Source organism: Leptosomus discolor, chromosome 2 (genome assembly GCF_034619465.1).
Source record: "Leptosomus discolor isolate bLepDis1 chromosome 2, bLepDis1.hap2, whole genome shotgun sequence".
NCBI classification, from domain to species: domain Eukaryota; kingdom Metazoa; phylum Chordata; class Aves; order Leptosomiformes; family Leptosomidae; genus Leptosomus; species Leptosomus discolor.
In genome coordinates, this window is record NC_141392.1 from 57,766,115 (window position 1) to 57,888,010 (window position 121,896).

The 121,896-nt window shown below is 41.4% G+C and overlaps 2 protein-coding genes across 4 annotated transcripts; one reads left to right on the forward strand and one right to left on the reverse strand.

Moving 5' to 3' along the window:
• The first annotated feature begins 8,975 nt into the window (after positions 1–8,975).
• OPRM1 (opioid receptor mu 1) lies at positions 8,976–31,881 on the forward strand. Its single transcript, XM_086461112.1, has 4 exons — positions 8,976–9,313; positions 23,922–24,274; positions 25,203–25,723; positions 31,843–31,881. Exons 1-4 carry the CDS (start codon positions 8,976–8,978, stop codon positions 31,879–31,881), a joined length of 1,251 nt encoding a protein of 416 aa, XP_086317238.1.
• A 22,493-nt stretch (positions 31,882–54,374) lies between these two features.
• On the reverse strand, positions 54,375–99,725 carry IPCEF1 (interaction protein for cytohesin exchange factors 1). Of its 3 annotated transcripts, none has more exons than XM_086461118.1 (11): positions 99,702–99,725; positions 93,780–93,816; positions 92,943–93,112; positions 83,195–83,268; positions 81,483–81,554; positions 78,454–78,515; positions 73,597–73,685; positions 69,889–69,891; positions 67,899–68,265; positions 58,063–58,253; positions 54,375–54,575 (listed from the first exon to the last, which is right to left on the reverse strand). In XM_086461118.1, exons 1-11 carry the CDS (start codon positions 99,723–99,725, stop codon positions 54,375–54,377), a joined length of 1,290 nt encoding a protein of 429 aa, XP_086317244.1. The 3 variants fall into 3 exon arrangements, with proteins under 3 accessions (XP_086317244.1, XP_086317243.1, XP_086317245.1); XM_086461117.1 differs by lacking the exon at positions 69,889–69,891 and adding an exon at positions 70,937–70,939; XM_086461119.1 differs by lacking the exon at positions 69,889–69,891.
• Between the last annotated feature and the right edge of the window lie 22,171 nt (positions 99,726–121,896).

Below are 121,896 nucleotides of genomic sequence, written 5' to 3' on the forward strand. Positions count from 1 at the left end.
GGTGATCAAGGGAGATTCTGGAGGACTGGAAGAAAGCAAACATCTGTCCTGTCTTCAGGAAGGGCAAGAAGGAGGATCTGGGTAATGACAGGATGACCACTGCCAGACACCTCAAGGACAAGAAGGTGATCGGGGTAATCAGCATAGATTGTTACAAAGGGAAAGTCATGAAGTCACCAACCTGCTGGCCTTCCACAGTGAACTGACTAGCCTGGTGGATGAGAGGATAGTACTGGATTTTGTTTATCTTCTCTCTAGCAAGGTTTTCAACACTGTCTCCCATAACAGCCTCACAAACTAATGAAGTATGGACTAGATAAGCAGGCAATGAGGTGGCTAGAAAACCATCTGAATGGCTGGTCCCAAGGCGTTGTGACCAACCACACAAAGTCCAGCTGGAGATCAGTCATTCATTAGTAGTGTACCCCAGGGGTCAGTACTGGGGCCAGTGCTGGTTAACATCTTCATTAATGGCCTGGATAGTGGGGCAGAGTGCTCTCTCAAGAAGTTTGCAGATGATACAAAACTGGGAGGAGTGGCTGATACACCAGAGGGTTGTGCTGCCATTTGGAGGGAGGAGCTGGAGAAATGAGCCAACTGGAATCTCACGAAGTTCAGCAAAGGGAAATGCCAAGTCCTGTCCCTGGGGAGGAATAACCCCTTGCACCACTATGGGCTGAGGGCTGAGTAGCTGGAAAGCACCTTGGCAGAGCAGGCCTTGGGGGTCCTGGCAAACAGCAAGTTGACCGTGAGCCTTCAGTGTGTCCTCTCAGCAAAGGACAACAGCCTCCTGGACTGCATTAGACAAAGCATTGCCAGCAGGTTGAGGCAGGTGATCCTTCCCCTCTGCTCAGCATGGGGGAGGCACATCTGGGTCCAGTTCTGTGCTCTTCCCCAGTACAAGACAGACATGGACATACTGGAGATGATAGTCAAGCAAAGGGTCACAAAGATGGAAGGGACTGGAGCATCTGACATATGAGGAACAGCTGAGTGCTGAGACTGTTCAGCACGGAGAAGAGAAGGGTCAGAAGGATCTTATCAATGTTACAAGTACCTGACCGGGCAGTGTAAAGAGGATTGAGCCAGCAATGGGCACAAACTGAAGTACAGGAGCTTCCATTTAAACATAAGAAAAAATTTCATTACTCTGTGTGTGGCTGAACAGTGGAAGAGGTTGCCCTGAGAGGTTGTGAGGTCTCCATCCTTGGAATTTTTCAAAACCTGATAGCACAGCCCTGAGGAACCTGCAGTAGATGACCCTGCTCTGAGTGGGCTGTTGATGATTTCCAGAGGGCTCTCCTCACCTCAGCCATTCTGTGGTATCTGTGATCTAGGACACTGGCACCATCCTGAGCATTTGCACAAGTATGAGAGATAGGTTAGCTTTTTTCTTTGTAATAGACCCCCATCTCCCTTGTAAGGCAGCTGAAGAACAGAATTGATGAAGACACAGAGAACCAGGTGAACACGCACACTATGACTGATGACACATTCAGGCCTGAACCAGTGGTGCAACGAGGTTTGTGATATGTGACAATGACCCTATAAACACACAACGTGGAGATTAAACTGTGCTTGGACAGCTGCTGTTGACCAAGGTATACATTACCTTTGACATTTTTAATTTTTATATGTAAGAATAACTAGGAATAAAACTATCAATGTATTTCAAATTAAGAGTATTCATATGAGAACATGAATGATGGCAATTTTATTAGTAGAGTTATACTGGACAGATTTCCTCATGATAGATCAAATGTACCTCTTTCTTATCACTTCTTATAAGTGCTGCAGAGGAAATGAGAAACAAGAAAGGATTTGAAAGGGAACAGGACACGAGTTTGAAGGATGGAATAAAAAATGCAGTCCTAAAAAAGACCCATAAAGGATGTCCAGGAAGAGGTTTCAGAGATGTAAGCAGGTAGAGGCAATGAAATGTTAAATTTGATAAACATGTCAGGCAGCAAGATCCCTGAGTTGGGTTTATGGAAATAATTGTAAGCTCACACTTCACACAGGAGCAAATTGAGACTATTTCCTCATTTGAAAATAGGTAGAGCTTGTCAGATTTCAAATTCTGTAGCTTTTAACTATTTCTAAAATGAACCAAAAAACACAATGGAAAATTCTCAAAAACATAATCAACATTTTCCCTCTCCTTTTAACTCTGAAATTAATTTATTTCTCAAGATAAAATCGCATGGAGAAATCAGAAAGCTAAGTAGGCATGACCATTCTCACTGTGTAGTGATTTCACTAGTGTTCTTCCACTCCAAGAATAAAATTCATCTCTTTATTCTGCAACATTGTATTATTTAATTTCATTAAACAAATAATGGATGGCAATTGCTTAGTGTCACATAATGCTCTGTTTTCAGTGCTACCAAAACAGCATTAAACTGCGGTGTAGAACTGATATTCGTTACAGGGCAATTTAGGATGGCTCCTCAGAGTCTTCTGTTTATTTCAAAATGCCTTTTGGAACCTGTGAGGCCCATAACAAGTACTTTACTAGCACATTCTGAGGACTTCCTAAACTTATATATTTTTTTTTAAATTGCCTATTTGAATCTCCTCCCTTCAGCAAAAGCTACTGTAAAGCCACAGAAACATTTTTCCCTACAGTACCAACTGCAACAGGGCAGAGGAGTCAGTCTCTCTGTGGACAGTATTTCTCCAACAGGTTCACCCTTTGCATATGTCTAATGCTGTCTTTCTGGCACACCGGATAAATCAGTATTTCGTACGGAGATTGCCAAAGATGACTCTTAAGGTATGTGATCTGTGTCTGCACACATGCAAGGAGCACAGGGAGCCAGCAGCAGGTTGCAGGACGTAAATAAAGCTCTGCCCTGGCTACTACAGGGGCCACCACAGGAGCCACCAGCCCATAAAAGACCCATCTCCCCACACAGGACAGAGCACTGGGGCACAGGGACAGGTGAGGGAGCACCAATAATGCCATCAGAGAAACGAGATCCCTCCCTAGACTGTCCCCGAGCTGTCACACCGGGGCCTCAGCCCCTTGGGCCAGGCATGACACCCAGCCCTGTGGATCTAGGGAAGGAGTTTCCTGGAGCACCTCACAGACTGAGGGGTGTCACCGCCTAGGGATATGGGACACAATATGGGACACAGGGGAGGAGCATTTGAGCCTTAGTGTGTGTCCCTCCATGCATGCGTTAGAGTCTGTAAGTGGGTACATATCAGCAGTCGGAGTGGCGCGGCGGCCTCAGGGCTCGTATGTCCGGGTGCCAAGAGCTGGGATGCAAGGAGCATCTATGGTGCAGACTGCGCATCTGACCCCAGCTGGTCACTGAAGAGAGCCACATGGTATATGTGCATATAAATTCCGACTAGCAGACCTTCATCCTGAATAGCCAGAGAGGGGAACAGGAGGCTGTTGGTGCCGTTTGTGCTTGTGTGAGTGCTGAGTATGTATCTGTGCTGGTCTGTGTGGCCAGCCGTGTGTACATGTTTATGTGTGGGCTCTATACAGGTGCTTGCGTGCATGACTATTGGGAATACAAGCCCAGCCTTGCTTCTGGTTGGACCTGAGGGTACAGAGCTGCAGCAGCCTCCCCCTCTGTTATGCTACTGGATTTGGAAAGCCTAACCAATGACCATGAATTAAACTCGCAGAGTCAAAATATTCAGGAGTTAGAAAATGTAAGATTGTATGAACTTAAGTGTTCCCCTTACTATAGTGTTTAATTATATCACATACTAACTTCCTCTAGACCCTTATGTCATTCAGTACAATGGTAGTTTTTCAGAACACCTTTCTTCTCATTCAGTACGTAGCAATATCAGCAAATGCAAAATTATTAGTTTCTTAAAGGCTAGTTCTGTCAATTCTGTCCTTAACAAACACTAATGAATCTGCCTAGTAGCCTTGCCAGATTAAGAAGTCTGAGTCTGTATCCCCAAACCATGATGCCTTTCAGACGTGTTATACAAACACAAAAGCTATCACTCATAGCTACATTTATTAAACTTTGAAGATACATTTCATTTTTCACAAGTGCAGAAGAACTCAGCGATCCTGGAACCTAAAGTACTTATTTTCAACTAATGGATTTAGTATTTGCCACCCCACAGATTACTGTTATCTGCAGAGCCACTGTCACAGTTTAGCAAGGAGACACAGGTGACCTGGGTCACTAATACAGAAGTAATGCAAATAACTGAGACTGCTTCTTCAATGTGGAGAACGAAAAAGCTGAATACAGAATCTTCTACTTTCCACAAGGATAATTCACTGGAGACCAGCCTCGTACATGAGTTATTAATACATTATTATTATCCATATGCTAGAAAATGAGGCAAAAAAGTTAGTTTCAAATTTGTTAAAGCATTCAATTAAATTTAGGGACCCAAACTGCGGCAAGCACATCACATATTCCTAGCACCCCAGAATTCACAGCAGCCCTCCAGGCCATTTGGGTTGTTGGCACTGGTGTCCTTCACTTCCAAAAATCAGTCCTCATGTGGCTACTATAAAGCACAAACTAGTCAACTCTAAACATACCACTTTAAATGATTTTATACCAGAAGTAGGGACAACTCTTATTTCCCCAAGTCAGCACCTGGTTCCCTCACACCCTAACACCTGTAAGAGCAAAGGAAAAGCCCTGCTACATCAGAACAGTGATCTACCTCGCATCTAGCCATCTGACATTGGCTTGTACTAGACACCTAAACTGAGTTGATTTTGTCTTTGACTCCATTCACACCTGTCCATCTCCCCTACTAAGGCACACCGTAGTCCTACTCAAGCCTCTCACATCCTGGGTCTTTCCTCCACTATTACCTTCTTCCTACCAACTGCTCTGTACCCTGACCTCTGCATTTCTTCTCGTTAGCTACCACCATTTACCCTAACCTTTTCTTCAGCTGCCTAGCTCTTGGGCTCCTGCTGCAAAAATCCACACAATTATTTTCATTGTCTATGAAGGTTAGGAGCAGAATTTTCAAAAGAACATAGGCCAATGCTAGATGTTTTTACATATCCTGAAGTTATGTGAAACAAGTGTTGAAATCTACGATTCTAGATGATGTGTATTTGTCATCATCTGAATTCTGTAGCTGAAGTCTAAGTTCCAGTGTCATTACATAAAAATCATACTTAAAATCCCTATACATTGAACAAGGGCAGTTTTATTTACATCAGGGAAGAAAGACAAATTTTGGATAAAACATTGCACTGAAGCTAAGGAGACAGATACATGCTGATCTCAAGTAGTGTGATTTTGGGTAGAAACAAGACATAGAGAAATTATCTGAGCTACATTAGATAAAATACCAGCCAATGTGACCACAGTCAGCCCTCCTGGCCACTAAAATATTAATATTAATTAACAGGTTTGCCTGTAAATTCTTAAATAGCATTTTCCACGCCACACATTCCTTACATTGCATGGTGAGTTGGGCTCTGCCCAAACCCCATCCGAACCTGACACCAGGTCATAGAGCCTGCTAGTATCATATATGTGATTTAAGATAGCCTTCACAATGCTGCTACCAAAACACTATCACTGTATCACCTTAAGGATGTACTTGAGGGGAGAAAGGAGGATGTGTCTTTGGAGGACTTCAGAACCAGTTGAAGGCTATAATGCACATGCCTCTGGGATTACTGAGATAGTGCCCTCCTTCCCCTCTCTTGAGTAACTTCTCCTGCTCCTCACTCTGCTCGGGATACACGGGTACCACACAGGCTTTTAGGTGGCACCCTTCGAGGGGAGGGAATACTTCCACCAGCAAGACTGAAGGAGAGCACAGCCTGCTTCCAGACCCCTTCTTGCCCTGCTCCTAGAAGAAACAGGTCACACCACCATGCCACTAGATTACAAGCCATCTTTATGAAGTGCCAAGCCACAACAACCCCATCTCTCAGCTCTGTTTCTTAACTAGACTGTAAGCAAGGCACATGGTTTCCATTTACTTTAGGACTCATGGACAAACTGTGGAAATGAATGCACTGCATGAGATTCTGGGTTTGGGGGGGGGGGGGGGGGAGGAGGGAGATGTGTAACTGCATCAGAGTGACCTCACCAACCAGTACTCCTAGGGCAGTCTTTGATGAACTATTTTCATCCTAAAATTCTCTGCAAGTCTTGGATCTTTCTCAGGTCTTCAGTCCATCCATTTCTAGTTACAGCCCTGGAAACTTTGCTATTGCTAGTGCTTTGACAGAAAAGAGACAAGCAAAAATTTGATTTGAGATGGAGTTGTGATTCTGACCCCAACCTGATGTTGGGGCATCCATTTAAAATGCACATGTCTCAAAGCTATGTGTTTCCCTTTTCCACGTGCACTACGCTCTACCCACAAGAAGGAATTACTAGTCTCCAGCTTCACAAATACCTTTTCAGCAGAATCCTGACTACACAGTCCTTTATTATTTGAAATTATTTGAAGAAAGGGCCTCATGCATTATTATACTTAAAATGTCCTTCACCATCTGAAAGCATTATTGTAAAGGTTTATTTCATATTGCCTATGCCCTTGAGAAATAACATTTTAATAACTGCAATGAGGTGCATTTAGCTATCATTCCCCTACCTTGAAATTTTGCTTAATGAGGCCTATCTTAAACAGGCTGAACTCCCAGGGCTTTTTGCCAGTCCTCTCTGCAGCCTGTTTTCATCTGCACCTGCCAAAAGGTTGATTTAATTTGGCATCATAATTCTTCTGTCTTTAATGATAAAGACTTGTACGTAACCCTAGATTTACCTGGGCATCTCTTTTTAAGACTTTTTTAAGAAGACACTAATTTTTAATACACCAACAGCCCTTCTGACAGCAAGGATAATACAAATCTGCCTATGACACAAGATAGAGAGTGTATCTCCTAGCAGCCTTGATTTTTGTTTCCCATCTCCCCCATCCCTTCTACAGCAGGGCATGAGTGTATTCAAAGGGCTAAATACTAATTGCACCCAGGCTTACATTAAACTCCTCTGATGGCTTTGGTGGAACAAAGGGCAAGCACAGAGAGAGGTTCCTGCACGCTATGCACATACCCAGAGATTAAAGTCTTTGAGAATGGTCCAGTTTTAAAGGCTTGTTCCTCCCGCTCTGTGTATGACTAAACATGCTATACTTCAAAAAAGGGATAAAGAGGCAGTGACTCTGACCATGTGAAATCTCTGAGTTCTTGCTTTCATTTCCCCTTGTCCACAATTTTTTCCAGCAACAATATAACTCCTATTCTAAAGCTTTTTTTTCTGAATATGAGCCATTTAGGCTCTCTCCTATCAATAAAGGATGCTGAAAATACTCTCTGGCCATGAAGTAAGACATGCTCTCTACCAAAAGTGCCCATTAACAGCTTACTTGATCTTCTTCCTCCAACCCACTATAAGCCTGCTAAGACTTGACAGTACATAACTCGAAAAAAGGAATACCAGTTACCCGGATCTATGTCCCTCTCAAAGACCAGTGACATCCCTTTTTCCCTCTTCTTCCTCACAACTGCTCATGATCAGAGATACTTTGGAAGAGTGTGTGGTCTGACTCTGCTACTGTTACCTGCCCTGATCAGCACTGGCTCCCATTGCTCGTGGCATGGAAACACGTGAACTCAGACTAAAATGCAGACTGAACCAAATGGGGGGTTGCAGCTTTCCATCAGGGTGCAACTTGCTTCTTCTCCCCATCTGCCATTACCACTCTTGAATTAGCAGGAGGTGCTCTGCACAGGGTGAGCAGATACACTAAGTGTGCGTCCATGATATGGCAGCAGGAGCAATCGCTGCCGCCCTATCTCCTTCCTGCTCACTAGGAGGAATTCCTTCTGCCTTACCAAGGATCCCTTCTGATTTCATTGATGAGACAGTTAAAAGAGCTAGGTCCTAGTAATTAATGATCAGCTGTCCAGCCGGCAGTCCTGGAGATGCATCTCCGTGCTCATCTGGAACAAACTGATCACGGAAACGTGCTGATGCACATGAGCTAAGTGCAAGTCAAGCACCCGGTACAATGTATGTACAGTTCAGAGAAAGGTTTTGATGTCTTACTTATCTGTGTTATCGCATCTGATAACAATCACACCAATGTCCAGAGGAGAGCATCCTTGGAGCTCTGGAACTGTACAATGCACATGCAGTTCAGAGAATGGTTTTGATGTCTTCCTTGTCTGTGTTATCACATCTGATAACAATCATGCCAGCATCCAGGGAAGAGCATCCTTGGAGCTCTGGAACAGAAAGTCCTCCGAAAATCCTGAGGATCCGTTGAGATCTGAGCCCTTTCCAAAGCACAATTCTGTTCACAGTCACCCCTCCCAGCGTGGTGCCGTGCAGTTCACCACATTTTATGACAACGCTCAGGCATCTCTATCATCACAGAGGACGCCGTTTTGTCAAGACCCCTGACTCATTACGTTAATCAGTCGCGCACTGCTCTCCTCCCTGCCCGGGTCCTTAGCCCGCGCAGTCGGTCTGTCCCGGCACTTTCTCCCTGGTGTTCGCCACCCCTGCCTGCGGCGCTCGGGAAGGGAAGGTTGGAAGCGCTCGGCTATCGAGTGCGCCCTGCAGGGAAGGGGAAACCGGCCGGCGCGCCCCCCGCTCCCCCCGGCCTTCCAGCGGCGCGGCGGGGCGGGCAGGCCCCGCTCCGCACCGGCGGCGCCCCGGCGGGGGCTCCGCTCACCGCGGGAGGCGGCCGCGCCGCGGGGCTGCCCGCGCCCCGCCGGCCCGGGAAGGAGCGGAGGGGGCAGCCCCGCCTCCCCGCCGCCCTCCGCCGCTCCCGCCGCCGCAGGCCCCTCCTCCCCTGCCCGCCCCGCCCGCCGCACACATGTGCCCGCACCCAGCGGCTGGGCGCGCCGTCGGGGCGGGCGGGCGCCGCCGCCTCCCCGGCATCGCGCACCGCGCCAGCCGCGCACCGCAGCAGCACCGCTCCGTGCCCCGCCGGGCCGGGCGTCCCTCCGGTGCACAGAGCCCGTGGCCGCGCTGACGCCGCTGTGCGCCATGGCCGTCGCCTACCTGCTGGGCAACGGCTCCGCGCCGCTCCTCGCCGGCGCCCTGGAGGTCCCCTTCGCCGCCAACGCCTCCGCCGCCGCCTGCCGCCCCGCCGCGCCGCCCTGCGGGGCCGCGCCGCCGGGCGCCTGGGGCAACGCCTCGGCGGCGGGCTGGAACCGCACCGAGCCCTGCGGCGGGGCCAACGGCAGCGCGGGCGGCGGCGGGCCCTGCGCGCCCGCGGGCGGCGGCCCCTCCGTGGTCACGGCCATCGCCATCATGGCCCTCTACTCCGTGGTGTGCGTCGTGGGGCTCTTCGGCAACTTCTTGGTCATGTATGTCATCGTCAGGTGAGTGCCGCCCCGCCCTGCCCCGCCCTGCCCTGCCCCGCAGCCCGCGGCCGCTGCCGTCGGGGCGGACGCCCCACCGGAGAGAGCCGGCTTGCGGGCCCGCGGCCCGACGGGGCTGCTGCCGGCCCCCTCCGTCAGGCAGCGCGCAGAGGGCCGCACCGGGGAGTGCGGAGGGGCTGCTGCCCGCGCGGGGAAGGGAAGGAGGCTTTTGAGAAAGCGTCGGAGCGGGTCATGGGGGAGAAGAGAAACTTGCGGTGGGGCCGGGAGGACCGGCCGGGCCGGGCCGTCCCTCAGAAACCGCTGCGGGTCCGGGGATGCTCTACGGACCCTCCGTGCTGCAGCACCTCTGCGAGCTACCCTGGCCAAGGAGGCCCTAATCCCGCAGCTGTCTGCTGAGGAGGGAGCGTTTAAAGGGACTGTCGCCGCCGCCTGTGACCGTGTGCGGTACAGCGTGGCACACGGACACCCGGCACGAACCCACGCGTCTTTTCCCCACCACCTCTCCTAAACGCACAAGCAACGTGTAAATGGCATCGTGGCTAAACGCTTCTCTCTGTCCGGCTTTATAGACCCTCTGCCTCAAGTCTTGGTATATATGTTTATATTCATATAGGTGTATGTATACATACGTGAGTATACACGTGTACAAATACGCCAGGATCGCTGCCGCTACCCGTAATCCCGCCTTCCCGGCTGTGCTGCAGCACTTGGCAAGTTTCTCGCCCGTCAGCCCACCGGGGCTTTCACAGGCCGATCGCGAGTGGTGTCTTTCACGCACGAGAAATCCCGTGCCCGGAAACCGGCGGGAAACGGGCGAGAGGCAGATGACGGCGGCTCCTCGGCCCGCCCGGGAGCGGGGCGGCGGGTTCCGCGGGAGAACACCGCCACCTCCCGGGCGCGGCGGGGCGGCGGGACGGGGCTGGCCGAGCTCCTCACCCTCCCGGGGCTGCGCGTCGCTTCCAAGTGGCGCATCCGCTGAGCCCCGCGGGCGCTGCTGCGGGGGGGAGCCCTGGGGCGCCCGCCCTCCCTGCCGGGGCAGCGCCAGCGCTTCCAGTCTGCCCAAGTCTGGAGAGAGTCCCTTTTCCCTTTGAACGCGATGTTGGCCGAGGTCGGGCGCAGCGGCAGGGCGGAGGGCTATTCCTTCGGCATGTGCTGGGGCTGTCGCTGCAAAGCCTTGTGCAGCCGATGGACCTGATGGGTACCCGAGTAACGTGCAGCAGTGGGTTCGGAGTATAGTAGTTCAGAAACCGCGTGGGTTTAACTATACTTCAGAGGCTTCGTTTTAAATGCACAGAGCTGGGGAGAGTCTCTTCTGGCCTTGGTGGTCTTGGTCAGTCCGAGCCTCAAGCGATCCGTGTGAAGATACAGAGCTGCAGAAAGGCATCTGACCAGGGGCAGACGGCAATCGGCTGTGCAGGGTTGAATGCGTTCCTCTGGGAGAAAAAGCAGATGCACAACATAACAGAGCCAGGATAGCTGTCAGCAGAGAAATATGCCACAGGTTGTCGCTGGAATTATATATTTATACAGGGCATAACCCATAGTAGGTTCATATTTCTTACGTTAATTAATTGAATTACACTTGCACCACAAAGCCAAATTGGATGAGGCAGTTGCATTTAGATGTCTATCTAAAGAGAGCGTCTTTCCCTTAAAGCTTAAAAACAAAAGGGAGAAGCAAGAGGAGAAAGCACAAATGTGTGTTCATTTTACAGAGGAAAACACAAATAAATTAAATGGCTTCTCCAAAACCGTCCGAGAATTCTATGGGAGACGCAGGACCGAAACCAGGTCTCCTGTGCCAGAACAGCTTTTGGTATGACAGAGTTCCTTCCCAATTAATATCATGCAGCTTTTTGTGTCCCAGTTTGGGGTGAAACAGAGTTTACATGTTAATGGTTGAATAGGGTCTGTGACTTAAGCAACATAAAAATGCATTTTCTTTTTGTGCTTCTCTATAGGTTGAGTATATCTGAACAGCAATAGGGAACTTTTTGATTTATTTCCTGTTGCAAGCTATACTAACGTGACAGTATTCCAAATCGTATAATATGCATGTATGAAATGGTGAGCATATGTGCTTACATTCATGTATCCTTGGATCCAGCTGCAGATAGGAGGCAAACCTTTCACAGGATTGAATTTGGCATCATAAAAAGCTCCCCTTCTTTATCTACCTTTCACACCATGCCTGCTCAGGAAAAACAAAACATTGCAGTTAGTATTAATTTTGAGAATAATTGAGACTACTAGAAGTAAGATTTTAAAGTGATTCTGGTACCTAGTTTGCCTTGAAAATACTAGGAGTTGGGAGGTAGGCACTTAGGTATTTGAAACTCTGTCCGTACTCACCTTTCAGAGTCCAGCCCCAGTGAAAGCAACAGTGACTTCATACTCAGTGTGCTGCATGCTAATCTCGTGCTTGGCTTCTTTAGAAGTATTTTTTAATAATTATTATATTTTTCTTACAACTTCTCTGCATGAAGCAGATCCGTGGGATTGAAGGCAGAGCCATGCAAGTGCTTGCCTGAGGTGGAACTGTCGCTATCAGTCCACAATGCTACCCTGTTATCCCAGCTGGGGCAAAGAGGGGTCAGAAGGTGGATGTGTCCAACAAGGAGTTAGAAATGTATTGTCATTGTCAATATGAAAATCAGGCTCTTCATGCAAAGCAGGTCCATGGATTTCCACTTTATATACATGCTGCTTTATAATTAACGCATTCTTGTACATCCTGATGGGGCTGTTTCCTTTGTCAAATACAAAAAATGCTTTCTGAGTGACACCAGTAATAGTCAGGTTTTACTGCCAGCCATGAATTTCCTGTAATCTGAAAAATCTGTAGATAATTTTTATTATATGTTTTCCTCTTGTGCTTTGTATAAGTGTAAATTACTAATATGAACACAACATTGTTATGTCTATGTCAACAGCAAATGCTGCTTCTAGCTGCTGCAGAGTACAACAAGACAGTGTACAATTAGTACCATGTGGTATTGAATTAATTTACACAGTAATCTATAGGCCTTTCCAGCTTTCTTATCAAGTCAGTGGGAAATTAGTCACACACTAGAGTGGGAAGAAGAATATGCCTTGTGGTTAAGGCAGTATGCTGGAAAGCTGTAGTATCAGATCATAGATGAAAATTATTAGCATCGCTGATCTGGAAGAGAGAAAGAACTCTTGGAGGCCCCAGTCCTCCATGATGCCAAGTGCCCTGAGAGAACTGTAATTCCACCGACAGCCGCTAAAGTGACTCAAGTCAAGATTCCTTAATTGCTTTACTATTAATGTTGTCACATATCATAAACAAAGGGGCCTCGGGTTCTTCGTGATCCTTCGCAGGAGGAAGGAAATGTCTTTAGTTTCCTTAGAGGAAATGATTACTCTGCTTAAAAAAAAAAAATATTAAAAGAGGGAAAGAAGTCCACTGTGAAACGAAGAGAATTCTTTCTACGGTTTTCAAAGCAGCCTCTTCATAGCGTTTTGAAAAAAAAAAGAGCTATGACTGAAACATCATCTAATCTGGAAAGACTATGCAATACTGAAAGTTCTGGTTACTTCAGCTCGACTCACTCACACTTCAGGAAAACTAGTTACTTCAGGAAAACTAGTTACTAAATAGAATGAGATTTGGGGTGAAATTTCAGTTTCTCACCAGAGGAATAAATATTCTCGCACATGTGCACAGAAAGGGAAAAGCAAGGGCTTTAGAAAGAGTTCATAAGGTATGAAGCAGAGAGAGTCTGTTTAAAGAAATAAACTGAAAATTATCACAAGCTTGAAAGTGGCTGGAGTTTTTCTAAAAAACAGGGCTGCTTCTTTGTAAGGTGATGTGGAGTTACAGATGCAGTGTGAAAGAAGGCCTACAGCATCTCTTGTAGGAGCATAGATCAGGGAACTTAGAAACTAAAAAAAGCATAAAATTCATTCTTTTCTCTCTTGTCCACAGCCGTGTGAACTTCTCTGCATTTGGATGGGTTTGCATGAGCAAATGTGTGCCCTGCCTGTCTTCCACTGTCTGCAAAGAAAAGGTTCCACCCCGTTGCTAAGAGCTGTTAACTAAAGCCACAGCAGCCTTAACCAGTCATGCCAATCATGAATTGACACCGCTCACCAGCACAAGTCAGAGACGATCTGGGGACAGACCTGAGGGAGTCAGGTTGGGCAGGAACAGCACAGACGCTGATTTGAATGAGCGGCATAGTGAGGGGGTGACCCTCAGCATCCTGCATTACAGGAAGGCAGGTGTCCCTGTTTGTACACTGTGATAGAAGTTTACCAACCTCTGCTAGTGGGTAAATGTTTAACTTAGAAGTGGCTCCCCTCCCTCCCCAACAGTGAAGGGAAGCAGACAGATAAAACAGCATGTATACCTTTGTATTCTCTGGTTTTTTATTATATTGATATGGACATGGTCAAAATTTGGCTGAAAATATATTAGCAAGCAACCTGGGGATAACTCCCCTCTCCTGGAGGACTGGAGGTAACTGCGGGATGAGTGAGAGCTCTGCAGCCCCACACTTGTCTCCAGACCCTGTGCCACCCTGTGCTTGGCCCCAGTCAGCTCAGTGAGCTCTTTCCCTTGGGACAGCATGCCTGCCCCAGGAGGGCAGACCCCCCCTGCTCTGCTCACGGCTGCCACTAGGCATTTCTGGGCAGAAAAGATGCCCTCTCACTCAATTTTTTTTGAAAAAGCTGTTTCCGTCACACTGTATTTTTCTTGGAGTATCATTTTGGTAATGGCTCCCATGAAAAATAATGTTAAACACTTCCTGATTATTTTTTTTTAATTTCCTTGTAAAAATAAGTCAAATTGTACCAACTTGTCATGACTTCAGTAAAATTAAAAAATATTGTAAGCACATATTGTTTATATTATCTAGTTACTACCAAGTTAATGACTAATGAGCTGATTAGCTAACATAATCCTGAAGTACTGCTTTTTTTCAACTTACAGTATTTTTTCAAATCGTCAGGCATAGCTTTTACTGAACACTGTTGATAAGCTTTTGTACTTTTTCTAGATCAAAAGGTGACATATTTACAAATATCTCAAATATATCGTGATTTAAGCCCAAATGTCTCAGAATCATAGTCTAGCATACTAACCTCTTTTTTTCAGCCATAGCCAGCAGCTGGTGTTTAGTCAGAGTGGAAGAAATAGGGGCATCACTGTGTGAGAATCCTTCTAACAGTCTGTTAGACTGCAGAGAGACTTTCTGAGCTGCAGTTCACGTCAGCATTTATTCAGTAGCTTTTTGTGGACATTTCTAACATGCAGCAGTTTGAAAAAAATCAGAATCAAAAATAAGGTGTGAAAAAAAAGGTCACAAATATTACCGCTTTTAAACAAAGCTGCTTTAAAACAAATATTTTCTAAAGTAAAATTTCAGAATTCTGAAACACTTTTATTGAGTTGGTTATTTTTGAGCTTAGGTGTTCTAAGTTAGGTGTTGCAGAGATCCTGAGTAACGGATATTTAAAAAAAGTGATTTATTTTCATTACGATTCCAAGTGAAAGCAAATTTTCAATTCTTGATGATTCTCTTCAAAATACAAATCCCCTCATTACAACTGTATTTTTAAAAAAAAAAAAAACTGAAAGCAGCTATTTCTGAATTGCTGTGGTTAGGCTGATCTCAAAGTTCTTTTTATAATAATCTGTGCCTTCTTTAGTTTATATCATGAAGCTTGGGGTTATGGTATTGTAAGTGGGGATGCTACTACTATCTTTTAAAGCCCCTGCTCTCTTTTGGAAGTTGGCTTTTAATGGTGTTCACTAGCAAGGAGTTCCACAGCTTAGCCCAGCTGTGTTAAGAAGCAGTCTTATTCATCTGTTTAATGTTAAACACTTCTAAATCTTATTTATAGTCCCCTTTGAATTTACATGATGAAAAAAGGTAGGGATGGCAGACCATAGCTAATCAAATAACTGTGAAAGACATGAAATAGCATGTTTTTTCCACCTTCTTACTGAGAAGTGTTCAATTATCAGCTATAAGAGCTTGTATCTCAGATCAGGAATAAAACTTCAAAACCAAAATGTTTGTGTAGAACGGAGCATCTGCTCCTCATTGTGTTGTACGGAGCAATCCCAGATGAGAGAAGTCTCTTAAGGGGGAACGGGGAGCAGCAAATAGGGTGTCTTTTCCTGTTTTCGCCTTGCACAGTGCTAAGCTCCAGCCCTGGGGTGTGCTGCCCCTATAGAAAAATTATCCAAGAAACCAGTTACCCAAATCCTTCTCCTAGGGTGGATGGTCTCAGTACCTCCCTCAGAGCCACAGTTTCAGATGCAGTCTCATCCTTGTCACATGGAGACTAAATCCATGATTCCCAGTACTTTTGATCTGGTGTTCTCAAAAGACATAATTATGCTCCTTCTTTCTGTCACGCCTGCCTCCACCATCGCCTGCTTTCCCTTTTCCCCCATCACAGGCAGGCCTTCCTCCACGTTTATTCTCTCTCCAGTCCCTTTGTTTCACCTCTGTCACTTCTTTCCAGATCACACTCAACACCTTTAACTAGAAGACCCCAATCTCTTGTGTGCGAGAGACCGTACCTTGTATGCTTGGCATTACTTTGGTCTGTACAGTCTGTGGCCATGCTACCTCCCTGATACTCTCTAACCAGGAGGGATTGCCACCACTGTTCCCCATCCCACCTTTGAGGATCTCACATCTGCTAGTGGTAAAACTGCTTTCAAAGTCTTCCCTGCCAGCTTCCCTGCTGAGCAGGGGATGTTTAGTGTGCAGTCCTCACCTGAAGTGATCAGTCTACAAATGAGGAAGAGGGAACCAGCACCTGCAAAATAGCTGTTAATTGGCCCCTCTAGAAAAATATCACCACGGTTGTCATAGACGTAGTCAGTTTTACTCTCCATCATGCTTCCCTGAAGGCAGAGGGGAGAAAGTTAAGTTGAAGACAGTGAGAGTTTTCGTTTCCATGTCTTCCTAGCAAAGCAAAAACTTCAGCAACAGGCACCCACTGCTGGATGATAGCAATATGTTGGAGTTAGCCTTTTTGGCACCATTGATTTATTTCAGAGAGTTGTGTTACGCAGTAACTGCTAAAGCAGCAACCTTTACTGGAGACGCGTGTACGCCTCAGGCAAACAGAGACTCAGCTAAAGGTGGTTTAACAAACAGGCCAGATTGACTTCTGGAGTAATTGGCAGATAGTTTTCCCCCCATTTACCTAGGCTGGAAGGGAAGGAAGAGTACCAGCAGATGACTGTTTGGGCATTGGAGCATACATGTTACTGCCATTTGGTTTTTTATCATTAAGTAGATTTTTATGGTGTCTGGGAAAATAAAAATAAATTAGGGCAATAGGCATTATAAGACATTGCAACATCCTAAATGTTTGTGAGGCAAGTTGATATGAATATATCTATAAAAAACCTGTTCTTGACTGGTTCCCTTCCCCTTTTTGGAAAAAAAGAAAGAATGCATCACATCAGCTTTATTTTGTATGTCTTTCTGCCAGGATATTTTGCATATACATGTAATTTAAAAAGGCATGAAAGTAGTAAGGGAAATAATAAAATAGTTACCTGTTACGACTACTGTGGAGTTTGTGTGTTCTGGCCAAAGTAATCTCCTTGCTTGTTAATCTTCTCAGTCAGACATTGAGGAAAAGGACCAGTCTTCCTCCCCAAAATAGCTATTTTTCTGAAAGAAAGAAGCTTGTTTTGTTTTCTCTGGCGAGGAGCTAAACTCACTGATTGAAACTAAATAGCAGAAAGCGGATGTCTATACGATGCCTTTCAGTAGCAAAAAGGCAGGAAGAGCCGTAAAGAAAGCAGCAAGTGAATTTTAGCCCAAAGCCCAACACAGTATTGCAATTAATTGAAAACAGGATGAGTGAGATGCCCTCCCAACTCCCTTGGTGCCACATTATTCCCAAAAAGACAAGCACCAGAGTCCGAAGAAAGTTGACTCTTCCTAAAAGGCTTTTGTTTAGCTCTCCTTCTACCAAAGCTGAGGTCTGAGAGAAGTCGCTAATTGGCTCTGAGTACAGGGAGGAATGGCCCTGAGCTGGTGCTTCTCCACAAGGAGTGGTGTGCTCTGCGTGCTTCTCCTGCCTGGGCCCTGTAAGCAAATACTGGTGGATCTGCACGTGCCTTGGCACTGCCCCAATGCCAGGAACAGACTAGCTGTGAAGTCAAAGATGCTAGCAAGATAACCCAAGGGAAGTAAACTTTAGCAAAATTCTGGCTTAATTTCATTTGTGCTGTGGAGGAGAATAAAGTGAAAAAGGAACTTGGGAGTGGGAAGACAAAGTATTAGGGGGCAAAGAGGTAGCAACTGAAGCAACTGCAGTCCAGCGGTTATCTGCCCTATGTTCAGATCCACATTCAGTGCATACATTCAAACTCCTTCAGAAAATGGACATCCCTTTGCGATATGCGAGGAAGGGAGGGGAAGGCTGCTCCAACATAATGTTATCTGAAGGCCTCACTGCCCTCCTGACCAAGTATGGCACATAACTAGGCCTTGAGATTTCTGATCTAGTACACTCCCTTACTATGTCATGCCTTTGCACCTGAAGTGATGCCTGATATTCACATGTTTTTTCATCTCTCTAGTTAAACCACCATCACCAGTCACACCAGTGACCAGGTAGTGCCGTGTTAGGAGTTGGGATGCAAGGCTTTAACAAGAGAAAACAACCACTATCTCTGTCTTTCTTACAGGCAGGGAAATCTCCCTCCCTTCCCCAGTTCAGCTTTTACCTGCAAACTCAGGATTAGTGCAGGGAGTAAGTGAATGTGCTGCAAATTGCACAATTTCACTGTAGCTAAGTGTGAACATTTTCTGCTATAACGTTGTACCTGCTGAAGGTTTGGAGGTGTTTTTTTTTGATTTGTTGTTTGTTTATTTTCCCCGAGGGCTTATTATTTTTAAATTACATCCTTGTATATGATCTCTTCAGAAGAACATAAATCAAAGGGATGAGTAGATTGTTAACCACAGTATGGCATCTCCAGTCTGGGTGACCCGGCTGCCTAATAATGTGTAAGAGTTGTAGACAAATTTATAGTGCTTGTACCCAGAGCTTGAATTTAATGCTTAAGGCATAAGCATTGTGACGTACTCATGAACAGAAAAATCAAAGACTAAATCTTCAAAATGATTAAATTGTATGCTCCCAGACAGGTAGGTTAGTTTCATCCAGAATATATATGACTTCAAAAATTTAGTAGGTAACAGTCTGCCACAGCACATGTCACAACTGTGGCTGAGATGATACAATATGGGGTCTTTCTGTCTATAGAGACCCACTACAATGCAAAGAAAGGCAAAGGACAATAAGATAGGATGGCCGTCAGTTAAGTCCATCATTTGAGACCCTTTAGCTCAAAGGTACTTTCCAGAGTGTGGTCTAGCTGAGAGACTTCATTTCAGCGTCAAACGTACTAATTGGATTGGCAGACAGAAGAAATTTTTGAGGGTTTTCCCAGACTGTCTTGAATATGGCATAACCTTTGTCAAAGTTTTAAGGGCTCAAAGAAAATTGAAAGTACCTGATATCTCAGGAGAGCACACAAAGAATCCCTCTTTCCTACTGTTTTTATGTTGCATATGCTAGATGCACCAGAAGAGCCATGGAAATAGATGTTCATTTAAAGTGGTCCAGCTAGGCATACTTCACATGTTTTAATCTTCCCACCCAAGGAGACCTCAGCTAATCTAACATATGCACATAATGAGTCTTCGTTTGTTCAACAAGACATTTATGCAAGAAGAACGTGAATTTGAAATGCTAACCTAGTCTCCTCCAGCATCAACAAGAGTTATGTCAGGTTGTCTATGCAAGACCTAATTGCTGGCTGTTGTTTCTTTCAGCAGCCAAACGATTTTCATGAATGACTGCTTTCTGCAATGAATCTCCTGTAATTAAGCCAGTTTTTCATATATTTTGCATTGAACTTAAACACAGATCAGTTGAAGCAGTCTTTGTCTCCAAATTAGCATGCTGTAGACAAAAGCTTGCGTGCCTTTGCGTTGCTGAAAGTAGTTATTACCAACCTATCATCGGCCAGCCCATTTCCTAAGTGCAAAAGGCTGTTTCTGCTTTTCTCCTCACTGTCATTATTCAGATAGGAGCGGTTTTCAAATTGACTTGTAATGGTATGTATTACTGTATTAATTGTGCTAGATGTGGACCGCCTCTCTGGCTTCTTTGCACCAGCTTAGTGGTACAAGGATGTTATAAAAGTGATCTGGTACAGAAGGGCTTCAGGGTCTGGAGGAGGTTATATTTCAGCGGTCCACATGGATGTAAACAGCTTGTCCAAGAAGCGGTAGGGACAAGACTCACATGGCAGTATACCAGCTGTGTCTAGTAGGCTTGGCTAAAGTGTGATGCAAACTAAAAATTTCATTAATTTTTAAGAAAATATAAGGTCTTCATGTTACTTGTTCTTTACTTTTGAGCCATGGAGGCTTTAAAGAAAAGACTCTTCAAAAATTTTTGAAGGTGCTAAGGTGGAGAGTAAACCATTGGAGTAGGCAGGCCAGAAACAGCTGCGCGTGTCTTGCGGAAAGAGAGAGAGGCCCATGCGTGCTCACATCTCTCTTGTTGCATGACTGTGGTTCCTGCTCTAGATGCTGTTACACTTTGTGCAATGGAGCTAGGGGTCTCTCTAGGTTAGTTTGGTGAACCTTTTATTTGGTTTGTAAACTACAAGCAGCCCATGGGCTGCCAGTTGAAGAGGTCATTTCAAGACTTCTTGTTTATGCTTGAGTGCTAGGAACTTAGTGACTGAGTAGGATTCTCATACTTTATTGCTTTTATCTTATTCCATGCAAATCCCAGATGAGTGGACCTCTACAGCTCAGATCTTCAAACTTCAAGCATATTTTAAAACTTTCCTGGATTGAAGATAAAGGCAAGGCCAAGTTTTCCCTTCAGAGTTAGACAGACATAAAGTGTATTCTTACTGTTGTAAAACTGGCCTATCATCTACAACTAACAGCAAAAAAACCCACTTCATAAACAGGTATTTTATGATACAAAACCTGCACTGAGGAGGAAGAAAGAGGATACTGATGGGTGTCAGTATTATAATGAGCATCATTAATTTGAATATGCGTCAAGAGCAGTATTCACCAAAAAACTGAGTCATCATGTTGCTCTATTAGTCTTTCATTGCAGAGTTGTAAAAATAAAAGTAGTGTTGCCCAAAGCCAGCTTCTGTCTTCACTTGCAACCGTGCTTATTGCCATGCAAAATTTAATATACTTAGTGGTTTAGATGCTGAAATTTCAATGTGATCTAAATACCAGCGTTCAGGTTTTCATGGGTTTGCATTTAAGACTCTTTCTTTACACATCTGTTCATTTCTAGATTCTCTAGTGGCCTTGAATGAAACTGTGAAAACAGTGTCTCTTTTGGCATTTGTAATTTGTATTTAAATTTATATTATAAACACAATTTTTTTTGTATTAATAAGTCATACAGATATTCTATGACTTTAATTATATATAAAATCCAGTCCCTCTGAAGTATACAAATCTCATCATATACACATCTCTATCTGAATGGCTGAAATGTTTGTGCTGCTTGTTCAAACAGGTAGACTGATACCATAGCAAAAGATTTAAAAACAACAAAGATCAAGGCTTTGAAGAGCTCCGTTTTGAGGGACTGTTATTTTTCATGCTGTTAAAATTACATTTAATCCATTGCTTCAGTATTTATTTGTTCGTACCAAAAAAATAATCCTGGGGACACTGATAATCTGCTTATTGGAAAAATACATGTTTAACAAAATGTACCTTTCAGAAATAAGCCCTTTGTAAAATCTTGAAATATTCAGTACAGAGAAACACCCAAATCCTGTGGAATTCACTGAAGAGAATATCGTTAATTTCAATAGGCTTTTGTCGATTAGGCAATTGTGGAGGTAAATACTTTCTATCACCACAAAAGCTCTGCTTCCTTTCTTTGTAAGAACAGTGTGATTAGCAATATAAAGATTACAGAGTAAGTCAAGTAAAATCCTTCATTAATAGCCTATAGAGCCAGCCCATTAAATGAAATAAGTCCAAGAATTCTAAGCTTAAACTGACAATGAAAGCAAGATAGCAAAACTGAAAAATGTGTAGCATTTCAGTGGGATAAGGCCCATGCCGGTCCCAGTGACAAAACACTATTCCATTCATTTAGAGCTTTCCTCTGGCCATCCTCTGGCATGCTAACCTGAGAGTCACTTACATACTGGTTGATGTATTTTTTTTTTCACTGTAATTACTGATACAAACCAAAATTGTCATCTGATGATGTGCTTTCCAGACAGAACTGTGCCAGAATTGTGTGCGATGGCAGCAGCATTGAGCAGCGTCCCTAAGCGTGTTTTTTTGTCCAGCCATAAAGATAGGGCAATCACCTCAGGGCTGAGCAGGGATCAGCAGCCTGGGTGAAACAGAGAGCCACTGCCCCTCCACGGCTGTTGCTGCCTGGGCAGATCAGTCTGTTCGCAACACAGTCAAACGTCCAGGTTAGCTCTCTGGACACAGCCTTAGCTAGTGCTGGATCTGTGGTCAGACCTATAGAGAAGACATTCATTTTTGATAAACAACAGGGGACATGGCAAAAAGAGGGCTTAGTACTATGTTTTCATTCTGGGTAATAATAAGGTCAATATAAAAACGTTGCCATTTTCATTCTTCTCTGCAAGATTCTCCAGCAAATTGGCAAGAAAATATTTTCTCCTTCCTCCAAACTGTTTTTAGAGAGCTGCAGCTTATTGCGTACCTCTCCCACGCTGCAGTCCTGTACATTTTTTCTAAATAATTCCCAGCAGAGGGAGGCATGGATGCTTGCAGCATTTACTTAAGTTAGTGTTGCAATACTTCTTAAGTTAGTGTTGCAATCTTGTTGGATAAATGGAGTGTGCCTATAAGAAAAGTTTTTACGGTACTTTCAGAACATGGGTTTTATTTAAAACTTGGAAGTATCGCACTCAGATCATACTTTCTCAAGACAGCAGTCAAGAAAGGGCTTGGATCTACTTGAAAATCTTTTTTTTAAAAAAAAAAACCCTAAATTGAAATAGGGTTGTTAGTGACTCCTTATGCACAGTGCTAGAAAATGAGAGAACAAAACCAGTACAAGCTTCTTCAGATGTTCATCATAAAAGCTATCTAGATGCATCCAGCAAGAAGTCTGCATTTCTCCAGATCATACTAAAAATGTTCCAAATGTGTGTTCCCTACACAGCCCTGGCATCGGGGTTTCTTCGCAGCTGACTCATGCTCTGAAGAGGTCAAGGTCAGAGAGAAAAAACTCCATGAAATTCTGTATTTTACACTTTGTCTTCCCCAGCAGGTTGCCCAAAAGATCTTTTCAGATGGGCTGTTCCTCCTGGAGATCACTCTATAAATTGTAAAATGTTTGATCAAACACTGCTTGTTACTTTGCGGAAACAGAAGGAAGCTTTATCAAAAAAGAAAGCCATCTGACACCCCGAAGGCCAGGCAGCTACAGTGCCCAGCAACCTTGGCAGCAATCAGGACAGGAGGGCAGCATGGCCAGGAACATTACTTAGAGTGAAACGTTCATTCTGCCACTGCAAAAGTGTAGCATCCTCATAAAAAGTGGATCTCAAGTGCTGCTCAGCTGACACAACTGACTTGAAAGAGTGAAGGGCTCTTCAAAAATTTAGTGAAACTGAGGAGGAATTTGTGCTCTACTTTTAGCAATGCAAATGCAAATTAAAACATAAAAAGCTGCCCCTGCTCATCTGTGACTGAAGTGTGACATTCAAAATGCAGGAAGTAGTTTTTGGATTGTTAGCAGCATAGACTTAGGAAGAAGTGGGTGCAACAGAGCTTGAAGACTCCCCTGATGAAATAGGCACTGTGGTGGAGCACAGCGAGCGTTTCTACCTCAAGCGACAAAGCTGCAGCTTCTACCCCAGGGTGTGGGGGGGGTGGTTCTATTTGTACATTCGGTGCATATGGTTAATAGCATCTGTCTTCTTATTCAATTGAAAGAACATCTGTCCACCTTACATTGGACATTGAGATTAGTAAAGCAATGTAGTAACCATCATTACAAATTTTTTTAGAATTCTATAATTACAAACAAATGAGAAAATCTAAAAGCCTGAATTTTTAGACACAGTGGATTTGATAATCACACTAATCTTTTAGGAACTTATTCCCTAAGGAATTATGTCATTACTACTCCACAACCTACAAACAAGTTCCATATTTCTACAGACCACGGTTCTGATACTTGACATGACATCAGCAGATACAGAAAAATCTATCCATTTCATACAATGTCTGATATGTACAATTTTTTTTCACCTTCTCAATTCTTTAGCATCTATAATATTTCTTCTGTGTGTATCATTTCTCTCTGCACAAGTTAAATTAATCTTGTCTTTCTTACACCCTTTAGCTAATGCCTCACTGAACTGCAAACTTTATTGTAGATAAACCGTAACAAGATCATTTGGTTAAAAGCAGAAAAGGTGATCTTTGACAGCACATTATTTCACAGAAGTTTCTTATAGATGGTGCACTGGACTCGGTTTTGTTTGACATTGGCAGTTGTGGTCATTCACATGCTCTGCTGATTTTTTTTCTAGGTACACGAAAATGAAGACTGCCACCAATATCTATATTTTCAACCTTGCATTGGCAGATGCTCTAGCAACAAGTACTCTGCCATTCCAGAGCGTGAATTACTTGATGGGAACATGGCCATTTGGTACCATCCTTTGTAAGATTGTTATATCCATAGACTACTACAATATGTTCACCAGTATCTTTACACTGTGCACCATGAGTGTGGATCGCTACGTAGCTGTTTGCCACCCAGTTAAGGCCCTTGATTTCCGTACCCCCAGAAATGCCAAAATTGTCAATGTCTGCAACTGGATTCTTTCTTCTGCCATTGGCCTGCCAGTTATGTTCATGGCCACCACTAAATACAGGCATGGTAAGTCTTGTTTTCATTCCTAAGTTGAATATTTCAGTGTTTAAACTCGTTTCTGCGTTGTTTCACTTTATTGTAGAGGCGTTGAATTAACTTCTGACTGCCAACCTGTATAAAGCAGGTGTCAGTGCAAATGGACCCCTTCAGCAATTTTGCATCTGGCTGTAGTTGGCTGAACACAGCACAGCACACGATCTGGCTTTTACAACAGGCAGTTCCAGCTCCTTTCTGTGGGCCTGTGCAAGTCTCAATGCCCCACACAGTTACTGTAGTGTTTGGAAAAGCCTCTGACTGTCTTCTGCTGAGGGGCAGTTATATGTTGCCATACAGCACAGAAGCCTGTGCTTTACCGAGGATGTTCCCACTGAAGTTGGCAGTGATAGATATGTTGCACCTTGTCTAGCAGGACATGATAAAGAGCAGAAGGCACGTTCTGGATCACTGTTCAGAGACCTTCCATGAAGTGACAGCATCTCAACATAAATCGTAACCCTCCTATTGCGCGCAGTTACCAAGTGTCATGTCATTCTCTTCCCCATTGCTCTGAAATGCCCAAATTCGCAGCAAGTATGGTGGTTGAACCATCTTTCTTTTCACCAGGTTTTATGCTGAAGGTGAAAATGAGTCAAAGTTTAAGCATTTGTGACAATTCAGCTCTTGTCCAATATACATGCAATTCCAAGCAATAAAACACAAAAGAGAACACATTACTTTGGTTTTGTTTTTCTAACTCAAACTTCATACATGTTTTGCAGCATTGTGTCCTATCAATGTTTGTGCTGATGACACGTTGCAGATATTACTTCATTTTACCGGTCTACTTAGTAAATCTTCGTCTATTTGACTATGATATTTAGCAAAAAAGGCTTAAAGAGAAGCAAATAAAAAACTGACCTGCTTGCTCTTCTCTCCTCTTTTCCTTTTTCTCCAGGCTCTATTGACTGCACACTTACATTCTCCCACCCTGCATGGTACTGGGAGAACCTCCTGAAAATCTGTGTGTTCATCTTTGCCTTCATCATGCCAGTCCTGATCATTACCGTATGCTATGGGCTGATGATTTTACGCCTGAAGAGCGTTCGCATGTTGTCTGGCTCCAAAGAGAAGGACAGGAACCTGCGAAGAATCACAAGGATGGTTCTTGTAGTGGTGGCAGTGTTTATTGTCTGCTGGACTCCCATCCACATTTATGTCATCATTAAAGCCCTGGTCAACATCCCAGAAACTACTTTCCAGACTGTCTCCTGGCACTTCTGTATTGCTCTAGGGTATACAAATAGCTGCCTTAATCCGGTCCTTTATGCATTTCTAGATGAGAATTTCAAAAGGTGTTTCAGAGAATTCTGCATCCCCACTTCCTCAGCCATTGAGCAGCAAAACTCCACCCGAGTCCGACAAAACACTCGTGACCATGCTTCCACTGCCAACACTGTGGACAGGACTAACCATCAGGTATGACTAGCAGTGGAGATGTCATCTCTGGATCCGGGCCTCCCGCTTGGAGATGACACGTATTCTGAAGTTACAGTCTATACTGATTTGTAGCTATTTGAAGGTCTAAACACCTTCAGGGTTATATTTGAAACTGGTGTATGCTTACACAGAGAGCCCAGTCCTGCATGGTGCTAACTGTTCTCTCATCTAGTTAATGCTCAGAAGCTAAGGGCTTTCAAAGGTACCTTGCATGACTGGGTCCAGCGTGCATGCATACACAAAGCACACAAAACAGTGTTTCATTTGCAGGATGTTTACAACAGGTGACTGCTTTAGAACTAGTTGGAGATTGATCACAGGTTTCTCTATTCATACTCCTTGTCTGCTGATGGAGACAGGAGTGGGGTATAATATAGATCTCTCTTCTTCCATTGCAACAGTGAATAAAAAAGAGAAGAAACTGTGGTTGCACACTTTTGATTGATGTACAAAGAAGGCCTACCTGGCCTTGTTTGTCCTGGAAGACATGCGAGAGGTAGACAAAGGCTTGTCTACATGTGGTTCTTTTATCAGACAGTTATCTGTGATGGCTAAGGTTGGCTTTGAGAGAGAGGGTGAGAGAAATACATACACATGTTAAGAAGTATTGTGTCGCTTTGCCAGTTAAGGTATACTGAGAATATACTTTTTCCATGTAGAAATACCTTTTGAGAAGTAGGGACTTTATGGCACAGCAGATACCAAGAGAAATAGATTTTTTTAATTATTATTATTATTCAGGCTATTTTTGCTTAGCTTTTGCAAAGAAGCTCTTTTGTTACATGTTCCTGTGATTAGTCCCAATAATTTCCAATCCCCATTCCTCAGTGAACATCAAGTAAAACATGAAAGCAAATTTTGACATTCATGAAAGCAACTCAAGCGCATCACAAGCACTAGAAGTTTGAGTCATCTCTGTAATTCTTATAAAAAGAAGAACAAAAGGCGGAAGCCTAGTTCATTTCTTGTCCTGTCACCTTTCAGCGGTATACTTAGGTTGCTGCTGCCACTTGAGCCTCGAGCTAGCTGCCTCCTTAATGTGCAGAAGTCAATGGCTTCTTGTGAAAACAGTTACATACCTGCCACTCAGCTGCTGCCAGAAGGCCCAAATCAGAACATTACTGTCTCCAGACAGTCAAAGTAGTAATTGCACCAGTAAAGAGGAGGGAGCAGGCTGGAGGGAGAAGGGCTAAGGGGCGAGGTTTTATTAAGCATCTGCAGCTGGTGTTCTTGTTCACCAGCATCTGATTAATACATTCCAGAAGGTGGCCTGTGAAATCAGTTAGCCCCTGCTCAGTCTTACGCACACTTTGGTGATGGAGCAGAACTGCCAGGCTTGGCAGAGGCGCATACATGTATGTATGTATATATGTGTAGTATTTACTAGGTGTAGCAAAAATTTATTAGACATATTCAGCTGTTAATAATGCCTTTGTAACCCTCAGTGGAGTCACTTCTGTGCATGTGTCTGACAACAGGACTGTATATAGAGTACAATTCCAACTTTTTACAGTGCAGTGCATATGCACAGATTTCCACATTTGGTTATGTATCTTTATATTACTTTTAGGAGAGCTGTAGCCTTCTAAAATTCTACCCTCAGCCCAAAGGCTGAGTGAAATAAAGTCCATTTCGCTGGGCACTGAGCAAACACAGAATAGAAGATCATCCTTCCCACAAAGATCTTTCAACCCACACCAACAAGAGAGAAAGCCAACTGACAGGGATGGACCAAGCAAGTGAAGTGAGCTTTATAGTGGCAATAAGGAGGAAGCTAGTCTTATAGTTGGGTTCTTTGTTGGCTGGTTTGTTTTTTTTTCCATTCAGGGAGTAGTGATGAAATTAGTTAAGAAGAGATAAAGCACATGTGAAGAGAAGTGAAGGGGAAGATGCTGAAGGGAAAGGGAGGTGAGAGGAAGAGGAGAAAGGGGAACATCAGAAATGAGGTCTGAGTGAGTCAATAAGGAAGGAAACTGAAGCAAAGAGCCAATATGCATGGAACAAAAAGTGTATGCAGTGCTGTAAGAAATTGTTTGACTGCCTGGCTTTGACTGCTTTGGTAGCTCTTCCTAGCAACTGGTCATCAGTTTTCCCCGGGGCCAAGGAGAAGAAGACAACGCTTGGAAGCTCATGTCCTCGTAGATGGGTGGATAGGTCTCTTTACATCGTCTGGTATTTGAAAGAATTTTAAATGGCCATAAATGGGCCCAACTTCACTTCCCTCACCACCATCCCTGCAGTCCTTGCTTTGTCAGCTGCTGCTGCTGCCACTGGTTTATTTCTGCCAGATGTGCTCGCTGGATGCTGACCTGAGCCTTCTCGCTGCTGGACTCCCTGGAGTACAGCACACCAGCTATCAGGTGCAGTCTTTCTCACTCTCTACAACATCTAAAGAATACATTCACACCAAGCCAAGTTCAAACACTTTTTTTTTTTTTCCCCAGCAGACATTTTTGTGAGAGACAATATTTTTGTTGTCTGCTACTACCAGAATCACAGACGAGGTCATAGGACTAATCTGCACTAAAAAGGTTCTCTGGGACAGTACTTACAAGTGTACCATCCAATATTTTTTATTATTATTATTGGTTTTTAAACAGAGAAAGCCCTAGGGTGAATGCAGCTTTTGCTCTCAGAAAAGAAAAAAGAAAGGAACAAATAAAGAAAAAACTCCAAACAAACCACTGTTTGCTCAAACAGTGAGCTTTTGTAAATTCTATTGACAGGGCATTCTTTTCACAGGTAACTGCTTTCTGTACATGAAAGTCTAGCTAGTATATCTGTATAGATCTAAGTATACTGAGAAGCTTTTTGTTGTATAGACAAGGCCTTGGAGAGCATTTGGTATGAAATCTAATTGCAAGGCTGTATAGTACTCTGCACACTTCACATCATTTTCAAAGAAACAGGTGTTCTACATGTTGCTTTTTTTGCCAAGTGAGAATTCTTTACTTCTGCTAAAGTTAGTGAGAACTGCAAGCACTCAATGGCTCAACAGCTTAAGGCCTCACACCCTTAAAGCGCTTAAAAATAAGCATTCACTGGTGGAAGGAACACCTGTGTTTTCTATCAGTGCAAAAACGGTAACAGGAAACATCATAAATTTCATATTATTCTGAGTTAAAATACTGGCCTTCGTCCTACTCTATGGCTCTTTGGCATTACCAAGAAGATCTAGATTAAGAGTTTGATTATTTTATTGGCGTTTATAGGAAGTGGGAGAGCAGAACACGCTCATAACTCCTCCAGAAATGCAGCTTCTTTCAAACGCACAGAGAAGCATCCGATTCGTAACGCCGATGGTGTGAGCATTTATAGAAATGGTATGTGTTCAGTTAGCAATGTAGTTCTGAGGGAGAAAAGACAGTGGCTAATCAGGCGTGCGAAAACTGGAAGAGTTGTAAGACTGAGGTGTTTTCACGTTTGTGGGGGATGTATCCTGTGTTACACTCAGCTAACTCCTGCGGTAAAATGTTACATTTGTCCCAAAGTGAGCTTAAAGGCTTGGCTTGCTTTAATTTTCAGGGATGCATGTGCAATCTTGTAAGTGTATTTGTAGGAAGTTAAAACAAGAGTAGGAGTGATGGAATCCTGGAAAAATTGCTTGCAAAGCAAAACTGCTTACTTTAAACTTTTCTCTGTATGACCCAATATTGTTAGGGAATGGTAATAAAGGACCAAATACTAGCTTTGCAGATGGATGAGGGTTTTTTGATGTCATTGACGTTAACTTGATTCACAGCAAAGACCTTGACAAGTATTTTGAAATAGCTTTTACTTCAGATGCACAGAGACTCTCTGCATTAATTTATCTCTGAGATTTTTAAAAAGTTTGATTTTTTTTAAATTAAAAATTCATTGATAATTCTTTTTTCCTGAAAGCTGTGTTTTCCAAATACCTTTTATTTTTGTTAATATCTGTGTGTTAATAACAAAAAAAATCCTAAACACTTAGGAAAAATGATTATTAATAATTATAGAAATCTGAGAAATTTAATTTGTTTCAGTGAGTTAATTTCTTTGTGACCCATTTAAGTTTTTACAGCAGCCTCACCTGAATGTATCCAAGCCACTAAGTGAGTTGTGTATAGGCACATTTTCAGGACTATTTAGTCATCTGATGTAACTATTTTTTGTATTTTTAGCTTCTGATGCTTTCTGCTTAATCAGTGAAGTGTCTAAATGCCATAATGGAAGCTGCAAATCCTCCTCATATGCTGAAAATGAGGCCTCAGATATCTGCAGTAACCAGAAGCACTGGTATTTGTGCTCAGCCCTGAAAGATTTGCCCTTGCTGCTCGGATTGGCAGCCACATGTAGAAATAAAAAGGATATTGGATTAAAGAAAAATTATTTTTTAAGTTGAAACAAGGAAAAAGTGAAAGCTAGTTTCACTTTAATTAAGTAAATGGAGAAAGTACTTTCTTACATTTTGATTTTCTCAGTACTATATGATAGATGCAAGAAAATATGGGGAATGCTTTTGAGTCCTATGCAGAAACATGACAAAAGCTGGGCAGATTCTGTAACTCCAAACCTTGGCAGATTTACGTCTACCTGTGTTAACAGAGAATGGCCTTTCTTTGTGTTTTTAGAAAATTGATATATTTCTTTTCTAGATAATACTATATTTCAATAATAATTGTAAAGTACTGATATCTTACAACGCTCATTTCTGGCAAGATAATGACATCTATGAAAAGGTTGTCTAAATTCAACAGATCCTTAAAACTGGGCTTTCTTTTGTAGCTGATTTGCACTGACATAGGCCCTTTGTGAATCTTTTAGGTAGCAGAGAAATCAGAATGTGTTTGTCAGACTATTTCGTGAAAAGAAACAAGAATAAACGATGCTATGAGGACCAGAACTAATTAGATGGTTTCTAAGATTGCCTGTGTTTGTGAATTAGAATAAAAGGAGAAATATTTCAGGTTTTTCCTTAATAAATTTTAAAAAAAAGTTCATTAGTAAAAAAATACAAAATAAATGCTTCTATTTTATCTAATCCATACAGATAAGTGAATATGGACTTCAAAATTCATTTCTGGATCTAGACTTCTCCAAAAGATAGGGACATTCACATTTAGGATCAGTCAGTTTCTGGCCAAAAGGAATTGAGGGGAAATATTCCCAATACAGAATAAAGAAAATCCCTAAATATATTACGTTAAATTGAATAAGCACTTGAGTTCTGTTGTGGCCTTGGAGAAATTTATCTCCAAATAGGAAGTCTTAACAGCCTCCACTCTGATGAATGTGCTTGGAAAGTGATCCAGTTAGAAGATGCACTTTCCTTTTCCCGGCCCCAAAATCTTTACCCGTGTCCCATTACTTCTACAGGGACACGTTCCCTCTCTTGTCTCAATTAGGCTTCATCTGTAACTCTACATTCCGAGTCGTAAACCCTTTCTTTTTCAGCAGGCTCTAGTGCTGCAGGACAACATTTGCTGGGCAGTAAAAAGGGTTGCACACTTCCAGGACATGCTGTGGAGTGAGCAGATTTTCTTGATGAAAGCATCTGTAGTGCTGTTGTGCCTGTGCAAATAGGACTTAACATGGATACTGTGGGCACTCAGGGCAGAGAGGTTGTGGGGTTTGTCCGCTGCTATAAGTCTATCTCACACAAAGTTTAAACTAGACTTTAACTGCAAATCCAAAAGTTAGGCAATGTACTGATGTGGACACAGGGTGTATCATCTAAAATACTAACTCCCCTGCAATTGCTACAGAAAGAATGCAGTTAGGGAGTGAAATCCTTCCATGCTCCTGAAATTCATAGAGTTCCCCTCTAGAAAGAGAACTGGCTTGGTAGGAAATATTTCTAATTCAAATACCGGGTCTACTAATGTTTCTTTATCTTTGAAGGTCAGACATGAGTCTTTTCTATGGTCACTTTCTCTGCCTTTGTTGCTTCATGGCAAAGGCATGCTCTTGCCTTACTCTCTGGGCTACCTGTTTAGCTTTATACAGCAGGACAGTAGCTGCAAATGAAAGTAAATTCCTCTTTAAAACACCACACGTGCAAACACACACACAAACTTGTGGGTGGGAAGAAATCAAGTGATTGTTCATTGTATTTGCAATTTCTTTCCTTTCAGTTGGAACTTCAAGAAGCTGAAACTGCTCCACTGCCGTGACAGGGTCTCCTGCCGCATAGCTCTCAAATCAATTGCACACCAGTGCCACAGTGTGTCTGGGCAGTATGCTATGGGAATGTGTAGGATACACTTTCCCCTCAAAAAATACCACAGAGGAAAGTGCCTGCTTTTCCAGTCTGTCAAAAATTGCTTCTGCAGCACTTCTACATTGCACATAACAGAAGCGTGAAACTGAACAGCAAGCAGAGCCAAGAGATATGGGGGCTTGCCAGGCTTCAGAGTTCAAAACAGTCATGTTTACCAGGAATACATGCATTAGTCTAAAACAAGGCTTCTGTACCTATAGCGCAAGTTACAGTGGTGTTAAACAGATTGGAAACAAAAATTCAAAGGCGAGTCAACTGTAGTTTGAAAAATGAAGTTGAGCTTTTAATGATGGAAAATAATGAAGCCGTAATATTGTTGGTACGCAATTTACTCTTAAAATTTATTTGTAGAGATGTTTTCTGTGCAGATTATTTGTGTGCCCAAGTCTCAAAAGATCGTCTAGAACAACACATAGGAAGTTCAAGAGGTCTTCTTTTATAAAGATTGCATGTTCCACCATTTCAAAGGGAAAATATTTCTTTCAGTGCTCACTTATCAAGACAAAAATCCAAGCTTCACCTTCTGCTTCTGTTTCTCACATAAAAAATAGAGTTTAAAATCAAAACAATGAGCTATCACTTTTTCTGAAAGACATAAGTAAATGAAAGTATTCCATGTTGTTACTGATTGTCAAATGATCCTCAAAACAGCATGGACTCTATTAATATAAATTCCTATGTGAATAGAAATCTAGCTCTAAGCCTGTCAGAGCTAGCACAGGCTGATCGTGACTTCTCTTTCAAGTAGTTTGTCAAATTTTAGCTGCCCCATCAGCACCATTTTTAATTTGTAAGTCATCGACAGTCCCTATGTGAAGTGCTTGGAGCAGTTAATGCATTAGACTTTTTTTTTTTTTTTTTAAATGGTTACATTTTGCTAGACATTTTTTTTTTCTGAACCAAACCCATATGTTTGCTTTTCTAACTAATGTAATACAGTCTACATCTCCATTTTGTGTTAGCTGCTAAAACACATTAAGATTTATGAAAGAAATATTGTACTGAAGTAAATGCCACCTTAGCTGTTTTCTAGTATGAAAAATAGAAATATTAATGTAATTTGTGGTGCAATGGTATTTTCTAGCCATTGTTTGTTACTTGCTTTGTAAATAAATCATCAGTAGTTAACCAGGGGAAAATGTACTTTGATGAATTTAGGTGTATTCTAAAATACAACTCTATGGAACAGGGTTCTTTTGTCTTTTATTTCTGCAGCCAAAATGTATTTCTTATTTTCATTGTTAAAATCTGTGTAACAACACACGTCTAATGTGAATTGTTTGTTTCTGCCATGGACTGCATAATAAAGATTGAAGGCCAAATCCTTGCAAGTTGTAAATTAAAGTAATGTTTGAGTTTCATCACTGTGTTGCAGCTAAATATGTAGCCGTATATATCAAGCAGAATATGAAACTAGATATAGCAGAAGTGCCTTATTTTTTTTTTCCCTTTTCTATTGAAAATTCCACTGTGCTGTCATAGGGATTTAGTGTTTCATTTTGTATTAGTTTAGCAGGGTGTCCTCACAGTCATCACTAAAGTTTAAACCAGAGTCATCATCATTCTAAGAGGCTTTGCATCTAATTTTTAAACAGCATAAGGTAGGCACTTGGAAGAATTTGACATACTGTTTTGCACTACACAGTAGTAGTATTTAGATAACAAGAAGAACATAGAATACACTAGAAATGCAAATGGATTAATATCATACAATGTCATTACTATCTGATGGGTTCTGAGTAGTCTGCCATGCTTACATACAACAACCTGAACTGATAGATCAGAAATATGTTTAATTACACTTAAAATCATAGTTTCATGACTAGTCAAAAGTTCATCAGCTTTCTCAGAAGTTACATAATGAATTTAAACCAGTATTTCTTCTGTACTTAGAATGGAATGAAGTTCACAGGCAAAATACTACGACTTCCGAACAGACAGCCTAATATTTTTAAAGATATTTTCTGCTCCTAGTCCAATAATTAATTGAGCAACCTGACTGTAAATATTTTTAGCAGTAGTAACGTTGTTGTAGCCTTGATGGTCTAAGGATAGGAGGAAGCAAATTTTATTAGCAGAGCATTAGCAAAAATAAATAAAATATCTTTTTTTTTTTTTTTTTCCAGAAGGCCTGAATGTTTATTGGTAGTGCTTTGCAGTAAGTCGCATTTTATTACACAACCTCTGTATCTGCATTGTAAACCTTTAATAAAAGTGCTTGTGTTTCTTGTATATTTGCAACATGCTGTATTCAAATACACGTTGATTAACATATGTCATATATTAATAGCTTAGCTTTAAAAAGTGCCATGTGATCAGCCGATACCAACACAACTGCCTTCAAGGTTCTCAGATTGACTACCTGACTGCTTTACAGAATGTGTTGTATTTTTTATTTTAAAAAGGAGAAATCCCAATGGTTCATTATTTGAAAAGGATATGGGCAGAACTCAGTTTTGAACCCAAAGTGCACACGTCCCTCCTGTGCTGAGGACTCGCGGTAGGGCTCCAGGAGCCAGCCAGCACAGGGAGCCTGTCTCCAGCAACAGAAAGACAGCATAAGCAGAGGGAAACTTTCCCTTTCTAGCTTCTGGCAGACAGAGGCTTCCCAGGCTCTTTCCTATTAAATTAAACAGCCTGGGCATGTGCCCAGACACTCTAACAAGCTTGCCTGTGCCACTAAACCCACAGGCAGGGTAAAGCCTTGTGCTGCCACCTGGCTCCCTGCTGACCTGCACACTCCTATACAATTTTGGAGGCTAAAAGAATTTGCTAGCTCAAATGCAAGCTGTTTTGTCCCAGTGGGTCTCGGTGTCCTGACAATGTTATCAGGCACATTTTCTCTATTGTTCTCATAATTTTTAAAAGACTTTAGTGATTTTTTTTTTTTTATGGTGGGACTGGACACATCCCTTAATCTATAAACTCATAGAGGTTGTTACTTAAAACGTCCTCTAGCAAGGCATCCCATGGTTGAGTTGTGCTGAAATATGCTTGGTTTGTTCATTTAAAAGTTCTGCCAAGTATATTATTTGAGCATAACTATTTCTTATATCTGGAGGGAAAAAAATAGTGAATAATGGCCGCTCAGTATGACATTTGAGCAAGAAAATATCAATATGACTATTCAGTAAGGAATAATCATGACTATTTTTTTTCCTCTCTTCATGCTGGTCATGATTTTACAGATTTTATTGTGTAACTCCTCGGTTGTTTCTTCCCTAACATGCTCATTGCCATTTTGAACACTCTTGAGCACTGCATGGATGTTTTCAGCAGACTAGCCACAATGATTAGCCTGCAAAGATCTTTTGCCTGATCAGTAACAACTAATTTACTACCCACTGTTGTACATATGTGGTTGGAAATTATTTTCTCTGTATGCACACATTATTTTGTGTATATCAACGTTGCATGCCATCCATCATCTGATCCCCCAGTCACCCAGTACCTTGAGCTCTTTGTCACATTTGGCCTAGCTTTGACTATTTTACATAATTGTTTTTATAAACATTACTTCACTGCATGTCCCTCTTACATGAAATGTGTGACAAAATGGGACGGCAACTTTCTGGGACATCACTGGAAACCTCCCTTCTGCTTACTGTTTATTCCTACTGTTTGTTTCTTGGCTTAATTCATTAAAGATTTTTTTTTTCCTTTATGTCATTATACTTTGGTTTCTTTAAAAGCCTTTGGTGAGGTACAGCATCCAACAGGTTTTTTGGAACAGATGCACACTGTCTCAGCTGGATCACTTTTTTCCCCATGCTCATCAGCTCTTCCAACGACCTCTGAAATGCTGGGTCAGTTCTTCCTCATTCTGTCATACTTGCCACCTGTCTATCCATTCTGCTCTTCCACCTCCCTGGCTTACTGAAAAATCAGAATTACCTGTCGGTAGTTCACCTCTCCTCAGGCCCTTCTTTTTTTAAAAAACGTGAGGTTCCCAACTGTCATGTATTATTTTATTTCTAAAGTCAGTTTTAAAGTGCATAATACAACACAGTTAGCTGCTCAGCAATTTCATACCTGAGTTCTTTTAGAACCTTGAGTGAGTAACATCTGGCCCTCACTATTTGATCCTATTGGAAAAAATGATTTATTTTTACAGAATCGCAGACTGTTAGGGGTTGGAAGGGACCTTGAAAGATCGCCCAGTCCAACATCCCTGCCAGAGCAGGACCACCTAGAGTAGATCACACAGGAACACATCCAGGCGGGTTTTGAATGTCTCCAGAGAAGGAGACTCCACAACCTCTCTGGGCAGCCTGTCCCAGTGCTCTGTCACCCTTACAGTGAAAAAGTTTTTCCTTATATTAATGTGGAACCTCCTGTGCTCCAGCTTGCACCCGTTGCCCCTTATCCTGTCATTGGCCGTCACCAAGAAAAGCCCGGCTCCATCCTCCTGACACTCGCCATTTTTGTATTTATAAGCATTAATGAGGTCACCTCTCAGTCTCCTCAGCTGACATTTCATTCTGAGACACCTCTTCAGGCTTCCCCTCTATGGAGGACGCGACACAGAAACTCTCCTAAGTTCCTCTGTAATGAATTCTCATGTGAAGGATTGATATATCTTTTCATCTTCCACCATGTTCTTTATTTCCTAGTTATTTACTTCACCCTTGGCAGCCTTCCAGTTCATCATGCTATGTTTACTCTAGGTTTGAATATTTTTTCATATTGCCAGCGTACAAGAGGAGTAGTCAAAGAAGCTAAGTCCGTAGCAAAAAAGCTAACTGATCTATAATGACTCTCAGGGTCAAACACTGCATCATTTGGAGAGATAGCATGTACACCAGAGAAGTAACTTACTATATATCCAGAGATCCCTTCAAAACACCATTTCTATGATTCTGCAATTGCAATGGTACAGCACACAGGGCCTCAGTGAAGTTTTGGATATAGAAGACAGCAAATAAATCCTCTATATTAATGCCCTTGTTTTGCGTCCATCCTGCATCCACATTTCTGTGTGAATAGAAGTGAGATGAAGCAAGCCAGCAGCTGCTGAACATACTGCTCTCAGCTGTTCCCAACTTGCATAAGCCCCTGGAGAAGAACTGTTGTCCTCAAGAAGCACATCAGCTGACATCAGGAACCAGCCTAATGACACAAGGCAAGAGGATCCTGTAAAGAGCAAAAAAAGATGATGCAAAACGGCATCAATCCCCAAGTTCCATTTGTTTCATAGGCACCACCTGACCAGAAAGTAAGGGAGCATTCAAACACAGTAAACCATGTGTTGGTGCCAAGAAAGGATGAGGGGGTAACATGAGAGGAAACCACAGTAGGTTCAGTTCCCAAAGACTCATTTGTATGTAGCATGCAGCTGCAATAAGTCAGCCCCCTGGGCCTGAACTGTGGAGCATGGCCTGATCCATGATGCCACTTTGGGCAGCACTGACAGTTCGGTTTCTCTAGCCTTCAATCTCTCAATGATTTTGTTGATTTGGAAGAGATGAAACCCCAGTATGTGAGTTTACATCTTCCCTGATGTACTATCTAATGCCTGGAGAGGAAGCAGTGATCAATTCTGTTTATGATCCAAGGGAAGCTGCACAGACAGTGCGCAGCTCCCCAGCAAGACATAGCTGACCTCTGGGATGTTGAGCCATCTGCAGCCTCCCAAAGTCCCACAGTAAAATGACTCATCAGGTTAAGGGCAGGACACAGTGTTTTCTTTGGATGAAGATCTTTGCAACCATTTCATACTCCTACTGTCTCTTAAAATTTACAGTAAGGATCAGCACAATAACTATACAAACCTGTATTCAATTTTTAATGTAGCATCAAATTAGTTCCACTGCATCAAATTCACCTTTGGCATTAACTGAAGAAACAGAAGATATTTTTTGTTTGTTGGACAATTCAGTGAAAGTTTTGGAATGATTTGTAGTATCAGGCTAAATTCGCAAGTGCTACTTTAGTGAGGAATATAAAAGTAGTATGGTTAAAGATGAGACACACATTTATTGTGTATTACTCCAATTAATCACTTCTAATCCAAGACCCTTTTCTGGAGTACACATGAATTTGCACATACCCACAGAAATGTGCTGATACTGATTGCAACAAAACAAAACACCTGGAATTGAAGAAAGATGTATTAAAGCCTGTAAAATTATTGAGCGCTCACAGTATTTTTTGCTTCATAATATTTTCTAGATAACATTTTATTTCACTATTCTTTTCATCATAAACTTAGAGGGGGAAAAAAGGGATACTTCTCTTTAGACTCTCATTCACATGTCTGCAAAAAGCCCAGGAACAGGCATCAAATATGTTAATAGGAACTATGCATTTAAAAGGAACAATCATTTCTATGAAGGACTAGGACTGGAAAGAAAAGCATTACACAATGAGCAGATGATTGCTTCTGTGTTGGGGAAGAAGCAGCAGTAGGTCCACTGAGCTTACACCAGACAGGAGGTAATATAGCAACCATAAAGCAGAGGCAGTAATGTTAAAGGGAAAGGGATGGGGGAGTGAGAAGGGGAAACCTTAGTAAAACAGCCTGTGGAGATAACCACCTACGTGACATTTAAAACTTGCCCTGCATTTGACTCCAGTGTAGGTATTCCTGATTTCACTTAATTTTCATGCATAATAATTTTACTTATACTGTACTGGTTTATTTTCTTTTTTTCGCTCACTTCTAAATTGTGTTTTAGTGTGGATGTATATTTGTTCAGGGTCTGTAAGAGATTTGCTGAAGTTTTGCCATGGTTACCTAAAATCCACTGCCACTAGTGTCCTGTGGTATTACTTTTAAACCAAAACTCTCTGAGGATTTCTTCAGATGGTATTTTGCTCATCCCTTACAGGCAAATTCACCAATCCAGAGATTTGAAGGCCAAAACCAAATGCTATAACCTTCTGTTCAGACTTTCTACAAAACCGTTCTGCTAGTCTTTTAACAAGACCAAATGATCCCACAGCTTGATGTAACATGTTTTTGGTTTCAAGAGAAGTGGGAAGGGAGGGTATTCTTAATCCAATGAGTTTAAAGGACAGCAATCCCATTATATCGTTATGATAATTCTGTCCAAAACATGTATCTGCTACATATATTTTTCACAGGGCAGCTACCTGAAAGGGCCATTGCTTCAATTCCTCCCTATTGCAATGCCTTTTCTGAGATTTTAAGGACGCCCGGCTATTAGAAGCCACTATCATGGATATTGGATTTGTATGAGATGCTTCTTAAAGCGATAACTTTGATCTAATGAGTTTATTCTCCCACCTTTCCTTCAAGTAAATTCAAGACAGAGAGGCAGGCTCCTCCAGGGCTGTTCAGAGCATTTATCACTGGGAGCCTCACCTGAACCAGGATGAGGTTCAGCCTCATTAGGAAAAAACAGACCGTTGCAAAATCTTTCTTCTCCTCCAAATACATTAAATGAAACACTTTGCATTTCTTAATTTTCTTCCTGTAAGTCATGGTTTCCAAATTTCCATTCATTGTGTATCACTTACAGCCAACGAGCCTGTTAAAAGCAGTGTCTGTGTTGGTATGGAAATGAGAACAGTACACAGCATTTCAGACACATACATGACATTTCAGAAACGTATTCATATACTAGCTACTGTCCTTCCTGAAAAATACATATTTAGGGGGCAACATGGTCATCCAGGCATTATAATCTCCAAGGATTTTATGAAACTGAAGCAAATTCTTCAAACTCCTAAAAACTAACTTGAGAAAATAAAATAGTGATGAAATAAATAAATATTTTTAGAAAAGCACAATTATCCACATTCAAATTTAAAAATTCTAGCCTGTGAAGGGTCTAGAGAACAAGTCTTCTGAGGAGTGGCTGAGAGAACTGGGGTTGTTTAGCCTGGAGAAGAGGAGGCTGAGAGAGACCTTATCACTCTCTACAACTACCTGAAAGGACGTTGTAGTGAGGTGGGTGTTAGTTTCTTCTCCCAAGTAACAAGTAGGACAAGAGGAAATGGCCTCAAGTTGCACCAGGGGAGGTTTAGATTGGACATTGGGTAAAATTTCTTCACTGAATGGCTTGTCAAGCATTGGAACAGGCTGCCTAGGACGGTGATGGAGTCGCCATCCCTGGAGGTATTTAAAAGACATGTATGTGTGGTGCTCAGGGACACGGTTTAGCGGTGGATTTAGCAGTGTTAGGTTTGCAGTTGGACTCGATGATCTTAAAGGTCTTTTCCAACCTAAACGGTTCTAATTCAGCACAGACATAGACAGAAAGACAGGTGGTACGAAAGAGGAGAGAGATCTGTTTTTATACAATTAACATGGAGTTTCTCTGCCACCTCTAATGCATGGCTTTCTTAGGAGAGAAGGAAAGCTTTCTCACAATTATCTCATATTCTAATTCCAAATGACAGAGATAATGATGGCAATATAAAAAGGCAACATAAATGCTCTATCAAATACTTTAGAAAAAAAAATAGTCTTGTGTTGCTCTGTAATGAACTGCATTAAGCCAAAGACCATCAGCACAGAGGGAGGTTACAGTTATTAGCAACACCAATGGGAGGCCTCCTGTGCAGAGTTTGTCTAGTGATGATACTCATCTTCTCCATTACCACTAATTAATGTCAATGCATGAAATTCTGATCCATCATAAGCTGGTGCTTAGATTTGGTCTGATCCTCTCAAAAAAAAAAATCTCTTAAACATTGTATAATAACTGTTGTGTTAGTGTTATGATGCCACCATTCTCTGCTTTTATGTAATTGCATTGTGATACACAGAAGCAATCTTGATTTGTAAATCTTTCAGAGCAAGAGGGTTTGACTGCCTTCATCATCAGACCCCTAACACATTTGGATCCACCAGGTTGTATTTAGCCCTCTGACTTAACATGCAGGGAGCTGGGAAGGGTGCTTTCTTGTAATGTTGCACGAAGCATCAGAAGAGAAAAATAAAATAGATATTTACAGAAAGAGGCTGTGACAGTAAACAGATGTGCAGAAACACTCATGTAATGCATCATTTACACAGGAATGGTGAGTGGCGTGTGCCCTGAGCCCTCCTGTTCCCTGTTCTTTTGTCTTCTGATTCTCTGGAACATCAGATGCAAGGAAAAATTCCAATGAAGGACTAGAAAAAAGTAGTTAAGTTTGAACAGCCTCTATCATATCTGCATTATTGATTAAACTAAGCAAACATTCAGTAAAAGAATCACAGAATCATGAGGTTGGAGTAGACCTCTGAAATCATCAAGTCCAACCGTTGACCCAAGACCACCACACCCACTAAACCATGTCTGAAGTGCCGTATCTACACGTTTTTTGAACAGCTCCAGGGACGGTGACTCCACCACTTCCCTGGGCAGCCTGTTCCAATGGATCAAGGTTGAATATGTACATCCACAGACTAGCTAAGCAGTGAGAGAGAATTTGGATTATCTGAACTAAATTGTACCTTATTCACAAACATGTTGCTTCTTCCAAAAATTCAAAAGAAAACACTAGTTGTTAGAAATCTCAGAGGGGGAAAAAAGAGAAGAATATCATCTTGTGCCTGGTAAAAATTCAGCCAAAACATAGGAAAGTACAAGTAATTTTGCCTTCATACTATTTTCTAAAATGTAATAAATGGAAGCACTAATCAGGAGAAAATTTTTTAAAGTTCAAGAGAAACAGCAGATGGCCGAATTAGAAACTGGGTACCAGTGGAAGTTAAAGTGTTGATCTTACTGCCTGGTTTGGAGATTTCAGTACTGACAATCCCCATATGATGTATTTTCCAATCAGTTATCTGTCCTGCCACAAAAGCAATCAATTTGTTGCTATATAATGCAGATAAAAGTTTGATACAAAGCAAAAATCAGAAGAAGGCCTTTCAGTTTGTTTGTAGGAAAAGGCTTTCAAGAGAACTCAGCATAAACTTAAAAAACATAACTGAGAAAATCAAATAACTCAGAAGTAAGTCACTGCAAAAATTACTGAATGGTCTTTGGAGAATCAGAGATAATCTGTTTTCATGCTAATTTACCAAAACTCTGACCCTATATTGAAACATTTTTTTGGTCAAAAAAACCCCCAGTGAATAATAGGTAGCAAGAAGGACATGGACAACCCCAAAAGACTGTGCCTGCAGGCAACCCACGCTGGGGCAGGGACCCACCTGAGGCCACTGAAGCAGTATTTTGACCATTGCAGTTGGCACATTTTATTTATTTCCAGAGGTTTTCCTCAGTACCTGAATCCTAATGAAAAGTTTGTATTAATTGGCAAGAATTAGTCAAGACTGTTTTGCCCTTGACACAATCTGCCATCAGCACCCTATTTTTTCTGTTAATTTGGAGATGTGGAAGGGCCTGTTGTAGATTTCTAAAGTAACCTCCCATTTTTCCAAATGAGAGTCAGATGCCTGTAGCGCAGGCAAGCTTCTTCATGCTGCCTTGACTTTAATAATGAAAAAGACAAAAAGACAGGGAATTCAGCTGTTGAATCACACTCCACAGGGTGCCAGCTGAGCCCACCCCTCCCTTTGTAGCTGAGTGAGCTAGCACAAGCCAGGTCAGCTGCGTATTTCTTCTGCAAAGGCATCTGCAATTGCGCAGAGCCATATTCTGGCTTCAGGAGAGATGAAGACACACAAGGAGAACTGGGCTTACAGGGTCTAACTCTGCAGTGGACAATGTCAACTCCAGGATGCAGCACCTCTTGTCAGAGGGGACATTTAAGCTAAGGAAACCTCTTCAACTTTCCCCTTCCCTTACACAGAGCCTCCTGAAAGTATATAGGGAATTGGCTGATATAGCTGCCAAGCCACTCTTCATGATATTTGGAAATTCATGGCAGTCAGATGGAGTCCCTGGTGACTGGAAAAAGGGAAACATCGCACCCATCTTTAAAAAGGGTAGAAAGGAGGACCCTGGGAACCACCAACCTGTCAGCCTCACCTCTGTGCCTCGGAAGATCATGGAACAGGCCCTCCTAGAAGCTGTGCTAAGGCACGTAGAGGACAGGGCGGTGATTCGAGACAGCCAGCATGGCTTCACCGGGGGCAAGTCCTGCCTGACCAACCTAGTGGCCTTCTATGATGGAGTGACTACATCAGTGGACAAGTGAAGAGCTACAGATGTCATCTATCTGGACTTGTGCAAGGCCTTTGACATAGTCCCCCACAACATCCTTCTCTATAATTGGAGAGAGATGGATTTCGTGGGTGGACTGTTCAGTGGATGAGCAATTGGTTGGATGGTCACATCCAGATAGTGGTCAACAGCTCGATGTCCAGATAGAGACCAGTGAAAAGTGGTATTACTCAGGGGTCTGTTTTGGGACCAGTGCTCTTTTATATCTCCATCAATGACACAGACGGCAGGATCGAGTGCACCCTCAGCAAGTTTGCAGATGACACCAAGTTGAGTGGTGTGGTTGACATGCCTGAGAGACGGGATGCCATCCAGAGGGACCTGGGCAAGCTTGAGAAGTGGGCCTGTGTCAGCCTGATGAAGTTCAACAAGGCCAGGTGCAAGGTCCTGCATGTGGGTCAGGGAAATCCCCAGTATCAATACAGGCTGGGAGATGAAGCAATTGAGAGCAGCCCTGCCGAGACGGGCCTGGGAGTACCGGTGGATGAAAAGCTGGACATCCGCCAGCAATATGTGCTCACAGCCCAGAAAGCAAATTGCCTCCTGGGATGCCTCAAAAGAAGCATGGCCAGCAGGTCAAGGGAAGTGATTCTGCCCCCACCTGGAGTACTGTGTCCAGCTCTGGAGCCGTCAGCCCAGAAAAGACATGAACCTGTTAGAACAGGTCCAGAGAAGGGCCACCAAGATGATCAGGGGGCTGGAGCACCTCTCCTCCGAAGAAAGGCTGAGAGAGTTGGGGTTGTTCAGACTGGAGAAGAGAAGGCTTCAAGGAGACCTTATAGAGGCCTTCCAGTACTTAAAGGGGGCCTATAAGAAAGAGGGGGGCAATCTTTTTAGCAGGGCGTGCTGCAGTAGGACAAATGGTTTTAAACTAAAAGAAGGTAGATTTAGAATAGATATAAGGAAGACATTTTTTATAATGATGGTGTGATGCACTGGAACAGGCCACCCAGAGAGGTTGTAGAAGCCTCATCCCTGAAAATATTTAAGGTCAGGTTGGACTGGGCTCTGAGCAACCTGATCTAATGGAAGGCATCCCTGCTCACTGCAGGAAGTTTGGACTCAATGACCTTTAAAGGTACCTTCCAACCCAAACTATTCTATGATTCTATATTGCCATCAGGAACTCATGCATGAATTGTCAGTTCTTGGGTTCTGAAAGATTCACTGCTACTGTTAATCGTCACAGCTTGTATTTGCAGCTCTGTGTCATCTGCTGTTAATGAGTGGAGTAGCATTGCTGGGTAGCAGGAAGCAGCTGAGACCACCTGAAGACACCATTCTCCAAGGCTGTGCAAGTTTGCTTTCACTTGAGCCAGTATCTGTGTTCTTTTTGTCAGTCCCCATGTACATTAAAAAGAACAATTATGCAACTCTGTCTTACACAGTCAAACTGACTTCCTCTGTCGGAGCTGATTCAGCACTTCTGCACTCTGCCTCCATCTTTGCCGAGGCACAAAAATGCCCTCTAGAGTTGAGATAAAAATTTGTGGGAATATAGATGGTCTTTGAAGCAGTATTCAGTCTCTGTCTACTTAGGGATAACAGTCATGTAATCAAGGACTGATGAGCCTGCAGTAGTGCTGGGTCCAGAAAGAGACACCAAGTTACATTGTTTATTAAAGACAAAAGTGACAATTAGGGCACAGATAGAACAGATCTAGGGTGGGCAGAGACTAAGAAGCAAACATCAGCTCATGGCCTAACCCTAGCCCAAACATTAGTTGTCACCCCAATCTGAGAATGCCACCCAACCCCAAATCAAAATTAGAAGAAAGGCAACTGCCTTGCTAACCCTAAAATATCCTTTGAGCTTTTTCTGCTGCCTGGAAAATAATCTGTAACTTCAGCTCTCACTATGCCAAACTGAATGCAACACTAGAGATAAGTTTCTGTCTACCTCTGGATCTCCTATCTTGAATTGATGGCATTTGTCCATGAAGGACCTAGTAATAGAGATCATAAATCATTTCTGTCCTGAACCCTGACACAGTCTAAGCCTAAATTCAATCATGAGCATCCCCTTGGCATACACCAGGACCGCAGCTAGGAACAAAGCAAACATAGGTGCATGATGCGGTGCTCACCTACCTCTGTGTCCCTTCTACACCCAATACTAACTCACACTTGCTCTGACACAAAATCTAATCTTAACTTTAGACTAATCTTTACCAGCAAAAGCAGCTGGACCAACACTGAAATATGAACAAGAAACCCTGGCCAGCCTTAGACACAACTGAGCACTTCAGCCACTGCTGTTCTGCACCCTACTGCAGATGTTCTCAGGCAAAAATAAAAATGCAGAACTAGACCAGGTGATCTATGCTGGGCTTGGATCCACAAATCAGCATTGTGTCAGAGAACAGCTACCATGGATGCTAGCATCCAGAGGAAGGGCCTGGCCACATCGTCTCTAATTCCTCTGGCCCAGCACCCAGGACTGCCTGGGGTATGGCCTGACCAGGTTGCCCTGCGATCACTCAGAGCAGCCATGCTCCCAAATCAGCCAACACCTTCCTGCATCTGGACTTTATTCCCAGAGGTTGCTTCACACTCAGATTTTTTTTATGAACAGTGTTGCCACACAAATTCTGCCTTCGTCATTCCTCTAATTCCTCATGGGACTTGTTTCCTTCCTTTGTTTAATGAGTGAGGTTCCTACATCCCCTATTCAAGACATATATATATATCATTTATATCACTGTCTCCAAAGTGCTAAGCTTTGTTTGCTACCTCATTCCTGAGACTCTCACTGGCTTCTTCCATCCAGTAACAGCACCATAATTCATCCTTTTTTGGGTATTAGAAAACACAGTTCAGAAACAGCACATAAGATGCAGCCAACCAAATTGCCTCAAGTTGTCATCAGCAAGATGAGCAGAATTAAATTACTTCACAGCAAGCAAATGATGCTCATGATGAAATATCACATCAAGCTGGAAAGGTGATGTGTGTGTTTTATGGCAGTATAAAATCTTATTTGGGGCACCTCCTGGCATTTGTAGAGCAAAATTTTCAAATTACACAGGAAAGGACACCACCACCAGGGTCATCTTCATTGCCACTGTAATTTATGAACTTAAGTTCTAGCCAAGGTGAACTGGATTTACTGTTTGTAATAAAAATAAGATTTAAGAAAATGCAGCTTAGACACGTACCTTCTACTTCAGCAACAGGACCGCAAGAGCACAGATGGGCTTGTAGATTACCACAACACAGCTGTCATTGCAAGGGCTGAGGACATTGGAGATGCCTCTGAATTTTCAGTTGTCTTCCTCTGTTGCACCATGACAGTGTATTTTGGGACTTGCTGGACTTGTGCAGATGTTTCATGAGGGACAGAAACATGCCACTGTCCTTAGTACCAGCATGAGAGCATTTTCCACAAAACAACCTTCAACCTCTCAACCCTCATTGTTTTAGGGCAGACGGCAAAGCAGCTTGAATAAGTTATTGGCTGGGATTCATTGATGTTAAATAACCAGTTGTTAAAAATTATCCTTTCTGAGACATCAGCTGTATGGCAGGTTGTGGGTTTCCACTGATCTCATGCCACTCATTTTCCTGCAGGCAATAATTAGCCCTTTTTCCTCCCAGATTTACCACTTCTCTTTTCCTAGTGCCTGCCTTGGCCCCTCAGGCATTAACTTGTTTTTCCTCTCAGAGCATCTTTATCCTCAGACTGTACTGGGTTTCAGTTTACTGCTTCTGTTTCAGGTCTGGAGAGGGTGAGTGTACCAGACAACACCTCCGTTTTTCCACCTGCAGCAAATGCTCTCACCTCAGTGTAAAACTCTCTCAGGTGTAGTCCGAGACCACCACGCCTACGGCAGTAACACTATTACCTCCCCTCTTACATATAAACCTCTGATTTTCTCCTTTGCTTGCTGTCTCGCTAGCAGCCAGCAGGCTGTGCTAAGGGAACAGTTTTCTCCATCAGAAAAACTTGCTGAGACCCGTTTGCAAGAAGCTGTGTTTTCCCACTGGCAATACAAGAAGAATTGTGAGTGTCTGTCTGAGACCAACACCACTTTGCCCAGAAGTGGAAAGAGGAAAAATACACTTTCCCCACCAAAACAACAGAGCTGTTTGTCACCATGCACAGTGTCCCACGTACTACCAAGGTTTCTGTCAAACGATTTTAAACATCCCCTGGTGACAGCTAGGCCTTTTCTTGAGCACAGAAAGATAATATAGGAACTTTCCCCCTGACAGTACGTACTTTCTTCCAGCAACAAGAAACAGCCCATGATAACATCAGAAGAATAATGACTGAGTCTTTCCAAAATGTGATGAAATAGGGTCAGATGCCAGGAATGGCGCCTTTGCCCTTTGCGTTGCCAGTGAACATACTGTCCCCAAGCTCACAGGGACTGTCTGGAAGCCCAGTGAAGCCCAGCGCTTTTTTTAAACAGACAAAAGTCAAATCATGATTAGCGACTCATTTCTATTCTTATAAAACTTTGGAACAAGTTATATTTTGTACTATCACAGGAGGGTGTAAATCAAAAGCCAGAGGAAAACAGGAGGCGGTCCAAGCCAGCTAGATGCAGTTTCATAGCTAGCATATTCCGGTGCATGTATGGTGCTCCAGACCCAACCACTGCCTCTCTCATGTCTGCACCAGCATTCCTGCAGCAAGCATTCCAGGAAGGACCCTAAGGAAACATAGCAATTTTTTTTTTTTTTGGTAGGGTTTGGATTTTGGGCCCAGAAACAAAACATTTGGCCATGCATGAGGCACAGCAATCAAGAGCACAGGCTGAGATCATGGTAAATCCCTACAGGAAAACGGTTCCCTCAGGTTGTCTTCACAACCATGTGTTTCAGGGAGAGAAAAGGGAAATCATCACTTGATGAAAGTGAAGCTTCAGCTTTGAGGGAAGATGAGTCAAACTGATGGTCTGCTCGTAAAAGGAAGAGGTCTCCCTCTTCCCTCCCATTTACGCAGCTCCTCTTCCTTCTGCTTCTATCTGCGTGACCCAGCTGCCTCCCTTGTGAGGGCTCTGGCAGACACTGAACCTCTCTCCATGAGCCACTTTTATTCACCATCACAGTAGCTGACTATCCAGCTTGCTGTGTCTGTTCCTTGCTGCCTGACTCAGTTGAGCTCACAGGGGTGCCAAATGATGAGCAGATTAGCCCAAAGCAAGCAGTGGGAGCATGTAGGAGATTGGGGGAACAGAGTGGGCCAGGGACATTCTTCCTTCCGGGCAGCCGAGTCCCTAGACAAACTAATTTCTTAGGAAACACACCTTCTCTGTGCTGCTATCTGGCTGGCCTCTCCAGCTAAACTGAAACTCTTTTGACAAAGATCCCAATCCTCTTTTAATTGAAACAGGCTGCTCTGTGAGCTAAAAAAAAAAAATAACTAACAACATTCCACAGCTGTCAGAAGAGACCATCCTTCCTAAAGGGTGGCTACAGCAACCAATTAAAGACAATTAACTAATTTAATAGCAGTTTCAAAAATTACATTGCCAACTAGTGGAGGGCATTCCTCAGTCAAACCATTCATTAACTCTTCCTGGTTCCATATTATGCAACTTCATAGTAATATTAGTCCCAAGGGGAAATTGCTTGTTTAAAGAACCAGCAAATCCTTATTTTATTATATAGCAGTAAACTGAAAAATCCACAGTGAAAAGTAAAAAAAAGGCTGAGCAAAACATTCTCTCATTTCAGTGTTTAATTGACAAGTGCAAACATAAGGCTCTCATTCTGCAAGATGTGTGTCTCATTCCATTAAAATCAAGTCACATGTGTGGGCAACAAGCAGTAAAAAGGCAGCGCTGAGTGCAAACATTGTGCTTTGAGTTTGAAACCAGTGGAAAAAAAAATAGACTTAGCAGATAAAATACCAAATTGAGATTCCATGTACCTTCACGGTGCTGCAGGCCCTGCCCCTTCCTAACAGATGTCTTTGCAAATATGCCCCTATGCATGGCTTTCCCTGTCTACAAAGGGGGTAACAAAATAGACACTCACAATTTTGGCCAGTCCTCAGCATCGAAAGCTTTGTGTAAGAGCACTGCTATTAGTATGCACATATGGCATTTCACCAGGTGAGTTATTTTGCTAAATGTTCATAAAAAACGTGACTTATCTGAATCTTTGCTAGACCAGTGCTAATTTCTCTTCATATGAGAGTGGGAGATGTTTTCATATCCTCTTTTCTATATTTTTATGCGGGAGAAGGTAAAACTGCCATAAGCAACTTCAAGAGTCAGAATAATTTGGGTAGGTCTTAAGGCATCTAGGACCATAGAAGGAGTGTTAGACTTCATACGGTTCCTAAGCTATGGTATGATAAAGCAAGCTGTTTGCCCTATAGAAATGCCATACACTTACATCCTCAAAAATGGACATCATGTGGGCCAGATGGGGTACACAAACCTCAGACACTGTGGTAGCTACAGTGGTTTCCCAAAGAATTGGATTTTCTGCATTAAAGGCTGAGTCATCTAAAGTCAAGGTAATACATCAAGGTTGATGAACTATCAATGAATTACATGCATATTTCATTTTTAACTTTTTACTAGCAAATAAACCACTCCCTTTGGATTTTTACCAGGAGGAAATAAATTAGAAAAATATTCATTTTTTCAGAGCAGACAGGTCTTGGAACTTCTCCCACAGCAAATTTCAAGGAATGTAGTACTCTCTTCAACACCTTACAATCTTTTTTCAGTGTTGAAATGCCTAGATTTTGGCAAGCTTAGCTCCCGTTACCCTTGTGCACAGACACAAGAATTTCACCTTGATCTTAGCTCAGAGCTTTTCTGATCTGTTTTTCCTTTTTTCACCTGAATTTTTGTTTTAGTTAATAATGAAGCCAGGTCTTAAAAATGCAAGAATGTGGCAGCTTGAAGCAAACCAAAATAAGATAAATCTTTAAGCCATAAAGGAAATGCCAAGTGACATATTAAAATGTCTGCTGCTTCAAAATGCCCCACATAAAACAGGAAATACCAGTTTGGCTCTACTACTACAAGAAAACCACTTTGGCTTCCTGTTAACAGAAAGACATGTCTCATAAAAATGAAGTAAGCTCAGGCTCTCATTGAAATTGGTCACTTTTGTAACACCAAACAAGCAAAACAACACAAAAAAAGCCCAAATCCCAAACTTCAACCACAGTATATGGAGTTCTTCACACAGCAGTATGCTTACTCAGACTCCCTTGCTACTGTAACAGTTAAAAAATACAGGTTTTTATATTAAATCTGTAATAGACATGTAAACTCACAGGCTCACATAATAGATGCAGCATGCCCATGATTTTTACTCCTTAGAAATAATTTTAAATTTTGAAATTCTACATAGTTTTAAATCAAATACCACCTCTTTTCTCCCCCTCCCTGCTTGGCTGTCTCAAAACATCCTTTTCTCTCAACGTGAAGTTTTCCACCAGAGAGAAAACTATTTCCAAAATAAAAGGTTGTAGCACATCATTTATTCCTGTTTATTCCCATTTCAGGTGAAACTCAGCATTGAGTAAATCATCAGAACTAGATGCAGAAATGATTCACAGTCCCCACATGAAACCTCTCCCATCTTAGGGAAGCAAATGTGGTCCCATCTCATTCTGGTAGCTCATGAGGTCTACACAACCAAAACAGAGAGATTCAATTTCCAGAAAAAGCACCAGAGCCAGGGTGAAGAAACAGCTTAAGTAAGATATTGTCATTAATTACTTCAAAATCTGCATAGCTGGACTTACTGCACCAATAACAAAAGGCTTTACTGACAAAGGAATAATTGTGCATGTGCACAAGTCCATGCACACACACTTTCTCCTGAAGAAGTACATAAAACAGGTCCCATGAGGCAGACGGTTAAAGATATTTGGACATTCACTAGGGATGCACATTTTCCCTATGCTATGAGTCAATAGCACAGGCCTTCCAAATTCATACCAACAGATACCATTTACCCCAAGTATCACTGAGCGGAGCACAGAGTTGTCCAAGTTTCTCCTGCCAAGGTGGCTCCCTGCTGAATCCACTAATTGTAGCTGTCGGTTTGTGCACATTTCTTTCTTCAATTGTGGCTTTCACGTTGCTGCACAGCCCCTTGTCATGAACCCAGCACCAGGTGAAAACTGTCACATTAACTAGAAATGCTGGAAAATGAATCCTGTTTTACTGAATTTTCACTTCACATTTCCCACACTTTCCACCTGTTTCGGGTCTAAAGAGTAGCTGAAGAGAATGGAGATAGACACCCAGCAGTACACTTGCATAAAACCCATACATTTGTTTTCTTGAACACAGAGAAATTTGTTAAAATAATAACTGCATTACAGTAACCCAAATTCAAGAATTTTCTGTTCTTTTCTAAGAGGTTGATACAGCCCATCCTCAGCAGGTTTCCAAAAACTCAGCAGTTTAACAATAAGTATCTACTGACCATCTGAAAGAAAGTAATTTAAAAGATTTGTTAGGCTACATAATCTGTCAAAAACAATAGTAGAGTCTGAGCAGTCTGAGGACATTTTTTTTCTCTATATTTGGGAAACCTGTTTTGTATATTCTTGCACAAGCACAGTGTGAAAAGAATCAACTCAGTATGTGCAAGCCACATAGTGCTTTCCCTTGTATAGTGCAAGTCTACTTCAGCAAACTGTGTTGACTAGGACTTTGCTTAGAACTGCAAGGCACTGACTTGTCTGGCCCAGTTTGACAAGTCACTTAGGCGTATGCTTGTTTTTAAGATCTAAGCGAAATGCTTTTGAAGAAAAATGGTGTTTACACAAATTAAACGCTTTGTTTCATGAGAAACTCACACTTGCAAGACAAAATGTACATGCAATTTTACCTCCATTATTTATCAATTGTTTAGCACCAGGTAGTTAAAATTGAGATGCACCAAGCAGATTAATTCCTACACTCCTAATTTGCAGTGTCCTCTTGGCAGTTAATCGACATCATGTCAAATTCAGGGGCCTACGCCTCTCCCACCTGTGCATCTGCTTTGAAGAATTTCAGCTAGGAATAGGACACTCACAGATGTCCACTGTGCAGAGGGTCTTCTGGGAATGGCAAAAGATAAAAAAAAAAGAAAATCCACCAAACTTAAAATGGGCTCAAATTTAAGACACGATTATTCTAAACTGAATTGCATCAGGCATTGAACTTGCTTAATTTCTATGAACTTGTAGTTAGAATTAGTGAAGTGATGAAGTCACCACTCATATGATGATTTCCTGAAAACAATAGCTTTTTAACCAAGCTGGGGGGTTGTGTTTGCTTCCCCATTTAGTCATTGTCACTCACTTCCAGGTGTCAGGTAACATTTGTTCCCCACCAGCAGACTAGCCCCAGTTATTAAGTCCTGATCTGTCCTTAGCCTCATACTCCTAAACCTGTTTATACCTGAGGCAGTGATGCTATCCCAAGCACGGCTTTGCTTCTGCATTCAACTAGCCCCCATTTCCCCTGACCCTCTCCCATTAAAGCCTGTATCAAAGGAGCCTACATTCTTCCTTCTGTTTCCCCTTTCTTATAGCTTACTGTATACTCCCCAGTTCTCACACTCAACACAGCCTCAACTGCCATTTTTGGATGCATTGGGACATAATTTCAAGTCTCTATTTTAAAAGGAAAGATGATGAGTGTTAAAAACGCTATATCAACTGTCAGACTTAGCACTACACAGGTGGGAAAGATTTCACATGTTCCCACTAACACTATTAACTTTTGTTTTCTCAGTCGAGCTATGATAAAACATGTCATGTATAAAGACAAGTGAATATGGCTGCATCTGTATAGTGTATTTTGCTTTAAAAGATAAACTGTGTTGAAAACTAACAACAAAGAACATCTTTATGAAATAGCCAACAGAAGTGCAGATGACCACAGGTTCTGTAGTGGCATTAATTTGAGAACAGTGAGCTAATTCTTGCTTTTCAAAATTCAGCACTCTACAAAGTTCCTCATACTTGTACACATTCAGAAGACAGGAAGGCAAAAACCCCAAACCTTGTACTGGGGACAATGAAGCCAAAACGTTACGATCCTGCAGCAAAACCTCTTAACACTCTTATTTTTTTTTGCCCAAAGGGAAATCCTGAAAATTTCCAGAAAACTTATTTTCCTGCCCTAAGTTGTACAGATTTTCTTCATCTAAAATTCAAAGCTAGAAAGACAGCAGAAAAAGTTACAGCAGATGTCGCAGGGTAGTCTCAGTTGTAGAGCCATTACTGTGATTCATAATGGAACGAAAAACAAAAAGGCATTTCAAGTCAACCTGTAATCACTCTCATCTGGGTGGGTCTGGTCCATGCGTGCCTATCTACATTAGGAAGTTCAGCATATATAAATATATAAATAAAACATATATACAGTAGATAATCATATTCGTATAAGCCATAAAACGACACCTATTTACAAAAATATTTGCAGCTATGTTTTACACTTTCAGGTCCACATCAGGAATTTAATTGTTTAGCTTCTGCCTTGTGAACTAGATCACCTTCCTAAGTAGGAATCTTGGATGAAGTGGTACCTTATGCATTCACAATTGTCAAAAATAAGAAAGAAGAAAATAATCATCCAAGGATTTCTGTGAAGTCTGTAAGAAAAGTTGAAACCCGTTGAAGCATTAGCTGTGTCACTGAAGAGTAAATCACATGTTAGGAAACATTAAGAGACCTTCTCTTCTTCATGTAGAAAGACAGTACCTTGGTCTGGTCCATAAATAAACTTGAAAATCATAAAACATCAGGCAGGACACAAACTGGGTGCCTGACAGCTGTCTGTAGTATAAACTCATGCATAATTACTATTCTATTTGTCTCAGTTTAAACTGGTAGAGTGCTGAAAGTGAATGAATGTAGAGATGAAAATGCATACATCAGGTTACCTTACAGGGTAAAAAGGTAGAGAGTAGACTACATCCGGCTGGCATTGTTTTAGCTTCCTTTGACGGTATGTTACATGGTTAAAAGAACCCCAAGGATCTCCCATTTATACAGTACATATTATACACTTCCGTGACTTCCAGAAGTTGGACATATTTAATTTACTTCTCCAAAGATGGAAAAACATTTCTTCACTGCTTCATAAAATAGTCTTCTTGGGTATGCAGCCCAGGTTCACATATGTTTTTTGGGGGGGATTCGCCCTTTTGACGTGAAATGAGTTTTGCAAGAGCAATTAAAGCTTTGGAGAAGGGGTTGTTTTCCTTTTGAAGAACACTTGGAAAAAACAAACCTCAAAATGCAGCAGTTTAAAGTGCCTGTATGTGAAGACCCGTGGGGAAAAATCTTGCCATGAACCATTGAACCATGGTCTCAGATAGCACTTTCAGTGATAGGCTGTGGAGTCACCTCTTGCTCCTCGCTGTTCTCTGTAGATATGTCCTGGACCTCCTGCTGCTGATAAATATCTTGGACCAGCATGATGTTTGTGTTCCTCCACTCTCTGTACTTCATTGCTGTCAACTTTGGGTCCTCTAGCAACTGGTTAATTGTGGCCAGGTCATGTTCCTTACACTAGGAAGAGAACAAGTGGTTATTTCCCACAGAAACTGTCAAGTTCGTTGTCCATAACAAAACCACTCTGGGAACATTAAAGAACCATCTCACAAGGAGATGGACAATTATTCATCCTCCTGGCAACTTGTTCCCATTTTTAGAACGTAGATCATCAAAGTTAAGTCCACGGCAGAAATTCGTCCCACTTGAAGGCAAGATTATGTTTTCATATAGATTTTTTATTTTGTAGGATTCTTAGCAAAACTTCATGAGAGAGGATACATGTGAAAATCAGACATTGTTATGCTGTCTCACAACAAGTTAGTACTTCCATGAAACTAGACAAAACAACATTTATTTCTGTAATTCACACCAGTTCCTGCTTTCTCAAAAAAATACTTATTCCCTGGCAACATTATAAAAGTCTCTTCTCTGGGAGCTAGACAGAAAATAATTTTGGATATAGTCCATGCAGTGGCAGTGGAGACGCTAGCACATGTGGCTGCTAAAACATCTACCACCAGCTACTACTAATAAAGCTGGTCTCTACTTTTAGACAAGAGGATCTCAGACTGTATATTGCAGGCACCCTGGTTCAATTGAAAGACACCAACAGTCACTGATGTAGGGACACTGAGACCCTTTATGACACAGAATCACAGAATGGTTGAGGTTGGAAGGGACCTCCAGAAGTAACCTGGTCCAATCCCCTTCCTCAAGCAGAGCTACCTAAAGCAGGCTGCCTAGGACCATGTCCAGATGGCTTTTGAATACCTCCAAGGATGGAGACTCCACAGCCTCTCTGGGCAACCTGTGCCAGTGCTTGGTCACCCTCACAGTAAAAATATTTCCTGATGTTCAGAGGGAACCTCCTGTGTTTCAGTCTGTGCCCATCGCCTCTGGTCCTGTCACTGGGCACCACTGAGAAGAGCCTGGCTCTATCTTCTTTACACCCTTCTTTCAGATATTTATATTCACTAAAGTCCTCACATTTTCTGACACAATAAACCACTTTGTTTTTCCAGGCCTTATTGACTGTCCATGCAGTGAGTCACAGGATAAAGAAGCCCTAGTTAGCAGCTACAATTTCTTAATGGAGGCACCACGCTGCACTAATAAACCTTTACTGCTTTTGCCTGGCTCCATCCCTGCCAGTCTGTGTATGAAAGCAATTGAATGGTTCTAACCATCTTCTCATGATGTTACTGGTTTCATCATGCCTGAGGACACTTTGTGCTAGTGGCTGCCTTGAAAACACCTTGAAAATACTCTTGCACATTCATGACACTTCCTGATAGTAGCAATTGACAGCTTACACATCCATATCCCACTACTACTTTAATGAACTATCAACTTCTCTAATCCCTGTGATACCCAAGACACATTTTAAACATGGAAGCTTGTTCAACTGTTGGTTTACACAGGTCCTACCCTCAAGACCTAGTGCCAGCCCTTGTAAGAAGGCTTCTGGCATTGCCGAAGAGGTATGCACAGTTAGCCTAAGAGAAGAGGGGATAGAGAGGTAGAAGGGAGAGGAGAGTATTTCTAGTGGAAAAACTTGGTGGCAAAAAGCCATGCCATGGAGTTTTTCCTGTACAACTAAATCTATTTCCCACTTTAATGAAGCCTGTGATGCATTTGCACACAGCTTCCCTCTTTTCCAAACTATCCAAAGCATGGTTTTTTTAATGATATGTTGTGACAGCAACATTAATCTGATGTTAAAGATGTGGAGTCAAAAGTCCAAAATTAAAATTGCACTGAATCTTGCATAAATCACTTCTCAAACTAATAGGGTTTTCATTAAAGCAGAGTAAATATGGATCAGACGCAAAACTTTCCTGATTTTTAAATCACTGATAAATCATTTCCAATTATCTCATGTCTCATGTAATACATTAAGAAAATTGACTTTAAAAGCACATTATTCCACTGATGTAAAGAATACGGCACTTTCCCACTGCAGGCATTTGCCTTTCAGACAGGCTAACTTTGCTGTGTATAGAATTCTGTTTCTGTCTGTGAGAAAATGTCTGTGCTATATTTGTCTTGTCCATACTCCAATTTCTTAGTTTGAAGAAAGCAAAAAAAGATCAACACATTTTATACATTATGAACACTTCAAAAATTATTTTCCATATTAAATACAAGTGCTAGACAAGCCTAAGGTTATAAACGCTGCTAATCACAACTTATACAATACCCCCCTGCTAAATCAATGCAAAACTGTCCTCATTACTCATGTCCGGCAGTAAGGCTTCCATTCAGCCTCATACTAATGAAATTGATTGTCCCACAAGATACAACCCCATTTTCATTCTTAGATTTATTAGGGAGGCTCCTATCAGGGAAAACTTTGCAGTATGTTTCTATATTTAGCTTCGTGTCCCACAAAACAGGCATACTTTTTAAACTAACTTTCTGTTAGATGATGGGTTCACTTTATTGCTGATGCAGATGAACAGTGTTATAGTCAGTACCATGTCACTGAAGACTCTGTGATACTGCAGAGAGACTTCACAAGGTCTCATACGGAGCCAGGGAGAATGTCCATATTCCCACTTGTCTTTTCAACCGTATCTTCAGGACCCTTAACACAGGCCGGGGCGCCAAAGCCAAGCCTCCCATCACAACTAATAATCAAATCAATGATTGTGCTGATAGGAGGAGTTTTTACATGCATTTCGCCAGCTTACAATGCCTGAAGCCAAACACATGCACTTGAAACAAGATACTCGATTCCTACTTCTAATGCATACAAAAAGAAGCAAATGAAGCTCCGGGTTTGCATTTACTCTTTCTTCTCCTTGCAATTTAAATGCTATGGTTAAGCTCTCTCTTTCCCTCAGTACCATTCAGAAGCAGGCTTTGAAATCCCGTGACACTTGATGCTGGCAAGTAAACAGCCTCATAAATCCCCATATTCCAGACAGATTTACTGGCACTTTCATGGAACGTCCCCTGAACCGCTCCACCCCTTCAGTTCATGACACATTTCCAACATAAAAGCAGGATGCTTTTGTTATTAAAAATATTTTAGTTACAGGAGGTCTTTACAATAGCTTTGGCACATCCTGTACATTCTCCAATAATCACATAAAGAAAACTTTTTTTGGCTCAGGGTCATTTTCATGTCCTTTAACATCAACGTACTTTGTCTGTTCTTCCTTTTTTAAGGCTCCCCTGTTTAGTGCATTCAGCTGAACTTGCAAGTTTTCCAGATAACTAAGGGAAGATTTCTTTATTAAATTTTCCAAATGGCCTGGAACTTCTGCAAGAAGTGTCCCTTCTGAGCTATTGCCTCTGCTTCCAGTTCAAATTGAACAACAAAACACAGAACAGGAATCAGAATGAAGTAGAAAACAATTTCAAAAACTTAACCAAATTCTCTGGGGCTTTAGGTAAATATGTAATTAGAGTTTGGCTGAAGTCTAGGCTTGCTTCTTTTTTCAGCCAAACTGTTTCTTTCTCTCAGGCTTTTCTTTGGCTAGCTCTGCAACCTCACCTTTAATGTGCTGTTCAGCATTCGAATTTTGTGGAGTTTCTCGTTAATGGAGGGGTTTTTGCTGCGTTTGATAAATGACTTCCTAAGCTCCTTTTTTGTTGACAGCCGACGATCGCCAATGGGAGACAGGCTTGCTTGTTCTAATGACTTGTAAAGTCGCTCCATCTCATCATCATCACATTTTTCCTGATCTGCAAAGAAAAGAATAAGTTTGGTATAAGAACGTGAATGTGGCAGCAGAGAGCAGGAGTGTTAAGTTCAGCCATCAGGAAGGCTCTCATCCAAGTCAAAAAGTAGTGGTATTAAAGTTAAAACCAAGGGCAATTTTTAGGGTAATTTATAGTGTAATAACGCATACAAGAAAGACATACTACCAAACCCAAATGTTTTTAAGAATCAGATCGTGTTCCAAACAGAGACAAGCATGCATTTCCACTGACAGAGTGCTGCTTTAATGCTCCAAATGTATCACAGACTTTAAGCAACTGTCAGTAATGCTACATTGGAATGAACACAACTTTGATAGCAGCTACACCCATTCACCCTTGCGTACATGCTGCACACAGTGAATTACATTTCTACCTGGCAACTCACATGTCAAATTCTATTTGGTGTATCTATTCTTTGCCAGGTTTTGGTAATTATTGAAACCAGAGTTTAAAAAAAATGAGCAATTAAATGAAACATAGGAACATCTCAGGGGCCCCAAGAGAAGGTCCCTAGAAAACAGATCAAAGCAGGAACCCTTAGGGCACCTGATGCCTAGCCCCTGAGTTTCACAGATTGCAGCAAAGAATTTGCTCGTGGTGCCTCACAACAAAAGCTTGATTATCTCCACCTCAGTTACTCTGATGCCTCCCAAGCTGCAGCACCACCTTCCATGACAGAGGGGATATGAAAGGAAAAGCTAGTAAACAGCTGAGAATGAAAGAGCATAAAATAAGGTAAAATTGAAGCAAAGACATTTTTCAGAATAAAACAACTTAAAAATGAACAGTCAGAAACTAAAAATGTACCAGGGATATATAGGGGCATTTTGGCAGAAAGTCATTTTCAACAACAGACTGTGCAACTCACTTCTTGTGCCTCAGTCCACACTGGAAGCTTTTCTACTTCAGTGTTGCTAAAGGAAAAAAATTAAGTTATTTGTTTTTTCAGAGTGCTAATGAATCCCTCAACATCCACTGGGATAACATTTGATTTTATTTCACTGGGATAGTGGTGGTGGTTCTTCTCAACTGTAGTCATCCATGTACCAGTCGAACTGGCTGAGCACTTTTTTTCTTTTAATAAGAAGTTAAACATGGGCTTTTCTAAATCATCTTCAGTCAGCAAACATTCTCTGAACAAAAGGAAGAAGTCCTTTTGCTCACTCATGCTGCAACAAAAAGACTTCTCCAACATGTCAGCACACTTAGGAGACTGTTCCTTATCTTTTCCATGTTTTAAAAAGTACAGCATCCTCCTACACCCCTGTTCTTTCTAAATATTTAGGTTACAAGAAAGGTTTATGATATGCTACAAATATTTGTCTTCACTGTGTTGCTGGCCTCTTTTTCACTACTTTGTGATTATAAAAAGTCTGCTGTAACTTGAGGAAAACTAAATATAGCTTCTAACATTGGTAGGGTGCTGGGGGAGGAAAAGGAGAACTGTTGTATATTTAACAGGCTTTGAGAAACAGAAAAAAATGCAAGTGTAAGGCATAATACAGGGCAGTAGTATTTCCTGAAAAATTTTGGCTCATGCCATGAGGCTCATAATTATTCCTAGCTTCCTGCCTACTTGCTTGGGATGAAGCAGCTGGTTGTTTCATTAACCAGCCCCTGCACAGGACTGGCTCAGCATGACTGTAGACATCACCCACCATGACTGTACACAGTACCAGTCTGAGAGATAAATTGACCTTTATCAGATACCCAAGAAAGAGTATATAAGCAGAAAAAAAAAAATCATTGATCCCGTCCAGCAACTTTAAAAAATAATCAAGCCATGGGGGACGTAAGGCACCTGCTTCAGATATTTTTGAGGCTAACTCATGAAGCTCTTCAGTGTTCTAAAAGGGTACAGAGCAACAAGCATGAGAAAACACCCTCAGTGAACACTCTTCTTCCACGCTAAGTACCCTGATGTCTTCTGCGCACTTGTGGGTGAAGGTAAGGAGGGCAGTAATACTCAGCACAGAAAGAAACGAAGCCAAAGTCAGAAAAGCCCAGCAAAAGGCTCTCAGACCGTGCACTTGACCAGCAATGTGCACTCAGCTCCTACATTCTTTCAAGACTGCAGCCTTAAACTCCTCTATTATTTCTTATTACTCCACCAGTCCCACCCAAAAAGGATTGATCAGGGTCAGGCAATTCCAGAGGGAAAGGAATGTGCCAGGTTCTTCAGAACAGGTTGATAAAGGGAGTGACAGTGAAGCAGCTAACAGGATTTCAGGAAAGAGTTGGAAACAAAAAGTGAGTGAAACCTATAGGCTGTGTAGAGCCAGGTATGAGCTATACAGTCCTTTTGTCTCCATCTTTGTTTACACTGAGGAGCAGTGAACTTCTCCCACAACAGTTAAAAAATAACAAAACAGTATCTTAATATTGTGCTTTTGTACAGAAGCAGATACTGTTGCTATTGACAAAGAGTATGTCTGCGAATAAACCTTTATAAATTGAGGCCAGACTGTCTGATGCCTATCTGGAATTTTCCTTCAATGTCCTGAGTTCCCCTGAGTCAAGCTCAGAAAGCAAATGTCCATGGATCGCAAGCTTGAAGCTGCCACTGAATACACTAGATTGATGCTGTAAATCTGAAACGGGGAAAAGTAATGGAGTAAGGGGAGAGGCATTATGTCTAGCAATCAATTAACAAGCCAAATAAAATGATCTCTGATAAGAAATTTCTCCTCACTCATACAATGGTGCACTATGGTATTTCACAAACCTCTTAATGCCACAAAAGTAAATGAAGGAAGCACTACCTGTAGTTTGCTTGTTTTCCCCACAAAACACCTCAGAGAAAATTAAGGTTGGATAACAGAGGTAAAGCAATGTGACTTGAGGCTTAAGCACAGACTGGATTTTTTCTCCAGATTCAAACATTCACAGCACCTTTTCCCAGAATTTGGTATTGCTTTATTGCCTTGAACCTGGAGTCAGAGCACTGACCTGCAGAGGAGCAACTCTCTAACAGAAGCACAGGCATTCACAAGTTCTGTATTTTTTGGCTTCAGTGATTTGGATTCCTCCTATGAAACCTGGGGTGCCTAGACCATACAACTGAATTGTTAGAAAATATTTGCTTTCCATCACAAAGTAAAAATTTATGCAAAATGTGAAAATGAACAGATTGCCTGTGTCATCCTCCCAAAGACAAATGTACCACTCCTACTCTGAGCTTTGTTAACCTCTGAAGGTTTATAATGATGGATATATTCTGCTGGCAAAAATTCATATTAACATGGACAGGGCCCCACTAGCACTGCTCTGGAGTGAGTCTTTCCATCTGGGTCACACAGCCAACATCAGGCACATTCAAAAATCACTTCAAAGTATAATAGTGCAAGTTATCTCTTCCACCAGTACTCTTCAAGCTAAGCACTTTCTGTCTCAGGCATGCAAGTTAGGAAACTGAAATGCTACTACAGCACTTCTTTATCTCATCCTATTTTAAAGACAAACTACATTCATTTTTCTCTCAGGACTTACTGAAGGATTAGGGGTAAGGAACAAATGGCAACAGTGGAAGGATATTACGTACTGTGAGCATTTATGAGCGTTTACACGCACGCAGGGGAACACATGCACTGTGCACTTTTCCCTTTCATTGGCAGTATTAACTGTAAGTAATTCTGTTGAGTCATGCCACTGGCAGGATCTGTTTTCCTAGGATCCTGCACCAGGCCCTTGCCTCACAAGCCTCACAGCCTACTAAACCTTCATAGCACTTCTGGAAAAATTCTGTGGTATTGTATACCTCAATTTTTTCAGACTCTAGTGCGGAAAGCGGAAAGGAACCGGTCCTGATCTGAAGAAAATGGAAGTTCTGCCCTGAGATATTTTAACATTCAAGAGAAGGAGACCTTCTAGGTTGGGGTGAGGAAAATAATACATCAGACAAGTCAGAACTTCTGACAAGTTCTGTTTCAGGAGAAGTAAAACACAATTTTGTGGCTTCATGCTACTTATCTGGAATTTCCCTCTAACTAACAGGAGATATCACAGACAAGAGCAAGCTGCCAGAGGTTCAACACGCCAGCCCTTCACCTCCTCAATTTTCAGCTTCCACCTTCCTGTCGGCCAACTTGCCACAGGTGGGACACATTAAGGTATGGAGGCTCCCCACCTTGCGGCAGCAATACAGCAAGGAGCCTGCCTGAAATCTAGACTTTAATAATCTTTAAGCCTACAAAAGTGAAATTCTCCAGAACTTTTCAAAAAGCAGCTGTGAAAAATCAAGTTGATTGTTTCCCAGTGGTAAAGATACAGAAATGGGCAGTGTTTGGCAGAAAGAGCACTTTGCATTGAAAACCACCTCCAACAGAACATATCTTACTAAATCTAAGCTGTAATGTAAATATTTGTTCTCCCGTTCTCTAACTGAGATTTCACAGCTCTCCAACTGTGTATTAATCCCAGCAAAAAGTATCTGCTTCTTTCTCCTGTCTCTGCTATGCTTAGGAGCTTCTTGTAGCTGTGGCAGCACCTGTTTCTGATTCTGCCAAAACTTGTGATGCCAATAGGACAACATATACATCCAGGCTGGGGAGAGCAGAGGAAAAAAATCACAAACTGCTTTTGCCCTCACCTACCTACCCCCCCACCCCACCCTCACCCCTCACTTATCCATAGCAGTAGTAGACTTTTCAATGGGAGTATGATGACACCTCAGGGAAATCACATTTTCCACATAACTACAGAACAGAAAAGACAGGAAATATTTCATTAGGTGGGCATAGCTTAAGCAAACTCCTCACTGGCAAATGCAGAACTAAAGGCAGGAGAGAGTGGGAGAAAATAACAGGAAAAATATTTTACCACCAAGAGTTAGTTATACCAAGTGTTAGATGCTCTTGACTATAACAGTACAGTGGTCTCAGCAGTGAGGGATGGCATTCTAACAAACTGCGACTGAACTGGGAACAACACAAATAAGTATCTCTTATCAGAGAGTATCTCTTTTTCAAGAGTTTTCCCTGTCCAAGGCAGGGGGGTTGGAACTAGATGATCTTTCAGGTCCCTTCCAACTTAAACCATTCTATGATTCAGAAAACCGTAACACCATAGTTTTCACTGTAGTTTCTAAAGCCTCTTTGATGACAAACAAAATAAAAATTCAAACACAGTTTTTTCTCTACACAGTTGTTCTCACCATAGGCATACTTCTTGGCTAGTCTCAGCCGTGATCTAGCCATTTTCTGTAACTTTTTCAGAAGGAACAAAGGGACCAGAACACAGCAGAAGATCTGTTCTGGCTATTACTGGCACAGGCAGACTCCGGAGGGGAAGAGGATGTCAGTTCTCAGAAAAGAAGGAATTGAATGCATCCAGCTCCTATTTAACCAACTCCTTCCCACAAAACCAATGCAGATAACATTCAAGTGGTATTTAAAAAGCTTTCCAGGTTTTTCAATATATCAGCACACACTAGATCTTCTACCAGCTACTGTGAGCTAAGGTAAAATAAATAAACCAGAAATGGCACCGTAAGAATTCCTTGCCAAGGTGCATTAGCTTCACATGATCATAAAACCCTCAGAAAATGCAAGGAAGAAGGATGTTATTGCTGTAATAGAAGATCCCTAGATAAATACAAGCACACATTCCTGTTCTGTTATAGTAAACTTTCAGTTTCTGTGGCTTCCTTTTGTTATCATAGTTTTTGATGATGGTGGTGGTGGGTCATAGTCAGATACTTTTTGTTGCAGTGGTTGCCAGAAGAAATAAAAAGGATGGAGTCTGGCTGCAGAGTGTGTCTACCCATCCCGGGTAGGGCAAGGCTAGCTTCTAGATACAGAGCACGTAGTCAGATAGTTGCATTCTCAACAGTTTCTTGTTTACCTTTCTTTGTGTCACAGGCAGGTTTGAATCCTTTGTCACTGTGCATATAGCAAGCTGCAACATGGAAGTATTAAATATTCCCCCAAAGTAAATGGAAACATAATGCTGGTTTCCTTTCAAAACAGAAAACTGTTAAACTCTCCTTTTTTCTACCTTTGTATTACTCTCTGGTATGCAACCTCTCCCCAGTAATCACCGCTGAGAGTTAAGGCTGAGAATGGTCATAACACCACTAAGAGTTGATGGAAAGGTTGTTAAAGATACCATATGGCACAGCTCCTTGCACCAGACACTTATAGTTGCTTAGCAGATTTCATTAAATAATTTTCATTGAAAAATAATCTATGATCATTTCGTTGAATCTGTAGTTCCTCTTACAGAGATTCATCCATTTATCTCTGAGAAACTTTTCCTTCATTGTTTAACTCATCGCTGAGGCTTCTTCACTATTTTTGTATTTGTATTCTCATGATAAGCTCTTCCCACAGAGCCACAGCTACTCTTTCTTCCTTCTAGGTACCAACTTTTCTCACATTGGCCTCTGTTTCAGACTTTTACCAACAGAAGTACTCTTCAGTTTTTGAAAACTTTCACCTCAGCTCTAGGTGCTATCAGCTACAACCAAAAACTCTTCATGGGGTTTTACTAAGCAGAATGTGGCCACAATGCAGAGCATGTGACAGGATTTTTCTGTCCTCACAAGGAGAAAGCATCAGATAACAGCGGACCCAGCTTTATACACAGGGAACACGTGCTTTCAGGACAATGCCAATGCAGGTGGAAACTGTCTGCTCCTGGATGCAGTCTCGTTACCCTGAAACATGACAAGCTGACAGACATGCACGATTGAGGAGCACTATAAAGCAAATAATATGGTCTGCACTGAGGTATGCATTCTTGTTTTGTATCAGATAACAAGGGTGTTCTTATTAGTTACTGTAAATCATGAGGTTTTGCAGCTAGCTTTTACACCACAATTTGAATTCATCTCACAATATTTGTGCACATCCTTATCATCTAGCTGGAGGGGAAAATTTTTTGGGGATAAGCCACGGAACCAGAATTGCATTGTTTTTGATAACTTTCATTTCGAACTGAATTGCTATTTTACATTAATCCTTTTTTTCTACCTCATTCTCAAATTGAAGTAGCTTAATTAATCTCTCTGCAAATTATTTAATTTATTTTTTCAATGGCCATTGCAGAGGAGGGCCCCACATGCCAACACTCTCCATCCCCTCCCTATACTATGCAGAATGATAAAGGAAAGAAAAATATGTGTGGTGTACGTCTTTCTTGCTCAACAACGGGTTATGATGCAGAAAGTAACTAGTGAGGTTATACAGTTTCCATAGTGACTGTCTCATTTAAATGGTCTATTTCTGGATTTCCATCAGAGATTACCGGTGTGGTTATGATGGAAGTGCTCTGCGATTAGGGTTGGGCATCAGCTAAGCAGTGAGTAACAAAAGAATTCATTTCCTGAGGAATATTTTGGGGGAAATTAAACCACCTTGCAAATGGCAGAAATAAATGTGTCTTGATTTAGATTTTAATCCCATTTTTTTGTTAGTATTATTGACCTTATCAAACTAAATTATTAATAATGTGCCACCTTAATTCTATGACCATCCACAAAAGTACTTGTCTCCCTTACAGTTATGATGGAAAAAAATAACCCATTATTGCAGGATTACTGACAATACCAGAGTAATATATTCTAAGCAAAAGTTTAGATTTCAGAAGAACAACCACTGAATCTTGCTGAACGGGATCTATAAGGGACAGGGAACTACTGGAGAGACTCCAGCAGAGGGCTACTAAGATGATGAAGGAACTGAAGCATCTCTCCCACAAGGAAAGGCTGAGAGACTTGGGTCTGTTTAGCCCGGAGAAGAGAAGACTGAGAGGAGATCTTATCAACACTTATGAATATCTAAAGGGTGTTAAGAGGATGGGGCCAGGCTCTTTTTGGACAGGACAAAGGACAATGGGAACAAACTGAAGCATAGGAAATTCCACCTCAACATGAGGAAAAACTTCTTCACTCTGAGGGCACAGAGCGCTGGAACAGGCTACCCAGGGAGGTTGTGGAGTCTCTGTCTCTGGAGGTATTCAAAACCTGCCTGGATGCAGTCCTGTGCGACCTGCTGTGAATGAACCTGCTTTAGGAGGGGGGACTGGACTAGATGATCTCCAGAGGTTACTTCCAACTCCTACCATTCTGTAATTCTGTGATAAGTCACCATGCCATAGATGACCTAAACTCCAACAACCCACATGAATGTACCTAATAATGTTTCCCATAAGGTGTTATTTAGTCAAATTTACCCCAGAAGGTGAAATTACAGAAGACAATGAATTTACTACATCTTTATAACCTTTTAATTAGGGACTTCATTTCTGCCAACCCCAGCCTTTTCACTACTTGCAAAGCCAGAGTTTATGGAAACTAGATTCCACAGTAACTCTCAAAACATCCACTCATTTCTGCCACATAGAAATAGTACATATGCTTGCTCTCAGTTTTAATTCTTACTGATCTTCGTTCCTACAGAAGCCTCTAGCAGAGCAGCCTAGAAGATGGATAACAAAGCTGAGTGCAAAATGCTCTGAATTAACTTTCACTTTTGCTAGAATCTGTAATTCGCTCAATTTCCTTTTTTTTTTTCATTTGTAAAATCAGAAAAACATATGACAAACTAAAGGGGTGCTAAATGTTGGTATTTGTAATACAGTTGGAAGACTGACAATGTAACTAATGTGCCTTATACTATCATTTTTCAGTCAGTACTGAGTTCACCTACAGAGAAATACCCTAAGTTCACACCGAGGCCAGTGCTGTTTCTTTCCATCTTTGCATTACCTTCAACCTAAGCTTTTGTATGCACTGTTGTTTTCCATTGTACTCAGACAATACTGCTCTTTCAGCAACAAAGCACTCCCTTCAAATCTTTACAAGGATTTGGAATCATGGGTACAGCTGATGCACTAGAACATTGCTGCTTTCTTATCTATAACCTCTCTAGGCGGCATGCTGAGTATCTTCTCATTCCAGCACATTGTATGCCAGAAACACCTCTTACGCTTCAACTGCTTTTAGTGCAGGAAGAAAAAGCTTTGCTCAAAAGGCAATACACATTGCCTTACTATGGCAGGAGAGTTATTAACAGTAACAATGACCAAATTCTGGAGCTATGCCACCTTTTTAATTTAGCAGTACATTTCAGTAGGAGGATACCTATTCAGATACTCATTTAAACAAAATCCCGTCTTAATGGACTTTCTGATTCAGGATTGCAGTTCTTCCCTTTGATTACAACAAAGCTCAATAAAGCAAATAAGGAATATAAACTGGAAGTAAACGTAACTGCTTTTATTTTTAAAATCAGAATGACCTAACCTCACGTTCACCGCTTCCTACACACACCACTTTGCTTAGGATGTCAGTTTTGTGACACACTTCCTTAAAATTTGATTCAATCCTAACGAATAAAAGACAGCTGTATTGAAAAAGAAAGCTAATAAAAATATGTCTACATTACGGTTTTATACAGAAGCTATGATCTTAACATACAGGTAAAATTTGAGAAAAGCTATAAAGGTACTTACCAGTTAGATACTAGGTTATATATTTAATGCACAATAAAACAAATGTTTGTTATAAATGATGTGCCACTGGAAAACTCTTCAGTGAAGAACATAAAGGAAAGGAAGTTGAGGAAAAACTCTGAATTCCACATTGTATGGCTCTGCAGAGAAAAATCCTCTCTCTCATTAGCTCACCTTTGGCTAGTGATCTCTGTCCTGTTGCGTCTGGCACAGCTAGACAATGTGTATCTGGACCTAAAAAAAAGTTTTGGGATCCACCACTGGATTTGGAAAGGTGGACCTCCTGGCTTTCTGCCGCTTCTCCACAGTCTACTTCTGGTGGCTCATCAGAGTGAATCTGTACGCAGAAAGTTAAAGGCTGATCACCCTCTTCTGTGGCAGAGCTGTTAACTAGGTCAAGCCAGGACTGCCTCTCGGGATAAACCACTTTGGACATCAAGGAAGATGACGACTCTTGGGAGTTGAAAGTGCTTTCAGGAGAGGAGAGAGAACAAGATGCTTCACTTGACAGAGTTGAGGTGAAAGAAGACTTCTGTTGATCCTGTTTTCCAAACAAGGGGAGGGTGGGGGGGGAGAAAAAAAAAAGAAAAATTATTTTCAAGTTATTCCTGTTCCTAGGTTCTACATGTCATAGATATGCAGCTGAAATGCTAACTGACCAAAAACTGATGTAATCTGATAAGTTATCCACCTAAACAAGCCTGAAGTATAGCAGGCAATCTCCTACAGAACAGTAACTTCAGAAACTAAGCCACAAGGAAGCCAGAGGTAAAACAGATACAAACTTGATGATACCTAGAAACAAAAGACCAAGGAAAAAAATTCTGTTGAGGGTAGCCTTCCGTGCTGGGTCTCACACTCACATTTTTTCTTTACTTTGTCTTCATTTTATTGATCTAATCAAGACTGCAGAAGAGAAACTCTAAATTAGCCATTGAACATGAAGTTGTCTTGAAGCATTCAATAAATCCACCAATGCCATAACCATAAATAGACAGAAATGGGTGCAAGCACTGAAGCACCTTGACTTTCTCAGCACACAAAACCATTTTACTTGGTCCATTCAAGGGACTAAATATTTGCCAAGGCAATAAGTCTGACAAGTAATATGGTGGCAAGTTAATGGTGGAAATTAAAAACAATCCTGGGGAAGAGGGCAGGAAAAGGAGAATGGTACAGGATTTGTGCTGCTCGTTCACATGCTAAGACTCATTCTTCAGCACATTAATCTGGAAAGCAACCCAAGCTTCACTAGAAATCACTAAGACATGCTAAGGCCCTCCATACTGTACTTCTCACTCTGCCTCAACAAGAGCACATACAACCAGAGAGGTCTCAGAGACATCTAACAGGCATCATTAGGAGCTAGGAGTTGAATGAGAGAGGGTATGATAGATTGCACAATTCCAAGTAAAGAAAAGTTGAGAGAAAGAACAAAGTTTTGAAAAGTATTTGGCTTCCCAGACAAGCAAATAGACGCCCAGGTCTTTGTATACAGTAGACATTTACATTGAATAAGTTGTACTATTATCTGGTCACCAAAAGCAAGTCCCACAAGAAGAACTAGCACTAATCTGCTGCTTCTTAGCCACCAAACACCACTGAAAAGATGAGCCAAGAGAGTAAAATGTACAAGTAATATGTACACACAAATAAACATACAAATAACCAGAAGAGGATTAATTGACAGTAATAAATAAATAAATGGAAGACAAGCGGAGACAAAGCCTTATAATGAAGCTCTTAACAGAAACTATCAGAAATGATGATGAGATCATCAAAGCCAGATTTCTTGTGTCTGCTGCTGCAGAAGTTTACTACGCCTGCAAATCATCTGCTACTAGCCAATGCCAGAATCAGTATACTAGGCTTAATGGACCAAAATTCCGGCAAGACTATGTTATCAATACATACATAGAACAGATCTGTGTAAGGATTAAAACAGGTGATAACTAGAGTGGAAGTATTGAAAATTACTGAGAAGGTGTTGCTAGGGAAACCTGGACAAGCTGTAAACATAATAAAAGAACTAGCCTGGAATACTTATTTATAACCTGGTAAACTAGAAATAAAATCTATTCACATAAACCAAACCAAGAGTAACAATTTTTTGGATTATGAAATATAAAGTTCTGCAATTCAATGTTGCTGTAACGTATACTACTTCCTTTTTACATTAAAAAAAGCAAAATAGATTTGCCTTCCTGTGCTTCTAATCTAGCTGTATCATGTAGCTACTAATCAATTCAGAAGATGAGGAAGACCAATATCAGATTGTGGTCACCATTTGTAGATTATCATCACTTCTGTAAATTTTCAAAGCCATTCCTCCAAGACTGTCCCAAACACTGTGGGACAAGACTTAACTTATATTGTGAGAAGTAAAACCTTGTGTTTCAGGTGCATTTTTGTTTTTTAAAAGGAAACCTTTACAAATGCATCCTAAAGCAAAGGTCAAGGAGATGCTATCATAGATCACATGCGTGAATGCTAAAAACATCCTTGGGAACACAGGTGACCGGAATCATTTCATATAAGAACTCCTACTGCAAAGACAAATTGTTGAAGCATTTGTACAGCCAAGCAGAACAACTGATCAGTAAAAGCTCCTGCTTACATGGTTTGGATGGTCTAATTTCAATTGTTCAAAGACAGGAAAGGAAGATGTTAGATCTCACCTCTATTTTTCTGGCATTTGTCCATGCAAAAAGAAAGTGCCATTGAAATGAAAACTGTGCTTCACTGAGTGGAACATGTTTTTGTTGTTATTTTCCTTGTGTGTTAAATAAAAAAAACGTGGGTGAGAATAAAGATGCCTGCCAGAATATGTTTCTTTTTCTCTACATGTATTGTGGATTTTTTTTTTTTCCTTTGGCATGACAGATTTTTACCTAACTTACTCAAGTGGTTCCTTTGGAAGTTTTGCAGTCATGCATATAATGATGAATCTCCATTTGGGGACATTTTAAAAAGCAGATGCTTGAGCCAGCAGATCATAAGGTTCCACCAGAGATCAATGAGTCTCTAGGCATTTTTTAGAGGAAAATTATCACCGTGAAACACCTCAACTGCTCTTTTGGGACTGCTGCAATGTATTGTCTCAACATAGCTGCTGTTTTTTGAACTGTAAATCCATTCACATGTGGAGAAATTAATGCAGACGGTCAGTTTAACTTTCGTCCTACAGATGTTAAAATTTACTTGTTCCTCACTTGCTTTTTTTCTTTCACAGTAACCAAAAGCATGCATAAACATAGAAAGCTTATGATCACTACTTTTTTCTTTTTTAAGTTCAAAATGGTTTGGGTCAGCAGAAAACAGGACGGTAAATAAAAACTTTGTGCTAGAAGTACAGCAAAATGTTTGTTATTCTAACACGTAACAGAGCCTGCACCTGGGTGACTACTAGTTTCCAGACTAATAGTTTTCAGGTTGGAGTTTATCTCAAGAAGTTTGGAGGCCTTTCTGTGTGAGACAGCATTGGTTTGATTTTCCAAAATGTCCATAGCTCCTAATTCTTATTTTGTGAAATCCCTTTGGCACTCGAGAGGAAGAAGTACAACTTTTAAAAAAGATAAAAAGAATAAAAAGAAATGAACCCTAGTCAATGCCTGTGGTGTTCTTGATGCTGGGCTGGATTTCAGGGATTCAAGCAGGCCTTCCAAAAATATTGTACGCACAGAGAATTAACCCAAATCCATCACATGTTTGGGATCTCACAGCTTGGTTTAAAAACTCCGCAGAGAATAAACAGGTAGCAAGCAATGTTTAACCAGCCTTCCCTGAGACAACCAAGAGCTCCAATCACAGAATTGACCTTCCAGTAGAAGCTGTCCTTCCCCAGTCCTTTCAGTGGTTTTCTTGGTCCAGTACTTGTCCATAAGGGAAATGGGCATTAAATCAGGTATTTAAAAGATGACTTTGACCCACAGTCAAACACAGCTGCATTGGTACCTAACTGTTGCTACCCACCACATAAGCAAGCTGAGCATAGGGCAGACCCATGGCAGCTGAAGCTTATTCCAGTGGCCACTTCTTGGGTGAAAAGATGACAACTTGGCTCAGTAGACACTAACGTTTGTGCATGGGGGAAGGGATATTAAGCTGGGGATGGGGAGAAGGGAAATCAGCTGAGAGAGGTAAAGGCTGGAGGGAAGATAACCTTTAAGGGAAAGGCTGAGGAAGTAGGACCCCTCAGCACCTGCACCATTGCCTTCCTCCCACACATCCCCTGCTAAAACGTGGAGGCCAGCACTCAAGAAGAGCATATGGGAAGAAGACAACCGGAGATTGCCTCTGCAGCAACTGATCGACAAGCAGCAGGAAGCCAGAAAAACCGAAAACTAAAAAACAGCACCTGTTTAAAACTCATCATCTGGAAAAATGCAAGCATTCATTCAGAGGTGAGCAGATGGAAAAAACATCTACAGCCTTAAAGACAAGCCACTGAGGTATAAAATTCAAGATGCTTCATTATCGGCCCTCAGCCCAGAATAACTTTTGGAGACATATTGCCAAGGTTCCCATTTTCTCCAATATTTATAGCTACTCGGCCACATTTAACTTCCAGTTAATACAGGCAATAAAGAATCACATTTTACACAGCAGTGAACACAATGCACCTCCCCAAGTGCTAGGTGGATTGTTTTACAGTGATTAACGTTACACAACTGTTTCAGGAGAGGAAGTGAAGACTGACTTATCTGACTGAAACAGAAGGGGCAAGTGGGTGACTGTGTGACATATGCTCCAGCTTTATGCAAGCTAATTAAAGATTGCCAGACAGGCAGCCCTGTGCATGACATCTCCTTTTATTGTTGCCTGTGACCACGCAAGTTTCTCATCTGTATATTTTAAATATATTTTGTGCCTACCCCAGCTACTGGATTTCATTTCAGCACTGCCATACAGGAACCTGTACAACACCAATGAGGCAGCAGACACTTCTCTTCCATGAGGTGCAATGAGATTATTTGGTACTAAGTGTATTACTGCATACCTCTTGACCTTAACTTTCATCTGAACTCAAGATTCCTTATTTCAGCTGCATTACCATCCCAAACAATCTTACTCACTTTGAAACACAGAATTAAGTAAACCTCATATGTTAAAGCACGTGTAAGGGGAGATGAAATCACTGGGAAAAACAATAATATAGAAACAAGAATAATAGGGCAATAAGTGGCTAATAATTAGCTGAGTCAATTTGATTAGACACATGAGAGTGCATAGTGCTTATTCAAATTTATGAAATGAAGCAAAGCAGGAAGGAATATTCTGGGCAAATACACTACAGCAAGAGAGAAATATAGCATAGATTTTTGGAGGATGCCTATTTTCTTTTTTTTTTTTATAGTCTGTTTTTCAGGGGTAGAGGAAAATAACTGATTTTTATCACTGTAAGAAGAGGCTTCTTTCCCTTTACTTCTCTCACTGTCACAAAAGCAGCTTCAAATTCAGCAGTCTTAAGAGCAACACAAATAAATGAATACAAATCTGTTGGATGATGCTATTGGGGTGACGAAAAGAAAGAAGATTTGGGACTGATGGAAAAAAAAAGAATAGTATGAAAAACTACATTATGGCAGTGTATTAAAAATCTTGTAAAGGAAAGAACACAGGATGTATATGAGGTAGAGTACCTCTATCTGAAGGAGCTGTTCTTTTACAGAATAAGGCTCCTGGAGATGCAGCTGCAGTAACTGTGTGCTCTGCTACAGGGTAGTGGCAGTCAGTGCATCCTCATTTCACAGGCACAGAGTGAACATTTCCAGCCACAGTTTTAGGGTATTCCTCAAAGGGCCACCACCTCAAGAAAGTTTTGTTCCAACTGGCTAGCAACAAGAAACAAGCTAATTACTGTAACACTTACCAAAGGAGGAGGTGGTGGTTGGACTGTGTAGGGGGGAGGTGGTGTGTCTGTTATTTCTGGATCATCATGTTCGCTTTCGCTGTAGCATTCTGAGGCAGACATGGAAAATGAGCAAAAAACAAGTATTAGACCAGCACTCGTTTACTCCTTGCAGTGCTGTGGTAACCAAAGATCACCACGTAAGATATTTTGAGCTGAGGAACATGCTGCAACAAGTCAGTGTCTCCTTTGGTGAAAATTAACCTGCTTGTGGTAATGCTACACTACTTCGTGGCAACATTTATTCTCTTTTTTTTTTTTTTTTTTTTTTAGTAAAAAAACCTTACTAATCTGCTATAGCAGGAAACGCTAGGTGGCACTGCTCTAGATAGCTTCACAAATAGGTTTGGAGTGGGAGTTTTTTTGCAACCTTTGAAAGAAAGGCTGTATCATTTGTAGTGTAAGTTAGGGAGACCTGTTGCAAGTAGCAGATGCTGTTCTTTGATCTCTGTAGCCAGTAAGTTTCCTGGAGCTAGCAACAGGCATTGGTGTTTTGGCTGCAATTTTTGAAAAAACAGATTGGTCACACAGTGCTTTGGAGACCACAGAGCAGCCTCATGAGAGTCTTCTGTCACCACACAGTAACTCACACAGGCACGCCATGTGGCATGGCAGTACATGTGCAGAGCTAGTACTAAAAGTAAACACAGTATTCTAGGACTATACACTCCATCCATCTTTTTTTTTTTTTTTTTTTTAAATGAAAAGCAAGCTGATAGAGCCTCAGTATCTCTTGACATGTGTCAGAGAAGCAGACACGGTTTTATTTCTTTCAACTCCCTGCGTAGCAGGTGAAAGCATTTTCTCAGATGCTTTTTGAAAGTGAATTGAACGAAGTGATAATCCTTGATAAATGAGTCACAGAAAAGAGGAGGCAGTAAGTTGCTGGTTCCTATTCCCAGGGCCTGGCTGTAACCACCGAGCAAGATCACTTCCCTCTGCTAAATGTCCCAGCATACATCAGCCTTTCAAGTTTATAGGAGCAAGTGCTTGCACCCTGCCCTGCACCTCGTGTGAAGAGTGACAGTGTTCACCCCCACCTGACAGAGCAGGGGACACGAAAGGCTGTAAAGACTTAGTTAGCGCTCAGTAAGGACAACAAGAGTGAGTGCAGAGCGTCACAAGAGCACAGGCTGTCCCTGTGGTCTGCATGGGAGCTGGCACTTGGCACTGCCTCCTCCTCCGACGGCTGCATGCAGCAGCTTGTGTTGTCCAAGGGCAGCTGGGTCTCTGGTGGAAGCAACCCTCCAGCTCTGTCCCCAAGTGGGTGAGGGTTGTTTATGTTGTAGGACTACTTTGTAAGAGATGGACTTCATGGGTTCATATCACATAGAAAGCGGTGTGTTAGCAGGGTCTCTGGGAAATCACCTGTGATTATCTCCTCTTTTAACTAAATTAGTAGTCATACACTGGTTTTGTGCATGTCATTTGAGGGATTTTAGTAACCACAGGGTGACAGGAACTAAGTTTTAAGAGAAAAGAATTTTATACACTAGAGAGAGGTTTCTAAGATATTAACAAAGTGAAACTTGAAGAGATCCATTACTTTTTCTCCCTGCACTCTTTGCAGAATTATAGGGGCTTTAATAGCATACCTGCTATTTTGTTTACTAGAAATAATGTGCTGGCACATCTTAGCATAAAGGACTGAGACTGGCTGCAATAAGGCCTATATCAAATTCTAATGCTCTATTAATGCCTTCTTGAATAACTCTTAGTAAAGAGCTTATTGTTTCTACAGCTTCCCTTTTAGGCATGCAGAACAGCTGAAAAGAGTCAGCAGCTGTTTCTGATACTCTAAATAGGCAAATGGGTTTGGGGGGGGGGGGGGGGTGTGTTAAGATGCACAGAAAGTACATGAATACACAAGAACTGCTATAACAAGAGCCAAGACCCTCCTGAAGACTTATGGTGTGTGATACAGAGGGGAGACTGAGGTCAGCAGGAACAGAAGTGACTGTGGGTAATGACAGATTTTTCTGAAATGTAGCAAAAACCTCTGCAAGGGGACGTCCACCCAGGCACGTTGGTGGGGTGCTGAACCCCCGCTCAAGGCAGCTGCTGGAGCACCTGTGACAAAACACTCATGGAAAGATGAGGAGGTGTTTGACACTAGAGTCAGAGTGCCTGTTTCTGAAGGGGAAATGGGCCACCAGCTTCAAAACCTGAAGAAATCTTGGCCATGTTATGTTTATTGCAGGGTGATTAGATAACCTGCTGAAGAGGTTATTGAGTGGATAATTTTGTATCTTTCTGTCATTTCTTTAAATTCAGATTGGTGGGCTGACTCATTTTGAACTGTTTTATAATTCTCAACTCAGCCAAGACAACAAATACTACATTTTTTGAGGCTTTTAAAAAAAAAAAAATTCTTTTCATTTATAGAATTTTGACCATCCTCATGTTCCATCAAACTCCTCCTTTGTGAAAACAGGGACAACATGTTTGGACACTTCCTGCCTGTGTACAATTACCATGCAGTTCTTCCTACACAGCCTAATACTCAATATAGCCCTTTATTCTAATTATCTCAGGCTGTTTTGATACAAAATTGGGTTCAAAGAGGACACAGGCATTTTGGAGGAATTTGGGAGTATGGGAATTCACAAGTTTCCTGACAAGAAATAAAGAGGAACCATGAACAGAAAACAAAGAAATTGATGAGACCTGCTGAATCTCTGGAAATTGGTGGTACCTGTGTTTACCAGCCCCAAAGCTGCTTTTAATGGCAGAGTATAAATGGAGCCAGAGTATAAACAGAGCCAGATCAGACTAATCAATAATGGAATTACATGTTCAAAGCCTGGACAAAAACCACAACCTTATTCTGGGAAGCAGCAGAAGGGATGCAGAGAGGAGCATTTCAGTGCTTGGACAAAACAAGCTGCATCACCTAAGTGTTCATACTTCTACTAGAAATACCAGTTTCTTCTTCATAATGACAGCCCCTTCACAACCTGAGCAATTGTAAAAAAGGCATTGGGTACCAATACTTTAAAAACAGAGGTTCAAAAGTCCATATTCCTCAGGTCAGAGTCCATCCCTGATTTGCTGACATAATACTACCCACAGCACTCCTCCTTCTAAACCAGCTCCCAGCACATGTGTTCTCATCAGCAGCTTTCCCAAGCACTCTGACAGGTGACTTGCTTTGTCCTCTGCTCAGATTTGCAATTTGAGTGCAGGTATCCTCCCACTAAAAAGTTCTATTAGGTCAGTGAGCAAATCAAGATGATAAATAAATTGCTAGGGATCTTTCAAAATTACTCATTCTACAGTGAACTCTTGGGCTTGGCCCTGAAGGAATTGTAGGCTTCAGCATATCACTACCACCCCACCCAACACTGCTGCTGTTGAAATGCGCGGGAATGGAGGAGACACTATCATAGAATCATAGAATGGTTTGGGTTGGAAGGGACCTCAAAGATCACCTAGTTCCAACCCCCCTGCCATGGGCAGGGACACCTCCCACCAGACCAGGTTTCTCAAAGGCCCATCTGACCTGGCCTTGAACACTGCCAGGGAGGGGGCAGCCACAGCTTCTCTGGGCAGCCTGTTCTAGTGTCTCACCACCCTCAGGGTGAGGAACTTCTTCCTTGTATCCAGTCTAAACCTGCCCTCTCTCAGGTTCCAACCATGACCCCTTGTCCTATTGCGGCAGGCCCTTGTAAAAAGTCCCTCCCCAGCCTTCTTGTAGGCCCCCTTCAGGTACTGGAAGGCTGCTATTAGGTCTCCCTGGAGCCTTTTCTTTTCCAGGTTGAACAACCCCAACTCTCTCAGCCTGTCCTTGTAGGGGAGGTGTTCCAACCCTCTGACCATCTTGGTAGCCCTCCTCTGGACTCACTCCAACAGCTCCATGTCTTTCTTTTGTTGGGGACTCCAGAGCTGGATGCAGTATTCCAGGTGGGGTCTCATAAGGGCAGAATCACCTCCCTTGACCTGCTGGCCACACTGCTTTTGATGCAGCCCAGGATACAGTTGGCTTTCTGGGCTGCAAGCGCACACTGTTGGCTCATGTTCGTCTTATCATCCACCAGCACCCCCAAGTCCTTCTCCTCAGGACTACTCTCGATCCACTCATTGCCCAGCCTGTATCTGTGCTTGGGATTGCCTTGACCCAGGTGCAGGACCTTGCACTTGGCCTTATTGAACTTCATGAATTTGGCTTGGGCCCACCTCTCCAGCCTGTGAAGTTCCCTCTGGATGGCATCCCTTCCCTCCAGCGTGTCAACCTCACCACAACTTGGTGTCATTGTCAAACTTGCTGAGGGTACACTTAATACCACTGTCCATGTCGCCGACAAAAATGTGAAATAGCACCGGTCCCAGTACCGCTCCCTGAGGAACACCACTTGTCACTGGTCTCCACTCAAACATTGAGCCATTGATCTCAACTCTTTGAGTGCGACCTTCCAGGCAATTTCTTGGAACTAGAACGAGTCTAGTGCACAAGATGTTCCCAAGCTAGCAAGCACCTGGACTGTAGCACAACTCCTGTAATATACCTTGCCAGCTCAAAACCCAGTCGCACAGCTGTTTCTCTTCCCTCTTGGCAGGCTTAGCAAGCCAGAAAACTGCCAGAAAGCATTACACACCTCTCATGAAATCAGAGTGTCTCTCAGTGGCACCATTTCTTACCATTGTTTCTTTTTCTGAGACTACTCTGTGCTGTATCAGTGTGGTGTCTGTGAGCTCAGTCAGTTGATGGACCCAAGTTGATAATTTAAAACAAAGAAAAGAGTTGACAAAAAATTTGACCAAGAAAAACTGTGAAGAACATGATGAAGTTACATGCTGAAACCACTGTTAGGAGCATACCTTCCTCATTCTTCCCGTTGGGTGCCTGAGGGTCTACAGCCATTCCCAGCTTACTTAGCCACCTGTGTTTGAAACAGGAAATGTAGAGTTAGGGATACTTGCATGCTGTTTGGACAGAGTTTTGCTCTTTTCAGGTGTGTTCAATGTAACCACATCTATTTTCATTAAACTGAAGACTAAATGTCAATGTTTCTTTCCATTTCTTAGATCATCTTCTAGAAAGGCACCAGTTACCTGGATACTAATATTCCCTGTGGTGAGCAGGACTAGTTGCCTGGGACATCTTCTTTCCCTGATCCTGAAAAAAGCACTACTGATGACCAAGGTGTTGCATTTGTGGAAGCTAAATGAAAATTATGTGTGCTATAACACAGTGCCAGTGGTTTGGTCTTGCTGTTGAGGTGTCATCTTTCACCTGAGATGAAGCAAAAGGCATAGGAGCCATAGAAGATTATGTCAGCCACCCTGTCCAAAGCTTTTGCAGCAGTCTAATAATCAAGCCATTTAAACCCAGACTTTCTGACCCGTATGTACTGCTTTCTTCAAGTCTCTGTATTCTTTTGGTTTTAGTAAGTCTCACTTCCGGTTTTACTTTAAGCTATTAACAGGTGTGGGGTTTTTTCATTTTTATTCTTAGGTGGCTGCATTTTTCTAGTGCTAGAAATAATCCCTAGATATACTTTTTATGTGTTGTTTGCCTGTAGGTCATTCAGATCTATCCAGGTTTTAAGAAAATAACAACTAAAAACTCAAGCCTTTCAGATTAAAAGTCAAGGTCTAACTAGGGAATGTATGAAGGGCAGGAATTAAGTTTCATAACTCTGAAAAAACATCATGTCTGATCTTGATTCCACTGAAACGATGGGAAATTTACTAGCGAGATCAGTGTGAAAGTAACTGGATTTTCAGACTGCAGTATGAAAAATAGAGCCACATAATAATTCAAGAAAACAAAGTCTCATTTCTGTAAGAGTGGATTATTGACTTTCTTCTAACAGCTAATCATAACACGATGATTTTTTAAATAAAAAAATCTTAGCAAAAGAATAGGTTTGCAAAAAAATCCAGGACTTCATTAATGACAAGGTCAGACAGATCATTCGTAACTGTGTGCAACTGGCCAGGTGAATGTACACAGCTTGCCAGCACACATTTACTTTTCATGTGTGCATGACAACAGCAAATACATGCTAAATTAATGAACCAAATGGCTGTATTAATAAATCCATTGTTGATTTAATAGATATTTATGCATGAAGAGTTACAAAAGGTCATGAACTATCAAGCATTTATGGACACCCATAACTTGACACACACGAATGCCCCAGTGAGTTCAGTGGAACCACTCACATGCATATGCATTTGCGGGACTGGAGCCAAGAGAACAGATGTCTTTTAGTCTGTTTTGACATATGCGTGAGTATGCGTGTACTTTATGTATTAAATACATGTATTTTATACTTTGCCAAGGAAAACATCATCAGTTACAACAGTGAGGAATTAGTATTAGTGCAGTATAATGGAAGCTGCTCTAACACTAGGCTGGCTAGCTTTAAGCCAAAATGAAATTTACTTGAGAAGCGGAGTTTGAAGAAAATCATTCTAGGGGCATAAGAGCTGGGACATCTGCATAGATTTCAGTCACTCACTCACACAAGACTAAACATTTCAAGACACTGAGAATTTCCAGCTGGGCTCCAAACTGGCTGTTAGCACATACTAACGTCCTCCATTAGCTCTAATTTTCCTTTTCCTTCTCCCTCCATCCTTCCTTCTCTTTCCTCTCAATCAGAGTTACTCTTTCTATAGAAATATTCCTGTTCAACGGTCCCTCATTCTCAGTCATCCTCAGTCCATCTGCCTCAAGATCTTCTCACTCCTTTTAGGAGCTCCACTGGGAAATGCAGCAATACAGAAATAGACGGTTATCTCCCCACCAGTATGCTCTGTGCTGCTCCAAGTTTGCAAAGGGCCACACATTCTTTCCATCTGTGTTTACTTGTACACATCTATAGAGTAAACATTTATGAATATATCTCTATGTACGTGCACTGCTGTAGTATCGTACATTTCTGTATCTATAGCCCTTTTGGAAGTTCACATAGGTTCTCTCAACCTCTATCCTTTTCTGTTGTGGTAAATATGTATGAGGTCTCCTGTTCTAGAAGGAAAGAACAGTTAATGTCCTATGAAGAATCTCACAAGGATCACCAGCAGAGCCATAATTAAAACCCTGGGCTGACTATCATAGCAGCTCTCTTCCCATGTAAATTGTACTGCTTTATACCCAGTATTTGTCCATTCAATGCAATAGCATTGTGAACAGACTGCAATCTGAAGTAAAAAAGACAAATAAGATACAAGATGTGTCTAAATCAGCCAAAACTGGATCAATAGCAAGTAATATCTATTTCTAATAGCTCAGTGGTTTCTAAACTGGCAGTGTTCATATCCATTTTAACTTCTGGGATTAAAAACTGCACGAATGAGTGGTTCTTACGGAAGCTTGTGCACAGAAAATTTCTGATCTGTCATAAGGATCATTTAACTGCAACATAGTTTGGTGCTGAAGTAAATGCTTACTTACAGTAAAGAAACAGCCCCTTCTATCCCTTTGACCCTCTTGTTAACTGACACGCTACTCTGAAAGCAGACAAGTTCTAGTCCTAGATCGTTTCTAGGACAAAACTATATTAAGCTTTTCAGTCTCTTTCGTTTCTTCCCTCACTTCTCCCAAGGTGATGAACTTGCTATCAAATCTTTGCGTCTCTTTAACGGAAAGGGATTTATACCAGCAAATGTCAGGAAGATTAGTATCAAAATCAGGTTAATAATGCAATTCTGATTTCAACTGTCATTAGTGAACTAATAGCAGTGTTTTTGTTCTACACAATGACCAGAAAACAAAACAACCTCAGTAATCCCCTGAATAACTTTGTCAATAACTGTTTGACGGTGAGAGAATTAACTTCCAAAGGGTGTTCTCAGACGTGAGACAGGATGCAACATGGCCAGTCACTCCTACTTACGTGTTCATTTCCAGAACATTTTCTGCTGCAAAATAAAATGTCTTGATCTGTGGGTGGCTGATCTTAATAGCACTTTAAGAAAAGAAAAATGGAAGAGTTATGCAGAAAACTAGTTTACATATGAAAAAAAAATAGCTGAATGAATTATTTAAAAATATTTATTTACTCCACTATATTAATCCAGATCATCTTATCCATCCATATAGCTCTTTCCTTAAAACTCTGCTCTATTTTTAGCTCATTTCCTAGGCCACACATTATTCAGCAGATATAAACTACAGGAACTAAAAAGGAAGGAATGAAGAATAAAGAGAAGACCTTCATCATGCAATTACATAAATCAGTTGTGTGCCCATATCTTGAATACTGCATTGAGCTTTGCTTCCCTCAGCTGAGAAAAGCATAGTTAACTTGGAAATGGTTCAGAGAAAGGGCCGGGGTGACCCAAGGTATAGAACAGCTTCCATGGGTGATCAATAGGCTAAGATTCCACAGCATGGAAAACTGATAATGGAGGAAGGGAGATACGATACAATAAAATCACAAGCAGCACGCAGCAGGTGAACAGGGACTGACTCTTCACTGTGTTTTCCAAGACAAGTTTTAGGACTGCACCAGGTGGCAGGTTTGAAACAAACAAAATGTCAGGGGGCTAACTCCAATAATTAACCTATTGATCTCAGCCCCAGACTATGCTTTAGTTGAATATCCACAAGTAAGACTTTTCAGATTCTTTTTTTTTTTTCATGAAACATAGTCTCCAATCCTGAAACTGTGTGGCTTCCCTCTTTTGTTCCTCATTAGATGACTGACTCTGTCCTGTGGAAGCACACACTGTTTGATTGGGCCCCAGTGAATTCTCTCAGTTCTCACAACCTACCCCATCCCAAATAAGTGATGAGGACGTGTTTTCCTCCCAGACACTGAGAGCCAACAGCTGCAGAAGTAAAGGTTTTTCTCAGGGTCCTACACTATGTGACTCAACCTTTCCTCTGAGAAAACAAAATGGAGCTCCCCATATTCAAAATAGCTTTTCCCTTTCTTTGGAGGAGTCAAGCCCACAGTTAGTCTCAAGAACACCTACAGCTAATGTCAGCATGAGACCCAAACAGAAGAATGAAGGCTTTGTCTTGGGGGACAGAATAAAAAACATGCTGAGCCTTATAATTTTGAACAGCAGGAACAGCCCTCCAAATCTTTGAAGTATAATCAGAAGTCAGTGCTGTATATGGAGTTTGGAGAGAATATTTTGAAATATTTTTGAAGCGCACCCTGCTAAAAAAAGTTTATTCATTGCACAATCAGAGGCTGCAAGTACAGCCCAAGCTCAGCTGCACCACAGCAGTCTGAAAGGATAAGTCCCAACTCAGAAGGAAGCAGCATTACTTACACCTCCCCCCCACCAAGAGAAGGTATCTAAGACTACAACTTACTCATAATCAGTGAACAAAGAAAAAAAAAAAAAAAAACACAAAAAAAAAACATTTGGTATACTGATCTATTTTTTATTTGTAGTTTTAGCAGAACACATCTGGCAGTGAATTTTCAAAAATATTTTTGCAATATGGTTTTCTTTCAGTAGCTTAATTAATATCTCATTATTTATACAACACAGAAGAGCTCCCTGCAGCTTCATTGTCAGGTACTACTCAGATTCAATTCCTTACAACGTTGTAAAAATTGTGCAAAACTAGGGCAAGAGATAAACTTACTGCTTTTTTTTGCATTCAGTTGCTCGGTCCACACTGAAGTCTGGAAGTCTGATAAATCCTTCTGCTTTTTCAGCCTGCAATAAAAAAAATATTTAAAAATCACCACATCAACCAGTTGGTAAGCTATCAGACTCCAATGCTCAAAGATGTTTAACATGCAAGTACTTGTTTTTGACAGCTTTTTATGGTGTGAAAATATATGCTCATCACCATGGGGACAGATTAACACTGATGTTTTGGCTGATATTTGGAAGCAAGAAATATTCCTGTACCAGCTACTATTTGTGCAGGTCCTAGATGCTGGAAAGCCACTGCTTCTGTCTGTGCAAGTGGCAGAGTGTGAGCATACGATTTGTTGTACACTTCCAAATGTCAAAACACCTGAAAGAAGAAGGATCCTCAACTCCTACAGCAGTACTGAGTTAGATTCCCCCTCCTTCTCATCTTAAATCATTTCTATCAGTGCTCCCTTATCTAAGATTCAGTATTAAGTCATAAGTATAGTCCAGAGTCTGAATCTGTCAAGGGCAAAATTTAGGTTTGGATCAAACCAGGACTAAAAATCACAGGAAGGTGGAGGAACCCAGTCCCTTTGCAGCCATCAGCGATCACACAACTTCTTTCAAGAAAGACACCGGACATGCTTTGTCCATGGACTGTGGAAAATGAAACTACTGAACCTCAACTCTAAAAACAGAAGCCTCTCAAAAGAGACAGATTACGTAAGAGTGGAAGAATAGGTGTTATATCGTCTGTTCAGTTCTGAATGTTACATACAATCGCAAAGGAGCATTTCTTCCATTATACAGCATGCATGCGTGTTACACAGGCCATAGAATCACAGAATGGTTTGGGTTGCAGGGGACCTTAAAGACCACCTAGTTCCAACCCCCTGCCATGGGCAGGGACACCTCCCACTAGACCAGGTTGCTCAAAGCCCCATCCAACCTGGCCTTGAACACTGCCAGGGAGGGGGCAGCCACAGCTTCTCTGGGCAACCTGTGCCAGTGTCTCACCACCCTCACAATGAAGAACTTCTTCCTGTTATCTAATCTAAATCTCCCCTCTTTCAATTTGAAACCGTTACTCCTCATGCTATCCCTAAAGTCCCTGACCAAGAGTCCCTCCCCACCTTTCCTGTAGGCCCCCTTTAAATACTGGAAGGCCGCTACAAGGTCTCCCCAGAGCCTTCTCTTCTCCAGGCTGAGCAACAACAACTCTCTAAGCCTGTGCTCATAGAGGAGGTGCTCCAGACCTCTGATCATCTTCATGGCGCTCCGCTGGACTCGCTTGAGCAGGTCAATGTCTTTCTTATGCTGGGGGCCCCAGAGCTGAACGCAGCACTGCGGGTGGGGTCTCATGAGAGTGAAGTAGAGGGGAAGAATCACCCCCCTGGACCTGCTGGCCTCACTTCTCTTGATGCAGCCCAGGATGTGATTGTCTTTCCGGGGTGCGAGTGCACATTTCTGCCTCACATTCAGTTTTTCATCCACCAGCACCCCCAAGTCCCTCTCCTCAGGGCTGCTCTTGATCCACTCATTGCCCAGCCTGTTTTTGTGGTTGGGATTGCCCTGAACCAGGTACAGGACCTTGCATTTGGCCTTGTTGAACTTCATGATGTTTGGATGGGCCCACAATGCATAACATTCTGCATAAAAGCAACTTGTAATGGTATAATGATATATGCATAGTTGAAAAATACATGTCTATAGCGACAGGAATTGAAAACTGACCCAAAATGATCCAGGGGACAGATGGAGGACTGTCCCCTGGGTACTTGTAACATGGACTGTTTCATACGGTCACCATGCACTCCTGTGAGCAAGGCAGAGGCAATATTGGCCGCTCCCATGTCAGGAGGTGAAATGCTGAAAGGGGGTTGTGCCACGCAACTGAGCTCTGTTATTAAACACTGTGAATCAGCCCTGAATAGCTTTGGCCACCCAGCTGTCACTCCCCCCAGAAATTTGCAGGCAAGGTTCAGGATGTAGCAAAAGCCAGGCAGACGTTTAAAGTATCCTGTTTAGATGCAATCACCCTTTTCTGTACAGAAGAGGGTTTACTGAGCATTGGCATCTCTATTCCGGGTCAGCTGGACTCTGCGTCAGAGAGTGGCTCCAGCAAAACTGAAGTTACCAGTTAGCCTCAAATCCCTGTTCTTGCTGCTTGCAGCTGAAACATCTTCCTTTACTACATCTATCTACATTCACCCAATCAGCTGCAGTAAGACTAGGACTCCTCCTAAGAGGAGCAATAATGTAGATAAAAGTCTGTAGGACATAATGTCAGGAAAAACTGTACTTTCTAAAATACAAAGAGTGTTCATTTCTGAATCACTTTTTTGCTGCTCCCAGCCGTTATCCCTGAGCACATTAAAATTCTGAAAATGTACACTGAGTTAAAGCAAGTAAAATATACACAACAATTACAAAGACAGAGGATAAATGAAGATGACTGACAGCATCTCAAGTCACATTATGCATGAATATGAAAAGACTATAAAAAGATGTTCATCGAGACAAGTCTTTCTTTAAGCTTTTATGCTTAGATGTATGAAACCCTGAGAACTGAAATATGGATATAGAATGGATATTTCAGTGGGTGGCTTCCCTGCACCTCTGCATATCTGGTTTTTGGTACACGATAAATCACAGCATAACCATCATTCCTGCAGTTTACATGTATTAAATATTCATGAGAGATGCGTATTTTGCACCTTCACCAGTAAATGGTTTTGGCTGCTCCAGGAAAAAAAAAAACAAAAAAAAAACCAACACAGCAGCAGAAGGTGGTTTTTGTTATTTTCTTTCAGTACAGAAGAAACAATTATGTTTATCAGCATCTGGGCTGAAAAAACTTTTATTTTGCAGTGTGTAAGAAAAAGTGCTTATTTGCTATTGTGGGTTTTTAACTTTCTCTGATTAGATTTGTGTCCGTCAAACTTGTTTAGAGCCTGGCTTGGGGAGCTTTTTTTTCCATTCCACAGGTAGGAATCTAGTGAGACTAAACTCATTGAGATAAAACAATTAACTGAAGAAAAAAAAAGTTATAAGATTTTTTTAAAAGTCTTTTTTTTGAAATGTAGATTTTGATCAGTTAGACCTTAATCTAATATTTCCATCCCAGATCCATAGTACAAGTATATAGGGATGAGCAAATGGGTATGAGTGAGTAACGGAGGAGCTTTATCCATGGCCTGCATTGTACTAAAGATAGAGAATGTACGATCCCACATTTCTGTACTAGAAAGAGTGGTCACTTACTAGACTAGGTGCTAGTGAGAACACCAAAATCCCTGCTTGGTTCTCAAGACCCATCTAAGAATACCAAAAACCAGCCTCAAAAAAACAGTTTATGAGGTATCAAAGCCATTACTACACGCATTGCTAGATGAGACGCATATACAATGCCAGTTGTTCCTCTGAAGTACGACTCAACAAATCAATTTTTTAAAAAAAGAGAGATCCAGAAGACCCCGTGTGAAGGAATATAGCCTCTCACCAACACACCAATAAATGCACAGCTTGATCTAGTAAGCCATCAGGTGGACAAGTGGGTGACTAGGGTCTGGGGCAGGCTGGCCTTCCATGTTACGAATGCAATCACAGCTCAGTCAGCTTTACCTGTTGGTGCAGTAGCCATTGTTCTAGACTGTATCCTATAAATTGCTTAGGGTGCTGCACGAGCACTCAAGTGGAGATTAATTCCATGCAATACCATTAGGTAAGTCACTGTCTCTACTGTCAATGCATACAGATGTTTGAGTGTTTGGATTTTGTATTGATCTAGTGAATTATCAGGACCCTGTAAGTCAGCGTGGGGACATTCACCTGGGGTGTTCCCGCCCATGCAGAGGTGGAACTTGAACTTGAACCACTGACGTATGCAATGAATACCTAAATTAGAGGAATACTCTCTAAATTGCTAATGAAAACCTAATAAAATTAATATCTAAATGAATGATCTAAATTAGATTAACTGAATAAATTAATAATAGTTTTTATATTATTATATAATTATATATAATATAATTATGTATTATGTAATCATATAATAATTTTAATAATAATAAATTAAAGATAATATCTAAGTTAGAGGAATACTCTCTAAATTGCTAATGAAAATAGGTCTGTAGGCTTTGATTTCAGTAATTTACATTTACTAGTTTTACAACAGAGAGATCTCTAGACTTCTTATTCAGTGTTTGGCATGTTCCAGTCGGTAAAAGTTTATGTCCAATGCATTCGGGTCTTATATTAATTCTGTCAGTGGTTTCAGATTTGTTCGTTGTAAGAAATATATCGTTCATTTTATGTACAAATGAAAGGAAGGAGGATAATTGTGTGAAATTTACTTTTTTTAATACATTATTCGTACACATCTCAGATATGCCATCTATATGACAGAAAACAGGGGGTTGATGGGTAATTAGTTCCATAATTATCAGAAAAAAAGAAAGGAAAAAAAGGAAATCAAATCATAACAGTAAAATCTTATGAGCATTATTACAGTCAGCAAATAGAATTCCAAATACATACTTGGAACAGAACATGTGGAAGTAATCTTTTTAGTCATTCTTGGAATAAAAATGACATTTTAACACATTAAAAGTGTACAGAAGTCCTAAATGTTATCTTTAATGTGATTTTAAGCCTGCTATTATTTAACTCACAAATTTCACTCAAATTTTGTTCATATTTTATTGTAATGCTGTAAAATAGCCCTAAAAGACTCAGATTAAAAGAACTTTGACTTGTTTCCTATTTAATGAGGTTGTTTAAAAGAATAAGCTGTTATCTCTTCTGGTTTTTGTGCAGGTTAGCCTACCATATAAATCTGCACATTTTGCTATGCCAAATTGTAGGAAAATAATTTCAATAATATACAACAGTCTCTGAAAATGCTTGAGGCAAAAAGAAAGTAAACCACTTTTTCACAGAAAAAGCTTTTCACTTAAAAGAAAATTCAAACATGTTTATGAAATGTAATGCGTGAATCCAGTTAAAGAGGCTAATATCCTTTTTAGCTTGCCTGAATACATTGTCTAAATGTTGTGGCTTTAGGAGATTTAGAAAATAATTTCATAGTCCTTTTTCAATAATCAAAGTGAATGTAATGGCACAGAAAGATTTTTTAAAATAGTGCTTTAAAGTGAAAATATCTAGTTATTGCAGAATAGCTCCAATCTTCAATTCAGGGTACTCCTCATGCCTTCATCACAGTGTTCCAGCACTGCCCCCAGAAGACCCCATGGATGTTGGAGGAACAGTTCACTCCTCAAGCCTTTTTATGGTCTTTTTTCTCTCTGCCGGTACAGCAGTGAGGCAACCTATAGAACTGTGAATAATTTGTGTAAGATATTGGACCAGCAGTCTCTTAAGCCTTCAGCGCAATCAGTCGACATCAATGGCTTTTTATCATTCACGTAAGCAGCTACTATAACTCAAAGGTGAAAGGTTTCTGTATGAAAAGACTGTAATTATACAGCTCCTGGCAAAGCTGTTGGAGTGAGGACAAATTTAAATGCAGTGAACAGGGAAAAAAACTCCAAAGATAAATAGTGACAGTAGATCACAGACTGCAACCCTTTGATTTTATATTTATATTTCTTTTCAGCTGAATCCCCATGACAACCATCGTTAACACATCCTGCAAAACTGTATTTCAACTCTACTTAGAAAACCAGCCGAGTTGTCCTAAAGGTCCACAAGACAGAGGTGTTTAGTCCTCTGTCCCTTTCCAGCCACCACTGTCCAACACAGTCTCAACAAGTGCAAGGGGCCAGGAGCCTGGGATTACGTGTGACAACCTTCCCCTGCCACCTGTCTTCCTATGCAGGAGTACTGGTTCCCTCCAGGGTTTCAGCATGAGAACTAAAACTGCTAAAGGGGCAGGCAGTATCACATACATTCCTCTTTAAACAATTCTCTTCAAGGCAGCTCCCTGCAGAGAGCAATACTCAAAAGAGAGAACCAAACACTAACAAAGGGTGGTTGTCCAAGGAGTCTGGTGTTCCTGAATGCACCCAGAAAGTCTGACTGCTCAGATCCATTTCCTGACATTTTCTATGTTTCTATTGCAAAACCAACCTTTCTGTGTCTCTTCTTAGTCCAAACAGCTACCAACTGGGGGCATGTCCATCCTGCAAACGAAAGTTTACCTGCCTGATGTGATATCCATGTTTTATAGAAAGAGTAAGCGTACATGGGAAGAGGTTTCAGGGTAGCCTACCCAAGCCTGCCAAGACCACTGGGGCCCTAACTTCACCACTCCCAGTACCTCAGCTAACTGGTCAAAAGCTAATTTGGCTTTGCTTATGTGATCTGGTTTGCTTTCAGTGAAGGAGAAGCTTGACTCTCGGGGTGTCTGATCTGCTGTTGCTGACCCTTCTCAACATTTTTTCTTTTTCTCTTTTGTGATGTGGTTTTCACAACAAATTTTATGTTAAATTGAAGGAACTACTGTCCACGACTATCACCACAAGTACCCTATAGCACTGCCTCCAATCTGCCTTATGTGAAAGACCCAGAACCAGAGTGGCTCGAAGGCAAATTAAATCAGAGTAACAGAAACATGCACAGCTTCCGAGGTGCCTGAAGGCAGACTTCACCAAGAACAGGATGTCAGTTGAGGTTACCCACCCAAATCTGGGACAACACACATTCTTGTACAAATTCTACCCACTCCTTATTTTCTCCATTTCTATTAGCAAAAAAAGGTTAGGTCCAGCACCCTGTTGCTATGCTACAGTTGCCAATGGCTGGTTGACTGCGGTTTCCACACAGTCGCGAACAAAACAGGCTCATTTCTCACAAGAACGAAACTGGTCAGGCAAAGCTACAGGCAGCCAGCGTGCCCCAGTTCCTTCGACCTCAGCCCTGCTCCTATGCCACCACCTTTTACTTCAGCCTCTATAAGAGGGCCTGTCATGGGAGCAGGAGTCCTCCTCTTTCAACACAACTCTGAACTTAAGATTGTCATATTGGATGTCCCATGGAGACTGAGGATTAACTCCACTGAAGCCAGTGGAAGTGCAGGCAGTATTAAAGCCAGGCCAGGCACTACAAATAAATACCAAGCAAGCAAGTGAATATGTCACTGCTATTTCTGCTTCATAAATCTAGAGATGAAAATGCCTGTGAAAATACAGTGGGTGTAATTCATCTCAAATACGACTGAGCATGGCTCTGGTCCCATCAATTTAGGTAAGGAGATCTTAGCAAAGGACACCTCTTCTCCTTCCCACACCCCGTAGTTACTGCCGTTCTGCAAACATTGCCTGAATCTACAGTTATGCAGAGGCGGCACTTTAAGTTGTCCACAGAAATCTTGGGGTTTTATCATAAAATAGTGTGCAAGAGTCAGCAGAAGTTGAAAGCAAAGAGGTGCTACCAGCTAGAGTGTTTACAAGAAGAACTGTGGCAGGTGAGAAGTCAGGGCTGACATAAGCCAACAGTATTTTGAAGCCATACGAGCTCTTTAGAGCATATGAAATAAATTGGAATGAGGCTGCCACTCGTTCTTCAGCCTTGTTCATTCTGGGGCAGTCAGTGACAGCAGGAAAGCAGGCATGGACTAAAAGGATGAGGTCACACAAATGACAAATGCTGTCTAGGAGCACTGGGATGAGCATGACCATGGCTTCTCTGGATCCCAAGAGCAGAATTTAGCCAGGTCACAACTACTAAAGGAAGTGCAGGACTTTGCACCTCTTTCCCACCACTCTTCTCCTCCCAGAAAGCAAGCTTTGCCTGGCCTTGCCTCATTTTATTTCCTCCCAGCTTGATTACCCCTCCAAATAATTCCTGTCTGACACTTCTCATATTTAAAATGCCTATCAGCCAGCCAGCTTACCTTTCTTAACACTGCTTGGCCAGAAGTAAACTGCAATCAGTGACTTAGAATGGCCAATGCTATTAAGGGCTTACAGGGTACTGATGCTGCTGATGAGTGTATCTGCCAGGCCACGTCTTTCAAGCAGAGATATTGTAAGCATTGGGAAAACAAAGCCTTTTATTTATCTTCCTTTTTTTTTTTCTACTTTTTCTATTTCTTTTCTTTCTCTTTTCTCTTTCTCTCATACATTTGTATTTGACTTGGTCTTGAAAGAAAGCTAAATCAGACTACCACAACACCACAAAAAAAAAAAAACCCACAACGGCCCAAGACCAGCAAAGTTTTCACTTTTCCTCCAAAAAAAGAATAGCTTATACCATCTTTAAATGACAGTCAAAGTTTTTATTCTGTTTAAAAAAAAAAAAAACCAACACTGCACCCACAACTGAAAGGAGCGTGTGAAACACTCTTTACATGAGTAAAATTTTGTTTAGAGTTTTGGGACTTTTTTTGATGGGACTTTTTTTAAACTATTTTATTTGCACCTTGAAACAGTTAGCAAGATTTTTAATGGGGATACCACAACAGAAATGAACAAGTGGAAACAATCCAGATTGCATTTCATTTCTTAAAATGTTCTAAGAATTAATAAAGGTTTCTTTAATCTTTCACCCTTTCCTGGGCCTGGGACATGCTGATTACCAGAGTAGCTTGGTTGCACTTAGGAAACCTGATGCCCGTCCACAGTACCACAGGGAACCTGCTGAGTTTCAACCTATGTTGTTGCTACCATCCCCTAATCCTCTGCACACCCCAGTTCTGGGCTCTGTCAGTCAATAAACTGAACATGATAGGAGCTTTCTTAGAGGCAGCAGTGCAAAATAGCCAAGTGAAGGTAATAACAATGCCTGAATCTTCCTTGGACAGGCATGTCCTAGGACACCCTGTCTGCCCAATCAAGCCAAGCTGTAGTTAACATTTCATTGAAAGGGTTACTCTGGGTTTCTCACTGTGTCCTCACACACACACATACATTTTCAGTTTTTTATTCCTAGTTCTTGTGTTGATTACAGGAATTCAGGGCCAGTTGATCTTTGTCTCAGATTATTTCCCCCTTGCATTGTAAGTGGAGTAGGCTACCTGGGCTGGATCGGCTGGAAGCAAAACACTATCTATACCGATTATCCTGAGGAAAGCTCATCCTCTGAATAGAAAGCTGGACCTTGAATTCAAGACACTGTGTTCTCCTGCAGATTTGACTGTTAGCATCAACTCATCAGAACAGGAAGTTAAAAATCAGCAGAACGTGAGAACCTTTAATTACAGTGCTCTGGCTGAGACATCAACGAGACCAGGAGTAAAAACATCCCCAACAGACAGTCCTCATACCTGCAACCCTATCAGTGCAAAGGGAAACTGGGAAAAAAAGAAAGAAAAGAAAAAAGAAAGGAAAAAAAAAAAGCACACAAAAGCAAACAAACAGATTAATTTCAATGTGGAAGGGGATAGAGAGGGAAGCAGGAGAGAGACTTCTGAAAAATAAACTAATTAGAAGTTAAGAAGCATTCCTGTTCTGGGTCTTGATAGCAAGTGTCTGCAAACTGCCCAACCTGGGGAAAACCTTTCCCAAATTCAAATGCCACCAGCATCTGCGAAGAGCAGCTCTTTAAAAGGTAGAACAGACAGCAAGTTAACATTTAACACTTACTGAACTAGAAAACATATAGTTTTCTGCATGTTTCACATTCACATAGGCACTTTCCAGATTACAAGAAATGTCAAGGCTGAGAATTAAACCTAGTCATTTGTATGTCTCCAGGGTGCACTTAAATGATGACCCCAGCTCCCCTTCTCTCGGCCCCAGCAGATGCTCTTTGTCCGGCACCCAGAGCCGGATGGACGCTGTACTCACCAGCTGACTGCTGTACCAATATAGCGATGACTCCTTCAGCACGCACCAGAACTTTTTCCATTTGTTACCAATGAAAGCTCCTTTTTCCTTCTTTTTGTAGAGCCATCCTTGGCAATCAGCTTGCCCCAGCTCTTTACACGATATCCTCCGTCGGCTCATTGTAAAGAACCCTGTGCCATTAAAAATACAGTGTTCTGCTTGTTTAAAAGTGTATTACCAGGAAAGATGTTGCTCCCAATTAAAGATGTCAACCTTACTTAGCAGTTTCAGTGAGTCATCCAAGCATATCTTAAAATATACGTAGAAGTCGTTCAGTTTTATAATGGCTGTGACAGTAACACACATTCGTTTGAAAGGCATTCTGATGTGCAGAAACAAAATAGTAAGCTATAGATAATGCAGACAGTAATTAATGTTAAGATAACCATATACGAATTTTTGTAAATTAAAAATACATCCTTTGATCCTTTTAAGAGAAGCATGCATATAATTTCCTTTACACAGCTGCACTGAAAAGAATACATCTATTTAAGTCAGCTAGAGAAAACTATTATGCCAAGTACATGAAAACCTCTAGTGTACGTGTATGTGCAGACAGCTCATTCTACCCCACTGATTTCCAGCTTTGATTTAATTAACATACCACAAGGATTTAGTCCAAAGGAACAGCCCGTTGTCATTTTTCTCAGAATCGGTGCAAGAATCAGCAGAGTTAAAAAGCAGCCTTCCACTAGCTGAGGAGCAGTATAAAATCCTCACCCTCCCAGGAATAAGACATACTAAGAAAATAACAAAAGAGAAACCCAGAAGAGAAAAGAAAAAACAATCTCTCATTACCTTGACTTTTCTTTTTTGCCTTCTGACGCAAGGGAACCTGTAAGAAACGCAGGAAGGAAAGAAAAGAGGAAATTTCAGATTGTGTTGCAACATTTGTGTAGAAAAGGGAGGGGGTAGAGGAGGACGTGGTGGTGATGCTGGTGGTATATGCAGGATGGAAACGCATAACCCACTCACTGCTGAAGGGACGTTAGTAGCTGAAGCATAAAATGTGTTAATTAAATTGATGTATATCTAGTTGAGCAAGAGCAAATGTAACTCTATTATACATGTGTCTATCTACTAGTGCTTCCTGTTTCACACCCACAGGCAGCTTCCACTTTGCTACGTGTTTGCCTGAATTGTATTCTATGTTCAGAAGTTAAAAAATAGAAGTTAGGACTCCAACATTTTAATGCTTCCTTACACTCTGCGAGGGGAATTTACAAACATGGGGAGATTAAAAATACAGGCCAGGTGTCTGATTGTCCTTTAGCTCATTCTAAGAAATCCTAAAAAAGAAAAAAAAAAATGGATTTTCCACTCCTCTTTATTTATTTCCTGCTGAGAATGTATTTCCCTCTATATAAGAATTTCATAATATTTCTCAAAAAAAAAAACAACCCACACACACACAAACCTGGCAGATTATCCAAACCATAAAATATAAACATGCCAGAAGTTTGCCCTGCCATATATGAGAGTTTTAGTCACTGCAGAAATAACACAATTGAATTATATTTAATCGTTCGCAGTCTGTGTATTTCATCCCACATAAACACATAGAAAATGAAACTAAAACAGAAGACCACAGACTAAGAGAGTTCATTAGAAACTTAAGGTCTGGCTTTTGGAGTAAATTCTCCCCAGACAGGCTGGTTGGTCGTGCAATTGTGGACAAAGCACTTCTTTTTGCCTCAACCTTTCCATCGCTAGCATGGAAACAAAAGCATTCACCTTTTTCTATTTCTAGGGAGGTTTTGAAGCCTCCAGATGACAAATGCTGGATAAGGTGACACATGATTTAATATGCTCGGCCACAACGTTGCTATGCAATGCCGGTAGCTACCTGATCCGCTGCAGAGCTATGCTATGAACATCGCCAATGCAGCCCCTCTGCCTAGCCAGCCGGCTTTTCAGGAAAACAAACCCCCATTTCATACTATTCTTGAAGGATTTGATGGTTCTTCTCACAGGTGAGTAAAACTACACCATCTGGACACAGCAATAGAAGAGACCACTGCCACCAGTGTTTACAAGAGCTAGAACTTTCTCTAACCAGTGATCTTTACAGCATGTATCAGAGTGCAGAACTGCATATCGCAGTCATGTGCTTATCTGGTGCCTATTTGTGACGACCTGAACAACACACTTGTGGGAGGCTTTACCAGGAATGAATAATCCCAGACTCCTGCTTAATCATCATATATTCTTTTTTCCTTTTTTTCTTTTTCCCTTTTTTTTTTTTTTAATTCTATCACTGCCTTCCTCTCTCTCTGACTATTCTCCATGACAACAGACAAAGAAAAGCAGTGAGAAAACACCTCAGTTCTGTTGAAGGATCTGCTGTTTCCCCATCCTATACGGGCCGCCGTTCATGTCTTCATTCCAAGGAAAGTAGCGCCCTATTTAGGACACGTGGAACTAACATATGGCCTCAGTGAATTAACAGGTCACACAGTCACACTAATTACTTTCCTTTAGAGCTACCCAAAGTGGTATATTAAGAAAACCAAATATGAATCAGCTCTCCTTGCACAAAAACTATGTAGTGGGGCAATGTCACATCTTTGCCATGATACTACAGTGGGGTCATTTCATCTTTAACCAACATAAAGTTGTACAACAAGAAGTGCAATACCAAGACAGGATGTGGCTTTCTGTAAACAACCAAGGAAGCAAGTATTTCCATTGACCTTATTGATGATCTAAAGCAAAATAACATGGTCTATGGCTCATCTGTCAAGAAAGGGTTAACACCCAAATTAAGTAAATTATCTGTTAGGGCCCGCTTTATATACAGACTGAGAAAAAAGCTGATTATCTAGTAAGAGCTCAGGGTAGCAAAAAGAATTTACAGATGTGCATTTATTATTCAGCAGCAATGACGATATCCTGCTGCGAGTTGACAGGGGTGACGAATCCCCACCTTTTCATGTTTTATGGGAGGAGTTGGGAAATTAATGGGGGAAGGAAGGGCATTTTCCCCAGCCAGCACTGCGTTTATTTTGCCTAGATAAAATCAGTGATAAATCTGTAATAAAATCATTGCTGAGTGAGATTTTGTGAATTAAGATACATTTCTGGTTTTCTTTCCCACTATTCCTGAAAGCTGAAGTAAATTTTCAACAAAGTAATCCTAAACCTGGAATTTAGCAACTTTTAAATGTTTTTAGTGCTGTTCAGAAGCTCAGCATCATCTTATAAAAAAATATCTGTTTCGGTCTGCACAAGAGAAACCTCTAATCCCAGACTGCAGCAATGAAATCTAGTGTTACTAACAGAATTGTCTTCCCAAATTTTGTTGATTTATGAACAAACAAAAGCAACATCTTTCTTCTAAGCACCAGTGTTTGGAGTCAGATGGATATTTTATGAAATAAACACAGTTTTCAGTAAAACTGTTTTCATCTTAAACCAATAGAAAACCTATATTAAAATGAATCTACCACAAAATTCATAAAATGCTTCACCAACAAAGTTTGGATTCAGTTATCCACAAGAATACAACACATTAGCAAGTCCCCAGTGGCAAACCTTTCCTCAAGAAGTAAATTAAAGATTCCTCCTCTGAAAAAGGATATTAAGACCAGTGCAGAACAAAGAGAAACCTGTGGAAGGCAGACTTATTACCAGTAAAACCAATGGTACTGACCAGAGGTGTAACAGCAGTTTCAGATGTAAATGTACTATAATTGCCAGATATAGTCAGTGAAACAATCTGAAACTGAACCAGGCATCATGATTTTACTATGCTTCTGACAATGGTGGATGTTTCTCTATAAAGCTTAATTTTCTGATGGCAAATGATGTATTCCATTATCATGGGTTCAACTGAAAAAAAAAAAACCACAAAAAAAAATCAGATCTATTTCTAGCTCTTGTTGTTACCAGGGAAAATCTGAGAGCAAAAATCCTTAGAAAGCACTGAAATAAATGCAAAACATTACAGTTCTTCTTGACTTTAGGAGAGTTGTTGTGTTTGTACAAGGCTGGCGATACAGCGTACGTTTCAATCTTTTTTGTTAGGTTTTGGTTTACTCATCAGTTTACTGAGACCCGAGGGCCGAACAGGATGAGGTAGTGATCCTGCAGGACAATGCAGGCTTCAAGCTTGCTAACTCCTCCACTTGGCAAATACATCCATGAGCCAGTTGCAAAGGGAGCTGTACAACTGAGCATTGTTCACAGCCACTTTTGTGCCAGGCAGGCTCCACCGACAAGCAAAAAATGTATGAGAGAAGTGGCAACTTCGGTGAGAGACTTTTGACAGTTTAGAGGTCCTATTTTCCACAGAATCACAGTATGGTTGAGCTTGGAAGGGATCTCTGGAGGTCATCTAGTCCAAATCTTGCACTCAAGCAAGGATACCTACAGCTGGTTTTCCAGAACCATGTCCAAATGGCTTTTTAATATTTCTGCAGCCTCTCTGGGCAACCTGTGCCAGGGCCTGGTCACTCTCATAGAACTATGTGTTTCCTGATGTTCAGAGGAAACCTCCTGTGTTTCAGCTTGTGCCCATTGCCTCTGGTCCTGTCACTGGGCACCACTGTAAAAAGCCTGGCTCTGTCTTCTTTGCACCCTCCCTTCAGGTATTTACATGCATTAGTAAGATCCCCCTGAGCCTGTTCTCCAAGCTGAGCAGTCCCAGCTCACTCAGCCTTTTCTCATATATTAGATGCTCCAGTCCCTTCATCATCCTTGTGGCACTTCATTGGACTGTCTCCAGTATGTCCATGTCTCTCTTGTACTGAGGAGCCCAGGTGTGGCCTCACCAGCACTGAATAAAGGGGAAGGATAACCTCCCTTGACCTGCTGGCAATACTTTGACTAATGCAGCCAAGGATACCATTTGCCTTCTTTACAGCAAGGGCATGTTGCTGGCTCATGTTCAACTTGATGACCACCAAGACTCCCAGGTCATTTTCTGCAAAGCTGCTTTCCAGCTGGGTGGCCTCCAGCATATGCTGGTTTCCCCTGGCAGTGTCATTTTTCTCACATGGAATAACTGTAGGGGGTAGAAGTCAGAGGGCTGGACAAGCTTTGGCAGGCCCTCCACCACATCCTGGATCCTGGTTCCTGCCAGGCAGAAAACCTCTCCCGATGGCTAGTGGGGCCTACAAATGGCACCCACCTCTGTCCTCTGCAGAAGGAAGTCACCCATTGCAATGACCCACCATTTCTTCTTGGTAGCTTTTTTTTTTTTTTTTTTTTTACAGTTAGATCCTTTGCTAGTAGGCACATCTGTCTGGCTCCTCTTCAATTATGAGGGCGGTCAACCTATTTTGCAGCTGCAAATTCTTAGGTGGGGCAGGACCCTTCCTTTTGGTACTAAAGTCACCAACTTCCATCCTTCCTCTTCCTCAAAAGTTCTGCTTACTTTGATAGTGGGGGTAGACACTGCCTGCTTCTCCATTGAAGTTGAGGATTGAGGGTCTTCAAGCTGTTGTGTCTCAGAGAAGACCCTGTCTGTCTCCCTTTTACCTTCTCTGATGCTGCAGATCCTCCCATATCTCCTCCACTTGGAAGCACAGCTCCTCCAAGACTGTGAACCTCCTGCAAGGCAGAAAGCCATCTCTCCTGGCTTCAGAGAGCGGTCCCAGGCACTTCCTGCAGCCTGGGACTTGGAGGGCTACATCCACCATCTGAAGCTTAGCCTGTGTGGAAGCCTCTGCCCTAGCAGGGACAGTTGCTCCCACATCTATTGGGAAGACTGTCCTGTTACCATCATGCCTAAGCAGCACAATTTCAACTGAGGCCCCCTTACTTCCCTTACTTCACTCCTTCTCCACACCCTGATGCACAAACTGCTGGTCTGTTGGCTGTGCTCTGGGCCTGGCTCTTAGATAGGCCCCTCCTGAGCATCAGTTAAAGGATGCTTGACCCTTCCGAACAGAGGGACCTGTTTCAAAGGCTCCAGGCACCCTGGGTCAAGGGCAACTGATCACATTCATTAGAAGCTGCTAGAGCTTCGTCAGGCCCTCACCCTCGTGGCTCGCCTTACCTTGTGCTTGCCTAATGGCAAGGATTTGCAAATATGTATCATGGAGGCTACATGTTTCAAACTTCCTTTCCAAATGGGTGCCTCATCACTGGGAGCCAAATTCGGGTGGGCAGCATCCCTTCAGGAGCTGCCAGAAGCAGTCGAGGATCACCCCAGGGGATGCTTCTACCTACAGACTGAAGGGCTTGCAGCTGGCAAACTCCCCAGGAGAAAAAAAATGGGGAAAAATAGCTGTATGAGGCTGTTTTGGGGGAAAGAAAAAAAAATATTCTACAAGCAAAAGCAGGGGCGCTGAGCTAATAATGAAGACCAGCCTTCATGTCTCATTAAGTTTGACTCACAATGCGCGAGGCTGAAAAGGCATCAAAGGCAGCTATGATCAATAGTTCACTTTCTACAGAGCTGTATTTTCCTTAAGCTTCTCAAGGTTTAGACAGATGTGTGGCTAAGAAAATCCTTTGCTAAGCTCATGTGTTCTAAGTTACTGCTTTCTCATCCATTGAAAGGTAGGACTTGGAAGTGGCATCAGGCCCATTCAATAGACTGAATTTCACCCTTAGAGCAGAACTGGGCAGCCTCATCACTTAGCCTGGCCCATGAGCAACATTTTGTTTAGTGATTGATGTTGTCTACAGTCTTCTATGATTACAAGGACGTGACCCCAACACAGGATTTCTTCAGCTGATCAGTAACTCTGATATAACTTCAATTATACTCACGACAGCATTGCCATCAGCTTCCATGAATAGTTTCAAAGCTCAGTGAGAAAGCTGTAAAAACAGAAAGTTTCATTTACTTAAGTTCTATATTATATTTTCATATAACATAAATCTTGACAGTAAAAATATGTGGTAATACGCTTTGACCTGCCAGGTTTACCCTTCCCACTCCACCCATCACCTCAAAGAAAGATTATTTCCAAAGATTATGCTATGTTATGTGACACGATTTTACTGATTTAGAAGTCAACCAGTGCTAAGGAACACTAATTCAAAGCTATCCAAGCTTTTCTATGAAATAAACAGAATAAAACTCAGGGATGTGGTCCAGGGGTTGCCTTTTGTTTGATTGAGTTAGAGTTCTTTTTGGGGGCAGGGGTGTTAGGAAATGAATAGAGAATAAATAAATACAAGTGGAGGTGGGGGGTTTTGTTTGTTTTGATTTTTAGTCTGAAAGAAGTCTATAAGATTTTTGTTTATATTTGGCTGAACTATTCCCAGTGATTTCTAGGAATTCTAACTAGCGAATCTGCCCACTCTCCCAAGCAGGATGGGATCTCATAGTGGAGAACCCATTCTATAATGAATTGCATTTTTCTTTTTGGAGGGTAAAACCTGTGCAGTCCAACAGCAGATTCAAGGGTTTGTTTTCCAAAGAAACACAAAGCTAGCACTTATCCATTTAGGTGACAGTTCAGGTGACTTCATTTGGTATACACAACTAATAGTCAACTCCCTACATGATTTTCCTTTGGCTGGATGATGAAAGAAGCAGTGCAGTGTGCAAGAGGAAAGAAAACATACCAACTTTTTAGTGCCAGCAAAGTTCCTATAAACCTCACCCCTTTGTGCATGAAAGAATTATTCAGTGAAATGGGAGAGGATACAAGACTGTTGAAGTGAGCAAGAAAGGTTTTTCAGAAACAGAGCCACATTTCAGAAGAATTTCTAACATGAACTTTTTCCTGTTACTAAACCCAGTAATTTAAGATATGTGCCAATCCTCATACATAATATTTGTTTTAGTTTGAAAATAAAATCTTAAAACAGAAAATAAAAAACCACCTACTGGCTTCCGGCAATTTCAAACCAAAAATAGAAAGGCAAACAAATACATATTTTTACTGGCTCCCAACTGTTTCTGTTCAAAAATAGAAAGAAACAATTTCTATAAGTGGCTTGAATTGAAGTAATATCATAATGAGGAGAGATGTTATGGCAAATAATTTCAAGGATGTTTGGAAATCATAGCTAGTATAAACAAGCAGAGGAAACACCTTTAGTTATATAAGCAAGTTAACTTAGAGCCTCAAATACCGAGCCAGAAAGCAAGGGAATAACAGATTAAATTATAGTAATTATTGTGACATGTGGCCTTTTTCCTGGCATTTCTTCAGTTCGTGTGTGCTTTGGGTTTGGGGAGGGTGGGGTGTAATTACATGAACTGCACAGATTTGAATCAGCCACGGTACCAGGAGCAAGAGGAGAAGCGTTAGTTAACTGGCAAGGAAACGTTTCCGCCTGCATGCTTTGTGCCAAAGGAGTTGAAATGGTTTTCAGCAGAACTTTCTCAGTGACTTGAACTTAAACTTTTGTTTAGTTTCCAGACACTGGATAGGGCAATCTTTGAGCCAGCATCCAATTTTCAAAAGAAGCACTGACTTCTGTCTCATTCTACTTAATTGTTTAATTTATTATTCCCTGTGTAAAGAAAGGTATAAAAAAATAAAACCAAAAATCACATGTTCACTGCAGAAATAACTCTCATAGACATAGCCTGTGTTTATTTCTCCTAAGTAAACCCAACTTGAGTGAGACTAGTTACACTGTGAAATAGCATTAGGATTTTTATGTCCGCTCAAGTGTACTCAACTGTTGCAAAAACAGTATTTCAGAAAGGCATAACCTGTTTATCTTTGTGCTACAGTAAAATAAGTGTTTCCTTTCAATTTTCTGCAGGTGCATTGTGGGAAAACCATCTATCCTTTCTAAACAGACAGATGAATTAGGAGACGGGCCTGAATAAATATGGCCACTCAAGTAGAGCTGGTCTATACCCACCTTATTGATAGGCCATCTGCAGGGGCTGTCTCTGGGAACTATAGCCCCCCCACCCCTCAATATTCCCTTCCCGGATGCTGCAGTCAGTGTCCCTGGCTGAGGTGTGCCTGTCACGTGCCCTCTGTGTGACGGTAGGTGCATGCCCAGGGCTAGCAGTTTTGATGGCAGGAGAGCTTTCTAGCCCACAAAAGCTACACCTGAGCTCAGGAGCTTGGCAAACCAGAAAGAGGTTAGTAGGAGACAACACTTGAGTTCATACCCTCAGGAGGGTATCCCGATTCCTAACTGGAACAGCTGCAGCAGGAAAAAACTTGGCCCGGAACACTTCATTTCATACCACTTGGCGCTATATTACGAACTGGAGACATTCATGTGTATATCTTTGTCCTGACTTCAGTGGACATTGAATTTGAAGCGGGATCTCACCACCAAATGTGTACCCTAAGCACAAAGGTGAGGATGTGGGATTCCAGGCCTCTTCCTAAGCCTCTCCGTTTGTAACAAGATTAGCTCTAGAAACAGAAGGAGAGGGAAACCCTCCAGCCTACAGATTAAGGCACCCACGTGGAAAACGTGCACAAGGATTGCAGTCTGCTGCTATGGATGTTCAATTCACTAAAACTGCAAAGTGGAACAAACCAAAGAGAGAAAATAAAACAAGGCACTGTGAAACCTCTCCCACTTCAAATGACTTTATAAAGGAGAAACCAAACTTGAATGTCTCGCTTCCCAGAGGATCAAACATAATGGATCTACTGGATAAAAGCAAAGGTGATTAATTTACATTATCAGTTTGTAAACCATATTTATATTTCTTTGGCTTTTCTTAGAGGTGCGCAAAACACCTCATTTCATTTCAGTCTCAATTGAATACCATCGTCAAAAGTGGTTTCAGCTAAAAGATTTCTAATTCAAGTTTTTGAGGGTTTTTTGTTTTGTTTCAACAATTGAACTATAAGTATCAGTTTGCATAGCTTTATTAGCCCCACTTTACTCCTGCTCTTTCAAGAAGAGTAATAAACAAGAAGGTACATGAGTAACAGTTGATGCAACAAATGTGGAAACCTGCAAGTGACATCAGAAATATCTTGCAATCATTTCCATTTGCTGCATCATCTCTTCTGAAATAAATAGAAATATCTCTGTTAAAGATCAAAGGCAATGTTAAGGGTGGAAAAAAAGGAAAAGAACACTGAGGTTCAAATGATTCTAATCTCAAAACCCAACCTTAATTCATTAGTAATATTGCTCTTGTGGAAGTCAAAATCCACAAGGCCTGACACTGTCTTTTACCGGTTACAAGCTACAGTGAGTACGTCAATCTGCAACGGTACTGATATAAGCCTGCCAGACATGCCTTCCACGCACCCCTCAGATGACATCCAGAGTGGTCATATGCCTTCCTGCTTCTGAGAAAATATTTGAGCTATGTAACATGACTCAAACTATTTGTGTTGCAGAAGCACCCAAAATGTGCGTAGCTCAGTTCCTGTTCAGATGTCATTGACACAGACTACTCAAAAAAAAAAAAAAATCTCCTTTACCAAGCACCAATTCAGGGCTGTAAGGCAACCCAGAAAACAAGCTTTTTGCCTTCGTTCTGTTCACATTTCTCACACTGGACAACAGCTTTAACTTCTCTGCTTGCTTTCTGTTTATTTGGCTGCCTGCAACAATCTGCACTTCAATGGGCAATGAATTGACAGGAGATATGAAACCAGTGATAGTGCTGCAAAAATTTCCCTAAAAAAATCAATGATTACTTAATCACATGTCTCACTTACCAGGCATTAGGAATAGCGTAGCCCCAAATTATAGCAGCGCTTGAAGCACTGTCCTATGGCAAGGAGACAGCATTACATAATAGTCCTAAATTATCACACTACCTCTAACTGGGGTTCTTGAAACAATGCAGGGGAAAAATAATCACAGTGATTGGAAGCTCATAATTGTCCTTTGGGTTACTAGAGATCAATTTAATCTGACAGAACCTTGCCATTAACTACTAATTAATCAGATCCAGTCAGTTACTTAACTAGTTAATTAGCTATCTAAATTGACCATCTTGTACAAGGAGTTTCTTGATCTGCAGATTTTCTCTCATTTACTGGCTCTCCAGGAAAGTTGGATATTAAGCTGGTGCTTTGCAATGGGGCAATGACAAACAGATATTAAGGCACTTTTCACTGAAGTTCATGGACCATCCCACCCTGGTTAAGTTGGGTCCCACCCACCTTGTTCTCCATGACTTCGTGTTTCCAATTGCAAATGAAACTACAGATTCACCAATAGCATTGGAAACAACAAGGCCACTCAGGTATAATCATGAGTTATAAATGTCAGAGTATACCTTCAGCTTTAGCCACAATGGATAAATTTAAGCTTGTTAAATAAAAATTACCCTTTGAAAAACTAAAAGGGTTTTTATCACAGACCTAGCAACAAGGAACTGTGTTTGTCACATTGTAACACCTTTGGTAATAACCTTATTTTCAAGTGCATTTGAAATTATTCAATCCCCTCACCTGCAAGCAATTCAAAAAGACAACTTCTGACTCCGTTTGGGAGAGGGCCAAGAAAAACTGGAACAAAGTTCAACGCTCCTGTCTTGGTGACAGAAAGGGTCTGGAGACATCTCCCTGCTTGGATCACGGCCAGGTCCTGTCAGTCCAGCTGGGAAGCCCAACAGCGGCAGGTTACAGGCGTTGACAGATCTGAGCAAGCAGTTGCAGGACCCCACGCTCACTGCCTTCAGGAGGAGAGGGGCTGGAAAGAAAGAAGAGGTTCAACAGAAGAGAGGTGCACCAGCCGCCTCTATGGCCTCAGAGACAAAACTAAGAAATCAAAATGGCATGCTTAATGAAGCGTGTCTGCCCCAAACGCGAGGTTGCATGCAGACTCCTTATAGCGTTAAGCTGATTCCTAGTGCTGTTATGTTTGAAAGCCAAGGAAGAATTTGTAGAAACATTAAGTGCAACGCTGAAATTACTACCGCCTCCTAGCTGGCTCTTTTGGTGTGGCAGGCAATAAAAGCAGGCAAAGTTAAGTTGGCTGCAGAAATGGATGAAGAGTTAGTCCAGTTAAGGGGTAAGGAAACACTCCAGGTCTAAAGAAGCACTTCCCTGGCATTCTGCTCTCTTCCAAAGATGCACAGTTCTTTGCTAGCCCTGAAGATGAAACACAGAGGGGAGACAGGAAAAAAAAGCCAAAAGCCTACAGCTCCTCCTGAGACCACAATCTAAGGGATTTCTCATGAAGCAAGTCCCTTGCAAAAAGATACAGATTAAGGGAGCTCCATTGTTCAGTTCTTTATTTTTTCAGATCAGCTGTTCAGCAAACACAGTTTTAAGGGACCACTGCAAGGTCCAGAACATAAAGAGAGAATGAGGGGGATATTTCCCACCAGCACAAAGGCACAGAACTGCTGCACTAATCATAAACGTGGATCATTACAGTGACAGAAACCTGAGACATCCTCACTGGAAGGCAGTTCTGACAAACACTTTCTGTCAAGGCATTGCAGAAGGTTTTACGCATCCTTAATCATGACAATAAGCTGCGACAAAATATTTTGTGAGTTTGGAGGACAAGGTTCAGAGGGAAAAAGAGAAAAGGTATTGCCATCAAGATGAACCATATTTCCTAAAATAAGACTGATAAAAAAAAATTCTGCCAGATAGAGCTGACATGGGAAAGCTGCCTGGCACACTCCGGCTTCCAGCTCTGCCCCTCATCATTTCTAGAACAAACTGACTTCAGGGCCCTTTGCTCAGCACAACACAGTGGCATTTTCCTGTTGGAGAATTTTTACTATTTCCCCTCCAGTGGCCAACCCGCCTCAGAGGCAGTAGGCCCCTGGACAGGGAATGGCCTCCTCGCAGCAATGCCAGGCTGCCTGGAGGGGCCCAACCCCCACCCACGCATTGCCGCAGGCATCTCGTGGGCAGTGATAATTTGATTTAAGGCTGCAAAGCCAAAGCTAGAGCAGAAGCCAACCAGTCCTTCCTATGTTTACAGCTGCTCTCCAGAGCGCTCTGGATGGAGTTTTCTCCTATATCTAAAAAACCAGTTACCTTGAACAGTATTTCCCAAGCTGCCACCCTGACGAGAGATGTAACAAGGAAACTCAGTCTCATTACAACTGCGACGTAATACATTAGGGTAACAAGAGCACACTTTTGGCTCCTGCGTTTGAGAAAAAAAAAAAAGGCCACAGAAAGTTGCTATTGTTTTCACTTTCTGAAGCTTATGTGTGAATCCTCTTCTCCTTTTTTTCCACTCAGGCAATGTTCACTATATCAACAGCACTATACAAAAGGACAGCGTTCACACATGCAGAGAAATATCAAGAGAACAGGTTTTAAAAAGTAAAGCAAAATTATTATGCTGATTATGAGGATGAAGGGAGGAAGAAATAGCTGAGAGACTTGCTGCTTCTTCCATCAAAGACGTCTGCTCCATGTTCGCAAAATTCACAAGAAACAGAAATCTTGAGAGTCCTGTTTGATTCTTCAGAAGCATTGAAGAGTTTACCTTCCTTCCACCCTTCACAGTTCACAAAATACATGCACTGTATTCAAACACCAGTTCTGTAACAGAGCAGTCTCAGTGGGGTGAGGTATAGTAATGGCAAACTGCCCTGGCAGATTGCACCAGAGGAGGGTGGAACTGCTCCTGTGCTACAGTGTAGTCTGGTCAGCCATAAGAGATCTGCATGTGGTCTTCTTTTCCCTATGGGTGAAAGGCATTTCCCCAGGAAAAATAGAATGGACAAAACTGGACTTCTCACATCAAGGCTTCTCCAGAGAAATTTAACCAGAACCCATTCCTCAACTCAACAACCAGGTCCACATGCTAGTATATAACATGGAGTTTTCCCAAGGTCCAGGACAGGTAGGCCAGCAAACTGAGCAGGTAACTGCGAGCCCAGTGCTGTTGTTCTCAGCATGTCTGAGTTAGATCAGATATGGACTGCTGAGAGGCAAAAAATCACCTCTAGAATAAAAGCTCAAAGATATGTTGAGAAGCCACCCTTAGAAACACTTTGCCCTGGGAATCCAGTTTAATCTTCAGTGCTTCTAGACTACTTCAGAAGTAGATTTGGTTTTCTTTTAATCATATTAATTCTCATTATCTGTTCAAATTACCACCAGCCATCTTTACTTTGACTTATGTTTGCAATGAGCAAGAGAAGAAAGACTGCTTCACTGCACAAAAAGAGCGTAGTAAGAAATACCTGCTAGAAGATAGCCGCCCACCAGTGTGAAAACGGGGTCTTGGCCAAGGTTCGTAGCATAACAAGGTGGTCGGCCCCGAGAACTGAAATAAAACTCAGAAAAAACTATTACTGGTTTCAAAAGATTGCTGCAATATTTTTCTGCAGCCATCAGCACCTCTAGGCATTTAGGATTTACTATGACTCTGGCTTCTTAGACACTATAGCTTTTGCCAGAACATCTGCACACGGAAATAAATCACTAAAGATGACTATTTGCTACTCCTGTAAATGCAGGCCTGACTTGCTTCTTGAATCTTACAGTAATTAACACTTTTCCTTACTCCTTTTCTGTGGGCTTGCCCTCACTGTAGTAAAATCTGAAAGGAAAGCACTGAGCATTTTTCTACAGGAGAAAGTAACATGGTGAACCTCTTTACATAAAACCAAAACCTGAACCCATTCTTTCACAGGAACAATTTACAGGTTTTCTCAGAAGATCTGTATTTTTCTTATGTCATATGATGTATTTCATCAAATTTTTCCCTTAAATTCCACAATATTATGGCTCTCCCAACACTTTATACAAAGTTAAGTCTGTGTCTGCCTCTCTTTTTTTTCTTCTAAGGAGAGATTCTCTCTCTTCTCTGTTTTTCTTCTAAACCAGACCCCAGCTGTTTATGTCCTTTTTTATTTAGATGAGTGTATTCCAATATAGAGTACCTCCATTTTTTTAACTTAATTCTTACGCAAATATCTTTCAAGTTTACGTAAGAAATGCAAATAGGCAAAATAACTTTTAGACTTCCCAGTAATAAAAAATATAAGACAAAATAAAAATAGCATTATCAACTATTTAATGTCAATATATAGCTCACAGTAATTGCAGTCTCAATAGTTACTCTTACTTTTATGATCCGCTTTAAAAAAATAATTTTAAATTGTTACTTCATTTTTCCCTCTCATGCCATATGCCATTTTGGCAACAAAAAAATTTGGCAACAAAACCCCCATGGTAGTGCAAATAATTAATGAGAAGTCAAGTCTTGGAGAAAAGCAAACCCACGCCTGGTATTTCCCATTGCAACAGAGCTACAATTTATACCAGTTAAAAAGTCTGAGTCTAACATAAGGGTCTGAAACACCCATAATTTAAATTTGAGTTTCAGTTCAAATCAACTCACTCAATGACACAACTTTCAACATACTTTTTCTAACATGGGAAGGAATGGTGTATTTGTCTTTCCAGCTGATCTCTCAGGCTTTCCTCAAGTGCCACGATGCATCCTGTTTCTGTTGGTAGCTAGATAGCTTCTCATGCCTTCTGACCAGATATTATAAATTAGCATATTTGTTTTGCAAACATTGTCAAGCACAATAAGGTTGTAATACTCTTGTCTTGTTAAAGTCATGGAAAAGATTGGAAAGATTGAAAGATCATCGATACAACTCCTCTAGGCACATCACCGGGAAACTGATTTACTACCTCATGATGGGTGACGGTGCTTTTTTAGACACGCAGGCATGACCAGAAACACCACAGTGAGAACACAGAGCTCTGAGGGGAACATCCAAATGCAAAAGTCCTACTCAATACCAGTAAGCACTTTGTCTTTTCGGGCGAGAGCTGTTACATCCTCATTTTTTCATTGACGAAGAAATATCTTCAAGAAAGTCTAAATGCAAACAGGACCAGCAGCACACTTAAATGTCTTTAACATGCCAATATGACAATCTTAAATCTCATCGACTAATAAGAGTTTTATTATGCTAAGAAGTTAACACCACAATCATGATCACAGATTTCTCATCTTCAAGCTATCACTAGTTCTACTTTTTTTTTTTCTCTCCTTAGAGATTTTAAAACAGAAAATATACAAACTTTGTTTAAAATTATACAGCTTTGAAGGAAAATCTTGTTTCCTTGCCATGAGAAAAAAATGCAGTTAATTGTTTTTATCTAAAGCCACAAATTAGATAAATAGCCTAACAACTAAAAGACTATTTAAACAAAAAACATTTTCAGTTGTATTTTTTCACAATATTAATTCCCTTTTTTCATTAATCTTTCATTTTACCAAAACTTATAGCACAACATAGGATGACAAAAACATTAAGTGGAATCAAGCCACAATATCATGTCTAAAGTTCATTATGTCCTGATTTTAAAATATTTATTTTTCATATTCTATTACAGTACTTAAATTTCCATTTTATAACTTTGATACAACTGAGCAATAATATAAAATACACTCAAATTCATAAGAAGGTTGGCACAAGAAACCCACTTCTCATGAAGTGGACAGACTTTTGACTATCACTCTGTGATTTGTTGAGATCAATGCAGAAGGAAAAAATCCAAGATACTCCAAAGAAGAAAATAAAACTACTCCAAAGGACTCACTCTCAAAATGTTTGTTTTGTGGGATTTTTTTTTTTAAAGTCTGCCACTCCAGAGTTTAAGCCTCAATTCTTAGCAGAAGAAAGTGAACTGACCACAAACATTAGGTTAAGAATGCTGAAATGTTGAATCCAATGTAGCCAGGGCTGAAACTCCGCAGGGCTTTGTAAGTCAGGTCAGAAGGCTGAACAGCTATTCAAACTGGATGTCAGTCAAGTTTTCAGCACATTTCATAATTTGTTGCATGTGCAACCAATATGTTCCTACTGTGTCACTTCATTAAAAGTGAAAGAAAGGGAAGCAGCAGTGGAGAAAAGATATGAACTTTGAGCACCCGATGTCCTTGCACATCCACAGGCAGCAATATAGGACCCAAATATAGTATTATATGATAAACTATAAAGCAGTATTATGACCCAAAAGTAGGAGCAAACAGTAAGCAGGGTGAATAGCTGTCTCTAAAGGTGTCCAAAGGTTTCCATCATAGAATCATAGAAACCATAGAATACCAGGTTGGAAGGGACCTCAAGGATCATCTAGTCCAACCTTTCAAGATAAAAATATAGTTTAAATTATATGGCCCAGCACCTTGTCAAGCTAAGTCTTAAAACTGTCCAATATAGGGGAATCCACCACTTCCCTTGGGAGACTATTCCAATGTCTAATTGTCCTCATGGTGAAAAGTTTCTTCTGGAGTCCAGTCAGAATGTCCCCAGGAGTAACTTTTATCCGGACTAGAATACAACCACTACCCGAAAGCATATCTCATCAGAAATCATCAAAGTGGAGGAACAGGAGATAGCCCTAGAGACTCAGCAATTAACCAACACAAGACCAAGACATCTCTTCTGTGGTTGCAGGAACCCAAGTCTGGGGTTAGGTTGCTGTGATTCACTGTGTTTCTGGGATTGTATCTCCACAATGCGTCTTTACTGGAAATGCAGTTTATACCAGGCACAGACAACACACCCAGAAGAGAGAAAACTGGTGGAGGATCCTGATTACCTCTGCAATGGCATGTACTATGCGGCACTTTAGGGTACAGCTTCAGTCATCATCTCAACAGAAGGAAAAGTGCTTTAAGTGTGCTGCTGGTAGTGCACTTGGGTGCAACCCACAAGACTCCGGATAGAGACACAAGACAAAAATCACACCTGGACTGCTCCAATGCACTCAATTGCTAGTAAATTAGTAGTAGTAGTACTAGTAGTAATTAGTATTACTAATAATAATTATTGTTTCTGTTTCCCCATTCCAACCCCCTTTCCTCCCCTCACAACTCCATATTTTGCTCTTCAGTTAAGAGATGCTCATATACAAATTCGGGAAGTGCTGCTTCCTACTTACTACAAATATTTTCACACTGTGGCTTTCTGAGAAAATTTGATTATTTGATGTCATCCTTGCATTTCGTGAGATCCATACAAATCATTTAAAGACTGTATTAGGGAGCTACAGAAATCTCAGAGACATAAGCAAGTTACTATGTGCCAGCTGACATATATTAACTACAAAAGATTCAAGGTAAACTGAATTGCCAAGCAGTTGCATTGCTTTAGACTAAGAGAAAGTATACACCATTAATATGACACAGCTGGTATGGTATTTTGATGGTGCTTGTACCCAGAAGCTGTTCCTGGAAGGACCTTATAGACTTGGATGCACCAAAGAATAAAAGCATGAGTTATGCTGAGACCTCGCAAAAAGAAACAAAGGATAATGAAGCAGCTACACAATGTGACAAAGCAGGGGACTATGTAAAATTATTTACAGCATTACCACCAAAAATATTGTTGAAGAAACTTTCCTGAAGTATTAGCAATAGCGATTGCAGTATGTTTATTTCCATTATAATGGACCATGTGTCAAGTACTGTAGAAACAGAAAAGAAAAGAGAAGGTAACTCCACTTCTGGCAGCTTCCAGTTTAAGACAGGATGCAACCAGGAGGATGTAGACAGGAATCAGCTGGAGTCCAAAATAACAGTGAGACAACAGTCATCAGGATCATATGTTGGGTCTCAGCATGCCTGAGGACAGACATTGTCAAGATTTGTGTAGCAAGTGGCTTTGAAAAATAATGAGTGTTTGTAAAACTAAGGGAGGGACTCCGGGAAGGGAGGGATCCCAGGGAGTTCAAAACGAGAGGTAAGGCTCACTGTGTTTGATGCTGCCCAGAAGTGCAGATAAATAGCCTGGGAGATTCAACAAAGAAGCAGAGCGAGAAAATTACACTTGCTGAGTGAGTTTCTGAATTGACATGAGGTGGTGAATTACTTTTGTCAAGGCCAGAGAGTAGGAGGTTTCAGTGAATGTGACATAATGACAACTTGGATGACTTTATTTCTGTGTATAGAGAGTGAAGACATTTGAAAGTCTGTGTAAAATTTAAACATGGCTTGGAGATGAGGACGCAGAGAACAGAAGAAGGCATTTTGACCATAAAGTTATTGTCAGTAATGAGCAAGGATGATTTAGGAAAGGCAGAAGTTGATCATGCCAGATCCAACTAAAGGCTGAACCATGACAGGCCAAGCTCTACATTTGGTCAAAAAAAAAAAGACAACTCTGTGTTGCAGGCATAGTTCTGCCTTTCATGGAAGGAGAAGCCATGCTGATCTTCGTGAACAAAATTACTCAGGCCTAACGTGCAGCAGAAAGAGAGATCAGAGGATAGCATCTTTTAGTAGACAGTATTTGGGGTATACCAGGACCTTCTGAAAGGCAATTTTTGTCTCAGAAAACAGGTGGAGAACCATTGGCAGACAGAATCACGGACAGTAAGGTTTTAAGAAGAGATTTTCAGATAAAATCCAAGGTAAGTGCCAGGATAAAATGATGACAGAGAACAGAGGGTTTTGTTGGTTGTCTGTATTTAGTAGAAAAAATAAAAACATACTAGCTGAGAAAAGAGAGGAAGTCTAGAGGAGGTTCTGGGGAAAAGCAAGTTAAGGAAGTCAAGGGAAGATGAGCAAGCCCTATCTACAGGATAAGAAGCAGTTAAAGAATTAGTAGTTGAGGCAAGGCTGTGTCATTATGTTGATTTTCCCCCCACCCCTGTACCTGGGATGCAATTGGCAAGACCTGTTTGGAGAGGAAAGAGACAAGAACACGGGGACAACTGTAAGTGTATGCACAGAGAAAGCGTGACTCAGCTAAGCCAGAGGCGGAGGATAGAGCTAAATGAGGACAGACACACTTGTCGAAGAATTCAGTCTATTCATGAGACTTATGCCAGAGATGCCCCACAGCAAAAGCAAAAGCAGCAGACACTGGAGGGCAGCCAGCCTGTAACTTGATGATAGGAAAGAGAAGTGAACAATTGGAGGGTAAAGGAGGCTGCAGAAGGGAAATGTTTTTGGAAATGTATGTCACTAAGGCACAAACACAGTGCACACACATAGGCACTTTGATGAGCTGTGCCTTTATCTGTATGCACTGCTTTTCAGAAAAATCCTTAAGAAAGAGAAATGTGGCTCTGCTTCAGCTAAGAGGGAAACCGAGTTGCAGAAAGGGGTAATAAGTATAGTTTCACTGCTACATTACCTCAGTGTCTATCTCCCTGTTTAGTGATTGTGTAACCACACTCAGCATGATTTCATTAACAGTAAGTAATGCATTAGGCAGGACACTTTCGCCAGACCCATAAACAAAACTAGCTACACTGGCCCATAAATAGTAGTAGGTGTGTTAGCAGGTGGTCGAGTGATCCCTTGAAGACAGTTCCACACACAAAATAATCAAACTATTCAACACATCATTTAGTGACACAGCCCCCTCTGCATGTCACTCCTTCTACCTCAGATCCAACATCAACTGAGCATCTGCTAGGACCTCCACATAACAAGCTGATTAGCAGAGGGCTGAACATCCATACCATTTAGTCAAGTGAATGCAAAAATACCATTGTCTATTCAGAGTCCTACTGCTGGCATCTTTATCCAAACCAGTCCTCATTCCTACTCACCCACAACCAAGTCGCTATTAATTTAGCTACATCATGTAGGAGTATGGAAGAGATGCATTTGAGGGCAACGGGAAGCACTGGAATTAACAAGGACAAAACAGAGAGCATCTTAACAACTATGGAAGCTCTTCAGCACATTTGGCTCGATGCTTTTCCCAATCACCTTGCAGGGATTGCACAGACGCTGATGGAGAGCATGCTGTGCTGAGCATGCAGCACCCGGCTGCTGCACCCACTCAGGGAAACAAACTCAAAAAAGTGAGATGCAAATGCTGCTTTCTGGCCACTGGACAACTCTGCAAGAAATCAGGTCTCCCAGCGTGCACAGGGACAAGTACCAAGCAGCTTGCACGAAAAGTTCATGTGAACATTATCAGCCTGGCATTAATGCATTGCTCTTGCCATTTATAGAGTGAAACAGAGCCTTCTGTCACCCTGTTTCTTCCTGGCTCTGGTACAAATGCCGTCTCAAAGCACGCTTTTGCAGACAGTATACATTTTAATGTGCCCTTTCACCTTTCCCACCTATGAAACCAGTAAGACTTTCCAATGGAAAGCAGGTGTTGGAAGCTCTCTGCTTTCAAATGCTGCATGGCTTTGACTTTGCTCAGAGTGCTGCCTCACCGCTGCCCCTGAGAGCTTCAACACCCCTGAGCCGAGGCACACAGCCTCCGCCATGCTACGGGACTTCCACCTGTGCAAATCGTGTGCAGCTCTGTCACCAGAGTCAAGGCCAAGAGAGGGGCATGGCGGGAGTCTGTCCTTTCCAGAGAGGAAAATTTTGCTTCTAAAAAGTGTCAAAATTTCACCACAGGGAAAGGTACAGAAAGGCCGTTTCACGAGAAGTTACCAAACAATTTCTCTCTCCTTTATGAATTGTCACAAACCATTAAATGCTGGCATAACTGGCAAACAGGAAAATCCTGCTAAACAGATCTGCAGTTCCTGAGCAGGGTATAATAAACCTTCCAAGAAATCCAATTAGTACGATCAAGCCCAGTAAAGAAAGACATTACCCTACACCCCAAAAATTACTTGTTGGAAGCAAGTAGGTAAGTGAATGACTAAACAAGCTGTTAATCTCAGCTTTCACTGGAAGCATATTTTGTTGAGGAGAACTCCAGTCCAAAGATGCAGTCAGGGGTTTTGGGGTTTCTGTTTCGGTGCAGAGGACAGGAGATTATAATTCCAGCTGTCCTTTTGTTCATGGTATGAGTAAGCCCATTCACAGAGTACTTTTGCTGTGTCTTTAGTCACACAATTTAATGTCTATGAGAAATGTAATGTATTCTAAAATTCTTTTTGCATTAAAATCAGAAATCAATTTGCTCAGTGCTGTCACCACAGCCCATTACAGTCTACCCCCGTATTACACCTTAAATACTCTTTATACAATACTGGATTTGCACATTATTCTCTAGGAACCTAAAATCAATAAAGAATTGCTTCCACTTCCATATTACACCCTCGTCTTCAAAATATCTGATTTACATGAAATAATCATGACTAGACTGTCACCCTGTCCTTTGATCGATCTTAAAAACATAACTGAATTAAGCTTGTCCAAAACAGGAATTGTTCATGTACGTGCTGTTCCTTGTCCTCACTCCACAAACAAATTCCATTATTTCTAATGATTTCATTATTTTAAGTAATCCATTTGCATTTTTTAACCAAAGGCGGGGGGCGGGGGGGGAGAAGCAGGGAGGAGCATAAGTTCTTTTACACAGCCCTTAAAAAAAGGGCAATTACTTGCTAGTTTGAACTTCCTCTATTGTACCACGTAAGCGTTGTTTCTCATCAGCTAAAACCATATTAGTCTTAAAAAAAATAAGAAATAAAGAAGAAAAGAAAAAGAAAATAGATATCTTTAGACAGAAACAACTAAGGTTTGTCACTTAAAAGAAATAAGGCACATCCTTACCAGCAAGGAATTCTGACGAGCAGCCACACTTGTCCCGTCAACTCCCGCACCTCACAAAGCAGAGAGGAAACTCTTACAGAAATTGGTTGCAATGCTCGAATTGCCCAAGAGGAAACTGGTGTCTCTTGTACAAGTAATGACTACGCAAACCACAGGCCAGGCATCAAAGCAAGTGCTAAAAGCCGTGCCTGCCAGAACTGTTAACACTAGAACCAAGGTAGGTGGAAATGGGGTAGGGTAGGGGAACAAAAAATTAGAAATATTCCCAGATATCTAGCTTTTAATATTTTTGTTTCACAAATGGAAATTGGTTTAAAAACTGTGCTATCAAATACTTCTCAGAAAAGACTCAGGGTGTAATCTGAGAGAGAGAAGAAAGCATTTTGTAAGCGCCCCATAACAAACCGCCCTACCCAAGCCTTTGTTGCTAACCTGTTCCCCAGAGCACCCCTTCACCCTCAGTCTCCCGGGGACCCTCCAGGGTCTGACCCTGCACCCTGAGCTGTGGGAGAGCTCAGGGCAGCCCCAGTCCAGCCATGCCAAGGCCAGGCAGCCCTCGGCACAAAAGGAAGGATGGGGCATGAAGCGCTACTGGTTTAGCTTTTCTGGGTCACCTGCAAGGTGTGTCCCAGGAAACACGATCCAAGCAGGTATGGGGCTGACAGCAAGGTCTGCAGAAGAGCACATCGGTCTAACAGTTTCGAATCAGCAACCTTTATTTCCCATTTTTCCTTTTTGACTAGCTGATGCAATGGGAAGACAAAATTAATAGCCCTATTAAACATATGAGACAGATACTTCTGTAAGTCAGATTTTTGTTAAGCTTGGTGCACAAAGGAAAATAAAAATCAGGACCGTGTAGTTTTGGGTACTTTTCTGGCTTGCGTATTCAACAGTTTCAGCCACAGCTATGCGGACTTCAAGAATGAATAAACATCCAACTACAGCACAACCATCTAAAAAATTTTCATTGCTCTCTCTGTATCACATTAGTCTAGAAAAGACAGAACACACACTCTGTTAAATCTCATCCTTCTTCAAAGTGAGAGGCATTGCTAAAAACAAGGCAGACCATTGCATGCTTTGAAGTGAACTTTTCCTTTTTGACTCACTGAAATATTACAGACCAGTTTCTTCAAAGCAGGATGGGGGGATGCTGCTGCCTAGGGATTCCTCTGTGTTTCCTCAGATCTCTCTCTGCTGCAACAGGGAAATTCCAGGGTCCAAAGGCAGGTAAAGGAAACATCTAGAGATCTGGATGCTTTACTATTCATGACACTGAAATTACAGTGCCACCTGTAGGACACCCAAAAGAAATTTAATTTTGGCCTTGCTGATGCCACAAATGCCAGATATTATAATTATAGGGCTTTCTAGTAGTCTTGGCAGAAGCATAAGGACATAAAAAACAGATGACTCATGTCAGTCTAACTTGAAAGCCTTGTTCACAGTGAGCAATGAACATTGTTTTAAGTACCTCAGTGCACCCAGAAGAGGATATTTTGCTACAAAGATTAATCTTTTCTGGGAGGGGGACATGCCAGTACAATGCATTTATAGTCCATCTACCTTAGAGCTTGTGCCTCTGTAGGCAGGAAAGAAATGAATCTGAGGAAAGCTTCCATTATTGTTGCAGACCTTTTTTTTTTATTTAATTTTTTTAAAACTTTTCCACTTTTGATTTACTTCTTTTTAGCTATTGACTGTGCAACTCAATTCATCACACTTCAGTGACTGGTATTCGCATTGCATGCATATATACTTTGCATCAGCATTGGGAAGCACCCATATATCCTTCAGAATATACTAATAAACTTATTTTGTGGTGATTCTCTTTTTTTTTTTTCCTTTACCAACAGAGTCATTTTCCACTTTTCCAAACCATACCTCAGGTGATATCTGTAAAGACTTCTCTCCAATGTATTGTTTGAAGATACATAGTAAGATGAAAGTAAGTGTATGCACCTTTGTTGTTAAATTTCCATTAATAACATTTGAAGCGGAAAATAATCAACTGACAAACTTAATAGCTTTGTTGCTGCAAACAAACTTAAAAGAGGAGGTGTATGACATGTTCAAAGGCACCTTCTGCTTAATGTTCAGCTGTGGTCAAAAAAGAACAAAATGTTCAGACAAATGAGGAAGGCAATGGTGAATAATATAAAGGACTTAAGAACGCTTTTGTTTAAATCAACGGCAGTTTTGTGTGGAATATTATGTAAAATAACCATCACCAACAAACGATAGAAAGAATTCTGTAAGACTAAACAGCAAAGCGTGAAAAGAATGATCGAGAATTGCCAGGAAATAAAAGCTCTTGTAGGAAGATGGATTTTAATACAAAAAATACTTTGTAGTGTGGCATAACTGATAAGAGATTCAATATAAATATTTAAAATTATGATTTATATAGGGAAAACACAATTCTTTCTCAGTCATATGAAACAAAAGGGGAAGGAATGAACAATTAAAGGTGATAAACAAAATGGGCAGAAGGAAGTGGGTTTGAACGCAGTATTTGGAACTCACTGCTGCAGTGAACTGAGCATGGAAGTTGTTGCAGAACTGTTAATACTGCTATGTGAAGCAGGGCAAATAGCAATTCACTGTGTACAGACAACAATAAATGAGATAATTTCCAGGAACATTAGATTGAAACATGCATAGCAAATTTCACAGCATAAGAAAATTATTCTCTCAAGTTTACTAGCTTCTTATGGCCACAGCAGTGACAAAGAGTAAGAGACTTTCACTAACTTTTGAGGTAGATGCTGCACATCACAGGAATAAAAATTTCAGCAGGATGAGTGATGCAGAGTTAAAAAAATTATGCATAACATTGTGCAAATCCAGGCTTTATAAATCACGAGGCTTCCATCCAGGGAGGTGGGGGAGGCTGGAGCAGAAGAGAGATTTCTGAAAGGACTTTCAAGTCCTTGACATCTTGCCAACATGGCTACAAGGACACAAGAAAACTTGGGGGAAAAGGAACCACAAAAATTTAGGAATTCCCAGTTCCCATTTATCTGGCAACGTCCCTGTGAGGAAGCAAAGGATTGTGGAAGCAGAATAACCAAAACTATGTGTACCGGGAACAGGAGGGCAGCTCACGGAGATAAGAATAAGGCTTGGTGAAAGCAAGCAGGTTAAAATACTTTTCCATTGTGCTTACAGCAGATTTCAAATCCGTCGAATCTGGGCATTGCACAGGGGGAAATACGTCTGTTTGGTTAAAAATTCAAGACATAGCATCTGAACTTTCTCCTTGAGCCAAGAAGCAGTTGTCACAGGAATCAGAAAAAAGTGACCCGTTTCATAGATTATTTGCAATGTGTCTAAGACACTGTCTTTTTTATTCAGAAATGCTCTGTGAGTGTCTGTTTTTCACCAGACAGGAAAGTAAGGTGTCATCTGAGCCCTTCTGTGCCTATTCAGCCACCTAAGCAACCAATGAACGTACCAAAAGGTATGGGAAAGCCACTGAAAGCAGATTACAGATCACTTACCAACAAACTCTATTGGTTGCATGACTTCTGCCACAGGCTGCGGAGACCACAAGTGGGATGAGATGAGTCTCTGTCAACCAGTATGATTCATATTTGCCGTACCCATCTGTTACATGCAAACCAGTTGCTGCTGGCACTTAACTTTTATGATTGAAAGCTACCAACTCCCACTACCATAAATTTTTCCTTCTAAGCAGCAAAGATGTTCCAGCTTCCTCTGTGAGGTTTCTTTTCTATTTTAGCTTGTTTCACATAATGAAGTGAATTTGAAACAGGGAGCACTAACTAGCCCTTGAACACCCCGGTGTTAAGGGAATAGTGTAGTTTTATACACACCACTTCAGTCTTGTATTTCTCTCTCCCTCAGATCAAGACAGCCTTGCAGGAGCATTATTTGCAAAATCAAAGGAAAGGAAATCGGCTGCATGTTTACCTCTACCACTTGGCTAAATCCTAGTGGGAGACTGAGAATAAAATGCTGATGGACCACATAGGACGGGCAGCCTTTGAGAAGGGAACGAGGACTCAGAGGCCCCAGCCCTGACTTACCACTTGACATTGAACCGACCACTTCCACAGCTTTACCTCCACACTTTCAAAGGAGGTACCCAGTAATTATCTACATTGGAGGAATGTTATGAAAATTTGCTAATTAATACCTCTAAAGTGTTTGGAGTTCCCCAGATTAACTGTTTCACAAGAGGGCAGTATATTAGCTATCTTTGTATGACAGCATTATCACAAAAGAAAAACATAACATCTTTAAAGTGACCAGAAAATCACTTAAAAGAAAACAAACGGTTGCCAGTTAAACATTAGACACTGGTTTTATTGCAGCAGTATACTAATCAAGGAGTTTAACATATGTATAGAATCCTAAATCCTACTTTGCTTCAAAGTCATTTCTTGCACAACCTTATGCCACTGCTTTCCCTTCACCTCTGATAAAAAGCCTTCAGCAGTTTCTGTATACATTCAAAATGCATTGACCTGCCAGAGAGCCTGCAACAGCTTCCCATTGTAAATATTCATATGGACAATTTCATCACTAACCCTGTGACAGAAACTGGGTGTTCCAGACAAACTGGGGGTGTGGTGGGCTTGCAAGAAGGCCAGCAGCCAGCAGCATCCTGAGCTATATTAATGGGAGTGTAGCCAGGAGACAGAGGGACACAATTCTCGCCCTTTGCTTGGTTTGAACCACAGCTAAATACTGTATCCAGTTTGGGACTCCCCCCTCCGAATAGGAAAGCTGGTGACAAGCTGAAAAAAGCTCAGCAGAGGACACCAAGATGATTGGAGCTGGAGCACTTGTCCTGCAAGGAGAAGCTGAGGGACTGGTATATTTCCAGCTTGGAGAAAGGACAGCCCCAGAGGCCATCTAACAACAGCCCTCCACCACGTACAAAGGCATCAGCAAGATGACGGAGATGGGCTCTTCCCAGTGGGGCACGACAGATGGATGAGCTTCAGACTGGATAAAAGAAAACCTCTTTCTCCTTGAGGACAGTAGGACCAGTCACACAGAGAGGTTGTGCAATCTCCGTCCTTGGAGGTTTTCAAGACCCAACAAGATAAAGCCCTGAGTGAGATGGTCTGAGTTCACAGCTGAGCCTGCTGTGAGCAGGAGGTTGGACTGAGACCTCCTGAGCTCCCCTCCAGCCTGGGTGGTGCAATGAGTCTATCATTCCCTGTTCAATCCAAGCCTACCTCTGACTAGCAGATCATCCACAAACCTGTAGTGAAGGTATTAAAAAGTCTTACCAGAAGTAGAAAGACGCATATCTTTTCAAAAAGCAGGATCTGTATGAATACAAATACAAGTTTAGGAGAACCTGTGTACTTGCACATATTTGTAAAAATCTATGCTAAAAGCTATCCACAAGAAAAATCACTGTTAGGGATATCATAATGAACTGAGGTTATACACCTTCAAAGATATCGTCTTTTAGAAGTTTTCTTTTCTCACTAAGCCAAGACGTCCTTCTCCTTCATCCATATATTTCAGCTGTTCTGCCAAGCTATCCAAATTTGAAGTTTTTAAAGCATGTTTTTTCACAGTCGGACAAAGAAATAAGACCTTTACACAACTATTTCATTTTTAAAAATATTATTTGAGAGAAGAGAGGAGTTGTTGGATGTAGCATTTTTCTTGAGATGAAAAAAAATTAGTTAAATAGGAAAAATAAACCAACAACACACACACATTTTTTACATTCTTGCTCAACTGTTGCTATTCCAAACACAGCGTCATTTTGCAGAAGCAAAAATTATAATGGAAAAAACCTAGTATATTTCTTGGAAATGAAAATATTTTAAAGTGTTTGAAAGTCTTCTGAAAAAAAAAGTAATTATTTTCACACATCTCAAATTTATTTTTTCAAACAGTTGTGCTCTAAGCTTCCTAAGGCTAGTGCATCTAATTACTTGTAAAGAACCCAAAAGAGGGATGGCCCATTCCAGCTGTAAGATACACAGATAAAAAGCCAACACAACTTGTGTCATTAAATTCAACAATTCATTAACAAACTTTTATCACTTTCTATGTAAGTCACTGAGAGTGCATTGAATTCAGTAATAGTTTATGGTTGCATGAGCTGCATTTAAATTCGAATACTGTCATGATGCAGCCATCTGAAATGCAGAGCCTTCAAAAATCTTCCACTTGCAGAAGATCAATTTTTGAAACATTGGTAAGAAAATCCTGACATACCATGGTCTTTTTGTTTGCCCATCTATTTATCAAATAATGGCTTTTCAAATGATACCATCGTTAGGTATATACACACCATCTGTATTCATTTGGATTAATTGAATTTCTCCAACTCAAATTGCCTCCAGGCTTATTTTCTTTGTGTGCATCCTTGGGCTGAGGGAAGCCGACTGCTGAGCTCTCACGCCACCGAGGAGCAAAGGGGGTCATGCAGCAACGCTGATATGTTCACCAGGAAAAGCACCGACCTCATCTGTGTCTTTGTTGTTTCTCATCAGTATTTTCTGCTGAGGTTGCAAAACATCCACGATTGCTACTTCCTCTTTCTCTCTCTTTCTCCCCCACAGCATTCGTCCTCAGCACAGCAACGAACTTACCAAGATGATGAGGGTGAAGGATGCTCTCCAGT

Excerpts from the sequence above, each read along its gene's own strand:
- OPRM1 (XM_086461112.1), top strand. The coding sequence starts at position 8,976 with ATGGCCGTCGCCTACCTGCTGGGCAACGGCTCCGCGCCGCTCCTCGCC. Across the intron at positions 24,275-25,202 it reads CACCACTAAATACAGGCATG|GCTCTATTGACTGCACACTT; the intron begins GTAAGTCTTGTT and ends CTTTTTCTCCAG. Across the intron at positions 25,724-31,842 it reads TGGACAGGACTAACCATCAG|TTGGAACTTCAAGAAGCTGA; the intron begins GTATGACTAGCA and ends CTTTCCTTTCAG.
- IPCEF1 (XM_086461118.1), bottom strand. The coding sequence starts at position 99,725 with ATGGAAGCTGATGGCAATGCTGTC. Across the intron at positions 93,817-99,701 it reads AAGCTGATGGCAATGCTGTC|GTTCCCTTGCGTCAGAAGGC; the intron begins GTGAGTATAATT and ends CGTTTCTTACAG. Across the intron at positions 58,254-67,898 it reads ACAGAGATCACTAGCCAAAG|ATCAGGAAAAATGTGATGAT; the intron begins GTGAGCTAATGA and ends TTTTCTTTGCAG.